We start from the raw sequence: 116,453 nt of genomic DNA, 5'->3' as shown, positions 1-116,453 counted from the left end.
ATTTGACCTAGTTCACATTAAACTAACCTTGCGCATATGCATATAGTTATGAAATGACAAAATTTACAAGTTGTCACGAATCACTGCGTGGTGCGCGGCACACACCCTTACTGTGGTTAATTTGATAGCACGGCAGTTATGCAAAAACAAGTGGATTTTCAAACACGTTCGGTGGTATGGCTGGTATTCATAGAGTATCCACAGATAGAGAAATGTGTTTTAGAATTGAATATGGACAGAACGATCGCTAACACAAACTTTAACCTTTAAAGGACTTTTGTTGAGTGCACGTAGAATTCTCACGGCTTTTCTTCTCACGCATCGGATAGCACGCTTCATGAACTGAAATGACTCAGCTAAGTGGTGGTCCTCAGGGTATATCTTATCTTCAAAACTTTGTAGCGAGCACTCCGTGTCGCAGGTCTCAAAACAAAATATAGCAGCAGCTCGGACACAGGTAGTATTATTAGTAGCTGCAGTAAGGGCATGTTTTCATCTCGTGATGAACAGCAACTGCATCGTCGCATCGATTCGATGATCACCATAACATTCTTATGTGAGCAATGTGGATGTTTGCTTGTCATGTATAAATGCTGTTTAAGAGAGCTGTACAAAGTAGGCGTATTTGTATTTGAGATTAATTTAAGTATCGAGTAAAGCAGGAACATCTAGCGAAGTAGGTACTGCATATCCAACGCTGGTGGAGCGAGAGGGGACCGACCTCGCTGAGATCGAAACTGTAGTGCAGCTCGGTCGGAGGTGCATCGGTCGCAGGTGCAGGGCTGTGCGCTAGATGATTAAACATACGCCCGCCTGGAGGAACCTGGTACATTGAATTGGCGAATAAACGTGATCGCAGCACGCTTTGGTCAATGCCCATAACCAAATCTGGCAAAAGTGGGGGACAGAAATACCCCTTAGTGGATGTTGCTATCTCCCTATGTTGCGATGCATACAGAAGGGGAAGAGGAGCGTTAACCTCTTCTGATGCGGAGTTTCGAGATTTCCAACTATTGATGAAGTTGGAATTAAGGCCCGAATCAGGCTCAACTTCTGAAAGCTGCTCCACCAAATTCGCTGGAGGAAATGTAGCTTGTGGTAGGTGACCTAGGAGTGTCCAGTGAGCTGTACCAATACTGGAACCAAAAGCGGGAAGATTACCAACACCAGGCTGACTCGTTCGTCGAACACGGTGATCCTTAAATCTCAGATTATAGCCATCGATACCTGGCATGCTGAGGCATCGCCGCACGACCGCAGACAACATGAGCACACGACAAAATTTTCGGGAAGTAGGAGCACTTGCACTGAAAACTGTCGATGCGAACTGCCCACCCGTCTTGCGACATGCCTATTTGGTGCGCCCTACGGACACTCCATTTTACGGCTGAGCGGTAGAAGGTTGATGCTGATTCTTTTTCCTCATCTGTCAAGCATTCCGGAGACGATACCACCGATCTGTGGTCTCCGCTAACGATTTGATAGTCGGCCAAAGCTGAAATGTCATATTCAGCATTCACATCTCCTCTGTCACCAAGATACAGCACCCGTATCACCGACGGCTCTGGTGTTGCGAGCACAGCAACACGACCAGTCGAAACTAATACTTTTGCGAGACGTTTGACTTCTTGTGGGAATGTACCGGAGGGAGGGGTGGGGCACAGATAAAATAATCTTCAGTAATTATGATCAATCTCAGTATCAATCGGCGCGTATCGTATGCTTTATGATGGGTATATCGCTTGACATTGGCGTTAACCACTTCGCACGGGTTATTGGTCGTCGCATATTCTCCAGGAGAATGATAATCTGCCACCACCACAACGGACTGCTAACCCACTGTTTGTCAAAGTAGCTATTGAAGGAAGCCAGTCTCCCATCAGACAATCACTTATTTGATACTCGATTCCATACCTCGACTAGTTCGTTCCAACTCAAGTTGTAATACATATCGAGAATAACACGATATACCGTTGCCGTGAAATATAAGTTGTAATGCATATCGAGAATAACACGATATACCGTTGCCGGGAAATATTCGAGGAGATATCTGATACGCTTGCGGACATTGTAGAGAACGTGAAAAAAAAACATGAGATACGTGGTGCTCTCAAACAACCCAGTCTGCTGGAGCCATTTAATTGTACAGCTTCCGCATCATCCATTACTGCGTCAATACGAAGTCTGGTTCCCATACGCTCGTGAAATATATCAATAAAACGTTTTAATTGGCTCGTAGTATTCACGCTCTGTCCTTTGGTTAACAATAAAGAGGCTGGCAAGATGATAAGTCCGGCGGCGATCGGTGAACCCACATGTGATAACTGGATAACCAATATCACTGAGTTTGAAAGTTGCATCTAAACGGTAAATCAAGAACGATTATTTTTCCTGAAGATTCACTAGGCTCTGCATGATCTTGATGCTCGTGATGTCCAATATCAGAGGCTCTTCATCTTCTCCATTCCCCACAAACGAAAGGCCGTCTTCATTTTGTCTATTTCCAAATATGAATGCGGTCTCTGGATTATATCAGTTTAAAAATGCTTTTGCGCGGACGAGATCTCTCACGTGGTTAATAGAATTATTCGATCCTTCCAGCCTGCGATTGTTTCGCACTCTGCGCTGAACTTGTGCGCACGATGGAAATCCCAGCGCAGGAGCTGGTATATCGGGCGCTCTTAGCATGTTGCTCCACATAAGTCGTTTTGGTACTGAGCTGTCATCTGTGCGTTGAATGTAATTCTTCATTTCAGGCGTCACTCGCGGCCTGGGAGCAACGGCGCAGACGATACTGTACCCCCCACGTGCGTGGATATGGTCGTTTGCAGAAGTACGCCAAGTCGAAGAGTTCTCACAATGACGGACCTTCCAGACAACTAGACATTTTAAAGGTTGGACTGCGTCTTCACAGGTGAACTTTGGCATCAAAGGCGGTGCTCAGTCATGTCATGGTCTCCAGGGCATAGAGTGCACAACCTTGTTTTTACGGCATACACTGCCGAGCAGCAAAAGTTGCTCCAGCGGTACTTGATAAAATCCGTCTCGTCATGGTGGTCAACCAAATGGGTCCAATTTTGGCATCGCCGAAGAACAAGTTTTGAACTGAAGAAGGTCTGTATAGATGCAGTTGAAAGTGGTTGGTGGTGCTTTTATAACGAATGGATCTCATCGTTTTCTGACAATGGATTCACAACTAATTGACCTGGCCATATTATTTTGCACTATGAGCGCACTATACATTGACCTGGTCAGATTATTTTGCACTATGAACGCACTATACCTTGACCGGGTCAGATTATTTGCACTATGAGGTCAGATTATTCTGCACTTTGAGCTCACAACTAATTGACCTGGTCAGATTATTTTGCACTATGAGTCTGCACACAACTAATTGACCTGGTCAGATTATTTTGCACAGCTCCAAATTGGCACACATTTACTTGACCAGAACACATTTGTACATCTCCGGTTTATGCAAAACTACGTAAAATAGGCTACGTGTGTTCTTTCTCTATCTGTTTGCTGGTAACCAAAAACGTGTATGCCAGTGGCCAATTCGGACTCGAAGTGTATGGCCGTGCCCAATTGTGTTTACAGCTGTCCAAAAAGAGTTTGGCGCTGGCTAGAAAGACGTTTGCTAGCGTACCAGACTCAACTTCGGCTTAATTGAGACGGGATTCGAAGAAGCCATGTTTATCTCCTTTGCTATGCATTTTGCAACTTTCTCCATGTGATAAAACATGAAGATTCCACAGTCAACCGTATTCCTCTGCTGGGGCTTTGTGTCAATAACACCGCAGCACCAGTCACAGCTTCGAAGGTAGTCATCTCGTTTAAGGCACTCTCTGTCGATTATCAATTTCACGGCTTCAAAAGCGTAAGCCGTGTCGTGGTAAATATTCATAGAATTGACATAAAACAAACCTGCCGTGCAATTTCGTAACGTATTGGCCACAACGACAAAAACCTTGAGATTATGTTCATTAATAGGAACTAGTATAAACGGATAATTTGGCCATTCTACCAGACCGGTCAGTTGCTTCGTGCGACCAGCTTTTTTGAATGCATGCATCGTCGATGTTCGGGCAAGGTCAGTTGTCTTATACGCTGAAGTTCCATATACATATACGGCATCAGCCACATATATGATGTAGCGATGAATAAAGTAGTCGACCGCAGTCTCGGTTAGCCATCCACCAGGCAAAATACTTTTGAGGTCGTCAGGAAAAATACAATAAACGTATTTTTGGCTCTCTATTCATGCGTGTTGCAGTCTTCGAGTGTCGCTTTTGAAAAAGGCAATATCCCGCGGTTTGGTGGACATTTTCATCTGACTGGGATAGGCAAATCAGCCTCATTTAGGCTTTTTTATGAGCCGTCGGTATCACTAGCATAGATTGGATTACCATCAGGGCTACCAAAAATACTGTCACTATCACTGGCAATCGCACCTCACTACCACCCGAAATCACTTCCATCATCTGGAATTGTTTTGCCGCCAGCAATATTGCATTCTTCACCCGAAATATCACCACAAGCAGCGCCAGTCACACCACCTTCACCGGCGCTTGCATCACCAATTCTGGGGCTTGCTCCACCTCCATCAGAGATTGCCATAAATTTCATCACCACTCGAAATGATGCCGCCGCCACCTGAATCTGCCCCCTCTCCACCCAAGGCGTCAGCACCGCAGCCAAATTAACGCCGTCTCCACTTTGAATCTTCGCACCACCTCTGCTTCCATGGATACGGCTAGAATAGTACTTAATACATCTTTCCGTTCATGTTTCTTAAGATTGGCCGTTAGAAATATCTTGCCGGAATTCCTCTTGTTTTTGCCAATAGGTCAACAACTCTGAGCATCTGCATGCACTTTTTTTCACTCAGGCAGACGTGAAAGTATCTCAGTACTGTACCTTCGTATGGTCTTATTTTCCTTGACTACCCAGCCCCTTTTCGTCGGGCGCGTTCTGAGCCTGTCAAAGAATTTAAATGTCCCCAGTATCGCCTCTTCAAGTTTCGGGGGGGGGGGGGGGGTAGCTTGTAGCTGCCGCGCAGCTTCTCCGCGGCTCCACTTAGGATGTTACTGGCACGGGTTCAGGAGCGCAATTCGCTAATTTTCCGTCCTCTGCACCTTCACCCGTTTTCCCATACCTAAAATCCCTCCTTGCGCCAAATCTAAACTGGGGCTATCTCCCAACCAGTCACAGTGCGTAATAAATTTGTCATAATCACGAGCTAAGGTAAGTCTAAGACTACGAGCTCAACTAAGATCACGAGAAAAGGTAAGATCATAACTAAAGCAAAATCTCGCAGAACCTACCTGATATCACAAAGCTTGAGTATGGTAAGTACTAGCTATTACGTGTTGGCAATTGTAACAACGCTGTTGATGCTGTATAAACACAGGTGACGTCGCTGTTACTATTGAATGGAGTTTTGCTTCAGCGACCGCTCGATATTTTTTCAATTGATTATAGCATGCTTAACTGTGAGGCTGAAGTGGACACCAACAAGAAACGGGAGTATATCGGAACGCTATTGCACCCAAAATACGTCATAACAATTGTCGAAACACTGCTATCCCTGTAGCTCGAAAAACCGTACAAGACCAACTAGTGCAATTAGATAATCTTGAGGGAAGTGTGTGCTTCCTGGAAAATCTTCTTCGTATTACCACGTAAATTATCAACTGAATCTAACCACGGTAACAATGACTCTCGCGCTTTGCTCAAGGCTAGCGTTGTCTGAAATATATTACTCGACCGATGCAGTGGACAGGCTTTGGCAATAATGACCATCCATTACAGAACTATGACATTAAACATGTTAGCAATGTATTAAAAAGTTAAATATACTACTGATTAACCCATGTAAATATAAATCTTAATAGCTCTGCCTTGCCACAAGTTCGAACTAAATTTTTGTAATATCTTGTACGGATGACTAATTAACTCTTTTGTGATACATTTACCTAAAGTCCAGACCGCCTCCAAGTTGTCGACAAACAACTTCTCCTTCTGTTACCATACACATCCAATATAGTAATTTTCCATGCGCCCTTACGCGAAATCACTGTATTTGTTTGGTACCATGTCTTGTAACAAATCCGTTGAGCATGCATTGATGATACAAAATGATAGAGGAATTCATCTAGCAGGATGATTACGAATCGCACTGTTCGTCGTATAATGTTTTAGAGGGAGCCGAATTAGTTGAACTTTTGCAAAAGGGCGCACCAGGTGCTTTTTGACGAGCTGACCCGGTCCCTTAATTTTCCAAGAACAGCTGGTGCCGTATATGTATGTGGAACTTCAGCGTATAAGACAACTGACCTTGCCCGAACATCGACGATGCATGCATTCAAAAGAGCTGGTCGCACGAAGCAACTGACCGGTCTGGTAGAATGGCCAAATTATCCGTTTGTACTAGTTCCTATTAATGAACATAATCTCAAGGTTTTTGTCGTTGTGGCTAATACGTTACGAAATTGCACGGCAGATTTGTTTTATGCCAATTCTATGAATATTTACCACGACACGGCTTACGCTTTTGAAGCCGTGAAATTGATAATCGACAGAGAGTGCCTTAAACGAGATGACTACCTTCGAAGCTGTGACTGGTGCTGCGGTGTTATTGACACAAAGCCCCAGCAGAGGAATACGGTTGACTGTGGAATCTTCATGTTTTATCACATGGAGAAAGTTGCAAAATGCATAGCAAAGGAGATAAACATGGCTTCTTCGAATCCCGTCTCAATTAAGCCGAAGTTGAGTCTGGTACGCTAGCAAACGTCTTTCTAGCCAGCGCCAAACTCTTTTTGGACAGCTGTAAACACAATTGGGCACGGCCATACACTTCGAGTCCGAATTGGCCACTGGCATACACGTTTTTGGTTACCAGCAAACAGATAGAGAAAGAACACACGTAGCCTATTTTACGTAGTTTTGCATAAACCGGAGATGTACAAATGTGTTCTGGTCAAGTAAATGTGTGCCAATTCGGAGCTGTGCAAAATAATCTGACCAGGTCAATTAGTTGTGTGCAGACTCATAGTGCAAAAAAATCTGACCAGGTCAATTAGTTGTGAGCTCAAAGTGCAGAATAATCTGACCTCATAGTGCAAATAATCTGACCGGTCAAGGTATAGTGCGTTCATAGTGCAAAATAATCTGACCAGGTCAATGGAAATGAAGGATTACATTCAACGCACAGATGACAGCTCAGTACCAAAACGACTTATGTGGGCAACATGCTAAGAGCGCCCGATATACCAGCTCCTGCGCTGGGATTTCCATCGTGCGCACAAGTTCAGCGCAGAGTGCGAAACAATCGCAGGCTGGAAGGATCGAATAATTCTATTAACCACGTGAGAGATCTCGTCCGCGCAAAAGCATTTTTAAATGATATAATCCAGAGACCGCATTCATATTTGGAAATAGACAAAATGAAGACGGCCTTTTATTTGTGGGGAATGGAGAAGATGAAGAGCCTCTGATATTGGACATCACGAGCATCAAGATCATGCAGAGCCTAGTGAATCTTCAGGAAAAATAATCGTTCTTGATTTACCGTTTAGATGCAACTTTCAAACTCAGTGATATTGGTTATCCAGTTATCACATGTGGGTTCACCGATCGCCGCCGGACTTATCATCTTGCCAGCCTCTTTATTGTTAACCAAAGGACAGAGCGTGAATACTACGAGCCAATTAAAACGTTTTATTGATATATTTCACGAGCGTATGGGAACCAGACTTCGTATTGACGCAGTAATGGATGATGCGGAAGCTGTACAATTAAATGGCTCCAGCAGACTGGGTTGTTTGAGAGCACCACGTATCTCATGTTTTTTTTTCACGTTCTCTACAATGTCCGCAAGCGTATCAGATATCTCCTCGAATATTTCCCGGCAACGGTATATCGTGTTATTCTCGATATGCATTACAACTTATATTTCACGGCAACGGTATATCGTGTTATTCTCGATATGTATTACAACTTGAGTTGGAACGAACTAGTCGAGGTATGGAATCGAGTATCAAATAAGTGATTGTCTGATGGGAGACTGGCTTCCTTCAATAGCTACTTTGACAAACAGTGGGTTAGCAGTCCGTTGTGGTGGTGGCAGATTATCATTCTCCTGGAGAATATGCGACGACCAATAACCCGTGCGAAGTGGTTAACGCCAATGTCAAGCGATATACCCATCATAAAGCATACGATACGCGCCGATTGATACTGAGATTGATCATAATTACTGAAGATTATTTTATCTGTGCCCCACCCCTCCCTCCGGTACATTCCCACAAGAAGTCAAACGTCTCGCAAAAGTATTAGTTTCGACTGGTCGTGTTGCTGTGCTCGCAACACCAGAGCCGTCGGTGATACGGGTGCTGTATCTTGGTGACAGAAAGCGAGATGTGAATGCTGAATATGACATTTCAGCTTTGGCCGACTATCAAATCGTTAGCGGAGACCACAGATCTGTGGTATCGTCTCCGGAATGCTTGACAGATGAGGAAAAAGAATCAGCATCAACCTTCTACCGCTCAGCCGTAAAATGGAGTGTCCGTAGGGCGCACCAAATAGGCATGTCGCAAGACGGGTGGGCAGTTCGCATCGACAGTTTTCAGTGCAAGTGCTCCTACTTCCCGAAAATTTTGTCGTGTGCTCATGTTGTCTGCGGTCGTGCGGCGATGCCTCAGCATGCCAGGTATCGATGGCTATAATCTGAGATTTAAGGATCACCGTGTTCGACGAACGAGTCAGCCTGGTGTTGGTAATCTTCCCGCTTTTGGTTCCAGTATTGGTACAGCTCACTGGACACTCCTAGGTCACCTACCACAAGCTACATTTCCTCCAGCGAATTTGGTGGAGCAGCTTTCAGAAGTTGAGCCTGATTCGGGCCTTAATTCCAACTTCATCAATAGTTGGGAATCTCGAAACTCCGCATCAGAAGAGGTTAACGCTCCTCTTCCCCTTCTGTATGCATCGCAACATAGGGAGATAGCAACATCCACTAAGGGGTATTTCTGTCCCCCACTTTTGCCAGATTTGGTTATGGGCATTGACCAAAGCGTGCTGCGATCACGTTTATTCGCCAATTCAATGTACCAGGTTCCTCCAGGCGGGCGTATGTTTAATCATCTAGCGCACAGCCCTGCACCTGCGACCGATGCACCTCCGACCGAGCTGCACTACAGTTTCGATCCCAGCGAGGTCGGTCCCCTCTCGCTCCACTAGCGTTGGATATGCAGTACCTACTTCGCTAGTTGTTCCTGCTTTACTCGATACTTAAATTAATCTCAAATACAAATACGCCTACTTTGTACAGCTCTCTTAAACAGCATTTATACATGACAAGCAAACATCCACATTGCTCACATAAGAATGTAATGGTGATCATCGAATCGATGCGACGATGCAGCTGTTGTTCATCACAAGATAAAAACATGCCCTGAATGCAGCTACTAATAATACTACCTGTGTCCGAGCTGCTGCTATATTTTGTTTTGAGACCTGCGACAGTGTCCCAGCGCTGGTAGAGACGTCTGTTGAAGGGGCATTTAAAACGTTCGTTTGTTCAAACACTATTTACCGGACGTCTATTCCTCTTTTTACAGACACTTAAAAGACACCGAGGGGTAATTACGGGCTTAGGTTTGACTTGATTTTATTAAGCTGTCATATCCTGGTACGGTCCACTAATTGGCATATTACTGATCGCCCATTCTAATGAGTCGATGGATGACTGCGCCGCGCCTACAGCTTGCGACACTGGCACATGTACATGCTTACTGGCCCACAGACGACACAGTCAAGGGGGAGGATATTCAAGAACAAGGTGCAGATGAGAAGATTTGACACGTTATAGTATCATCCGCGCAAGGAGTTGGAGAACGCCGATGACGACGACGCCGAGTTTGCGCACCCAGAAGGCGAATGCTCTTGGCTGGACGAAACCAGTTCGGCGATGTGCAGCCAAACGCCAATGTCGAGGAGACCCTGCAGGGTCATAGCGACGACTGTGTTGTTGTTTACGCGCTGGAGAAGTACGAGATCATGGGCTACCTATTGCACAAGCTGGACTAAAAACCAACAGGTACGATATAGCAGTCGCATTGCAGCTGAATGAGTACTCCTTTCCATGTTACGGGGTAATGAGATGACAGAGTTTAACAGTACGATTCCTTTGTGTCGTCATAGTGTGACGTGAAGGCTGCTGCAGACGTATGTCTACGTGGGGTAAAATGCTCAGTGTAGACAGACTACTGGTATCCAGACCATGATAGTACGCAACGATCGATGGTTAGGAGGAGGGAAGTTGAGGGCTAACTTGTCTATTGCTGATGTCTGAGTTCAGATGCGGTATCCCCACCGCGGAGCGACGTTACTACAGAGAAAGACGGAGAAAGGTATTGCCAAACACTGCAGAGAATCTGTGTACTGTTTGTACTCATGGTACTACAGGACAAGGCAAAGCAACTTCAGGTATTTAATGAATACACAAAACAAAAACGTGTTATCCCTTACTATCATTAACACAAGGCTAAGACCAGAATGCGGGCCTACCAGCAGAGGCATATACCGGTATCTTGGCCACGTACACCTCCAGATCTTCTGTCAGCAACGCGGACAGACACACGTTCCTACACGTTAGCAGACAGACTGAGCAATTCAGCGAGCGTCGTTTGCATGCCCCGCAAACCTGGCAGTGTTCTTGGCTCTTGGGGAATTTTGGGGTCGTTAAAGTCGGAATAGTCCGGTCACGACGAAGCCTTTCGACGTACACTTTTTCATCGTTTCCGTCGTCTACCTCCTGCATGGCCACATCTCTCTGGGGAGCGATGGAGTCTGGAATATACTCAAAAATGTCAGACCAATGCAACATGATATCATTAGCCCTTGCACCTGCTGTTCCCGGTGGCATTTCGATTGGTAAACCGACCATTACAGGGTTTGCCATGTCACCCTGCGGCTCCATTAATGCATCTTTAGCCTGTGGATCGACGAGGCTTTCCAAGCAGTCAAAAAAATCTAATCCACGATGCCTGGTTGACGTTCCTCGATCTCGAGGAGGGCGGTTGGGCGGGTTTAATGATTGGCGTGAACGAGGAGGTGTTGGAATAGAAGGCGGGCATCGTGGCGTGTAGTGTGCGCCGCTTGGGGTTGAAGGCAGGCGATTTAACGGATTTGGAAGGAATTTGGTGTTCCAGGCAAGACGGTTGGGGTTTCGCACGGACGAAAAAAACTTGCCGGAGAGTCGGCCGGTAAATAGTGTGGCGTTAGTTGTTGTTAAGCACCTGAATTGGGATGTCTTAGCGCACGCTCTGAAGTACCTTGATCTGACCTTGGATATGAAGACCAGTTATCACGAAATCGGCGCTCCGTTGCTTTAATAATACGCCCCACGTACTTGCTTCCCATGATATCTTCCCCACATCTTCGTTATTGTCAGCGCTGGTGACGTTTGTTCCTTCAGAATCTTCACGATTGCGATCCCGGATAGCTTAGCTGATCATGGCAGCCATATTAGCTTTATTAGCATCGAGGCAGTTTCTTGTCGGTGTGTGAATTCGTCCAAGCGCACTGAAGTGTCGCTCACAGGTTGCAGTGCTAGCGGCAACTGACAGCACTGCCAGGGCAAGGTCCGGTAGGTTGGAGTCGAATCTTTTCCTTTTAGCAAGGGTCCAGAAATCCAGAGCTGTCGGAACGTCTTTGAAGTCGAATTGGTCGCGACCTTCAGTGTACAGGTCACTGGTACACCACTTATAAATGTGGTGGCGGAGGTGGGCAGGTTCACGATCTGGAAAAAGCGTTTAAAGTACATCAATCCAAAAAAACACACCGAGTCAAGAGAGGAAACCTCTTTGTCAGGAGTAGCTCTTGCCACTTCAAGATACAAAGGATGTAAAAACATCGCTAGAGTGAAGATAGGCTGTTCACAATCGGCCCATCGTTCTTCCACGAGAGGGATTAGCTCTTTCGTATGAGGTCCTCCGCTAACAAAGCCATCCATTATGTTGCGGTAGCACACGACAACATCTCACAAAGTGTTCTCATCGCGCTGTAAGGTGTAGGAGGCGTTGCAGAGCGGTCTCATCGTTTTATCTGCAATCTCCAAAATCTCCCAAAACCCGTCATCTAAAAACACCAGCACGTCCTTAGGAACTTCATTGTCGAACTGAACCCGGACAGTAAACTGTCGAAGTCCTGTCTTGACTCGGAGGAGAGATGCAAAACACCCCTGCATTGAATTCCATCTCGTATAGCAAAGCGATAGGAAGGCTAGTGGCTTGGCGAGTTTGTACGTTTCCTGGATCACCTTGTTGGCCTGTGAGAGCCACTTGCTTGACGACCCATTCAAAGCAAGTAAGGCAGCACACGCTTCGTCAGCAACATCGCTGAACCTCGTTCGTTTTAGGACGGCTTTCATAAAATATATAATATCATGGGCGAAGGACTTTCCAAAGTACATCGTGGGCCAGCGCTTAGCTAAGATGCTGCGAGCTCGTCTGCATTGACCAGCATCATCGGTAATTACAGCTCCAATTATCCATCCTCGCTCACGTAAGGCATTGATTATGTTCTCCATTTGGCGCGCAACAGCAACAGCAACAGCATAATGATTCGATCCTACTTTGTGCAGCCCGTCAACAAGCACAATCCCGAAAAGAGTGAGGATAACGCCAAGTAAGTGAGTCCTTGATGTATTTTGCCAAACGTCACTTAAAAGGTTTACCCGCCCTCCTGTATCGCGCTGGGTTTTTAAGAAGCTCCGAGCGCTGCTTTTGCACATATTCACGAGCATAGATATTCAAAATACGCCCTCCTTGGTCGCGGCGCGAGGGTATTGACCCCAAACATCCAGGACTCAGAAAGTAAAAAAGTCGCCTAGTAATGTGGTGCTCCACAAAAGAATCCGGTAAAGCCATAGCGATCTGAAACCCCAATCGAAAACGCTCAAATTCACGCCGTTGGGCCGGCGAATAGTTACGGCCGTACGCCCCAGCTGGATCGAGTTCTGATTCTGTTCGAAAATTGGCAGAGCGTTTATTTTGATGACATTCCCGAAGAGGTCGGATTGAACGCGGAGTAGTGTGCAATGACTCGCAAGGCTCCTCGGGTGCTGGTGTTGGTGGTACTGGTACGTTTGTGGGATCGGCAATCTTGTGGACTATCTGGAGATGGTTGTCCATGTTAACCTGTCTTCCAGTAATTACTGTAGGCCACGGCTCGGGGGGCTGGGATGGATTTGACAGCTTTCGCGCTGCCCCCCGTAATAACGCCCAGCAAGGCATCGTTTGCAGTGGACTCCGTTGTGGTGCCCATCGATCTTTTTGTTGCCGCATCTCACGTAATGCTTGCGGGATTGACACCCCGGGGGCCCCATGCTCTTTTTGTACTGCGCCTAGGTCAGCTTCGCACCAGGTGATCTGTATCTTGAAACCTGGATTACGCCTTAGAAGCAAAAACGTTAAATGAGAAGACTAGGATCCTTCGAAATCTTTCGCCCTTCTTCTCACAAGGAGGATCTTTCGCGCTCGGAGGGCGAAAGATTTCGAAGGATCCTAGTCTGATGTAACTGGGGTGTAAGCTAGGTGCCCAATCAACAGGTCGTAAATGGAGAGGTCCTAGCGTACACGCATAGCACACTAAGCTATCCGGTGCACACGGAGGTCCACTATTCGGTCGCTAATAGTATTCAGTGGTACACTGTACCTTTTGAACAGACGTCTGTTTGTTCCTTCAAAAGACAATGGACACTTTAGACACTGCTTAAACATGTCCGTTGTAAAGACGTCGTATCTTCCCTCTGCCAGCACTGGCGACACGGAGTGCTCGCTACAAAGTTTTGAAGATAAGATATACCCTGAGGACCACCACTTAGCTGAGTCATTTCAGTTCATGAAGCGTGCTATCCGATGCGTGAGAAGAAAAGCCGTGAGAATTCTACGTGCACTCAATAAAAGTCCTTTAAAGGTTAAAGTTTGTGTTAGCGATCGTTCTGTCCATATTCAATTCTAAAACACATTTCTCTATCTGTGGATACTCTATGAATACCAGCCATACCACCGAACGTGTTTGAAAATCCACTTGTTTTTGCATAACTGCCGTGCTATCAAATTAACCACAGTAAGGGTGTGTGCCGCGCACCACGCAGTGATTCGTGACAACTTGTAAATTTTGTCATTTCATAACTATATGCATATACGCAAGGTTAGGTTAATGTGAACTAGGTCAAATTGATGTGGACATAGATCAGAATTATGTAAACTAGGTCAGATTGCTGTGGATTGAGATCGATTTAATGTGAAAGTCAATTTAAAGTGGATATAGGTCAGATTGTTGTGAAGTGGGTCTGATTTAACGTGGACATAGGTCAGCTTATTGTGAGATCGGCTAGATTAATGTGGACATAGGTCAGATTAATGTGAACATAATCCTCGGTCCGGTTAGCGGGCGGTCCGATTCAAATTGTTCGATGCTGGTCAAATCAAATGGACCATTTACTGCTAAGAGACTCTCTTTGTTAAATACCCCCTCTTGCTCGACATGGGGGCTAAGACAACAATAAAGGAGTAGTGGGAAAAGATACAGTAATAGAAGCAGCACCCCGAATGAAGCGTCAAGGATGCGGTGAAATATCTTTAAGTTAAGAAGCCTACACTACTCAGCTGGAAAAAGAGGGACTGGGATATGGACGCCCCATCGCCTGAAATGGGGGATCGCTTTCGTACACCAGGAGGGGGGCGCCCGTTGAATATGCAGTCATACGAGTATGATGTGTTGGAATAGCACGACAGCTGTTTTTGAGAAGACGGAAAAGTTATATTCGATGATATTATGACGTACTCTCTTACCGAGCCCGAATTCGCAACAAAAAAATCTAGTACAAGACGCACCCGTGTTAGGCGCTTTATGGAGCGATTCAAGCCGAATCCTGCTAGTGCAGCTGCAGAAGATGATCAAGACCCCGAAAGTGCTGGTCAAAATAGGCCAGTCATGACAGAGGCCACCAACACCACCGTCGTCGACACGACGGTGGTGTTGGTGGCCTCTGTCATGAATGAGCGTCGAAGAAATCACGGTGCAGGAAGATTGACAGGGCGATATACACGATTATTGCAGTTCTGAAGCTGAATGCATTGCTGATCTGGCGGTAAACACGACGAGGTGCAAGAGCGTGTCCGTGCCGACCTAACCATCAAATCGTGTAAGTTTTGCTTGCGAAAACCCCCGATATACGCGGCAGCAGATGTTCTTAAAGGATTCCATCTTTATCAGCTTGGCCGTGCAATCAAGATCAAAGCTTACCTGAGCAAAACGTTACCAAGTGAATCTGTACTTGCTGCCAGCCAAGTCACTCAGTAACCCCTTTGCTTATAATTCGAACCTGCTACTCCAGGGTGTATGCGCTGCAAAAGAGAGAAAACAACGCTTCTGAGAAAGAGATCGCAGTTGAAATTAGCGGACTAGGGATTTTTCCGACATCGACTACCAGGATTATGACGCGGTGACACAAGGCGACCGATGTGGTTAACTTACTGGAGTCGACATTTTCGTTAATCTCATGGACCGATTTTTCGATTGCCGTCTCCCCAGAATATCAAGTCAAGCAGGAAATCTTTTCTTAGGTAAGGCTGAAAGAAATACCCTTTTTCCAGCCAGGTAGAGTTCTCAATGAAGAAAACAATTATTTTGCTAACCGCTCACTAAAACGGGTACTTTATGCTGTAGATGGAGCATCTCGATGTCGCTGGTAAAGGGTCGCTAGGGGACATCACTTTAACTGCTGTGATACAGGCGTTTTTTGCAGCACGAAGTGATACCTTCTATATGGAGCCTACCAAATGTGCAGTCATGATTGACGCGCGTGTTAGTGTTGACACGAAGCAGCTAGCGCATCTATCTGCAGGCTTAACGAATGATATCATCCTGCTGCCTCTTAACTGCAATGGCGTACATGGTGCCAGTAATAATGGTGCAAAATTGGCGAATGGCGCGAACTTCCCAGATGTTAGCACCCCAGAGGGTTCTTCGCATGGTGTGTTTTTTTTTTTTTTCCCCCCCTTTTCGGGAAGCAAGTTTCAAGACGTTACAAAGGAAATTGTAAGGCTCTTACCAGCCCCGCAATCTCCGCGACTTCGATAACATATCCGATCATTTGACTCGGACCTCGGTATTCAGCTGGACAGCTATAACTGCGGCGTGTTCATTATGCTTTCGTGTGAAATGTTTTGTGGGGCAACGTGTCCAGCTATTGATGCCTCATTCACACGTTGTCAGTTGCAATACTTGCGCTATCGCTACATGTTATGTGCTTTAAATATACAGTTTAATACTTGCTCATTGAGCATTCAAAGTAAGAGTTGGTGGCAGCTTATCGCATCGCGCTGCATGTCAGTCTTACATAAGTTGATAGAGATGTACATCGCGCTGCATGCCAGTCTTGATCAAATTGATGTTGATGTACCTGCTGGTGTGCTGGCATCGTTCATGCTCTCTTAATCTAACTGCTCGATCTGCCGACCTGCTGTCGCTGGTAATGCTGTTGGTTGTGGCGCTCTCATTGCTAGCCACAATATAGCAGCTATCAGATTAGGCGATCAAAGCGCTCCAATAAGTTAGATCTCTCTCACTCGTGCTCCTCATGCGTCTTACTCGCACTGCTTCACTCGCTGTTGGCAACAACAAGCAACTAGGTAGCCTTTGATATCGCTCGCCAAGCGACTTTCGGGTACTGTGTGATGCACTGTGTGCATTGCACACTGATATCAGCACCGGCTTATCGCTCACAGTACCCGCTGTGTACCGCACTAGATTGCTGCGCTCGTGGCGCATCTGGCTCCAGATCATAACACCGCGTCCGATACACGTTATACGTTTGCTGTTGGCTATTTTCGCTAGTTTGCTGGTGCTAAATCCGAGTCTACTATCGGCTTTTACTCGCAGAAGCTAACCACGTGGACTACTAGCGGCTTCAATGACAAAGAGGCGGCTAAAAAATTCGACTAGAGTCCTTTCACAAAATTAAAGAAGTAGCTAAAGACTCCTGCAAGTCATCATGACGAGGCAGTGTTAGTGCTGCCATGTTTGTCAATATAGCTTCAGCCGTTTTAGTGATACTTCTTCACTCTTGAATTATAGCCTAGCTCAATACACGCATGGATTGCTAAATTCAATTTGGCAGCAATTATTCTGCCCTTTTGGGTGTATATCCATCGATAATCACGTCCTGAAGTATCATTCATATGTGGTGTGGCACGTGGATGATGTCAACATCCGTCTTGTGCTGTCTGTCGGTTTTGGCAGCTCCACGCTCCGCACTCTTCGTTAGCAGCCTGCAGCGCCCACGCAGCCGCATAAAACTCTGATTTTGCTCCAGCAGAGCGAAAAGATGGTGTGTGTGGCTTACACACAAGCGGTTAAATTGGTCATAGCCATCTCGTGCTGTCTGCTGCTCTTGGTAGCCTCGCCCTCCCTTTCTAAGAAAGAATTTGCAAATACAATTGCGTTTTTGTCATCTTAGAATTTCTAGTCATAACTGCCAGCAGATTTGCATTGATCTCGAATCCACAAAGACAACTGCTCGTACAAGTATATGTAATGTACTATTTCAAATAAGATTAAAGCTGGGTCTCAGTATGCTGCGCATAAAGTTGTCGGCAAATTTGTACTTGCTGTCACTATGCTTATGAATACAGGCAGATTGCTACTTGCTGCCAGTACACTAGTTAAAGCGTCACTTTAAGGTGCCGGTAGAATTGAACTGGGTCTCGCTATGCTAGCCACCATGCGCATAAATCTGTCGGCAGAATTGTACTTGCCATTAGTATACTTATATATGCTCCTATTATACCTGCTAGCCCGAATGTACTACCCACAGCAATCTATGAGGTTGACTGATCTTCCTGTAGATTTCGCCTCAGTATAGAATTTACCTAGCAGCCCTCAATACAAGAACAAACGTTATGCTTGTTCATGAAGTTGTATGGAAATTTATAGAGACGGATGGCAACCGATACACTAAACTACAAGCCTCAAAGCGGAAACAATTAGTCGGCGCACCTCTTAAAATTGCCGAGTCAGAAGGCGCCCGTCTACGTGAGGCCTGGCTATTTTTCCGTGTCAAGACTCGAAGGAAGATGATGGCTGCTACTTCTGATCCTGGCTTCCCTCCTTGTGACTCCGGCACGGTGGATGAAAGACATAGAATTGTATCAAGAAAGCACAGAACGTTCGTCCATGACAAAAGAAACACGGAAACGAACTCCTCATTCGCCAAGTATCAGTTGTACCCTTTAAAATCGACCGATCTTAGAAAGCCCGGGCCCGGTATTTTAAGTAACTTCACAGGAAGAACTCGTTCGCCTGATTATTGCGCACAGCCCTGGTAGTTTGAGGGGTGTATAAGACACTGCAATTAAAAGCGTCTGAAAAGGCTGTAATGCTTTCCATATACAAAGACAAGCCCACGACCGCGGATGAGGCCTTCGTCATCGTAGCTCAAAGATTAAATGGCATTGTTTTGTCTATCAGCGGGATAACTTGTTTTGACCTGGGGTCTCTTACGGATGGACCTTCCGACGATTTTGCAGTGTCGAGGGCTAACGCGGACTATTTAAGATACCAGGCGGCTACTCAAGACGCACATGATGCAACGACAAAGCTTCTACAACAGAGGATCTCGATAAACCTATTTTACCAGGTTCGATTCGATTTTTCGGAAACGTCCAAGGAATTCCAGCTCCCTAGCTCACTACATTTAAGAAGATAAGCAGCACCATAAATTTCACTGAATCAGATAAGTATGATATGTGTATTGCTCATTAAGAAAGACTTAAAGCGTGTACAACCTTTGTTCGGCGTCCTCTTATCTTGTGGTTCCTTATCCAAAAAGGTTTTTCTATTGGGGGCTTTTCCGTCAACAACATATCTAGCGCTTGAGCAGCCATGATATACACAAATGAATCCAGGTTGAACATTTTTCTACAGCCGCAAAGCCCGTTCTCAGCTGTTACATTCCACCCTAAGGCACAATGTTCTTCTACTTTAAGTTCCTGGTCAGTAATGTTTTAAATCGCGACATCCGTTACCGGAATCGACGAAAAGAAAAGCAACACTGTAAAATATTCACCCCAAATGAAATTGTAAAAAGGAAATAAGGCGAGCATATTTTAGCACTGCGGTAAGAGCCAATAATGTGTTAGCGCCACCCACTTTGACATTCCCACGCATTTCCATTCCGACCATCACTTCTTAGCTTTCTTCGATGCGTCGCAAGCCGCAGTGCGCTAACGAAGAGCGCCGACAGTACAGAACCCTTCAATTCCTACCGTCCTATTATTATATACTATTTTTTTTAAAATATAAGCTGTACTCGATGTTAGAGCTGCAGGAGCAGGGGTGGGAAAAAATAATATCAATCCCGTAATTACTGTATTATCCGGCTACAATTATTATTATTGGATCTGTCCAAAGTCAATATAATATGATATTGATCCAATAATATCAGTACAATACCGGTTTATACCAATATGTTAGAGGCAACTAGCTCTTCGCGCCAATCGTTCAAGTGGTTGGCTGGCAGGCACAGACACGAGCACGAGCCGAAGCCTCACAGCACTCCCTCACTTTTCATTTGACCACGATGGCTCCGAACCGTGATATCTGCGCATTCTTCTACGAAGACAAGGGCCAAGGCGACTTCCGCTGTCAGCTTTGCGGTTCTTACCGCAAGCAGCAAACCGGTACCGGGTACTCGAACCTGATGTCCCACCTCAACCTGACGCACCCCGACTTCAACGAGACCTACAGCGCATCTGCGGCTACGGACGCCCCTCTGTCCAACTTTGGGTTCGTGTCCGAGGCGACTCAGCATCGCTATCAGTGGCTTCAGTGGGTCGTAGAGAGGCACATGCCCGTCTCCGAGGTCGACAACCACCTCACAAGGTCCATGTCGTCCTGGAAGCCCGTTTCGTCCAAGACGTTGAAGGAAGACATGAAGAAGTGCTCCGAGAGCGTTGGTGTGCTGATCGAAAGCGAGTTGGGCAAGCTGTTTGGTGTCATGTGGGATGGATGGTCGCACGGTATCACGCACTACGTCGGTATCTACGGTGTTTGCTACGCAGACGGCAAGCGCCGTGAGCGACTGCTGTCGCTGTCACCGCTGGAGGACGGCAGCCAAGATGCTGAAGTGCACATCGAGATGTTCAAGCGCGTGCTGGCGCTGTATAACAGGGACATCTCTATGGTGGCTTTTCTGGTAGCCGACAATTGCGCGACCAATCAGCGGATCGCTACGTTGTTGGAGTTGCCACTGGTTGGCTGTGCAAGTCACCGGTACAACCTTGCGGTGTATTGCTACTTAGCTGCTTATAAGCCGGAGCTCGCTGCAGTTAACAGTCTGATGGTGCAGCTACGACACGTGAACAATGCTGCAGAACTATCAAAATTCACGGACCTGAAACCTGTCAAACGGAATGTTACGCGTTGGTCTTCGACATTCGCAATGGTGGACCGCTATAAGAAAATTCGAGATTCTATTCGGCAGGTTGATGCTGTCGACGAGTGCATCCCAAAAGGTGCGGCCCACAAGAAGCTTCTCGGCCTGCTAGAGCACCTCAAGAAACTCGATAGTGTCTGCAAGACACTCCAGCGCGAGGACACCAGCATGGCGGACGTGCGTGTTTTGTTTGACCTGGTTGTTGACGACTACCCAGTTATGGCGAGCCATCTGCGTCCGGCGGCGAAGATCGTCCATGCGCCGGCCTTTGAGGCAGCTTTGGTCAAGATTTGCAACAATGCGAAGCTCACTGCGTCTGAGTCGCGCGCAGTCCAGCGATTGGTGGTGGAGCCAGATGCTGCAACTGGTAAGAGGAAGGAGCGCTCGACGAGCGATTACGCCAGCGCAATTCTACGAGGGGGGAAGCAGATGCGAGCGGCTGGTGCTGCGGGTGTGAGCTTTCATGAGCTGGCAAAGGTGGTGCCGCCCACCTCGAACACAGTTGAAAGACTGTTTTCGCAGTGCAAGCTCATACTGACGCCTCAGCGGTCATGCATGCTTTCTGCAAACTTTGAGATGTTAGCATTTCTTCGCGTGAACCGCGACATGTGGAACGCGACTTCGCTCGTCGCCAATGAGTAGGAAGACTTGGTAGTTAGAGGCCACAATATACTTATATTGGCCCCGTTATTATTATTGTACGTCATCATATTCCCGTTATTATTATGGGACTCGATGTCTTGCAGTACAATTTCGTATTGTATTGTCCGAGGCCTGTGCAGGAGCAGTGATCGAGGAGCTGGTGGCCAAGTATAAAGCCCACCGTTATTCTAACAGAGAAAAACGCAGTTTTACGCTTCTCTATATCGTGCTTATCACCCTCTTCTTCGGATGTGCTACTTGAGCTTCGTTGATTTTGTCCTCTGCCTTAGCCCAGCGTCACAGCGTTGCGTAGTCGCCTCCGGTGCCCGCCTTTTTGCTTGAGCTCCAATGAGCTAAAGACTTTGGAACAAACTCGCCCTGAATAATGTTGCCGCAACGTGCGATAATTCCGGCCCCAACAATACATATCCTAAGATGTTAATGGAAAACAAAATAATAATAAATCTATTAGCAAAAACAAAAAATGGAAGCTGTTAATTACCTTGAGCGCTTGTTGAAAGTCGTATTTTCGCTTCGGTTAGCCATGTCTTGCCAGTGACATGGCTGACGTTGCAATTGCTTTTGTCTAAAACGACCTCTGGCTGAATAGGATGTTGCTGCGCATCTCGGTTTTCTAACGGTTTCTGCAGGTATGTTGCTTGGAAAGCAACATTACCAGTACTTTCGGCAAGCTAATGGCGGCTCTGGCCGCGCAAATGCTTGAGTCCCCTGTCATGAGGCCACACCCGCATTGTGCGCACATTGTAGCACTTGCCAAGGACAGATTCGACGTGGTCCCAGATAACTTGAGCTGTCACAGGCTTGGCTGCCTTGTTTTGCTACGTGACATACTCACGAGCAATTATGTTAAGATCGCTTTCGTTGTAGAGCTTCTTTCGACCTCGTGTGGATGGTACATTCTACTAGCGAAAAAATTAAATTAGGAGATTACCATATGATATCACAACAGAGCGGGTCTAACCCTACATGGGCCAAAATGACAAGCGCACCTCGGCGGAATTGGTGTCTGGGTCGAGGTTCCTTGCCCGGAGCACCCGAAAACTTGTGTGTTTCCCAAAGCGCGTCACCTCTTTAGTTCGATGGCGCGAGGCCCGCCCTCCACTTCTACCTGCTTTGGCCTCGGCGACGAAATAATCATATACATTGCAAACTTGGGTTTTCTCGTCCGGACTGAGCTGGTGGCTGCGCTGCATTGTACTTCCGGAAATGAAAGAGACGAAGAGTCTTAATTTATGGAAGAAGGAGCTACGAAACTTCAGCTTTCTATAAACGCCCTTTGCACTCAATCTAAGGCTATTTTGGTAAAGTTATCGCCGATTATCCAAAGATAACAATTTATTTAGGATTAGCCAGCCCCATCATTTTCTGCCGCTATAAAAATAGAGAGCATTATCACGTAAGTAGAGTACACTCCACTCCAATTTGCCATCTTCATCGGAAAGACGGCACGCCGCTACCTGCCCAACCCTGTGTTCCCGAAAATGAAAATGTCCATCTTCAACATCAAATTATTTAGAAATGGCCACTACAGGGGGCGACCAGGCTGTTGTGTGAGCAAATCTGGGAGCTTGTTCGCACTGAAGAAGAGCGTTGAGGATGGATCTTCAAGCGTAAGAGACCCACCAATCTGCCTTGGTCTTCCCGGCGGACCGCGCATAGGATTATGTTGTAGCGCCGTCGACAAATCCAGCTAATGGACGAGGTGCAAAGCGGCAATGATATGTGCACACACCCATCCCGAGTGCATATACCGCTTGCGTGTGCATCTTATAGCCTCTCGAGTTGCGACAACCTTGTTGAATATTAATAAATACAAAGAGTAAGGTGACGAATAATTTACAATTAAAAAAAAAACATTTGCAAGTTGCCACGTCGGTGTCACATGAAATGAAGGGAGATTGCCGGCATTGAGTTGGTCGAGCATCACACTTTGCAAGGATATATAGTTGAATTGTGTTGTTGCGATAGGAGCTCGTGCAGGTTCAACTCCAGATGAAATGATAACTACAGGTAAGTTTTGGCAGTTTGGGTTGAGTGGTGAATATAGGCTCGACATGACCAGGCGGGTGCGGGGTCCATACACTAATCAAGCTAAAACTACCAAGGACACGTGGCGATCGGCGGAGTTAGTAGCTTGGCCGGCCCGACTATCGTCGCGCTGGCCATCAACGCCTCCGCTATAGGAAGCAGCCAGGCCGATCAAGAAAAGGTCTATCAACTCTGCGTTATGGAACTCCACACCAAAGTCGATCAAGCACAAATCGACGCCCTATCTAACGCATAGACTGATGAGTTCCTCGCTTCACCACACCCCACCGTCCGTCGCCCAGCGAAGGTGGAGCCGACCACATGCCAAGCTTCTTTTCAAGTCCACCATAGGAGTGTCTCCATCCTCGCCGACGGGAACACAAGGTGAACCCTCAGCAACCCTACGGTTATCGAAGTCCCCCCTCCGACAATCGGCAGTCCGGGGCACTGTGTGTGGTTCAAATTACAGCGCAATTTTGTTATACCCACATCACCACATCCGTGTGCACGCCACTTCTGATCCGATTCCACCAGAGTCCGTAGATAACTATACTTAGCCACTTTGAGTGCACCTCGAAAATCACTTCTGCTCAGCGCAGCTCTCAGCCAGCTTGCGCCTATATTGTTTGTTATGCCACTTACTAGCATTGTCGTCTCGCTGGCCGCGCGCACTCCGTCCAACTTCACTGCCTGTTCGTCCAGAAGATCCACCGCTTCAATCGGTGCCTATACGCTCTGTGTTGATTCACGCGGTACACGCCTCGTGCGTCTCCACGTGTTGTCTGACGTCGATAGCACTTGTGTTGGTCTGACGTCGTTAGCGCTTGTGTGGGTCCGAGCAGTGGCCGACCACAAACGGCTTATCGCTCGGCCAATTCGTGTCCTTCTCCGGATTGCTAGCGATGAAGATGAAGGCGTTTACGAGCGCCATGTCGAACAACCCGAAGAACAGGGTTTTATAGTATTTTCTCGTCTTGTAACTGAGCTGGACGCTGTAGCGCTGCATCCGGAGCTGGTCGTGCACATCGACGCCACCCATCCAGCGGTGGTAACTCCGGAGCAGGTACTGGGGTCATCTCTCCGTGCACACGACGCATTACAGTCCCAGTGACTCGGCTGCCTCCGCTGGAGAGCATGTGGACCGGGTTACGATCCATCCACATGAGTGCCGTGATTGCTGGGAGCATCTTGTTCTCTGCCATCTTCACCGTGCCCTGAAGAGGAACTACCTCTTTTCGACCATTCACTTGCTTATACTTCTTCGACGTAACCACTCCATCCGCATATCCAGTGCGATCTGTTTGTATGGTGCCAGTCAGGTACATTCGTCGATGGAGGAGCTCTAGCGTTAGGCCCACCGAGGTGTAGAATCTATCCGTGACCACTAAGCGCCAGGGGCTTGTAGAACTAGGCGGGCACAAAGCATTCATGTTCCGGATCACAGCGGCTTCTCCACAGTTGTTGTCCTCAGGTACTGGTGTCCGGAGATGCGTCTTGGCTCCACAATACACTTCGAGTCTGGATACAAACGCCAAACACATCTAAAGTTAGCCTTATGTTGGATGACATTGTAGAGAGCAGTGCTTATGTTGATCCAAGCCAACATAAGGACTTGGACCAAAAAAAAAGAAGCGCAACTAGCAATGGCTAGTTGCGCTTCATACCAGACTCACCTCAGGCAGTACGCTGTCTTGGCACACGCCGCGAAGAATACCTTGGTTCCCCATTTATGAGGCTTATCTTTGTTCAACTGGCGGGTTGGATTGTATCGCGATCGGGACGGGAGGGTGACTTCATCGAAGCTGATGACAGGAGGGGTGCGGTAACCTCGAGCAAAAGTCCGCTGTAGCACGTCGACTACCGGTCGTATCTTCCATGCGCGGTCGAGCTTCGTCTGAGGCGACTTGTTGTTGCTGAAGTGCAGGTAGCCCATTATATGGAAGAATCTGTTCTTCGACATGAACTGACCGAACCTGTTGGACGGAAGTGCACCCACCTTCTTTAGCCCCCAGTGTGCGGCGATTTCTTTCCTGATCGAAGTCAACATCCGCGCGATCAGCAACGCCATGACGCGAAGAATTTCCCACGGTTCAATCTTAGGGACGCTTGACAACCGTCGCCGGATGGCACTCAACTCTTCAACCTCCCCTCCACTGGTGCGCTGCTGGTCTCGGATCCCTCGGGCCCGATGCACAAGTGTCTGCGACTGATAGTTGTTCGATTCCAACGTGATGTTCAACCACAGTCTCGGTGGCAAAAAGTAGAACATCAGTGCAAGCGGATCTTCCGCAACAGCCATCACACTCTCGCTTGGTCCAAACGGACCGTCGTAGAGGTCAGCATACGTAGGGTCGAGGCCAAATTTGTCAGGATCTGCAAGAGCAAGAGTGATGAATGATAGTTAGTATATGTTGGAGCTTATGTTGGATCAAGTTGAAACTCGATCTCATTATGTTGGACTGTATCAACGTGAACGCACCGTATTCCCACCCAGTCTTTCGCATGTTCTTGAGAACCTTCTTGTTCCGAGCAGCAAACAAACAAAGCGAGTCTGGAAGCATCGTCGCGTTGAAGTCACCGACCTCGTCTTCATCCGTGAGCTCGCCGAGGCTCCAGGCTTCACTCCACCCGCTATCATCGTCTTCTTCTTCTGGCTCCTCATCGAATTCCGTCTCCTCGTCAGAGTTCAACATAGTGCATTGCTCAGCACCAATCTCCATTAGGTTTGGGTCTCCACTCACCATACACGTCGGACTTCCAAATGGACGTTCCACTTCTCCCTCCCCATCACCCGTGGACAGACCCGGAGGGGCCCCTGTGGTGCCCACTGCGTCCTCGTCATCACCACTGACCGGGTTGTCGTCTTGTAAAACAGGACGTCGACGTTTCTTCGATTGACTTGACTTCCGAGGCTTGGGGGGTCGACGGCTCGTGCCAAGAGATGGCGGCCTCGGCGTAATCTGCTTATTTGTTGACCTCCGTGAAGAAATACGCGCAGGGGTGTCCGCATCGTTGTCCACGCGAGTCGCGACATCGCTCTCCAAATTGGACATCAAGTCGGCCATTATCTCGACCACGGCTGGTTCTAGTGACACCTGAGCCTCGGTAGGTGCTGCGGATGACGACGGTATCGCCATTGCCTCAGCAGCGACGTCCGTCGCGTCAACCTCAACGTCCTCTGCGTCCTTGGCTTCGGCGTCCTGGCTAGGCTTCCCAGAGTTTGATGGCTTGTACACTCCCGTCCCTATTCGGACTTCCATGGCTGGTGTCGTTAGTTTAGCGCGGTCTTTAGCAGCTCGTTTCTTCTGCGGCTTTGCGGTAGCGGGTTGCTTAGCCTCCGCAACGGAAGAAACACAATCAGCATTCGCAAAAGCACTTTCAGCGGGTTCCGCGTTCTCCTGAGCGCTAGCTGTGTCTCCACCACTACCGCCAGCACGATCACGGTCATCACGAGCACCTACAATCACAACAGAGTCAGCACTACCGCTTTCATCAAAGTATAGGCACGCATGAGCAGTACCGTCACGATGACGTGGTGCCACCACGTCGCGCTCTGCAAGCGCCACAAATCGACCCAGCGCTGCGCTGTCCCGAAGAAGATGGCGGCGGTGTCGATCGCTGAGCTTGGTCAGCAGCTGCGCGTGTCGCTCCTTTGTCTCTCCTGCAGTGTGTCCTGGCTCCGTGGTCCGTGGTGTCCGCCCAGGTGGCCCTTTACCTGCCGTAGCGACCATCGCTTTTGGTCTTACGTGCAAGCTGCGAAATTGAAGAATGAGGAGAGATTTGGGCTGGCGGCCACCAGTTCAAACGGGAATGGCGTGCTTTGACTTTGTCACACTATCCTGATCCAAAACCCCGAGCCCTGTGTAATGGCACGTCTTGAACCAATAATACTACCTTGACTTCAGTATGCCGATCTCAATAGATCTGTTCCAATACAAAAATCAAGTATGACTTTTGCTTATGTTGGACCTCCAACATAACATAGATGCCCAAAAAAAAGATACACCCGTTATGTTGAGCGGTCCAACATGCGGGAACTAAGGGGTTAAGCCAGAGGCATTGTGTATAGTATGTTTCCCTTAGAAACAGAAATTATGAATTTAGGTAACAAAACAATCAGCTCTGAAAACCTGTTGTTCCATCTACCCTAATCTATACATCAGGCATTCAGATTAAGCTTGCAGGTATTCAGTAGGCTTGGGGATAACAGGTCCTTAAGTATTTCTGCAGCAGATTTTAAGTTTTTTTCCTTGTCTTAGTTGTATCTTGTGCAGTATTAATATAGCTCGTCGTGCTGTGGCAGGTGGATGCTTATCTCGCTTTGGTGATTATTTCAGAAGATAACCCACTGCTTCTGCTGAACTGGAGCAAAATAGCCTTCTCAACTTCGTGGCAAATGCAAATACTGCTAGAGGCATTGTGGTACCAGAATGGCTCACCAGGCCCATGGGATGGATCACTGTGGACAGTTTCGTGAATGACAGTACTGACCAACTTCGATTGCATGCCGGTCGCAACTAGGGTAGTCTGGTTCGCAGCCAACGATCTAAGTCAATATGCAAACGTAATATGTAGTCATAGCTATACCATCCAATGTTGTTTAAAGTGCGCTTCTTCAGCAGCACTCTAATGCGCTTAAGTGTGCTCGACGAGATAGATTGAAGACTGATTGCATTGTGATGTTATGAAAGTTTGTTTTCTGGTCCTGCGCAATATGCATTCTCCTCTATAGGCGTTTCTTAACAAGTTTTCCTCTTCTCGTACTCCAATTCTCACCTTCGCATCCTCCTGAGGTCGTCGTCATCTCATCATGTCTGCGACATCTTAAGATCTTCATGATCTCATGTTTATCTCCTACCAATCTCCTGCGAGATCCGACACTCTTTCCTGGTTGGTCAACCTGATAACATAACGAACTCACACGCTCCTTGAGTCGCCGCGCGGGAAGGGGCTTTGTCAGGATGCTGCACGAATTTTCCTGAATTCGCAATACTTCACGATTAACACCGCCTTTTTTACGAAGTCTTTCATGAACTTGTGGCGTGTGTCAATGTGCTTTGCACGCCCTGAAGTATCTTCGCCCTCTAGCTGAGCAATGGCAGCTTGGTTGTCAACATGTAGAGTGAGTGTCTCATGTATCTTCAGACCTATCTCTTTTAAGCATTCCACGATGCCGATCATTTCTGCCGTCGTCTGTGATGCTGCCACTAACTCAAATTTCCATGGTTGACAGTGCTACGCACGCTTGCTTTTTACACAGCCACGCCACTACCACTCCTGGCACCATGAGTATTCCACCTGTAACTGATTTCTTATCTTGCCTGTTCGAAGCGTATTCCGCATCACTGAACGCCTCTACTGATATACCGTAATTTCCTATGGCGTTCTGAATCGTGTTCATTAAAAAAATTAAAGTCCTTTGTTTCTTATAGGTACTTCGCGATCCTTTTGGCCAACCTTCAGTCTGCCTCGTTTGGTTCGTGTGTGTTTCTCGTCACACGATGTACTGCGAATGATATGTCGGTCTGATGCATCTCATATCCATAACAAACTTCCTACTAAAGACTGGAAAGTCTGTACTGTCGGACGTCTTGGACTGCTAGACCATTACTTGGCAGTAGATCACCAGTCGCTTCGCCATCTTGTTCGTTGCCGATCGGTGTGTGTACCGCTGCTGCCTTATCTAGCTCAAACTCGAGCAACATGTTCTTAACCACCTGCGCTTGCTCTAACGCCCAACCGTCCTTCTCGTCGTAGTGAAACGTAATACCAAGAAACTTAGAGACCACGCCCAAATCCTTCAGTTTTACGATTTGCATGTCTTCGAAGAACTTGTCAACTTTACCTTCGCTCGTTGTCGTCACTGGTATATCGTCTACGTAGATACCCACGAGCGTTACACCATCGCTTTCCGTCTTTACGTACAGGCAGCTGTCTGTGTAGCATTGCTTGAAGCCTAGCGATACCAAAATACTGTTTAGCAAGTTGTTTCGAAGCATGCCTGACTGCTTTAACCCGAATGGCCCCTTCTCCAATACTAATACTAACTCGCTCTTGTTCGTGACGCCCAGAGCCTTGAGTTGCTCCTCCGTAAGCTCCATTCCTTTCGGAATTAGCAGAATGACGATTAATTATGCCTCCTCTTTGCCTTTACGTAGGCACTTGGTACATCTCCATGACGCGCTGGCACTTTCCAGATTCGAGAGACGACCAAGATCACCTTGTCGGACACCATTTTCAACACTGCGGAAAATGTGAATGTATAGTCTACTCTGTATTCTTGATCGTCGCTACGAGCCAACAATCTGGCGTTGTACCCCTCAATGGTACCGTCAGCGTGTGTCTTTAGCTTAAGCACCCACCTAGTGTGCAAGCACTTCGCTCCTAGTGGTGTTTTCGCCACTCGCCATGTTTTATTTTGTTCTAGCGCATCAATTTCTTCTTTGATGGCCTGTCTCCATTTGTCGGCACGCGGATCTTTCATCACTTGCTTGTAGCTTTTTGGTTCGTGGTACACCACAGCATTCACCCTACATACTTCGCACCCATATTGCGAATTCTTATACGCACTGAATGTTCTTCGTCGACCGGTACTTGCTCGTACTCGTTATTAGTTGCTCCTTCCTTTCTTGCAGCGTCTTCCCTTGTATTCACGTCCTCTTTGACGGCTTTGCTTAATTTTCTTATGTTGTCGGTCGGCTTACTGCGCTTCTCCTCAGCAGCGGTCTCTGACTGTCAATGATCGTCTCCTTCCGTTTCGCAGTCTTTTTTTTGCGCTCTTCAAGTAACTTATTTAGTTCAGGGTCCTCGAGTTCCAGTTGGGCTTGCAACTGCGCATTCTGCTTGGCATCGAGGGCCTCCCCGCTCTTGATGTACTGTGTCGTGATCACTAAACAATCGTTCGGTATGTAAACTTTGTATCCTTTCGTCTCGTCATTCTAACCGATGATCATACCCACTTGTGCTCTTGGTGCCCCCGCCTTCTTACCCATGTATCTGTATGTCGTATGTTCCTTTGGGGTTTGCTCTGCACGCGCTACGATTAAGAACGTAGGCGCGTATCCCACCGCGTCCCCCCAGAAGTACAGCGATAATTCACTAGCGAATAACATACACCTTGCCATGTTTAGTACAGTCCTGTGCATACGTTCTGCTTTTCCGTTTGATGCTTGGTTTTCTCTCTCGCTTATCTGACGTCGTACTCCAGTCGCTTTGCAGAATGGGTCGACGTTCATATACTCCTTCCCACCGTCGGGCCTTAGTACGTGAACTCCGCAATTAAATCGCTTTTTGAAATATACCAAGAAGTGCTCGAACTTCTTCGTTTCCTCAACTTTGTTCTTTGCCAGGAGCACTATAACGTAGTTTGTGGAGTAGTCGATGAAGTTGATTAGGTAAAGTTTTTCCCGCCTGTCCTTGATTGTCATGGGTCCCTTGATGTCGCTTCTAATAACGCCTCCGATCTTGTCAACGGAAGCGTTTGCACCAGTGTTCTTTTTTGACTGATTGTTTTTGCGTTGCTTTCCTTGTGCACAGGTCAGGCAATTGAGACGTGCCCTGCTCGTTAATTTGATTTTTGATCCAGTAGCGTCCGCCATGCGCTCTACAGTATCGTACGAGATATGTCCCCATCTCTTTTGTAGCTCTAAGCGTGTAGACTCCGCTATCGTATCATCTAGTGAATCGTTTGCTTCCCCTAATGAGTTCGATACTGCATTGATCCTTGCTTCCGTGATAATATCTCCCATAGTATCAAGCATCAATACATTGTGACATATGTGAACCTCGAACACACGTAATCGACTCTCCTGCTGCACCATGTAGCTCTTGTCGATAATCGAATCTGCCTTCTCCTGCGCAAGTGCACAGAAAAAGGCCCCCACCCTCGCGACCGCGTTCCAGCCCCGCTCGACCGCCGTTCACCACCCCCAGTCCAGTCCTTCGCTCGTGCCTCCGTTCGACCTCGTCGCCCCGGCTGCACCTGTCCCAGTACTTGACTCCAGCTTCGTACCTCGCGTCTCCACCAGCACCTCCTCGCGGACGTGCTGCTGCCTGCCCTCGACCTTACCGTCCCCAAGTTCGTGACTTCGGTCTGTACCAGCGCATTCATAAGCCGAGTGTCCCACTGCTGCCGAGCAGTACGTGCGTCAAGACACTAGGGCGGTTGGTTTCTCTCTGCTTTCAGAAGTTACCTCCGTTCTCCCCCTTTCTAGGCGGGTGCTAGTGGGCCTGTACAGACCGCCTCGAAGTCGACGTTAGTGTTAGTCGGACTAGGTCCCTCTACACAGCCAAGGCAACCTTTACTGTGGTGCTGTCTCCTCACTGGACGCGCTGATCCCGCGTTTACCGAAAGGACCTTTGAGAAGAAGTTGTGGGTAGTTCTTACTCCCACCACATATCGATCTGCCTAGCTGCACCTACGTCTTTGCGACAGTTACGATGGTTAAGACGCGCCCAGGTCCCGGCCGCCCGGTACCAACACGCAATTTACCGACCGACTCGCTACTCAAAGACAGCGAGGCTGCTCTCGCTGCTGCGAAGGTCGAGGAGCTTCGCTCCAATGCTCTCAAGCTAGCTCCTACGGAAACCGCTGCGTCAGAGATGCACCGTATGTGGATCCCATGTCCCACGGTAATCCGAGGGAAACATCTCTGTGATGTGCTCGATGAGATTGGCATGCACGAGCAGCCTGTCGTCTGGACTGACGCCAGGAATGCACGCACGGTCCAAGACTTCAATTTGATTCCGAATGCTGGTATTCGGTTCACCTGTACTTCCTATGCCACCGCGTCAGCACTGAGCCTGGTCAAGCTTCAAGCCTTTGGAACCCAGATCCAAATTTCTCGCTTCTCCAAGTACAATGCTCGGTATTACGTCGATCTGGTTCGTCTCCCCGACGAAGTCACTGATCGTATGATCTTCGATTGGTTCGCTTCGCGGGGCGCCCCGCCAACGTGCGTGCTACCCACGTACGTGCGTAACGGACTTCAATCGAGAGAGCGCACTGTCTACTTCGGCCAAGATAGCGCCCCTTCTGTACTGGTACCCTCGGAATCAGATCCATTGCGCGAGATTTGCTTCCCATCCCCAGATGATGGCATGATCCAGCTTCGTGCGTGCTTCGTGAACCACAAGGTGGCCCGCTACAACCGCGTGACCCCTCCTTCCATCCTCGCGCGACAGGCTGCAGATGTCGCACGCAAGGATACTGACTCGGACCCACGTCGTGCTCAAGACCAGGGTACCCCAGCTGAGGATCCATCTCAGGATTTGCCAGCTGGCTACACCTCGTCGCTGCAACAGTCCATCCAACTGGCCAAGCAGAATTCTGCGACTCGTTCACAACTTCCTGATGACGCAATGGCATCTGGTAAGGACGCATTCAGCAACCCCTCTGATCAATCTGACGATGCAATGTCGTCAGCGGATGAGCCCCCCTCCCTGGACGATGACGCCAGTGACTCCGGCTCGAATACTGACCAGGACTCCATGTCGGCTGTTCTAGAAGAAGAGATTACGGTGCCTACGTTTTCTCCTTCGGCCCCTCTGTGGGCGAAGACAGCGACCAATCGCCGTGCCCTTCTCGCCAGCTACGGGTCGGACCCTGTTGAGGTCGCTCCGATCCCCTATGATTACTGTCGCGAGGAAGGTATTGCCCAAGCTTCGAGTCTCACCAAGCCCAACTACTACAGTCCCCTGTGGTACGATGACTTGGACCCCGACAGCCCCCGGTGGCACTATGACCTTGAGATCCGCCACTCGGAGACAGCCGATTCCTGTCTGGAGAGTACCCCTGCCCATGCCAACAGCGCCACCTATGTTAGCATGGTTACTCCCGTTACCATGGTGTACGACGTCGAGAAGATGACTCGCATTGACCTCTTCAACTACGTCAATGCGTTCTTAGAAGAACTCAACGACCGTCCGGCCCTGGATCAGCTTGCAACTGTTGAAGCCAACCCGGGCATAATGTTGAAAGCGATCGACTCCAAGACTAGTCTCGATATCCTGGCTGTGAATCGGGCCATGTGCAGGCTATTAGCCTCCACACCGCCTGTCAAGAATACAGCCCGGAAATCTTGCCTCAAGCTTCTCCAGGCCAAGGGCAATCCTTCAGGACTACTGAAACGCATTCTACGTCATGCAGCCCCGGATTTGGATCTCCCGACCCATGCTTTACTGACGCTCTCCGCATGGGATGTAGTGCTCCATATTATGGCGCCTACAGTCTACCATGACCCGGTCAAACTCCACGTACTGACTGATGAAAACCCTCAATTTCTCACCAGTCTTACGATCCCGCTTCTCTCTGAACACACTCTGTGGCTACTAGCGTTCAGCTCGTTTGCCACAGATTTAGTTCAGTACAAGTCAGTTCCTGAGTTCCTGAAATCTCTGATTACAGACGTCCAAGCGCTAAAACCCTCCAAGACCGGAGCATTAGCCCCTCGCCTTCACTTCTAGGCAGGAGCCTTGGGCTTTCAAGGCTGTTTCACTCAATGTGAACGGGCTCAATGAGCCAAGCCTCAAACTGTACCAGAATCTTCTAACGCGCTACCAAGTTGTCGCCCTGCAAGAAACACGGCTCACCAGCCGCAAGTCTCAGGCCGACAACGACTACTTCGTTCAAGCTACCGACTCCCAAGCCCGCGCTTACTGGTCTAACCAGAGCACGCTTGAGTATCAAAACCGTAACGGTGTCGCCCTACTCTTTGGCGGGGCACACCCCTTCCTCGATCTTCAGGACCTGACTCCCGCCTATGCCACCAACCCAGTACTGATCAATCGGTACCTGGTTGCTTCGGCCCGGCTGGGGTCACTTCTTATCTACTTCCATGTGGTTTACGGGCCTGCTCAGCCCCCCGAGCGGGCCATTTTCTTCTCCAGCCTACCCCGTGAGTTTGGCGACTCTGCCGTTCATGTCGTGTTAGGCGATTTAAACATGACTATGGACCCGGAATATGACCAAGCCCAACCCTCCTCGACCTACCACGATGACGGACGATCGGAACTTTTTGACTGGATGATCCACCTTGGGCTGATTGACTTCTGGCGCCTTGAAAACCCGAGTACACAAGAATTTACTGGCCCCAGTCGAAAAACCGTATAGACTACTGTCTCGCTAGTGTGGATTTCTACGACAAGTTTATCCGATCCTCTGGTCACGCCTTCAGTCTTCGACTCGGCAACAGTGACCATATCCCTGTCGAATTTTCAGCCTCCTCCGACAGCCCTCTTCCACGCGACAAGCTTCCTTTCAAGTGCCCCCCCTGGCTACTCCGGTGCGAAAATGTTCAAGCCCAGCTCCAACTAAACCTTGAGCACCTTCTTAGCTGCCTCGACCCTACGCGCAATCCAGGCTGTATTCTCGATGAGCACAAACGGCGTGATAGAATCTTTCTTAGCCGCGAGTATCTTCGAAGGAAAGGAGCAACTGCAACCCAGCTTCGCCGCCTCCTGGTCGAATTTCGCGAGTCTGAAGCGTCTTTCGCTATAACCTCTAGTGATGCTAATGCACGGCGTCTCGAGGAAACCCGACAAGCCTTTTCCGACTTTAGCACGGCGTTACGTGAGCGCAACGCTATTTCCAAATTCGACTCCGATGTTGCCCTAGCCAAGAAATCGTCCAAGACCTTCTTCCGTGCTCCAGCCACGGCCGAACTCAAGTTGGGTATATCCTCGGTTGACACTCCGACGGGTATATCACACGACCCGGAAGTTATCAAAGCGACCCACCGAGAATACTGGGGTAAGCTATTCCAGTCTGACTCCAGAGATCTTGCTGCCCCCAAGCGTCCCTTTGATCGAGCTAAGCTCCATTCGATTCTTCAGCACAGTCTCCGGAGATTGACGACCGCTAACAAAGCGCTTCTCGACGCCCCGCTAACAGCGAATGATTTCTACTACGCCATCAAGACTACCGCTCGAGGGAAAGCACCGGGACCCGATGGCTTGCCGGCTGAGTATTACCAACTCTTCCCGTCGCAATGGGCTCTCATCTTGGAGTTAGTCTATGCGTCTCAATTCCGGATGGGACGTATGACCAAATTTCAACGTCGAGCCTATCTCTCGCTTCTATTCAAGAAAGGCTCCCGCTCGGATCCGAAGAACTACCGGCCTCTCACACTGCTGAATCAAGATGCCAAATTTGGGCCTAAAGCCCTGGCGTTTCGTCTCAACCAGATCCTACCCACACTTTTGGGTATGGACCAATACGGTTTTGTGCCAGGTCGTGATATTCGCCACGCTCTCCGGTACTTCTTGGATCTGATGGATCGTTGCAAGCTGAAAGACTCACGTGACCCAGCCGGTGCGATCTGCCTTGATTTTGCCAAGGCTTTCGATAGTGTCAACTGGCAAGCGTTAGACTCGGTATTACAACACTGGGGTTTTGGTCCTAACTTTCGGAGGTGGGTCCAGACGTTCTTCCAAGGCACGCTCGTTCAAGTCCTCGTGAATACTTCACGGTCTGACTTCTTCAGCCTCGGTGCGGGAGTCCGTCAAGGTGACCCTCTCTCTCCCGGGCTCTTCGTACTCTTTATCGAGCCGCTCCTCTGTTACCTTCGGGCGCTTAACACGGACTTTGAGATCAAAATTCGTTCGACACCTCACCACATTCTCAGCTTTGCTGACGACGTGACGGGACTGGTGAACGATCTCCACAAAGCTCCGATATTCCTAGCACGTGTTCAAGATTTCTGCGCTGCCACTGGTATGCGGCTCAATGTGGATAAAACGGTAATCTTCCCGTTTCGACCGTGGACCAATGCTGACGAGGACCTCCGCCACCTTTTGTCCACTTGTGGAGCAAAGATCCTTGATAACGATGGCCACACGCAGCTACTTGGACTTACCGTTGGACCGTGTTGCACTCCACAGTTTCAACTGAGCAAGCTCCTCGTACGTTTCCAGAAATTATGTGTGATCTGGCGTTGGAGAGCCCGCACGCTTCGTGGCCGAGTTCTCCTAATGAAGACGATGATCTTATCTATCCTGTGGCATTTCCTGGGTACTCAAGCAATCCCCCGGGTAGAACTACTGCGGTTCGACGCTCTCATGCGTAATTTTGTCAACAACACTCCGTCGACATCGGTGGAAGATCCCGCCGCTCGAAGCCAATTTCCCAGCAAATGGCATGCAATTGCGTCCCAAGCTGGAGGCTTAGACTTACCCTCCGTGGCAACGTCCGTCGAGCTCTTGCAGGTCAACCTCATCCGCCAACTTATTCGTCAATGTCGTCGGGACCTGTCTGCTGTCCCCAAGTGGTTCATCCCTGCCCAGGCGACATTTGACGAGGCGTTTGCAGGTCAAGGTACCGGTTTGGATTTCCTCTACATTCCGCTATCCCACTGGGCCCACACCTCCCGTTGGAAGAAGGTCCCCCAGTACTGGCGAGCCGCTCTGGCTACCTGGAGTACCAAGATTCTGCCCAAGCTGGTCAATGCCAACCCGGTCTTCACCAAACTTACCTGGCCCATTTGGAACAACACCTTCCTTCGCTTCACTAATGACCGTAGAACACTTGCCGCACTTATAAGCCCAAGTAAGGCCAGTCAGTTCCTCAGTCATCAGGGCATCCTCAGAATCTCGACTTTCTGCTGCTGTTTCGGATGGATACCCGATGAGTCCACACTCCGAGTGGCCCTTGCCGGCTCCTCCATTAAGAGTGATCGCTCCAAGACCGTGGTTGTGAAAGCGCTCGCCCCCCGGGTGGCTATCCCTGCCCACTACGGTTCCTTCGCCATTTATCCGCTTCCACCCGAGAATATGATAGCGGCGCTTCATGTCTGGACCTTCGATGGCCACGACATTGTGCACGCCACGAACTCGACCATACGGCGTCTCTTAGCCGCGACCGCACCTCCTCCTCTTCCACTGGAGCGACTCGGTGCTCCCAATACTGTGTTGCCTGCCTCATTTTGGGCCACAGAGCGCGTTTTTCAACGAGATACACTACCGACCTTCAGCGATCTGTTGTTCCGGTTACAGCACAATGGTTTGGGCTTCCGCTACAAATACGGCTGGCACACCGCGGATACCCAGTGCGTTCATCGCTGCCCCGACACGGAAACGGCGAAGCACCTCTTTTGGGACTGCATCCTGGCCTCCCGTCTGTGGCATTTTTTTCTCCCGCCTTTTAGGCGTATTCTTCAGCTGGAATTTACCTGGGACCAAGTACTCTTTCTTCAAGGCGTCGAAGTGCCACCAGTGGCTAAAGACACATACGGTACTTCTCTACCGATCAGGCTCTTCAATATCGTACGCTGCTGTGTCTTCCGAGCACTCTGGATGAATCGAAACAAGGCTATATATGACGGCCCTGCTCTCTCCTTCGTGGGTGTCTACCGGCAGAGCTTAGCTACAATGCGGTTACACTTCCAGCGGTTGTTCAAGAGCCTTACTAATCCGAGGAAGCTGGAGTGTACGACGTACAAATCTCACCTACTAGCTTTCAAGTGTGAATGGCTACGAGACTTCGACTCGGACCCCTTTACGTTCTTCGAAGAATAAGGCGACGCTGATTTCGCTAAGTCCACTCGCTGTTTATTTTCGAGCCAATTTTCGCGATTTTACTATGGACTTTATTACCCGACGTCATGTTCAAGTACTACCTCCCTAACACTGGGTTTGAGACTTGCTCTCACGACTTTGGCAATTGAGCAAGCTTTTATTTTTCGACGCACGACTCCCGACATTTTCGAGTCTTTCCCTTCGACTTTGGCACTTTCGCCTTCGTTGCGCTCTACACTACTTTGCGATTGCGAAACCAAGTTGGTTTATTAGATTCTCTATTAGAGATCTTCTTTTTCCACTCCATTATCTCTGGAGCGCGGGTAGACAGGCTTTCGCCCGTCAATCTCCAAGTACTCTTCGAGCTCTTGAATCAAGGATCATGCTTCGTCACTGCGACCGCGCGATGTCCTAGCACCTAGTGCCAGAAAGGCAGCTGGTGTTAGTCGGCAGAGCCAACGTCGCCAACTGATCCTGACTGGAAAACGCAACTCTCACGAGACGCATCGGTCACCAATAGCACTACACGCCATCGGCATGAGGCAACGACATATTACCCATCCGCTTGCTCTTGGCTACGGCCTCTGTTGGGAAAGAAAACAACACCCTGACTCACGAACATTTTCAGAGTCCCCTCTCCGCACTCCACCTTTCGGTATCGCGCGGATTTCTCTTCGACTGGACACGGCAATGGAAGTAATCACTCGGCCTTAAAACAAAAAATCGGCCTCTGGAAACCCATCGCACCAGCCCCTTCTCCGAGGTTACCAGGTTACAACAAAACGGTACGCCACGTAACATCCCGACCAACTGACTTCAACCGGTGGTTGATCAAACCGTGCAAATGGAAGAAGCCTAGCAACCAGAAAAATACGCAACCATCCGTCTCGTCGCAACGCTGGCCACGACAATCCAACGTCTTCGTTCATGATGTTAACAAAATCTGTCCCAAGCTTCCCATTCTCAAGCATTCCCATGATGTTTGGTTTGGTCCAAGAACCTCCCCATCGATCACACCCAGCTGCTTGTCTGTCGCTGCACTCTCGCATGTGGATCCGCAACCTCCCGACTAAAGGCGTTCGCCGGTGTTTTTACGGTTTCGTTTCATCAGTGGCACCCTACCCATGTGATTACAAGCGATATCAAGCCTAGAGAAACATCAACTCATCAATTGTTCGGAAGTGCTTTTCGGGACCCCAGTCGAGCTCTTCAGCTTACGTCTACTCGACCATCTTTCTCCTACCCATCGGGCTCATTCTATATTTGCATATCCGCTATAGCCCCACTAGTACATATCCAAAGAAAGGTAATCTTAAAGTATAATGTAACGAATTTTACCATGTAGCTCTTGTCGTCACGCCTCTCCAGAAACACACCCTGCATATCTACTCTGCCGTAACTCAGGATATTGTCGGCCAAATTTTCAGCATAATGAACATCTAATATGTTCATTTCGACTTCTCTATCATCTACGATAGTCCTAAACTCTACTGAGCCCTTCTTGATCACCCGGATAGGCTCCTCATTAGCTGCTCTATATTGTTCGTCGCAGTCGACAATGTTCTTCAGTAGTTCTACAGACTTGACCAAATGCACGCTGCATTCGCTGTCCAAGATCCGTACGTGTGTACCATCGTTCATGCCGGTCCCGATGGCTAGTGATACCTTAATTTCCTTTGTTCCCCTATTTTTCTTCTTCTTAGGATTATTTTTATTTATGTCCATCTTCGCCGCAACTGAAACACGTACGAGTCTTGTTGCCTCCCACGCGGGCAACTTTCTCATTTCCTTGTCCGTCGTGGCTTCCTCGGCTATCTCCGTAGTGCCGACCACCGTGTCCTTTGTTACCACGGCTCCCAAGTCCACGAAACTGATCATGTTTGGCAATACTTGCTTCGTATTCGATCGCAAAGGCCACTAACTCTGTAGCTTGTTGCAAATAGTCCACGCGTTGCGAGTTCAGTCTCGTTAGCATCGCACTTCGTAGAAACACGGGAGCCGACTTGCACAAACACTGCAATACATGTAGATCAGAGCATCCTGAGCGTTCAGCCACGTCCGTCAGGTACTGGAAATGCTCTGCCCAGGCTCTGTCTTGACGCTTCTCTGCAGTCACCAGCTGCAGCCCTTTGCACGCCGTGATCGTCGTCATGTGTGGCACTAACATGCGGTTCTTCACGTGCTCCAGCGTTGGTGACTCCGCCGTCCAGAGCGGAAGCATCCTTTCGATTATACTAGTGCTGTCCCTTCCAATTTACCGTTTAGAGCAAGAGTTCAGAATTCTTCTGACCAGCCTCCTCCGCTCATTTGCAGTGCTGCAGCAAGTATTTGTAGGAACCTTAGCCCCCCCCCGTTTTAAAGTCAGCACCAAGGTCGGAATACACTTCCTTGCCTTGGATATTCGCGAAGCCCGCCCAGTCCAGGTCTCGTGGCTTTGGTACCTTGACTCCAAAGCTCGGTGGTAACACAAATAGCTCTGCCATGGGTACATTTATTAATCTCTGCACGTTCGGCGTGTCTTCCGTGTGTGGCGTTGCCACCTCAGGAGCTGGTCTTGCCTGCGTCACCGTTTTCATCGACGTATCTAGTGATCCTACTCTCATACGTTGTGCTCAAGCCTTTATAAAGTCCGTAAATGCGCTCGATTCGCCGTATTTGTACTCTAAGGGTGATGTGGGCTGTTGTAGCTGCTTCTGCAGTTCAGCTTGGTTAGCCATGAACTGCGCTTGTTGTTTTGCCGAACCTTCGAAGTCCTTCAAGTCTATTCAGTCGCTCTGAGCTGCGCTCGAGTTTCGGCTTCCCTGTCCATTGGCATCAGGTGCAACGGAGTCGGAATGCGTGCCATCAAACAGCTTGAACGGGTCTACCGCCACGTTCAGCTTGTGAACATCAGCGTCTTGGGTGTCTGGCGGGTGTGATCGTTGTGAGGCCTCATCGGAACCAGTTGGGCTCATAACCTGTTGTCTATAGTGCGCTTTTTTAGTAGCACTCTAATGCGCTTGCGACGCTCGAGTTCCGGCTTCCCTGATCATTGGCATCAGATGCAACGGAGTCGGAGTGCGTCACTTCAAACAGCTTGAACGGGTCTACCGCCACGTTCAGCCCGTGAACATCAGGGTCTTGGATGTCTGGCGGGTGTGGTCGCTGTGAGGCCTCATCGGAACCAGTTGGGCTCATAACCTGTTGTTTATAGTGCGCTTTTTCAGCAGCGCTCTAATGCGCTTGAGTGTGCTCGACGCGATAGATTGAAGACTGATTGTATTTTGATGTTATGAAAGTTTGTTTTCTGGTCTTGCGCAATATGCATTCTCCTCAATAGGAGTTTCTTTACAACTCTTCCTCTTCTCGTACTCCGATTCTCACCTTCGCATCCTCCTGAGGTCGCTCGCCATCTCATCATGCCTGCGACGTCTTAAGATCTTCATGATCTCATGTTTATCTCCTACCAATCTCCTGCGAGATCCGACATTTAAGGAGACCAATTCATCCAGCACTGTCTCGCTAGCGTGCCGACACCTGGTGTGGTTCTAAGTGAGTGTGGGGGGGCTGTCCATGCGTTCGTTAATCAGAGGTGCGTTGGCTTTTTACCGCTAGGACCGTTGAAAACTAATGAAATATTTCATACTTTTCGAAATTACCAAATAAACCCGCTCTTTAAAATCGCTGAGGAGGTCATTTATTAAACCCAAAGCCCAAAAAATCCAAATTCCATTTTGCAAACACTAACCAAGATGTTGCGCAAGAGCATGCTGGACGTGACGCAGCGGGCGACGCAGTCGCAGGCGCTCAAAAAGCTCACGGCAGGCTACGAGCTGCTACCAGCATCGGATAATGGTATCTGCTACATTCTATGGGCAGCGGACCCCACACATAACAAGCCCAAGCCGGCGGAAGTCAAGGACGCCAAACCAAAGGCGTTCCGCAACCCCTTCTCCAAGGAGAACCTGGAGCAGGATTTGTTCGTGACGCAACTCCACGGCACGCACAACCTCGTGCTTAACAAATTTAATGTCGTCGATGAGCACGTGGTTCTTCCTACGATCGAGTTCGCACCGCAGGAAGAACCACTGAATGCCGCCGATTTTCGAGCCATGTGGACTGCAATGGAGGGCCTCGACGCCTTCGCCTTCTTCAACTGCGGTTTCGAGAGTGGTGCCAGGTAAACGTCAATCGATTTGAAGGGTGTAGTGAGGGTTATGGAATTGATGAGTGTGCTAATGTGTATCCTATTGCTGTCCCTAGCCAGCCGCACAAGCACATGCAGCTCATGACGTATCCGTCCATGAAAGTGATCACGGGACTCGACATGGTAACGATGATGCTTAATCTTGGTGCTCTGCGTATCCAATACTAAAGCTAATAATTTACGCTGCTGTCCTCTTAGCCACCGTTGCTGCACTTCATCGACCAAAAGTTGCACGAGTATCCAATGACAGAGACGGTTCAGCTGCCAGAGCTTCCGTTCTGCCATTTCCTCCATCGCATCGATATCGCCAATGATGTTGACAGCGAGAAGGCTGCCGCACACATTGGTACTATCTATGACAAAGTCCTCCAGCAGATGAACGGCATAGAATATCCGAGACCGGCGGCCACTTCATCGGCACCGTCCTCCCTACTGGCCTACAACCTGCTTCTTACGTCGTCCTTCCTCTTCTTGATCCCGAGGAAAGCACAAAGCTTCAACGGCATCGAAGTGAACTCGATTGGATTCATTGGGTCCTTTTTCGTGCGCAACAACGAGCAACGCGTCTTCTTCGAGACCCACGGTGGACCTATGGAGCTGTTGCGTCAAGTGACTTTTCCACTGTTACCTGTTGCCGAATAGAATTTCAACACGATTTTGAGACAAAAGCGGAAAGTTTGAAAAATGGCATTCGTGTTAATAAATGTAGCACTCGTTCAAGTGACAAAGTTGCTGTTTTGTGTTTTTTGCATTTGCAACTTGCACGCTGCAAGAGGCAAAAATGCTAATACTTGACGTTCGTCTTCAAATAAATAAAATAATGAGACGCCAGGCGTCTACCCACTGTGACTCTGAAGGCAGCGAACCCCTTCGGTCGTGATCCGTGGATCCAGAGACCACAGGCTGGTAACGATGCAGGCATTTATACGCCGATACCCGAGCCAAAAGTCTCGAGGGTGTGCGCCTTCCAGCCGTCCAGACTCATGTGGCGGTTCCTCGATCTTAAAAGCCGATCAATCTGGTACGAGAATGACTCCTCCACCTCCAGGAAGGCCATCACGTCCTGTAGGAACTTGCACTCCGTGTGCCACGAGCCAGGCTGCATGCGGTGCAGGATGGCAAAGATAATGTGGAGGAAGTTGTTCATCTCCTGCTGGCGCTTGGTAAGGTCCGCCTCGCTCTCGCCCAGACTGAGGAAGGGCATCCGCGTGAATTTAAGTCGCTCCAGGAAACTACGCGTCACGTCAAAGGGGCAGCCATTGCCGGCTTCACAGCGGCACTTGCCGCTGCGTCCAGATAGAAGAAGCGACGGGTTGTGGAGGCTGCCAACACGAGCGAGAAGTGACTTGCGGAAACGACGAAAGTCATCAAAAGAGCGGGCTACGAGCTGGCAGGACTCGCGCTCGTCCGAGAAGGCGCGGCGACCGGGAATCAGCGTCTCCACGGACACGACGAAGCTAAGATTCTTACGCGGGCCCTCGAAATGGGAGACCGAGGCCGACAGCTTCTTGAGGATCTGCACGTCCACTTTGCTACCGGTGCTGGGAGCGCGCTCGATGGTGGCGTGTGATGCGCGTTGGTGGTACATTTCGCCATCGTTGGCGACTGTGACGCGGCGCGTGACGGACTGCGGCGAAAGCGATGGCTGCAGCGCCGAGACATTCATATTTGCGTTGCTCTGAGAGTTCATCATGGAGGTGCGACTTCGATAGACGCGGACTGAGAGGGGTAGAGCACCGTCGAGTTGTCAAATGTTAGACGCGCGAGAATCCAAATGCCCAACGCAAGAGGAAACCGATGGAGTTGCGACAATTGAGAAATGCGGCTCGCTTTTCTTGACCGGGAGGGGCGAGTCAGTGGCCCTGGCTATCGACGTCTTTATGCAATGTGCCACAGTGCCCAAAATTCACGTAGGGGACGGGCAGCAACCTAAAATGTGAAGCAGCTGAAAATTTCAGTCGAAGTTTGTAAGACGCCAGGTTCCGCAAAAGGGTATCTGAAAAGGAAATGGACAAAAACACAGGTATTTTTGGCGCAACCCGGCGTTGAGAAAGAGCATAAAACTATCCAGGTACTATAATACGTTACAAAAGGTCTGAAATGACTTGAGAAAATTTGTGTGTAAAAGAAGTTGTTTTGGCATAAATCAGTACATCTTCCGGAATTTTGGAACTTAGCCAGGACTAAAATTCCTCTGCGGACCTGCGCTACATGGGCTCGAGTTGTATGGAGAAGCGTCTGCCGTCTGCAGCTGGGGGCCCGTCCAAATCGACGGTAACTAAGCCGACGCAGAACATTATGACGGAGAACCATCGAAATGCCGTGAGTGCAGCAGCATTAGGTTACTAAATGAAGGCTTTGGTCCAGTCGCGGCGTGACCACTTCAAGTGTGGACAAGTGAACTACTGGCGTCTTCCGCCCTGCGCGCCTCATTACCATTACGCACGTAGGACCTTTGTGGCCGATTGTCGCGACCCTCTTGCGCTTTACTGCGAGAACTCCTCCGCTTATGAACGTAAGTTGCCACCGGTGCTGTACATGGGGTAGTGGGCGTGAAAGCGACGAGGCTGCCAGGTCATTAAAGCACTGCCATTTATTAATAACACTGTTAAATTAACAGTATTGTACACGCTTCGAGTCGAATTTGTAAGAGGTCGTCCGATCGATCGCCATATTCATGTGATTGGCGCGAGCAACAAAAGCCCATACAAAACCCGCTCTCTTGAGAAAAATATCTGAAGCCAAAAAGGCAACTTCAACCACGCTTTGTTTTACGGTTGCACTTGTTGGCAAGCTCGATCGCCCCATCACGGCTAAGATCGCTGCGCCCTCTCGAGATCGATCCTGCGGCGCGATTTGCCTCGCTGAACTCGCTGGGCCAAAAGCAGTGGCTACTTTTATCTGCGACGCTGTCGGGGTTTCCAATCTTTTGCAAGAACGATGCCTTCTCGCGAGCGCCATGAGATCAGCAGGGCCGTGCTTTCACCGAGGCCGGCCCCTCGCAAGACAGATGACGTGGTGGTAATGGCGCAGGAGGCGCTGGCCTCTGCGGCCCTAGGCTGGCAGGATCGCGCTGAGAAGCTAGCAGAATCCAACACGCGACTGAAGAACCGCCTGGCTGAGGTTGAAGACGCTCATCGCAAGTATGTTGGCTCGACTAGCGAGTGTCATGTGCGAGGTGTTGATCGTAGCGAATGCAAGCTAAAAGCTGCTGTTATTTCGCGTTTTGATAGGTCGCTCACTGTCGTCAAGAACGTGCCAGCGCTACCGAACAACCACGTGTTTACCAAACAGCTCGTTGACGAGAACCATGCGTTGCGTCAAGAAACGCGAGCGTTGCAGCGGCGTCTAATGCAGGTCTGTCTGCTGCATGGCCGCTAGTCTGTTTCAGCGGTAATGGTTTTCATTTGCACTTTTGCCATCTAAAGTTTGAAGGTCCCGGATCCAAGAAGCATCGTGTGCCAATTCAGGTTCCGCAACCTATGGAAACAAAGCACAAGAGCATTTGTGCAACAAAGACAAAATCTGCAACAACTAAAAAGTGCAGCGATAAACAAAACAAGACGATTAACAACCAATCCAATCTCAAGCCTCCAGCATCAACCTTAAACATAATCGAGTTAGCGCAGCATCCGCTACTACAAGAGTTAAGAACACACTTGCGCGATCTCGAAGTGGACTTAGACCGGTTAAAGCAGGAGAACGAGCTACTGCGGACAGAGCTCGCTAAGTACGAAGTGATCGAGAAACCTAACGAGACGAAAATTCTACCTCAAACAGAGGGCAATAGTACTACATGTATTATTATTGACGCGGATCAGGAACAGCTACATGCTAGCGTGAACACATTATTCCAGCAAGTGAAGGTGCTGGAGGCGCGTTATCAGCATCTCGAAGAAAAGGCGCGAGTCAAGACGGCGCTCTACCGTGAAACTACTTCTCGTTTGGAGGAAGTTACGACGCAGTTGGTCGAGGCCCAACAACAGCTAGCAGCACAGACAGAGAAACTCCAGGTTTATTCTGATCAATCGGCGCAGTTGGACGATTTGCAGCAAGAAGTTCACCTTCTTCGAAGTGAGAACATCAAGCTAAACGAGACTGTCGCAACGCTCAGTTCTCGTCCTTTCGACGCGCTGTCTAACGACTTGCAGAAAAAGAATCTGTGGATCTCCCAGCTAGAGGAAGAGAAACGTATTTTAGAGGAGGATCGCGCGAGGTTTCAGACCGACTGCTTAGCCACAAGACGGACGAACGATCGATTGCGTCATCGTGTCGCAGTTATGACTGACGAGTTAAAACACATCGCCAATGATCTGAGTCGAACGAAGGCCGAATGTGAACAAAAGGCAATGGAGAAGGAGGTGGCGCAGCTCCAGCTTCGCTTCTACACGGCACCGGGAGACTATGGCGTGATGAGCGCAGTCGGCAAGGCAATCAAAGACATGAAGAAGCAACAAAAAGACAAAAGAAATGCATTAGAAGACGAAAGCAACAAAATAGTAACCAAAAGGTAAAGGAAGTTGCCAGTAACTGCCACAAATGTTGAGTCGACAAGCTGATTCTGGATAATGATACCAAGTTGAAGTGGTTTCTCACTTTTCCGCCAATCAGCAGTCTGAATCCAAGCAGCATTTTTGGTGCCACTTCGCAATTGTCACCTTTTGAGCACAATGATCTTCACATCTCGCCACCCGACGCTACCCATTCCAGAGGACGCAGCGATCTGGAATGTGGTCGAGCAACATGCGCGTAGTATTGGCGATAAGCCAGCGTTCATTTGCGACGTGACGGAGCGGACGATCTCGTACGTGCAACTTCTTCGTATGGCCAAGAATTTGTGCGCTGGTTTTGCTGCCAACGGTCTCAAGAAGGGCGACGTAAGTGTAATAAATGTGACTGCAATACCTTGCAATGGAAAATAACAGTAAACTTGATGTGGTGCAGATTGTGATCTTACACTCGATGAACTGCATCGAGTACCCCTTGATCTTTCTGGCTCTGAACCGACTGGGAGCGATATGCTCGCCTTCGTCTCCTCAGTTCACTGCGCAAGAATTGGCTGATCAGATCGAAGCGGCTCAGGTACATGTCGATTATTAAAGAGCTGCGGTTATGCAGCATAAACTGACAGGAATGTAGGCGGTGGCAGTGATTTCGCACATCAAGTTTGCAGCAGTGGCTATGAAGGCTGCAACAACGCACGGAATTTCTAGCGAGCAGGTCTACACAATAGGCGATACACGCAGTGCTGCTTCCTTGCAGACAATCGAGTACGTTTCCACTCTTGTAGCTAAATAGAATCGACTTCTAACGAGCCCTTATCGGGTATCAGACACCTGATCGACCTGGATCTGCCCTTCCCGACTCTCCCTCCGATCGACCCGAACCAAGTCGTGACGTTGCCTTTTTCCAGTGGTACGACTGGTCGTCCAAAGGGTGTGGAGCTGACAGCTCGATCGATGTTCGCTGCTGGGATGATTCCTGCCTATACCGTCGAGAAGATGGATTATCTCTTGGGGGTGTTGCCGTTCTACCACATTATGGCCACTTTGATCTTCCACATCAGTCTGTATATGGGAATGTCGATGGTCGTGCTACCGGGTTTCCAGCCAAAGTCTTTGCTTCGTGCAGCCGAGAAGTACAAGATCAAACGCCTTCATCTTGCCCCTCCACTCGTCAAGTTCCTCGCCCAACACCCGCTCGTAGACAGGTACAATCTATCAGCGACAACTCAAGCCAGTTCTGGGGGTGCACCGTTGGGGAAAGAACTAGAACAAGCGGTGTTGAAGCGTCTGAACGTGCAGGTTCTTCAGAGCTACGGCTTGACGGAGATCGCTGGCGTTGGGACCCATTCTTCCATCTCTAGCCATCGCGAAGGCTCGTCAGGAATGCTGTATCCTAACGTGGAACTTAAGGTGAAATGTCTGGAAACGGGTGTTGATTTGGAACCAAACGAACACGGCGAGCTGCTCTTTCGTGGCCCCACATTAATGAAGGGGTATTTCAATAACCCAGAGACCACACGCGAGTCTTTTACCGAGGATGGCTTCCTTCGCACAGGAGATATCGGATATATCGATGACGACGGCTTCGTGTTCGTCGTGGATCGACTGAAGGAGCTCATCAAGTACAAAGGACACCAAGTCGCACCTGCTGAAGTGGAAGATGTGGTAAACTCGCACCCTCAAGTGGCCGATGCTGGTTGTGTGCGTGGACACGATCTGGAGACTGGAGAGGAGATTCCAAAGGCCTACGTCGTGCTGGAAGAAGACAGCACGTTGACGGCGGAGGAGCTCATGGACTATGTAGCCATGAAAGTGACGGGATACAAGCGCGTCCGTGAGGTGGAATTTGTCGAGAGCATTCCAAAGAGCTTGTCCGGAAAGATCCTGCGACGTGTGCTTCAACTGCAAGAGAACGAGAAGATTGGAGCGTATCGAAGTCGCCTGTAAGCATGCTCCCATGCAGATAAAACTTTACCTTTATTGCAATATTTGCTGCATGTCATTCGTCCTTTGTAATACATAGTTTGCAAAAGTCTCAGTCTGCGAATTGCCGCGAGTTGATCTGCGCAACAGACGTCAAGTTAGAGCTCAGTACAGTACAAGAAATCGACAAAGTACCTGGAATGTGCGCTAGAGCTGCAATAGCGAAGCTTAAAGCTGGCTGCTCGGGGTTTTCACACATAATTTCGCTGAGATTCATGAAGTGGAAATTCTTAAATTTACGTTCGGGGAAGATGGATTTGTTTCGCTCCATCTCTCCCCATGGGCCATCACCAACACCAACGACAATGATTGCTATGGCGTAATTGGACGTGTGAGTGATCCATGTTGTTTGTTCATATTGGAGAACGTACATAGTGCATATTTGGAGGCTTCGACGATGGCTTGAGATGTTTCCTTCTCGTTTGTAACCTGGCCATCTATAGCTCATGTAGTCTTGTTAGATTCTTAGACAAAAGCACCTGGCTACTACATGTACAGTGTATGGGTGTGCATTACCCGCGATAATGACGAGAATTCGACACTTTTCACTCGCTTTGACTTGACGAATGGCGTGGTAGATAATAGGGGCGAAGTTGGTGGGCCCTCCTAGCACAAGATCCGGGGTGATGTCTGTATACCGCAGGACGTGCTCCACACCTCGACACGGACTTCCGTCGGAGAAAATGTGAAGACACATTGATCAGCCGTTTGAGAGTCCCCGAAGCCAAAGACGTGAATTGGTTGCTTGCTCTTGCGTGAGTGCAGAGTGTGGCCGATGATGTTAATAACGATCTACGATGTAGTCGATAGTACAGTCAGCTACTTAGCCAGCTCTGTCGAATCGACACAATTGTACCTGGTAAGGATTGAGTACCTCAATGAAGTGCAGACTACGTCCTCTGAATGAAAGCTTGCCATTCCACTACCACAAACCGAGATGTGGTACCATGTTCGAACGTGTAAAATCGACCTGTGTCGGTGTTAAACTTTAGTAACTACACCTCGATTGATCATAACTAAACTTACGCCAATGATGAGATTGGTCGAGCGAAGTCCACCCCATCTATGATGAAATTGATCTCTCAGTTCCAATTGGAGCTTCTTCATTATACGCCGTTTACCAACCTCAGTACGCCCCGTAGCTCTCCTGTTCAAGTTAAACGGATGGCATTCAGCTTCAACCACCTTTCAATAATCCGAACCGACCGCTTACCTGAGGACTGGAATGCAGTGTCCCCATGCTGTTCCGTGCCAGCAACGCAGCCCATGACTTGCTCTTGGGGCTGAAGAAGGACAATTGGCATGGAGAGCTGGATGCTTTTCAACTGATCCGCTTCAAGGAATGTCTGCAAGAAAAGAACGTTTGTTCTGAGATGGCAATTTAATACTCTCGTTGACAAAGAATGGTACGGGTGCATTGAGAAGCATGTGTAAACCATTCTCCTTTGTTGCAAGGCGGTCATTCGCTCAGCTCAGAGGTCCAACTCAAGAGTAGTCCGACGACAAGATAAGCGCGAGGCCAATGATACAAATGCTGTCATCGTTATATTATCACAGCCTACTCTTCAGCGCCTTCTACGCTTCCTGCGTCGTCCTTGCGAAAAAAATCCTGTTTATTCGCGTCGCTGGCTACTGGAATCCGGTCCCCCGTCGGAGGGATCTCGACGTGAGGTGGATACATCCACACAGCCACGACCAGTTTTCGCACGGGTAGCGGACGATACTTCCCCGCCGGTTCGGTAGTGCTCGGCACTCGTCCAGTAGTCGATTGACTATCTCCATCGTCCTGTACGCGCTGCAAGACGCTGGGTAGACCAGGCTCCTCGGCCACCTGCCACTGCACCGTCACGTCCGGTAGCTCGAGCGTGTGCGTGCCGTCCTTTGCCTTCGTCTTGATCAGCTGGTCCAGCTGGCGCAGATCGCTAATTTCACGCACTAGCGCCTGGAACGCTTCATCGTCGTCCAGCAGCTCCAGCAACCGCTGGCAGTAGCAACAACAACGTGAGACCATCGATCTTGAACAAAGACTTCCCTCACCTGCACCGCTTTATCCGCTCCAGCCCCATTTCTACCATTGAAATGAGTCAAATCCTGCTCTCTCACGTTCACATTGAGCGTAATTGCATGCAGTCGCTCATCACTGCCACTCCGAGCCTTGAGAACGAAGGTGTTCCGTTCCCTAAGCATAATTAGAAATGGCTACACATCAGCTAATCGCACTTAATCGAGAAATATCTGAGACGTGTGTACACCAGCTTCATTCGCTATGTTGTCGCCGTTGCCGCGTACGCCAGGCATCCGCCGCGCTTCCTTCTCGTACGATGCCGAGATCTCTCTAGAAGAGCAGCGCGAGGGGAGCGTGCAAACTGCTGTCAAGGAGGCGCAGGAGGAGACGCAAGCTTGCTGGCTGTTCGCTCTCGTGGGTGTGGGCTACCTCTTCCCCTTCTCGGCGTTGACACAGCCTGTGGACTACTGGAACTTCCTCTTCCCGGACTTTAACATCGAGTTCGCACTCACTTCCACCTTCATGTACACAAACCTCGTCTTCCTGGGCGTCATCGTCGTGGTCTTCAGTAAACCCTGGTACAAGGGCCGTATCGTGGGAGGCTTCGTGGGTCAGCTCTTGGTGCTCGCTTTCGTACCCACTTCGTATTTCTTCCTCACGTCCGAGAACGCCAATGCCTCCGCAGTATTGGGTGGCACGGCTGTGGCCTCCATTGCCACTGCATTCATTGACAGCTCCACCATCGCGCTGGTATCGCACTATCCCCGACGAGTACAAGAGAGTTTCCAGCTTGGAGTCGGACTTAGTACGCTCATCGGCAGTCTCTATCGAGACCTGACCAAGCTCGTCTTCCCGTCTAATGAACTGTTAGCGTCCTCCCTCATCTACTTTTATACTGGAGCGCTCACGATTGCGCTCTGCATCGCTGCGTTCTACAAGGTCATGAACCTAAAGATCACTACAAAGTACTTGCTCCGCAAGGCAGACAGCAGCGTGGAGCTGACGGAGCGCTCACCGCTACTTGCAGAGACGCGGCAGTCAGATAGTGACTCGCTCAGTGTAACTGGGCCTGCACCGACCAAGTGGACGGTACTGAAGAAGGTGTGGCACTTGGAGGCGCTGATCTCGATGGTCTTCCTCGCTAGTCTATCAGTCTGGCCGCCACTTGTTACAGAGATCAAGACGTTCAACTTCCCGTCGCTACAGGAGAGTGGCTGGTGGTCACTGATCCTGCTCACACTCTTCTCCATTAGCGACTGTGCGGGGCGATTTATTGTGAATCATCGCTTTGGCCTCACGCCCAGCAACGTGTGGATCCCGATCATGACGCGGTTCATCTTGGTCCCGATCATCATCGGCATCGTCAAAGAGTGGTGGCTTCAAAGTGACATTTGGTCGGTGCTTAGTGTGCTGATTCTCGGGTTTGGAAATGGCTACCTGGGGACGTTGACCATCATCTTCGTGAGTGAAAGTGTCCACAGTGACGAGCAGCACCTTATTGGCCCCTTTACGAGTTTCTTCTTGAACTTTGGTCTCGTATTGGGGTCGACAGTGGGTCTCGTTCTGGAAAAAGTGGTGCTGGGATAAATAGGGTGAAAATGTTACATCATGTTACGTAAAATTTCCTCATGTTGTAAAAGGTTGATGCTTTGGTCGTTTCGCTTTGTTCTTCTTCTTTGTATTCTTGGCTTTCTTCGGTAGCAGTGGTTGTTGTTGGAACGTGTAGGACTGCGGTATGTCGGCTATCGATGGGTCCCAAAAGCGAATTGCAACACCTTCGACTGTATACTGGACGTCGTGGAAGTTGTATACACCGAACATGAGGTCGGTTGAGCTATCTCCACTGACAGTTGTTGCAGTCGTCACAGTACACAGAAGCACGGTCTTCTTGACATCTGCCGCTATCCTGGTGAGCGACTGAATGGTGTTCCAAGACGAAGATTCGTCCTCGTCTTGCACGTATACAATGTATTCTGAATGGTAGTCCGTGGCTGAGCCTCGATATAATACGAAGTGCGCTCCGTAGTTCAGTCCGGATTTGGGAACCCAACCGAAGCGTCGGAAATGTTGGTAAACGATGAAGTTTCTCGCAAAAGTCACACTGGAGCTGCCCGTAACAATCGATTAGTAAATCCTAGACTACCATTTTCGTGATAATTGCAGCTTTACCTCTTGAACCGCTCCCATAATTCTCGCAACGGTTCGTCAATCGGGAGAGCACCGTGGATCGCTGCGTAATATGTTTCGGGCAGTGACAAGTGGCGCCTCCTCTTAGGAGCCAATGTGTCATCTCCATTAAGAGCCGGCGCTTTAGGCACTTTTTCGATCGCTTCCGACAACACCGGCAACGTGCTCAACGCTGCAACACCAAGTCCTTTCTTCTGAAAGTCTCTCCATGCCTCCTCATCCTCCGCTTCGAACGTCACGTCCGTCTCCAGTCCATTATCCAGCACTTGCCAAGACACCATCCGCAACCTTTAATTATTTAAAAAAAAACTTTCATGGACGAAATTTAACAATAGGTTTACTTAAACGTCATATTTGTATCATTCATGGCGACAAGACCTGTGCCAGTGCACGTGGTGCTGCCGGCGCCTTCGCTGGCTCGCTCGCCCTCGCTCGAAGATGGTGTGACGTCCACCACTGAGCGTCTGCACCGCTCTTTCGGCTGTGAACTTATCCAGGAGGCAGGCGTGTTATTGCGTCTCCCACAGGTGGTGACGGCCACGGCCCAGACGCTTCTCCAGCGCTTCTACTATCGCAAATCATTGCGCCAATTTGACGCCTTCCGCGTAGCCGTGAGCTGCCTCTTCTTGGCTGCTAAAGTGGAGGAGAAACCCAAGCGTATCAAGGACGTAATAGGCGTCTTCTACGCCATGTTCCGACGCCGCAAGTGGCAGCGGTCTACCGTCTCTCAACAGCTCGTGGACTTGGACGGCGCCACCTTCAGCCAGTGGCGTATGTGGCTCATCATGGTGGAGCGTCAAGTGCTCATCGATTTAGGTTTCAGTATCTACAGTGTCACGGAACATCCACACAAGTATGTGTTGTACTATGTCAAGGTACTAGATGGCAGCTCTGCGTTAGCGCAGCAGGCCTGGGGCTACATCAACGACAGTCTACGCACCGATCTCTGTGTGCGATACAAAGCTCAAGTCATCGCCTGCGCTGCCATCTTCTTGGCTAGCAGATTTCAAGGGGTGGCGCTACCTGAGAACCCTCCGTGGTACTCGTTGTTTGACGTGGACAAGACGCAGCTCTATGCGGCTAGTGTGGTCATCATGGAGCTGTATAAACAAGAGAAGATTCAGTGGCTGGAGCCTCTGACAGAGACGAATCCATTCGAGGTAGATGATCATCCCATGGAAGAAGAAGAAGACGTTCAGGAGAAGGTACAAGAGACTGCAAAAGCTGAGGTGGAGAAGGAGATTGCTCCTCAGGAACCCACGACGGAGGAGAAGAACTCGCAGGAGATCAAGCAGAAGTTGAACTCGTCAGAGAAGCGACGCAGTCGATGGGACGATGGACTGGCCAAGTCTCGACGTGATCGCAGTAAGAGTCCAGACACACGCTCTCGTAGTGGATCACGTGAGCGTCGACGCAGCCGTCGAAGACGCAGTCGCAGTCGATCATCAGATCGATCGAGAAGTAGTCGAAGCCGCCGACGAGGTCGTCGAACCTACAGTCGCAGTCGAAGTTGAAGCTACGAGCACAATCGGCGTCGTTAACGGAGGTCAAGACCTAGAGATAGATAGCACTTAAGTGCAAAGACCAATGCATTTCTGCCAACAACACGCTTTGGATGCCTCTCTATGATCCTCCGAATGTGTATTCAAATCGATAAAATACCATAATACGTCAGAATACCTTTCACGACTGTGTACTTGTAGTCCTCACGATCGGATAGTGACTTCCGAAAGACCCGCAATCTTTCACCAAGTGGGTTTTTTTCCCTCTCCGTTGCTCTCAAGACGGCGGACATTCACGAATACGTAGAGCTGCGCTGTGTCAGTGATGCACAGAGGTCTTGAGAGTGGCGTTAGCCCAACTATAGGTGAACGGTAACGCTTCCAGCTACGGATGGGTTTCAATCGCCCATGGCGAGAGACAACCAAAGCTGAGGGTTTATGGAGCGTTGGAAACATAATTCCAATACTATTGAAGCACAATGCTTTCTCGGTTAGAAAAGGTAACTTGCCGAGTTTTATATAGTTAGGGATAGCCCAGCGGTGACTTCAGCCGCAGCATGACAACCTTGCACGTATTACATACTTTGTTAGCAAACATGAGTGTAAAACTGTTGTAAAGTGCACATTCTTACCAGAGAGATATGCGGCTTGAAGTGCACCTTGGTATTCATAATTCGTGGCTTCGCCAGCAAAAAATACGCGATCAGCAACAGACTGGCGCAACAAGTCTGGGTCTTCGTAAGTGCTATCCACAGTGACGCTGCTATAGGCACCTCGAGTCCACTTGTCTTGGTCCCATCTACATGTAGAGATCACAAGCAGCTCCCAGTAAGCGACACTTAGCTGCACCATACCCCTGACAGTCTGATGCATCGTACCTCGTGATAAAGTGGCCAACAGGTTCAGGAATCTCAAGGCCAAACATTTCTTGCAGCTGCAGGAACAATGCGTGTGCGATCTCATGGTCGGAAAGCGTCCTGGAAACCTCTTCAGCTCTATCTCCAATGAGGTCACCTTCGAGAATGGGTACTCCTTTTACTCTGTAGTAGCTGAAGATCACTGGGAAATAAATTCGATTGGTCTTGAATCCAGTGGTATCGCAACTCTGAGTGATGAACGAGGCGTTCGTAGGCCAGAAGGCTTCAGGAAACTGGACCATAACTTTCATACATTGGCCCATTTGTGATCGAGAGATAGCGTCAACCTTCGGACGTGGCAGTTCGGGAAGGAACTGCAACTGCCCGGACTTGAGGAAACCCAGAGAGCATGTCACCACGACGCGATCTGCTTTCAATATGCTACCATCAGTGCACTCAATGCTCACGCCTTCTGGTCCTTCATAGTTAATTGAGGTGACACTAGCGTTAGTGCGAATCATACTTTTTAATGGCGCAGAGAGGTGCTCAACGAAAGTCTCCATTCCTGTAGGAACCAGACAATGAGCTCCGGGATCATCTCTACAGATTAACAACATTAGTATCCTTGAATCAAACCAATAGAGCGAGCAACACGCCTCACCCCATGAGATCGATCTCCCCGAGCGCGTCGATCTGCATTTCATGGCTCTCACTCCCCATCCACGTCTCCACAAGATGCAGACACAGTTTTAACCTCTCACGAGCATTGGCACTGGACGCCACAATCCTTTGTAGCTCCTTATCTTCCCCTAAAAGATATTCCACGGCCACAGCTAGAGTGTTGCCCTCCCTTTCCCCGGACAACGCTAGCTTCTGGAGCTTATGAAGCAACAGATCTTGCCACTCCCACGTCTCCTTCACTTCCTCTTCACCCAACTGTCTATTACCCTCATAGACCACAAACCCTGGACATGAACTCGGATGAAGCCACGGGTTCCGAGCGCTAATCTCTTGAAGTTCGATACCGAATCTCTCAGCCAATTCGACCATCGGGTTGTCCTCCGTGCCGTGAATCCACGCCGCCCCTGCTTCCACCTTCACCGGCATCTCGTCACTAAAGACGCGAGTGTGGATCCGTCCACCGATACGCTTCTGAGCCTCCAGCACGCAAATATCTTGGAGCTTAAAGTGCTTCGACGCCAGCAAGGCGCTCGCAGTGGCCACTCCCGCCATCCCGGCGCCGATCACCGCCACTCGATACTCACTCATAGCGACTGGCTATGCATTCTAAACGTTCCCCCCTCTCTGATTTGATTATGACAAATTGAAGAACATTACAAGAGCATGGAACAACTCGAAGAAGTCTACGACGACGAGCTAATCGACGCCTTCGACGCCCCAGAACCTGATGTCCCGACGCCCACAAAGCCTCCTGCCTCTTCACCGCAGTTTAATAGCGAAAATCTCGGACAACCGATGCGTCCGAAGGCGCAGCTATACAACGCAGACACTCCGCTGTATCCAACATTCAACGACACAGCGGAAGCTGCAGTAGCTCCTGTCGTGCAGCCGTTCAAGACGCCGCAGCAGCATGATAAAGCTGTTATTGAGGAGAAGCAGCAACAGAGAGGTATACCTCCTCTTGTGCAAGTGTATCGAAAGGAAGAGTCGATGTCAGAGGAGGAATTATTAAGAAAGCAGCAGCAGATTGAGCGGGACATGCGCGTGTATCAAGAGCGGTTTGATCACGTGGCGAAGGCTCTAGCGGGGGAAACTCCGCACCAAATTGAGGAGCGTAAGAAGCGCGAGGCAGAGCGACAAGAGCGACAGGAGAAGCGGTACGAGGCCATGGAGACGCGTTTGCAGCATCAGATCGAGAGGTTCGAGGAGAGAGAAGAGCGACGCGCTCGAGTTCAAGCGAGACACCATCGAGCGAGCAGAAGCCCGTCTCCCAGTAGGAACAACGAGAGTCAAGACGATGTAGCAGAGAATGACAAACAAGAAGAAAGACGACAACATTCACACGACTTGGAAGGTTACCAAGAGAGCTAGCGGAAGGCTACAGAGGTTTCGTTTCACGGACGAGGTACGCGTAGGTATCCGGATCGTCCTGCAGCAGTGGTTGCAGTCTGTCGTGGACATCCTTGTGGTACGCATTAAGCCACTTGATCTCCTCGGGGGTGAGTAAACTCGCGTCGATGAGTTTCTGCTGGATTGGAGCCATGGTGAGCGTCTCGAATTTGCAAAAATCGCGGTTAAGTGGACTCTTGATATGCGGCGCCTAGCAGAAGAGTACACAGGAGTAAAATCTCAATACTCTTCCTCAAAAACCTACAACAGCACGAAGCGCTTACCTTCCTGACCACCATGACGCTCTCGATACGAATACCGAACTTGCCGTCTTCATAGTATCCAGGCTCATTACTGAGGGCCATACCATCTTGGATCTTCAGACCGTTCGGGTTCAAGCGGAACGACATCAACTACAGAATATACAACGCAGATTAGCATCGACAATTCCTGTATACTCACTCGACTTCTACAGTAGAGAACTTACCACCCCCTTTTCGTGCACATTGAGGAACGCACCGACGCCATGGCCCGTTCCGTGACGGTAGTCCAGACCAGCTTTCCACAGCGGCGCGCGTGTGATGGCGTCGAGTTTGACACCGTCCATCTTGTCCGGAAAAACTGTGCTCGCGAGCGCGATATGTCCCTTCAACACGTAAGTAAAGCAGGCTTTTTCATACTCTGTCGGCTGTCCAAAGTGCAGCGTCCGGGTCACGTCTGTCGTGCCGTCCAAGTACTGCGCTCCAGAGTCGTTCAGGTACATGGCAGACGTCGACATTTTGGCGCAATCTCCACGTTTCGGCGAGTAGTGGATGATCGATCCATTGGCACCAACGGACGAGATAGTATCGAAGCTCAGTGACACGTAGTGCTTCGCTTCTTTGCGGAATTGTTCCTGTTTATCAGCCACGAGAACTTCATCCCATTGCTCTTCATGACTAGCAGCCATCTCCTTTTCGAGCCAACTGAAGTACTTGACTAGCGCAGCACCGTCACGCAAGTGTGCTTGACGCATGCCTTCGATCTCCACAGCACTCTTAATAGCCTTTTGTGCCATAACCACGGACGTGTCTTCCTTGCGGTTCGCAGCGGGGATGGCTAGAAACACTGCAACGTTGCATTGCGCCGGGTCCACCAGAATCTTCGTGTCCTTGTTCGCTGCAGCTAAAGCCGAGACCTCGCTCAACACACTCGAGTAGGGTTTGCATTCCACGCCGCTGGAGCGCAAGTGCTGCGTCACTTCGTGCTGATTGGCTGCGTCCAAGAACAACGTCGCAGTGTCTGGCGTCACAACCGCGTACGACGTGCTGTAAGATCAAAGAAAACTATTAGAAATTAGCAACAGTTCTATAATATTTGTTGCAGCTGAGATACTCACACGACGGGGTTGAACTCGACGTCGTTGCCGCGGATGTTAAAGAGCCACGCGATGTCGTCCAGTGCGGTGAGTATGATGGCGTCTGCGCCCTTGCCCTTCACTGCGTCTCTCAGACTCTTGAGCTTGTCTGCAATAGAGCGACCAGTATACTCACCCGACAGGAACGTGACTTGCGAAGGAGACACAGCCGGACGGTCTTTCCACACGAGATCCACGAGGTTCTCGGTCTCATGCAGAGCCACCAACTCGATCTTCGTCTCCTTCAATACTTTAGCGAAGTTTCGTGCAGCCAATACAGACGTCAAGTACGGATCGATGGCCAGACAGCTGTCGTCTGGCAGATTCGTTTTAGTCCACTGCTCAATGGACGGCACACCCGCTTCTTCGCTCTTCATGAGCGTCCAGTCCTCGCTCAGCTCCTGCTCCGCTTGCAAGAAGTAGCGACCATCCGTCCACATAAGCGCTTGGTCCGGTGTCACTAGCGCTGTGCCATTGGAACCCGTAAAGCCCGTGAGGAATTCGCGGCGTTTATGCGCATCTCCCACATATTCGCTCTGATGCGCGTCCGCCGTGTCCACTAGGAAAGCTTGCAGCGGCCGACCCGTGAGCTCAGCCGCTGTACCCTTCTCTGTCTTGCCCAGGAGATGGCGAAGCGGCAGCAGACGCACATTCGTGCGGCTCATAAGCACGCGCAACTCACGTAGCTTCTCGGCCGCCAGCATGATCCAATTCACTTCAAATACTATTCGTATGCAAAAAAAAGAGTGATAAACAAATGGGACAATAAATAGGTCTTGCCTTTTTTACTTCCTAGCCCAAATAGTGCGCGGTAACTTCAACTTGGTTATGAAACTGTGCACGAGGCTTTGGAATGGTCTCGGGGTATCAGAATTTGGTCTTTCGCCTGAGGATACGGCATCGTCTCGGGCTCGTGCTCTACACTCCATCCCGTACGCAGAGCGATCTCCTCTGCCAATACTTTGGCAATCTTAACGTGACCGCTGACGGCGTAGTGCATCATAGACGCATAGTCCTCTTTCTCAAGTCCCTCTTCCACCTGATATCAATAACTATTAGTATTAATATTTAGACAAAATATTGTAGTATACTACTGCGCGTACCTTGATGAAAGCGTAGTGCATCTTGTTGTCGTGTGTGCTGGCTTTAGAAATAGCTACCTTGATGATCTCCTGCAGCTGGCGAGACACAAATTTGCGGTTCGTTTCCGAGTCTTCCGAGCTCATGCAGCCGTCGTCGTATACTACGCAGAAGATATGTGCGTCCGGGCGGTCTGTATAGGTAAAAAAAATAGTCAACACATAGCTTAATGTCCATTATCCACTTCACATAATACTCACAAGAGCGCACTTCAAACAGAAACGTCGCGTAGCCTGTAATAATGTCTGTCTCTGCCGAGGCAGGAGGCGATAAATCGTTAATACCGAGGTTGATCACCACGACGTCAGGTGCCCAACTGGACATCTCCCAGTCTCCTGGTCGTGATGCGAGTGTATTCTTCCATAGGGCGGGCATATTGGGCCCCCAATCTGCAGAGTTGCTGTGTACGCCCTTACTTTACAAGAAGAAAAAAAAGACACTCCAGTTAGTCAAGAAAAACGTTATAGGAGATCAGTAGAGTTACCCGCTCCATGCCAGCACATGCTCTTCAGCGTCAAACATACGCGCTGCAATACACGCGTAGCCATTGTAGACGTTCTCCATGCGTCCTTTCATACCGAACAAGTTCTTCGCACTGCTGGCTTTGCCTTCATTGCCGAAGCCGCATGTGTCCGAGTCGCCAATAAACTCCATTTTGCGGACGGATTGGGGCTCTGGTTGGTCCACCGGAAGAACCTCCGCCTTGTCCTCCACAATAAACCCGTAGAACGTGCAAACCTACCGCCACACCAATCCAGAATCAATAAGAAAAACCTGTACACAACTCCGCTCAATGGAGTCGCACCTTGAACGTAGACATCGCTCCTCGCATCTGCGGCTCCGTTCGCTTGCAAATTCGGATCGTGTACTCCTTCTCCGCGTCCAGATCCGTCGCAACTGCACGACAGCATCAGCAAAACGTCCACAAGAGCCACAAACACGTTCGCGGTCTCACCGTCGCAGCAAGTTGCGTTCAGTGACGCGCGGAGGATACAACGCAGTTTCTTATTCACGAACACGTTGAAATAATTCCCTAAAACATACCAAAACAGCAGCGTCAGAGCCACCAAATGACCAAAAACAGCAGGTTTGGGGATCGGGTCGGGGCGTCGGACCAAAAATGAGTTCAGAGCGTGGCATGCTTTCAACCGGCCACTTGACCTGGTTGACTCAGTCACTTTTGATAACTCAGCGATCTTCCTCTCCCGCCCCATGCCAATCAATCCGACGCCGTCAACATTGAGCTTATTAACAGCTACGACTACAAGCCAGCGTACCATCTCCTTTGAGACGGATCGCGACGCTGCTGGTGCCTCGCACTGAGATCTGGAAGGCAACAGCGGGCCAGTCGAACTGCACTGTATTGATTTTGGTCTTCCGCGCAGACTGGGCGCCGTGGTGCAGCAGACGTCCTGTATACTTAATGAGGTCACGTGCACAAGCTGGAACGAAGCGGAACGAGCCGTCCTTGTACTGCGCTACGTTGAACTTGTACACGTTGGGCGAAGCGTCTGTGGGATCGTCATCGTCGCCCACCGACGTTCCACGGGAGATGGCGAGCACACGAGCGTCTGTCATGCTCACAGGCGGCTGGGAACTGAGCAGCAGCGACGCCAGTGCGGTTAGCGGAGGGCTGCTGTCGCCCCGGCTGCCCCCGCTGTCGCCCCGGGACGTGCGGCGTCGAGCGAGCCAGCGCCCGCGCGAAGACGCCGACGGTTCCTCCTCCATTTGCTCCTGCGGCATTCTTACTCAGGTAGGTTAAGGCAGTACAAAGGGTCCTGTGATAACGCATATCATGTCGCGTCGACTCTTGATCACGAAAAAGTGCATAAACAGCAATGTTTGCATGTCATCCCTCCTACATCTTGCGAAACAAATCAATGATTATGTCGTCAGGAGGGTTGACGACATTGCGTGGTTTATGAGACGGGCACACAAACATGGGTACATTTTTTACTTCGACTCGAGTGCGCTGGTGTCAGCTAACATGATGCTGCAGCCATTGGACAATGCTCGAAGGTGTTTCTGTAGCCGCAAAGCATCGATTAGTCCATTACAATGCTGCTCTTAGCCATTACATCCCACCTTTGCATCAGGCCAGCGGTTCTTGGACAGCTCCAATAAGCGCAGGTTCCGATACTCGTCCCACATGGCCTACAGAGCAGCAATAGCAGCATTGAATAACTGCGTAGACATCAAAACTCAAAAAATAGCGTCACGTACCACATCTGCCTGCTTTTGAGCGACCTCCTCCTCGCTCCGGTACTTTGGGGCAGCGTCGAACAACTCGCTGATGACTTCCGGCAATAGATCCATCTCTTGCAGTCGCATGTGGTCGAAGAGCAGCACCTCAACCAGTGATTCTGCTACCACGCTGCACTTGGATGGCGAGTGCGTAAGATCCAGAAATCTGGATTCCCCAAACACGGCAGGGGCGACACATTTCTGGACGAGAGCGTTCTTGTCGTTAGATGACAGCGTGTCCTTCAGACGACGCATGGGCAGCGACATGGTTAGTGGTGGGGCTGTGCTCAGAGATCTCACAACTGGAGGCGTTTGAGGCAACACCAAGCCATCGCGGCGCCCACGACGGTATTTGCGAGCGCGTGTACGAGTTTGAAAGCCCAGCGGCCAATCAGACTTGGCGATGAGGTGGTGGAATGGCGGTGGACCTTTGTCGTCTTCATCTTGATCACGCCGCCTACCTTTACTTCCTCCAAGGCCATCACTATCCGTACTGTCGTCTGAAGCGCTATCGTCGTCATTCCATCCGTCGAAATTAGCACTTCGTCTCAGTCTTCGCCGACTTAGAGGTGCGTTATCAAAGTTCTGATAGACTGAGCAGCTCCCTTTCCATAAGACAATGAGGTGTCGCGGCTGCTCGTTTTGTTCCAGCAATACGTCGCCTTTGCGGAATCGTTTTCGCTCTGATATGCCCACAAAATGGCCGAGCTCGCTAGTGGAAAGCAGACGAAAGCCTCGTAGTTGTTGTAAGAATGCAAAGATATCTTGATTCGTCTGTGAAGTCACGGCTCGGATCGTCGCTGCGTAGTCGCCAGGCCAAAGAATTCCGATTTCAGCACACTCGTCCGCTATAAGCGACGCCTGGGCGGAGATCGTGAAGCCTGCACACCCGAAAACTGAGCCCGTTCCGAGATGGTGCGTCGTCACTGTTGAGCCGAAATCGGTCGTTCCGAATCGTCTACGAATACTGAGTCTTCCTCCTAGTAGCACGTAGAAGTTCTGCGAGTGGGTTTCTCCCAGCACGAAGCTTTTTCCGCATGCTACTACATCATAGTCCAGCACTTGGGCTACTTGAGTGAGCATGTCACGTGAAAAGTCCTGGAAGAATAAAAGCGTTCGCAGTCTCGCTACAATTGCACTGAGCATGTCGACTGAACGCTCCGATGACGGACATGCCAATGCCAATTTATCAGGTGTGGGTTTACCGAATAAATGGGCAAATAGTCCGTCGTCCAAGTCACATTTGCTGACCCCTCTGGTAGGCTGTTTATTCCGAGAAACCGAAGATGCGTTTGTGCCTCGCTTACTAAGCGTTCTGCCCGTCGTAGTGCCTGAAGTGCCCTCACGTTTGCAGTATTCGTCTTGTGCTTGAACAAACTGCCCCATACGACGATATATGAGACCACGGTTCTGTAAATACTTGTCGTTCTGTGGATCAAGTGTCAACGCCTGTGTAAGAGCTTCCAGTGCAAGAGCATCTTTACCCAGTTTGAGTCGAGCGACGCTGAGGTTAAAGTGAGCTTCGTGCAGTGACGGGTCCAGCTGCAGACAAGCAAGGAACTCTGTTTCGGCTCGAGTATGTTCCCCTCGAGCGTCGTACAGAGCTCCTCGAAGAAGCCGTGCCAGCTTCTCTAATGTTGAATTGAGGGTTCGTAGTGCTCGGTCGCAGTGCAAAAGAGCCTCATCCAGACGCTGTTCGCAGTACAACATGTACGCCTTCCCCACCACGAGATCTCGACCTTGTGCGCGTGGGTCAATGACTACGCAGTGGTTCAGTAGAGGATCTTGAGGCACAGGTCCAGGTGGGCCGGAGATATGCACACGCTCATACAGATGCCGATCGATTCGCGTCTGTAGTTCTTGTGGTCGTGTGTAGATCAGCTGACTCACTTGCTTTGGAGAAGGGAGCGGGGGGATCTTCTTCTTGACTTGTGTTTGTCGTACAGTCGAACCGAAAGTCGGAGAAATGCATGTGGTTAACGGTGTGGTTGGTCTTCCTGGGGATGCAGGATTAACGTCAATGTCAACGCCAAGGACAGAGTGTGGAGCTGGCACAAGAGTCACTTGGAGCGACTCGCGTTGACGAAGACACTGCTTACGTTGGTTCAGACTAAGCTCCAATAGCATTCCGGGGCGATCAAACGTGACTGAACTTGGTCGAGTGTTTGGTACTTCGGTTGTTGGCAGTCGCTTGGACGCAGTAGCTGAGCTTGGTGGAGTGGCACGTGTCTTAGCAGCGACTTGATTGTCACTTTGCGGCTTCGGTTGCGGTGACGATGCCCGACTTGGAGCTTTATCGTTATGGGTCGCAGTTCCACGACATCGAGTGAGTTCTTTTTGTGCCACCGTAAGTGAGCGCAACAGTTTAGCAATTCGCTCTGTCATGATGTCGGGTGCGAGACCTTGTTCGAAGTAGCCACAGATGCCACCTTGCTGAAGTGCACGTGCTAGTAGCTTCTGTGTCTCATGGTCAGTACTGAAAGAGGGGTCTACTAGAGCTGCAACGGGTGTTCGGAAACAACTACGCTTCATTTCTCTTAGAAACGAGAGTGCTGGACTGGTCGATGCAGTTTGATCATTACCGATATCTAGACGCAGCAGGACAAAGTTCATTTGGAAAAGCCCCAGCAGTGCAAATGCCCGTTCATTGCTGGGTGCTACGAAGATTTCGAAACGCTGTTCGAGATCATCAGCAAGGTTTTCACGGCGTAGCATGTCTGGATCCACCAGCATTATCCGATAGTGACTTCGCGTGAAAGGGTCAAGGACCACCGTCCGGTGGTCGACACCGTGCTGAAAGCCTCGCGTTCGGCGGTCAACCTGCATGGCGCGATTTTTCTTGACTTTGGTCAGGAATCGCTTGCCAGCGGTTGTAAACTGCGTGTTGAAGATCGCTTCATTTGGACGTGTTTTTTGTTGGGCTAGCGCAGCTGATGTCGAGGCCGACCCAGCGTCACGAGTAGCTTTCGACGCGTTTACTCCAGCCCCTATCTTGGCGACAAGCGCGCCGACCATCATGTTGATCGAAGTTTTGTTATTATATTTGATGTCGATTCCAAGAATAGTTAGCAGCATAAAGTGTTTTTTTTTATTAAACTAAAGCGCCTCTTTGATCAACGATACAGAGGAATGACATTAGACGGACAGGATTTGAAGTGGCTGGAGGTGAGGACAACGATCCATGACAGGGTTTATCGACTTTAACGTCGCTAACTTGTATATCAAGTCTCATGATTTCGCGTCGTGGGGGACTCACGTATCTCGCACGCTGGAGAGGAAGCACCCAGGACCGCACGAGAGTTTCAGCTTGTCTGGAGCTTGCACGGGAACCCTGAATAACCACATGTAAGCTAATGAAGTGTTTGTGGTCAGCGTATCACATAGTGATGATCTTCTTGCTTGCCGCCAGCGTCGTCATTGTTGGAGGCAAGGAAGAGCTACCAAGCGAAAACTTCTCGAGTGTATCACGACTTGATTTGTTTGACTTGCACACTACCGAATGGCTCACTGGTTATGATGTCAACGGTGAACTCACTCATCGTATTGGGCACTCTGTGGTCACACTGGACAAGAAGGCTTACACCTTTGGAGGTGAGCCTCTAGACCGGTGTGCTGGCTTCGAACAACAGCTCATAGGCGACGTTTTCGAGATCAGCTACCAGGACAACGTTCTGTACTGCATGGACATCACTCCGATCAGTGGCGACGGGACGGATCCTACAATTCCACTTTCTCCTGCCCCCTGCGGAAGAGCATGGCATGCCAGCGCTGCAGTTGCATACCGAGAAACCACAAGCGGTCCTGAAAGCCCTCCAACTCAAGGCATGGTCGTCGTCGGGGGGAAAAACTTGCAATGCGCTACCCTGTCGGATATCTGGATGCTGATAATAAATGCTCCAGGACACAAGCCTCGCTGGCAGCAGCTGTCGGTAAGTCAGTATTCCACTCACTCGACAATATCTTAACTTACACTTCGTACGGTTAACGCAGCCTACTGGCATTAGCCCACTCCCCTTGGCCTACCATAATGCTGTCTCAATTGGTGAAGGTGACAAGATTGTAGTTCTTGGAGGCAGACAAAAATCATCGATAAACTCGTCCATTCACGTCTTGGACTTAGTAGCTAACACGTGGAGTGCCATCACTATCGCAAGCGAAACACCTGAAAGCAGCCTCACCCCTCGAGTTCTCACCGCACGATGTTGCGCTACCGCGTTAGCCGTGCAACTTCCGATCGACGAGGAGACAGGAGTAATTCGAAGAATCAAGGCGGGTGACAAGTCTTGCAATCCTCAAGAAGCAATCGTGGTTTTTGGTGGCTTCTCCGAGTATGAACCAGCTCTGAGTGCGTCGTCGATGATCGTCCTTGAGCCTCAACGTCCACGTATCCGTGAGATACAAGTGCCAACAGCTGAAATTCCGAGCTACATGGGCCACGCCACAGCAGTACGCCCGGATAAACGAGGATTCTTCTTGTTTGGCGGTGTTCCGATGCCACAGGAGGGACAGCTGCAGTCATTTCTTGACTCAACAACAGTATTGGACTTCTGGGAGACACCGGCAAGTTTTCCTAGTGAGGCGGAGGAAGAGGCTCAACGTCAAGCTGACGCCAACCCGATCAAAACTAAGATATTGAGTAATGGAGACGTGTACGTAGGAGAAATGAACGCTGATCAGACGCAGCGTCATGGCAAAGGTAAATGTACTTATGCTAACGGAGATGAGTACGACGGTGACTGGCGAGATGATCAACGCTGTGGCCAAGGTGTCATGCGCTACGGTAGTAGCCAAGACGTGTATTCTGGTCGATGGGAGCACGATCGACGTCACGGATACGGGATCTATGAATTCCATCTACGTGAGTCTTTCAGTGTGGCTCAACAACTGCAACCGAAGCGATACGAAGGTCAATGGGTGCACGATCGAAAGCACGGTACGGGAACTCTTACGTTTTCCAATGGCACAAAACTTGTGGGTACATGGGTCGACGATGTATTTGATACTCGGCAACAAAGTTGTCTTGAAGGGTACGACGACGGTCAGAATGGTATCTGTCGATACGAAGGCGAAGTGTGTGATGGTGTCCCTCACGGTCAAGGTGAAAGCCACCATGTTTCGGGCGAGGTATACAAGGGCGGCTGGATAACCGGACGTCGTTCTGGACATGGTGTTTCTACTCTGCGAGACGGATCTGTGTACCGCGGTGAATGGCGCAACGGTAGACGTAATGGCTTCGGTGTATTTGACGACGCTCGGACTCGAGCTCACTATGACGGGAAATGGGTGGGCGGCGTGCGTTGCGGTCACGGAATGTGCAAATATGCCAATGGGTGTGAGTACGACGGCGACTGGCTGAACGATGTACGCCATGGAACCGGCAGCTACACGGTACTCGACGGCACGAGCTACCACGGGGCATGGCTTGACGACAAGTTCTGCGGGGACGGGTCGTTTATGCTCAGCATCGAAGACAATGACACTGGTGCCCAGAATTATGAAGCAGCCGAATGACACCCCAATGCTACTTTTCAAAAACTGTTTTTTCTGCTTTTTCTCAACTTAAATACTTGAAAAATCTTTATAAAGGAGCGTATAAAAGTTTTGCTACGCCAGAAGTACATGACGGAGGGATAACATCAACAGCAAACCTACACGTCTTTGTCATCTCTTTGATCAGTAGAAGACGTCAGTGCCGCTGCTGCTCTGCGGACGGCGACGACCGCTGTCCAGGTTGAACTTGTCGACGAAAATTTTGAGTCCAGTATTGAAGAGACTGCAACGGATCGGCATCTCCAGCTCGTAAAATGGATTCTGTTAGCAAAATAACTAGATCGTTAGAATCCAGGTCCCAATTATTAAAAGGGTTGCAATAGCAAATACCTTGAGCACGTAGTCGACGTATAGCTCGTACACTGTCTGCAGCGCCACATCCAGGTCATGCGTGCCCAGAGCCGCCGTGATGAAGAACTTGATGCCTGTAGGCGTCTGCAGACACTGCAGACGGAAGGTGCCGGTCTCCAGACTGTCGATGCCGCCCGAATTCGTGGGCGCTGCCAACGCTGCGATGGCGTGCATGCTGTGGAAGGTGGAACCCAGACGCAGGTGGTCATTGGAGCTCAGCTTGGGAGCCGCGGGGCTCAGGTCCTGCTGGTAGATTAGGCCTCCGGCCTTGTTGATGATGTACAGCGAGTGCAGCATTTTGACAAGTGCTCTAAAGATCATTTCTATTCAAACAAATAGAAATGGCTACCAATTATGATATTGTACTCCTATTTTGAAAAGTAATATTAATACATAATTAAGCAGAAGAGTAATCTTGCTAAACAAATAGTACTAAAATGCTGCACAGAACTACAGTATTTTGCAGCACAATTTGTGCTAAAGTCCACATTTTAGTTTTAATGCGCAGTTAAAGTTTGGATTTTCACATTAAATTGTGAGAGTCCTTTCCAAGCGCAATCAACGGCTGAGGAGCGATGCTATCCGACGCCTCGGAGCAGCTTTCGGCTTTCAAGACTGTTCCACAAGTGGACCATAACTAGATGTGAGCGAATGTCGACCAGATCGCAGAGCGATGATGAAGGCAATGCGTTGCTTCCCAGCTCTGGTCCTTCCGTCGTTGGTTCGGCTATAGCTGTGCCAGCTTCATTCGTATCCACATCGATACTGGAAGCTGGAGGATATCAGAAGCTGGGTGTGGATCGAAAACCGAGCGACGACGAGCAGCGCAAGAGTCGCAAGGCGCTGGCTCGACGCTGGTCGGAGCCATACAGCGACGATGGCATCGTGGACCTGCTAGACGCGTCTCGCTTCGGCTTGCTAGTCAACTACGCGTGCATCGGGACCCTGAACGGGTTACTACCGGCACTGGTGTACCCGTTCTTCAAGCTCTATCTCAACATGGATGGCTTCCAGGTCTCAGCTGCAGCCGCAGTAGTGCAGTTACCGTGGTCTTACAAAACGCTGTTCGGGTTACTGTCCGACCACGTGCCAATCGCTGGATATCGACGTAAGTCGTATATGCTGATCGGCTGGGCTATCAGCATCGCGGCACTCGTAGTGCTAGCATACCACCCAATTGAGGCGCCATACTACAAAGCCGGAGAGATCCAACGACACGCGAAATGAACTTGCGGGTCGTGGAAAACGAGGATGCTGCAGCTTCAGGAGGCCAATATCTCCTCCGTTTGCTTGTCGTGTGTGCTGGATACGTAATGACTGACGTAGCTTGTGACGGTGTTATGGTGGAGATGGCGCAGCTTGAGCCGATCGAGATACGTGGGCAAGCGCAAGCGACGATCTACATGGTTCGCTACAGCGCCAACTTGGTGGCAGGCCTCGTAGCGGCACTGTGCTTCAACGGCAAAGTGTACGGCGGGACATTCTCCTGGACCGTAGCACCGAACAGTGTCTTTTGGGGCTGCGCAGCTGTGGCTCTGCTTGGTTGCTGCGGTACAATGCTCTTCCTCGACGAAGCACGCGCCGGGTCAAGTCATACAAGCAAGAGCAAACCAATCCCCGCCACACCGATGCGTGACATGTGGCGTATTCTGCAACAACGCGCGATCTGGCAGCTTGTAGCGTTCCACTTTTGGCATTCCTTCCTCACATCCGTCAGCTTTTCGGACCTCGCCGCGATACAGGAGTTCTGGGTGGGCGTCACACCGCTCAACAACAGTTTGGCTGGTTGCGTCTCCACGGCGCTGGTTGTCTTCGCGACGTTCTTGATGCGTGAGTACTTCCTCAACGCTAGCTGGCGCTGGATCATGCTCACCTGTTCGTTATTCACCACCGTGGTTTTTGTCGGGGTGAATGTGGTGACAACTTTCGACATCGTACGCAGCCAATGGTTCTACCTTGGCGGTCCCCAACTCGCTGCCATCCCGGAAGGCATGCGTGCCGTCGTAGCAGGTTTCGTGACTGTGGAAATCGCTGAACAGGGCTTCGAAGGCGCGACGTACGCGCTGCTGACTACTGTGCACAACTTGGCCTGGCCATTTGCGCAGAGCGTGACCAACATCGTGGACGCGTGCTTTGACGTGTCGGACAAGACCATCGCCTCAGACACGCGACACGTGCGTTGGCAAGTTGCGTATTGCCTCTTTATAGCAGGAAGCGTGCAGCTGCTGGGACTCGTGACACTGGTACTGCTACCCGACCAAAAGCAACAAGCGCAGGACTTGAAGCGCCTTGGAGGCTCGAGCCGCCTCGCTGCGAAATTGACGATCGTCGGCATGGTTGTAACGCTATCGTGGGCCACCACAACTAACATACTTGCAATCCACAGCTCGACCGCATGCTTGAGCATCGCCGGCGGTCAAGGGTGTTAACATGTCGGCGAATGAAGGTGATCGTGGCCAGGTAATCCGCATAGACATGCAGCGCTGCTTGGCTTGGACTGCGACTACAGGGGCGGGGTTTGGGGAGTGAGTTCGTCTCCGCTGTTAAACGGATCGACGTGGCACGCTGTTGGGATTGTACAGCTTGTTGACGAAGATACTTTTTCGCCGTCCGACACAGCTCCGTCACATTTTTTTGCCGTCTGTTCTCATGAGCGCGGCGGCTTGTTACGGTCGAGAGATGTCGCGATCTCACTCGTGATCCAGCGTTATGGCCCAGCAAAGTGAATACATAGCAACAAGTGCTCCACCTTGAGTGGATTTACCAACCGCGATGGCGCTGCCGGTACTGAAGAAACGCCAACAAATTGAAAATACGAAAGGGACGGCGGGTAAATTCTCGTGCATTCCAGCACTTCCGGTCTGCCGCAATCGCGCTCGAGCCTCAAGTCGACTCGACAGTGTCGAGGGGATTGGTGGACGATGAGTGGTGGCAAGCGTGCCCACAGACTTGAGGCAGAGCCCAAGCACCGTGAACACGTCAGTGCGGTGATGCGTCCCGCGTGGCAACGCAATGAAGTGCTGAAGGTTTCCCTGCGTAAGGTAATGGAATACCTGCTATACTCTATGTCAGTCCAATTTGTGCACGGGTCAAACACGAGCTGACAACGGATCCGGACCTCAGATTCTGCTTCTAAGTCGGAATCTGTGCCGACGAAGTCCGTTGAGCTACTCGACTCGACCGTCAGCACTGCACTCCACAATTAGAACAAAACGGACTTCTTATACTGTACGAAGTTCATGTTGGGCCACCAGCTTGTCAATTATAGCCTCTCTCAGTGAGGCTATTATTGTGAGTCACTCATAATAGACCTAGCGCTTCGACAGCACCAAAAACGGAGACAATTCTCTTAGAACTTTATTCGCCAAGGATTGGCGAAAGAGTAAGAGCTGGAGCAATGGCAGCCTCTCACCGCCTATATTCCTTCCATCCTACATGCGTGGAGGCTCATTCGTGCGAACCACTCGTTCGAAACCGACACGTTTTGTCCAATGGACATCTGCAATGCCATCATCTGGGCGCTCCTATTGGTCGATTTGGGGAGTATCGTCAAAACCACAGTGTGTGGCTCCCCAAAGCCGCACACTTTCGCCCCCTAGGAAGCCTTTCGATCATTTAGGATTTTTCTCCGGTCAGCGTAGAAGACTTTTAAAGCCTCCCCCTTCAGTCAAGATGAGCGCTCTGACCCAGTACAAGCCCGTTGCCACTTCTGAGAAGAAGAGCGGCGCCATGTCGTTCCTTCTGGACCTGGCTGCCGGCGGTGTTGCCGGCGGTATCTCCAAGACCGTTGTGGCCCCCATTGAGCGTGTCAAGCTGCTTCTGCAGGTGCAGGCCGCCTCGACGCAGATCAAGCCCGAGGACCAGTACAAGGGCATCGTGGACTGCTTCGTGCGTGTGACCAAGGAGCAGGGCGTGAACTCGCTGTGGCGCGGTAACCTGGCCAACGTCATCCGTTACTTCCCGACGCAGGCCTTGAACTTCGCCTTCAAGGACAAGTTCAAAAAGCTGTTCATGGACGGTGTGACCAAGGAGCAGTTCTGGCGCTTCTTCATGGGCAACCTTGCCTCGGGCGGTGCCGCCGGTGCCACCTCGCTGCTCTTCGTGTACCCGCTTGACTTTGCCCGTACCCGTCTTGGTGCCGATGTCGGCAAGGGCAAGTCGCGTATGTACACCGGTCTGGTGAACTGCGTGTCCACGATCTACAAGTCGGACGGTATCAGCGGCCTGTACCAGGGCTTCGGTGTGTCGGTTGGCGGTATCATCGTGTACCGTGCCGCCTTCTTCGGTGGTTACGACACCCTGCGTGACGTTGCTCTGCGCGACCCCAAGAACGCCCCCGTGTGGCAGAAGTGGCTGGTGGCCCAGACCGTGACCTCGCTGGCCGGTATGATCTCGTACCCCTTCGACACCGTGCGTCGTCGTATGATGATGCAGGCTGGCCGTAAGGACATTCTGTACACGTCCACGCTTGACTGCGCCATGAAGATCGCTAAGAACGAGGGTTCGGGCGCTTTCTTCAAGGGTGCTGGCTCCAACATCCTGCGTGGCACGGGCGGTGCTATCGTGCTGGTGCTGTACGATGAGTTCAAGAAGATGATGGTCTAAGAAGCTTAGCTTGATCTCGTTGCTCGAGAAGGATCGACCGATAAAGTTGTGAGTTCAAGATCGACACCAACCCAGGAGGAAATGGCGAAGTTGTTTTACATAGACAAAGATATATTCCGCACATCGAGGGAGGGTGTTTGAATGAATACCTTGCTGTTTGTTCCTACCATCTTCGCAGAACTTGTCCCCGATCCATACTGATCGTCCTTTCAAGTCAAGGGTCGCGTTTGCCACTGCATAGCCAACTACTACGTACTACAGTAGTATTAGAAGTACTTACTACATGTACCAGTAATAGCAGTAGTACAGTAGTACTACTACAGAAGACTATCGCATTAAGTGCGATTCCGTCAGCGTGTAGGTCACTTCAACCTTAATCGTTATGGTGCTCATGCGATGCTGCGAGGGTACAGCATCTATTTGCGTTGAATGTGAACAACGGGCGCTAGACTAGGCCGCGTCCTTAGCCGTGTGTACAGATAATCTCATGAAAAAGAGCGAAGACCAGCCCAGGTTTGACGACCTGAGCCCTAGGGTAGATGCTAGTGGCAGCGAGGCTGAAGAGGAGTCTACACGGAAGGGAAAGATGCAGGAGCGAGAGCTGGGAAGCGATGCACCGGACTGGAAAGAAAAGAGCAGTGACGCGAGGAATAAACATGGAGACTCTACAGGAAGTAGAGCGAAGACTATCGAGGAAGCGCAGCAGCCTCGAGCGACAGTTGATCCTAGAACTGAGTCTCAGTTCCATACGCTATCGACGGATGAGACCGACGAGGACGAGAGTAACTACCAGATCGTGAAGAAGTCCATTTACAAGCCTCAACGTAAAGGGTTTCTCAGTCGCTTAGCAGGAAGCCCAATGGCATCTCCTAAGCAAAAGTACGCATTGAGCGACATCACAGGGATTATCACGGGCGAAGAAGCGGAAACGGTGGAGTTCCCATCGAAATTTAACGAGGAAGAGGAGGTTGGGGATGTAGATTTGACAGCCGAAGACGAGGAAGGCATTGAGGTCGCTATTGATCGGTCCGGGAAGGCATTTCACGGAGCTCGAGGTGGTCGTGAGCATCGACATCTGAGTGCTGAAGATGCTGCAATGGGAGGCCCGTCCGAGGTGGTTATCCACTCCGGAGAGAGTGATTCTGGCTTCGTGACGCTTAATCCAATTATTAGCAGCAGTAAGCAACGAAAACTGCCAAATCAAGGTGCTTTCGTAGCTCCCGGGATGACGAAATCTTCAGGGATTCCTGTTGCGAAGACAAGCCCTGTTCTAATGGAGATTCCGGCTGCCGAGCAAGCAAACGCCGGTAGGGATCGATTGCTACTGATTATTAATGCGCTAGGGGCAACGGGGTTACCCAAAGCCGAAAAGTTTGGAACGCAATCGTGCTTCCTCGAGATGAGACTATTCGATAGTTTAAGTATGCAAGACTGTAATCCTTCAGGTAGTTGGTCGTCCTACTTGATGCGGACGGATTTACACAAGAAAGGGGGCAGCGAAGCGCAGTGGAATCAACAGTTCACTACAACATTGCGCTCAAACGAGACACAACTTCTTCACGTGGAAGTGAAAACCAGTAGCAAGATTCTCGTGGGGGAAGCCAACGTTGCCTTGGATAAAGTCGGCGATTTGTTCTATGACCAGCATTATCCTTTGTTTCGGAGCGATGAAAGCTCTGACAATGGTGACGAACCAGTCCTTTTATCTGCTGGACAAGTACATCTCCAACTGAAGATTGTGGACACGGTGACAATACCAACAGCAGTGGTCCCTCCTTTGCAATTACCTGGTTTCTCGAGACCTCAAAGTACGCAGCTGACTATCAAGAGTCCTCTCAGCGCCAAGTCAATCCCTGCCGCTCTTTTGAATGGCGGCCTGTTCTTCAAAATCCCCTACCACACACACAACATGGTAGGCCGGTCCACTGGGCCACGTCGTCAATGGGTTGCAGTAAGGAGAGCGACAGACCCACCGCACTTGCAAATAATTTGGGGAGATCCGACATCTGCGGAGAGGAAGAATTTGCGTTCTGTCGACTTAGCACTGGTGACGGAGATTCGTGAAGGTCACTCAACTGCGGCGTTTGCTGCACAAACCGAGAGCAACGTGGTAAAAGAGAAGGAAAAGTGCTTTTCGTTAGTGATGCGAGCGAGGACGTTGGATTTGGTGGCCGCCAGCAAGGAAGAAGCTCAAATTTGGGTCAATAACCTTCGCGATCTGCTCTTCCCAGCCGAGTCATCGATGGACGCTAGTGTGTTGTCAGCGCGTACGATTGAAAGCTTTAAACAGTCTGCACTGTCCTCCCGAGGAGAAGAATATAAGTCGAGTGGGAAGCCAACCGCAACAGCTCCAACAAAGCGGATGATAGCAGCGTGGAGAAATCGGATCTTCAATTTGGCTCGCAACGACAGACTCGACGATATCTTGGAGAGCTTGGAAGATGGCTGTCCTATCGACTTGTTAGAAGGGGGAACTGGAGATACGCTGTTGATGCTGGCATGTCGACTAGGAAATGCTGAACTAGTAGAGCTGTGTCTCTCACGAAGAGCGAAAAACGATCCTCACCCGGAATTTGGAGAGACTGCACTGCAGGTTGCAGTCAATTCTTTGCACGCACACTGCGTTGGGTTGCTACTTTCGACTGCTGCAAAGAGTGATATGGATACGGAGATCGTTAACCATATCGACCCCAACAACGATGCACCGCTACACGTGGCTGCACGGCATGGTGACTTGGCGTGTTTACAGCTACTTCTCCACCACGGAGCTGATATTTGTGTCGTCGAGGAGTTTGGACGCACTCCACTACATTGTGCAGTAGCAAACGGAAATCTCGATTGCGTGGCGTATTTACTGGATGTTGGCGGGGACTCGGTGCTGAACTCAGGAGATCACGATGGTGACACAGCGCTACATTATGCTGCGTTATCAGGAAATGAGGACATCGTGAAGCTGCTGCTAGAGAGTGCAGCTAATGTCTTCGCTACCAACGTTCATAAGGAGACTGCATACGACATAGCAGTCCGTGAAAAGCAGCAGAGATGTGCCGAACTCATTTCAAGATATTTCTTGACGAACGAGAAGGAGGCTAATTCCTCTATAACTCGCAATGAACCCGCGTCGACACTGCTTGAACGGTCGACGCAAGACCATCCAGCAATTATTTTTCGCAACAATGGTAAAGTAGTTGAAGATGAATTCGATAAGGAAATTCCATCAGCATTCGCTCATACTGAAGTGTGGAAACCTACACTACCAAGCAAGAGGATCGACTATGAAGACGAAAGGTACGAGACTCATTCAGAGAGACATCGGTCGTCGAGTTATACGATGAGTGGAAGCGCTACAAGTCGGCTGCCTTTATCTCCAACGGAGCAGATTCGAGAAGCATTGACGAGAAAGCAACGTGCACATTCGCTGTCGCCGAGAGGATACACGCCAGCGTGGTCTGGTACCTCGTACCAATCCGCCAGGGAATTACCCGGCTACGGAGCGTATTCTGGATACAACGAACGACTCGTTGCGACAGAACGACTTGATCGCGACCATTTTCGTCCTTATCATCAGTACGCAACAAGAGAAAATGATTCGAATTATCCTCCCAGACAGTCATGGGATCAGTATCATCAAGACAGTGGCTATCCACTTCAATACGATATTCAAACTCCTAGACATGCTGCTCCAGAGTATGCGCAACCATTGCAAGCTCATTGGTCGGAAGCTAGACCAGCTACGGCAGGATCTCCAGCAACATGGAGCCAGTATCACCAGCTAAACGCTACTTCATATCCTCAACAAGTGCAGCACGTTCAATTGGAGTCGCAATGGGACACAGTGTATACGGAAGACGGCTACCCGTACTATGTGAATAAAACTACTGGTGTATCGCAATGGGAGAAACCTGCCGAAGACAACATCCACCGAGAAGTGCAGTCTGATACTATCCGACAAGAAACGCTGTCTCCAGACGCAATTATTCGGCTTCGATTGACGCAAGTTCGGAAGCAGAAATCGCAAACAGCACTTGTGTCGCCTGTCAGCTCTCCAGCATCCACTTGCTCTACGCCTACCTTAATGCGCCCCACTGAAGCAGTACATGCACAAACATTGGCTCCAGAACTGTATACAGCGAAACCCGGAGTAGTGGCCAGTCTAGAGCCGTCAAAGTACGAGACCCGAACAGGTTTAAAGCTTTCGGTCGACATAGCGGCCCCGCAAGCTCAAGATGGTACGTAAATATTGTCGATCTGGATTATATGCTTATAACTTACTTACCGTTCGTGATAAGTTACTCGGCCTGTCCTAGTGCCCTCTCCCCGTTCTAATTCTAAGAGCCCCGTCAAGAAGTTTTTAGAAAACGCTGATGAAGATGTTACCAGCGGCTCATTTGAGAAGGTATGTCGTGTGATACAGCATTTATGCCCCAGAATGAATTCTAAGGTTACTTCGCTTGTGATACCTCGCTTCGAAACAGTCTCGTGCTTCCTCGCCTCGTGGCCGATCCAAGAATATTCAGTTGATCGAGATAAAACGAGCTAACAATCTCGCTCTTGCGCTTGCTAGCTTTAAAATCCACGACCACTATGACAAGATTGTGAACGACATCGTAACAATGGACGAGCGTGTGGTAAAGCCAGCTTTACTGGGATGTCTCCAGCGGTTCTTCCCGACTGCAAAGGAGAAGCAGGCCCTTCAAAGCTTCCACGGCTCCATTAGTAGTCTGGGGAAAGCAGAGCGCTTTTTCTGTCTGCTCTTTCAAGTTCCAGGAATGCAGGAACGTATCGACATGTTCCTGTACAAGTTGGAGTTTGCTCGTACACGCTCAACATTATTATCGCGAGTTCTTGTCGTGAAACGGGCTTGCCGTGATCTGGTAGACAACTACTCGTTCATGGAGGCGCTGGAACAGGTGCGTTGCTGTTTGATTTGTTAATATCATGGCGATACTAAACTACGCTTAACTTCACGTAACCAGTTTTTCAAGAAGCAAAGTGCCACCTCATTCTCAGTCTTTGACGATAACAAATCGCTGTTTAAAGCGGGATATTTGTCCGAGGTGGACGAAAAGCTGAGGTCCTTTCGAGGTGATCTTGAGAAGGCTATGGGCGTGGAGCTTGTGGAGCTGCAACTGCAGTTAAACCGCTTGGTGGCTGGCATGCGACCTATTCAGTCATTCGTCAACAGAAGCCCGTCTTCGCGTTCGACTCAATCCGAAGAACGCGACAGTAAAGCTCGAGACATCCTACAACGCTTTCTGGCAGATACAAGGACTCAACTTGCTGAAGTTGAGAACGAATACGAGGCTATGGAGCTGTGGGGAGACAAGCTATTGGCTGCGTTTGGAGAGAGCAAGGCAACGTGCCAGATTTCGGCGATCTTGCAAGCCGTAGTCGACCTGTTGTAGCCAGGACAAACACAAATGCTGATAGTTTTGGTATATTTTAGGGAAGGATACCTAGTAGTAATCCTTGCCTGTTCCACCCATCGAGTATGCCGACATGGTTCGCATTTCTTCAAGCAGTTCCTGACTATCGCTGGATGGAAACTCGCGGATGTTGGCGGCGTATCGCTCGTTTTTCTTGGCATCTTCCTCCCATTGCAAGTGATCGTACGTGGGTTCTCGCATCTGAATGCGACGAAGGATCGCTTGGTTCTCAGACGTGATTCTCTGCAGTTCACGCTTGCGCTGGCCCTTGTTGAGACTGTGGGAGTACGCGACGGACTGGTTCTTGTTGTCGAGCGTCTCGCCTTGCATGATCGTCGACATCTTCTCCAGCAATATACGGTTCTCACGCTCGATCTCAGCGTAGCGCTCCTCCCTCATCTGTTCCTTCTTCATATTCTTGCGCAGATGCGTGGGGCGGTGTGGTTCGCTGTTGTCGATCGAGCTCTTGATAGTGAAGAGCTTGGATCGGTGAATCTCTTGGCACCGCTGGTAGTACTTGGAGTCAGTGTGCTTGTTCAACGTGGGGATGGCTTTGCGTCCACGGTCCATTGGTGGCAATTATCCAATCCGTTCTCGTTCTTCGCGTCGATGTGAATATGGCGAACTCCAGAGATCTCATGTGGCTTGTTCTTTTTTAAATTCCACGCTCGTGATTATTTTTGCAAGCTACCAGTAGCACTGGCATCTCGGTTACTAGATCGGAATAGCATGTCATAAGACGTTCTTATGTGTCTTTTCACAGAATGTAGCCATATCTGATAACAATGTGGTGAACACCAAGATACTTTTTGATCCTCGAAGCGTCACTCGCAGTAATTTAAAAATGGTGAAGAATACTGCGGATCAACTCACTTCCATTGAGCATGGCGCCTTTGATACAGCGGCACTGCAGCAAGAACTGGCTCAAGCTTTAGAAGACGATCGTCTCTACAAGCTTACAGATAGTATGAAGAAACGCGCCATCCACACTGCTGCCAACTACGATGACTTTAAGGTGGCGTTGGGATCAAATGTTTCTCCGCAATATATAACCTGCTAAGCGTGTGTTGTTGTGGCCAGAACCTTGTGGCGTGTGCCGATTTGAAACCCATTTCACAGAAGGAATTACGTGATTTCTCTAGGACCGACAGGCAGACCAACATCGCGTACAAGAAGAAATCCACTTGGAAGAAAACTGGGAATGACCGTTGTTTCTCTGCAACCCCAGCACTTGATGTACCACCTACGGCCGCAGTCGATTTCTGCCGTAACTGGAGACGATATCTCAAGACAACCGACGCAAAATTAAGGTACGACTCCGCTTGTACAGTAGCTGCAACAGTAGTATTCACTTCGTGTGCTCAGATATCTGCAACTTACCACACCTGAGCGCCTTGCCGAAATGTTCAAGCCAGACATCGACTCGGATTTAATGGCAGACATCGTTGAAGTTTTGGTTGCCTCGTGGTGTCAGAAATCTGTGGAAACAAACGCAGAAGAACCCGCGTCAGCAACATTTGCCGTAGCCATTATGGCAGCGCTATCTCGAACGACGCGCTTGTCGCTCATTCTCGACTTCTTCGAGAACCGTCAAACGGAAAAGGTGCGCGAGCTGTTCAACCTGGTGGAAGGCGCAGATGATTTACCCGAACAAGACCTCGAAATGCTGCAAGGCCTCAAGGACAAGTTCCGACTGCGTTAGGAGACTACGACCACTTTTGCACAAGACATAGTAAATTATGTTTTCCATGAATCAATCTGTTGACTGCCAGTATTTGAAGTCCAAGAGCGAATCGCTCGTCTACTTGGCCTCTGGAGTTGCTGCTAAGAAATAGTCGAGCGATGACTTTGCACACAGCAGGCCTAGCGTCAGCAGGAAGCAGCCCAGACCGCGCATAATCATATCAATGGTGTGATTTTTCAGACGCTATTTCACACGGAATAAAATATCCAGTTAGCGCGATTCTATCGTAGCACATCAGTACCAATTCGCAGCACAAACCTGTTTGTACTTCTTCAGTAGAGAGAGCAGCAGGTAAAACCACGTTGAAACACCGCAGCAAACACCCATTGCAAACACAACAGCCAGGAATAACGTGAACTCGAGCATTCCGGTGCCGTACACTTTAATACATACACAAATGATGAGCAATCTCCTCTTCCACATAGGTTAAAAGAGAGTGCGCGTACCTGAAGCAATGGCACCCGTGTAGGATGCAAGCAGGGCCGGGTTTATTCCGGACATTGTGAGGCCCATAAGGATGTTTTTAAGCACTTCACCTTGTGGTCGTCGCACCCCCTTCCCATGAGAGGCTTCGACGTCAGGGTCCAGCGACGGCTTCATGTCCGCCTTGAGAAACACCAGGCCGATGAGTGTGAACATGATGGCTCCCAGTACTCTGCCACAACACACCACATTGTCAGGTAGAGTCCGTATAAATTACTTCTCCTCCGTCCACGTACTTTGAAACCGGGAGCAGAAACTTGGCACCTGCTAGAAAGCTACCGAAGCCCCAGAATGCAATACCCGCGTACGTCTACCATAATATAACTCAGTCAGTATTAGCTCAAGAGTCTGAACAGCTTGTTTCTTACCGCTTCCGAAATAGCCCCGCCCACTGCAATCGTCAATCCAGCGCTATACTTTCCCTGGATGCCAAGCTTCAGCACCATAGCGGACGTGGGGCCAGCGATAGGTACAGAGCCCAAGAAGCCAAAACAGAAGCCAGCGATCAGCGGAAGCAGTAGTCGTAGCACGAGCGGCGCCGGCGTCGCGTCCACCGGCACAGCTGAAGGCTCCTCTACTTCCTTCGCTTCGTTCGCTGCTACCTCCACATCCATATCGACGCCCCCACCCGCTTCTTCTTCCGCATTCACGTCGACTCCTTTATCTGTTACCACATTTTCATCCATGTCGATACCTCCACCCGCCTCGACCGGCGCCGGAGTGTCCATAAGTTGCGGCTGGACAACCTCAGTCGGTGTCACAGTGACAGGAGACGGCGCTGGGGCCTCTGGAGACAGCGAAGAGAACAGAAGGAACAGCAGCAGCATTGCCACCACGCCGCCCAGCACTGCGCCACGCCGCAGTCGGCGATACGGCACCCACACGTGGCGCATAGCGCGCTTGTACAGAGGCAACATCACGTCGGTCGTGCACTGCTGATTATTACCGGTGTCGTTTTACGAGATGGGTAAGTTAGTGACGTTTCCCCTCGATGAAGTGACATTATCAGTTTTAACCAATCGCAGCTCGAGTGCCGCGAAACGTCGCTGATCTGACCTTCACTCTGCAAGTGTCCGCAATGGCCGACGCCGTGCTGCCGCCTCCGCGCTCGCGGCTCATCCTGGAGCGTGTATTGGGTCTCACAGCGCTTAGTAATGCGCAGGTGGCGGTGAATCCGGTCTCTGGCGAACTGGCTTATGCTGCGGGCTGCATTGTGGTGATCTACAACTTGCGACGCAACAAGCAGGTGCGGTACTACCGCGTGGACAAGAGCGTCTCATGTCTGTGCTTCTCGCCCAACGGCCAATTCCTCGCTATTGGAGAGAAAGGTTATCTACCAGCTATCACTATCTGGGATGGCACAGACGGCACGCTCTGTGCCGAGTTGCAGCGTCATCAGTACGGCGTGGCTTGTATGGCCTTCAGTCAGGACGGACGCTTCCTACTGTCTGCTGGGCTCGTACACGATCAGCATTTGTACGCCTGGGAACTTAAGCTCAAAATGAAGGATGCAGTACGACGACTCGAGGTCGCTGCAGTGGGCTGCGCCTTCGTGGAAGACAGGATCTATGACGCAGACTATTGCCAGGCCGGTAACTTCTTCGTCACCGTTGGAGAGAAACATTTCAAGGTGAGATTGAATATAAGAACTAGTTATAGTATTTTCGTATTAATTTATATTGTGTGGCATGTAGTACTGGTTCTTGGATGATAATGGAGCGTTTCTAAGCACTGGGCTTCGTGTGAACGACTTGCCTGAGCTGCAACATCGAGATGCTGTGGTGAATGCAAAGACGTCAGCAACGTTTACGGGAGTGGGGTGTGGACATGGGAGCTGTGAGTTGAAGACATTTGCGGTAACTTTGGACGGAACACTATGCTGCTTTGGCGCTTCTGGTATCATGGAACGACTGGTATCGTTGGAGTCGAATTGTGGGAACGCTATCTCGGTAACGGAAGCGTATGTGGCGGTGGGTGGATCGAGTGGAGTTGTAAGGTTGTTTAATCCTTCGACACTCGAATACCGTGCCACGTTACCCTTTCCGCCTGCGTTTGGTGCCGCCAATGAACCATCGAAGCTTACTCCTGCGTCACCGAGTGTCCTGTATCCAGCTGAACCATTTCGATACGCGGCAGTGATGGCTACTCGAATTACAGGCTCCCATGTGATTGTGTTTTATAGCGATCGAAGCATTTTCATCTATGGTACGACCAATCTTGATGCTGTCACTCTTGAACTCTCGTTTTTGTATCATAGTGGAGGAATTCGAGACTTGCAAGTCGCTGGGCTTGTACGTGGTATCAATGCAAAAGGGAAAATAGCATTCTACGACAGTGGAGTAGCAGGTGGAGTAGCTACAAAAATCCTACCTACTGGAACGTTTGTGACTTGCTCAGATGATAATACTGTTCGTCTGTGGAATTTGGAATTACATCGACGACCGGCAAAGTCAAGTCGCTTCAAGCCAAGCGATGAACGGTCAGAGCTCGGGTTCTGGAAAAATCCATACAGCCAGGAAATGTTACGGATTATTTACAACGACCTTGAGAACAATTTCAAAGATGCGCAGTGCGCCGTTCTAGGAGGGACATGCTCTCACGATTCCAGCACGAGTGCACACTCACCGACAAAGAATCACGGTCTGAACAAAGGACTTAGAACGCTAGCTATTCGTCCAGACCTGAAGGAAATTGCTGCTGGGGATCGAGAAGGAAACATTGTTGTGATGCCTGTGCCTCTCGAGAAACCCGTAATACGAATTGGAGCTCACAGCTCACAGGTGAATTGTCTTGCATACAGCAGTATGAACGATGATGGGGCGATATTCATGGCTTCGGGAGGGAAAGATCGATTAATCCAGTTGTACGATTGCCAACGGGGTCATGCTGTCATCAGCACATTGGAAAGTCATTCGGCTGCTGTGATGACTGTGTCGCTTTCTCGTGATGGAAAGATCTTGCAGAGTTGTGGGACCGACAATGCTGTTTCGGTGTCTAAAGTTGATGCAAAAGGCAAAGTGATGCAGTCCAAAGTGCTCCCATTAACTGAGGGCAAAGTGTTTGATACAGTTTTGCAGCCTGATAGTGATACTGTTGTGGCGTGCTGCAACAATAAATTAGAGGTGCTAAACGCCAGTACTGGGAAGCAACAGCTGACGCATGTGGTAGGAGAGCAGCATCACATTGCTGTCTGTCCTGCAAATTATTGCGTTGCGATGAGCGGCTCAATGGCAGAAAAAACTATCCATGTAATCGACATGAAGACCGGGGACACATTAGCTACCGGCACCGGTCATAGCGAAGCGATTACGGCGCTAAAGTTCACACCAGATTGTCGTCGCTTATTGTCTGCTAGCAGTGATGGCTGCGTATTTGTGTGGCGACTTGCTGATGATATTCAAACCGAGATCAAAGCAAAACTGCCACGTGTGACGGAAGCCCAGCGATTGATTCCAGCTCCCTCTCCTGCCACAGATACTGATCACCAGGCAATTGCGTTGCCCCCTCCAGCGCCCCCAGTTTCAGGGCCCTCCAATGCTGGCTTAAGGGGTGTAACAGAGGATAGCCACAATAGTCCTGTTGTATCTAAAATAGCTGAGGTGGGTGTTGCGGCACCAAAGAGCACCCCAAAGAGGTCTCCTACCGGTAAGTGGAAGGGGAACGCGATAGCTGTGCCTGGACCCACGGCAGCTATCCCAATGGAGAAATGGATGCACACAAGAACGACTGCAAAGCCGACTATTTTCGTAGTAGACGAGGTTGCTACGTCTCCATCTAAAGCTGATGCTTTCAAAAAGGAATTAGATCGAACAAACAACGACGAACAAATATGTGCGGGTGGATTCCCAGTCATGCCCGGTAAAGATGCGTGGAAAGGGAACGTAATAGCTGTACCTGGACCCATGGCAGCCATCCCGATGGAGAAGTGGATGCATACAAGAACGACTGCGAAGCCAACTATTCACGTAGTAGACGAGGTTGCTTCGTCGCCATCTAAGGCTGATGCCTTCAAAAATGAATTAGATCGAGCAAGCAATGGGGGACAAATATGTGCGAGTGGATTCCCAGTCATTATCGGTAAAGACGCGTGGAAAGGGAACGCAATAGCTGTACCTGGACCCATGGCGGCTATTCCGATGGAGGAGTGGATGCGAACAAGAGCGACTGCGAAGCCAACTATTCACGTGAGTGACGAAGCTGCTTTGGTGCCAAATGTCTCGAGAGTTGACATCGAGGTCAGCACATTAAGCATTCAGCAGACCAACCACGGGAACGCAGTTCTAACGGGTGGCTTACCAGTTATGCAAGATAAAGATGAACTGATGAACTTGTCAGTCAAGGTACTAGACACCAACACCAACATGTCCAGCTCTTTAGCTCTTGAACGCGAGCAATTGGAGAAACGAAAAAAGCAGGTTGACACGGCAAATGCAGTGGCAGCCATGAATACCAGATTGAGTCAGCTAGGGCTGCTGAAGTCAGTCACAGAAGCGGCATCAACGCAGGCACGGATTGGATTCTCTTCACCCCTCAAACCACGACAAGATGCAGATGGCAGCGAAGCCTCCGAAGCGAGTAGCTCTCCAGTATCCCAAGTGGGGAACTCCACCGTTTCCGCCTGTGATGCTGGCAGCTCAAAGTCATCTCACGTGGAAAGGCCCAGCACTTCCAATAGTGACGCCGAAAGCCTTCCAGCTCAAGAGACTTTACAGACTATTTCTGACGTTAACATTGACAGATCACCCGAGGTGGTAAAGTCCATTGTCACTAGCAGCGATACTGAAGGATCGACACCAGCTCCAGTAAAGAAATCCGATGTTTCCAGTAGCGAAGATGTTGGCAAGTTGACTGACGATTTGGTATCGCAAGCGCTGCGAAAACTCAACAACGAGGGAGTCTTAAACTCATTCCCAGTAGATGTGGGTGTGGCTGACTCATTGAGTGTGCATATTAACGGATACGGCTCACAAATCAAGAAAAATGAAAAAAGCGATGAAGGAAACCAACGGCCGAACGAAGTGGAAGTTGATGTTTCACTCAGCTCGTTTACCAGCGGATTTGTTGTCTCCGGTGGGGATTCCCATCAGGTTCGCTCGGATAAGGGTCTTGAGAGTGAACCAGTAGCATCGTCTCTGAGCGTGTTCACAACGGGGTACCAAGCTGAGACGAAAGTATCTCACTCTGATGTCCTGTCGTCCGCCAACCCAATGGACTGTATAGTGAAAGACTCACAGCAGATTCCAGTCGATGTGTCGTTGAGTACGTTTACCAGCGGATACGACACGATGAACGAAAACGTGAAAAAGAGCAACATTGACACGAAGGAAGTTGTTCGGCCGCCGACTGTGGCATCGGGTGCGTGTAGTCCGGAATATAAATTGTTGATGGGAGCATTAACGATTGATGACGCTTACAGATACTCTCGAGTCAGGTGCATCGGAAATCTTAGTGTGAGGACGATATTGATGCAGTATTGCTGTAGTGTCTAGGCTGATGCTGTTTTTAATGTGTGCTTTCAGCCAGCTACGCCAGCCACTGGACGATGCTGCAAACAGTTTAGGCAAGATGACGTCAGGTCAGGACCAGAACGATCCAAAGTTGATGGAGATCCAGAAACTCATTGACGCATTGAGGTCGGCCATCACTTCCACGTTAAGCAACTGAAACACCGTGATGTCGTCATGGAACACAAGTATTGTGGTAAAAAAATACTACAGTATAAAGCACCAGCACCTTCAAGTTTTTTAGGCATCATTTTTGAAGTTAGCACATTTGCACAATCTGCACAACTTATTCCCCGTGAGCTCTTGGGCGGTGGAATGTCTACTCCCTCTTGTCCAAGCGCACCTCGATCAGCCGGCCTTCTATTTCCAAACCGTGCAAGCGCTCTGCATTAAAATAAAAAAATTATTGTTAGTTCATAAGAAAAATCATTCCACCTCCAAATAAATTACTTACCAATAGCTTGCAATGCGTCGACAGCGTTCGTGTAGCGAATGATACCGAAACCACGCGAGCGGCCGTCAGGGTACTCGGCGATGTCAGCACGCTCCACGTCACCCACAGTTCGGAACAGGTCCTTGAGCTGCTGCCAGTTGGTGTCCCACGGCAACTACACACATGATTAAAAGCGGTTAATAGAGCACATTCGACTCGACACATCCAATCCTACAAGGACTCACGTTGCCGACGTAAAGCTGGCGACCTTCACCGTTTCCACGAGGTGCAGAAGCACGCTTAGCGAACTTGGAGATGCTGCCACCTTCAGGTTCTCTGTCCTCACGGACAAAGATGAGTCGACCTTCCAGTTCCGTGTTGTTCAGCTCGGCAATGGCCTTCGCAGCTTCATCCTCCGTGGCGTACTCCACCAGGCCACAGCCCTTCGAGCGGCCGTTCGCCAATTCCAGAACTGGTAAAATAAAAAGCGTAAGTAAATTATGAGATTCCCACAGACAGGTATAAAAAAAATCTAGCTTTACCATCAGCATGAACCACCGTGCCTGCCGTCTTCATGTGGTCCTTAAGCTCTTGCCACTTGACGTTCCACGACAGATTGCCCACATACACACGGTAGCCGCGCTTGGGCTTGGTAGTCGCAGTTGGCTGTGCCTCGCGGTCTTCACGGACGAAGATCTTGCGTCCGCCCAGTTCCGTGTCATTCAGCGTGGCAATGGCATTCTGTGCCGCCTCCTCCGTCGCGTACGTGACGATACCACATCCCTACAATCCGCAGTATACCGTCAATACTGTATTCGTTTACAACAGCGCTCTTCCTATCGCACCTTCGAGCGGCCATTCCATTCCAGCACCGTGGCGAGATCCACGGGTCCTGCTGCCTGCATGTGGTCCTTCAGGTCCTGCCCCTTGATACTCCAGGACAAGTTGCCAACGTACACGCGGCTTCCCACAGACGAGGTCTGCTCCATCTCGACGTCCTCCTCTTCGCCTACATAACCTCAACACTTCAAATCCCTGTTTTTCACGGTACTTCCTCCTCGGTCGCCGTACCGTTACGAACATGTCGAGCTTGGTACGGACTCGACTGCGCAATGCGCTCGGCGCGTTTCCTGCCCAACAGCGCAGCACCAATCAGTCTCCACCCCCCACCACAGAGCCACGTCACTCCTCCACCCACGTGCTCTTGGCCTTGCCGCCGGTGGCGCTAGCATTGGCAGCCGCAGCTGCCTCGGCCTTGCGCTCCTGCGCAATCTCGTCCAGCGACATCTCCAGCTTCTTCTCCGTGTCGTCTGACACCATCCTTCGTGTTTCACTCAAATTCCCAACTGACGCGAATCAGGGGTGTAAGCAATTGAGCATACTAGATCCAAGTGAATCAGTTTAGACGGGAAGATCGGCACGTTCGTTGGTCTAAAAGGTCCGCCGTCGGAAAACATCCTAAGCATACGGAAATTGACAAAAAGAAGGCGCATAACGTCATTACTTCAACTTGGTACAGTTAATAGAGTAAAGTAATTATGTTTTTAACGTTAGCACAGATGGTTGATTATGATGTCTAGAACCCCCTTAGGGAGCTCTACTTGGTTGCTGAGACATTCCGTTAACACCTTCACACGTTGCCGGTTCGCTTCAAGGAATTCAGAAGCTTGATAATCTAAAAGTCATTCCAGCAGAGCAATAAAATGCGTAAGCTTTTTATTAGAGACGATGCCTCCATAGTTGTTTGTCTTACCTGCAAGCATTTCAAGAATGTCCAAGCGCCGCCAATCTCGAGCGACGTCAAATTGTGTGGCACCAAAATCGTCGACCACGAAGGGGTCTACCCCCGAATCAAGCAATAGCTGAACGAGAAAGACGTGTCCATTGCGACAAGCACAATGAAGTGGCGCTTGGCCCTACTTACAACAGAGTAGCAATTCATTGTTGGTAATAGCTTGCCAACTACTTCAGTACTTGAAGTGTACTATAATGACACAGTGCTTACGTCGCTATCGCATGAGCTGGTGCTTGCTTGATGCGCCAGTAGCAGCCGTGCAGCTTCATATTTTCCCCACGTACAAGCTGCGTGAAGCGCGGTCCTGCCCTGTTGGGGACATTTTCATAATATTCAATAAGGGCCGTCCCAGTAGCTCAAGAAACTCGCTCATACATTTGCTTGCTGCTGATTCACATTAGCTCCATTTGTTAGAAGTAGCTCAAGCACCGCGAGACTCTCGTTCTGAGCAGCCGAAAACAGCGCGTGGCTGCCGTCTTTGTCCAGCTCGTTAATATTCAACCTTTTCCCGATCCTTTACAGCAGCGATTATCACCCAATAAGGATCGCACAACAAACTTTGTAGACCAGCAAGACTACGGACCAACGCCTCACTACTTCCACTTGGTTGAGTGACGCTGCGTATACGAAGGCATCTCGTGGCTCGTAGATCGCTTCCGCCAGGAAGTCCACATGAAAGGACTGCACATACCAATAAGTTAACGCTGGGTTCGTGTCGCGGTGTTCTACCCACAGTCACGACTAGAGTCACAACCTTGACTCGTGGTGTGTCGCAGCTTGCCCACATCCTTCTTGCGTCTCTTCGAAATGATAACAAAAGTATTTAAAATGATTAGATGTCAGCTAGATCTAAATCAAAAACTTTTGTGTCCGTTGAATTTGATTGCTAAAAACTTGAAAAATTTTAAATCTAAAAATATAGTTTTCTGCAAGCAAGCCCTAGCACCGGCTCAAACCCTAGCAAACCCTAGAAAATGCTATTCGACGGCCTCAAGTTCTTCCTCACGCGGACGCTCTCCCGCGACGACGTCGCTGAAGTGCAGCGTCTCATCGAGCAGCATGGCGGGATCGTTTCCTCATCACCCGCAGGCGCCACCGAGCTCGTAGACTACGACAAACTAAACTCGCAACGTCCTGAGTGGGTCTCCACCGCCTTCATCAAGGACTCAGTTGCCTCTGGGAAGCTACATGATCCTGCAAAATACTCGGGCATCGTATTCACCTCTAAACCGACTCAACTTCATCGCAAAGGGCGAGTTAAATACTCGGTGGAGGACGACGCGCGGCTGCTGCACTTCGCCAACCAGCGCGGCTGGCAATCGATGAAGTCGGTACCGGCGAGTGTCTGGAAGGCCGCAGAGAACGAGCACGTGACGAACCACACGTGGCAGAGCATGCACGAGCACTTCAAGAAGCAGCTGCGAACCAAAACACCCAAGGAACAGCGCGACATCATGGCAAGAGCCTCGGTACGGCAACAATTAGAAAGCAGTAGGTGTGCACAACTTACTGGCAGCTTGCTCTATATAAATCTACAGGAAATAATTCGAACACGACTACAACAACAACAAGAGCAAGATGAGATAGAAGAAACTGGAGCGAGGACGTCACGATCCCCTTCAGCTCCAAAGACGCCGGCTTCTACAGGATCTAGAACTCCCCAGAGAGCTCCTTCTACCCCTGCTACGAGCTCGCCACCACGTCCCCAACCTGGGGAAAGAGCTCAACAGAAACGCAAGAGAAAGTCACGTGCTATTGTCGTTGAATCGAGTCCAGATGAGAGCGAAGATGAAGAGAATGCCGACGAGACGAACAAAGCCCATGGCGTCTATTTCCGAAGCGCGTTTGCAGAGATTGCAGCCGATCCCAGTAAAAGAGCGCGTCTACAGGCTTTATTCTACACCTCAATGCTGGAAGGCGCTCATCAGAGACGTGAAAGCAGCGTGGCCAGAGAAAGCGAGGAACCAGAAATCCAGCCTCAAGAAGACTCTGTTAGCAGTAGTGGCCAGACGGAGCTACTACAAACCAGTCGAGTGGACGTGCAACGCGCAACGGAGGAGCAAACGGATGAAATCATTTGCCTGCTCCAGCTCGAGACGCATCAGCAGATGCCTGCGGTTGTGCATGCTCTGTATTATTGCAGCGGAGATGTCGACATGGCGAGAAAATTATTGAATGGAGCTTCGCCATCAGGTGTGTGGACGCCGGAAGACGATCTACTACTTGTGGACCTGATGGTCGATGAGAACATTGGTCGCTCCGCTGTGGATGCTGCTGTGGCACGTGGGGGCTTTACGTCCATGCAAGTACCCCGCGACACAGACGCCATTCTGGAGCGAGTCCAGTTTTTGCGGTGATGCACCGTAGCTGGGGTGGAGTATCGAGGACAGACTATAGACGCCAGCAATACCCTTTTTGCATTTTTGATGATCCCATCTCAAGCTTGAGGTTGTGAAGGAGTGCTGTTAAATTCGCTATTCTACGCGCGACCCTGTAGCAACTCCTCAAGTGCTTTAAAGAATCTTCTCCGTGCCTAAAAGTACAAGGACGATAAGCCATTTTCTCGAGTTGTTGAGTGTGGATTGCAATGGAACGTACTGTGAATCCCCGAATGTACTTTTGCATGCAGATAACAGAGCGTTGAACCTGCATATATACTTGAAGAGCATCAGGTTGCTGGTACTGGGTGGCTTGTTGTCGTAGTGGTTCGGCAGGTAGTAGTGTCACTGGTATTGATAGACTGGATGGTTCATCCTCCGCAACGTGTTGCTGCTCGGACTCTTGACTCGATTGAGCTGGTGTTGTTGGAATCTCTGCTGGTTGGGTAGGCGAAGTTTGTGCGTGGACTACGAGGTTGTCTGGAGTATCAATAGCAGCAGTAGGCCTACTACTACATGTAGAGACTGCAACTGGAGCTACAGCAGACGCCAGTATTCGCGACGCCACGCTGGGATTTTCAGTTCCTTTGGTCTGATGGGTACCGGAACATCGCGGTTCAACTTGCTGGATATGTCTGGGGATCAGATCGTGGTTGGATTCTACCGAACTGCTAATGAAATGGAATAGTTGACGTACAATGGTGATAGTGGCGCCTCGGTTTGGCTCGAGGTATTTAGACTCGAGCTTTTGTATTCTAAAGCAGTGATTGTGAGTTAGCAAGCCAAAAAAAGGCTTCCAGAAGTTCCATACGTACGCTTTTGGACTCGTTCACGGTCTTCGAGGAACCACCTGACGAAAAGGAACATTGTAAGCTTCTCAGATCGCAATTACTAAATGGCATTAGTCGGGTCGTACTTCATCAACTTTTGGGATAACGCGAAAAGCATTTGCAGCTTTTCCTATAGAGAGAACCATGAGTTTATGATTTTTTTTAATTCAAATACGTCTGCAAAGTTTTTCTCACCGCTGGTGTTGCCGGTTGCGGCTGGAGGTGCATCACTTTTCTCGCATAATCCTGTATCTCGTCAAAAGTAAGGAGCTGACCCAAAAGTTTAGCAAACATGGATACACGTCTAACCAGAACAACGTCAGTCTCAAGTGTGCTCAGATCCACTTGAGCTAGCGAGCTCATTGAAGCTGAACGCGATCGTCGCAAGGCCGGGATCATAGATGCTGAGCGAGGAATCGGCATGGCGATATTGGAAATAGAGCTCCAAACGCTGAAAACAGGAGATGCTAATTTTATCAATGATATTGTACGCCATTTTTTGGTATTAAAAGAGATTTTCCTTAACGTGGATGCTGCTATCAGGCTATAACACTTACATGTTCGAGTTAAGGTTGATAGGAATAGGTCTGCGAGCATACTTTTTGTTGCGGGAGCCCTCGATGCGAGGATGAATGGGCGGCCTGGCTGCCTCTCCTCTCAGCCCACCCCCCAAGCCCGAAGTATCCCCTAGACGAGGTGTGTTCGGTGTTTTCTGCTACAAAAAACAACACAAAGTCAGCGTCGAAGGCTTCATGTGTTGCATTCCCGACAACATACCGGTTCGTGTCGATCACTCTCCTTCGTCACCAATTGATATTGCAGTGGCGGGAGTCTCACACCATACTCGTTAGAGATCGGCGGTAGTGGGATACTGTTGCGCTTGTCTGCCAACTCCATCATCAGCTACAACAATAGCAACAAGAAGTATATTATAAGTCTCCAATACAGACTATCTGATAATATTAACAAATGCTGTCCCCACCTCCCGGGGCGGCACTTGAGCATAGTGGTGATTCAATCGCGACGAAATAGCCAACCGGATATCGTCCGCGTCGATTGTCTGCGTCAATAGGAAGAAAATGACAAGAGTTACGCATTTGTCTTTAGTTTAAGAGCTGGAAATGCGTTCAGTGCCTCTCTAACCTGTTTGTCCGCGTACATGGAGTACTCCTGAGCGTCCACGAGGATCTCTGTCACGTAACCTGCGCCACATCAATAACCAATACATTAATCAATATAGAATCGTTTTCAGAATTGCCGGTTTGACGCACGGTGAACGAATTCCTGGAGCTGCGCCACGACGCGCGGCTCGAATTTGTCGGCGCCCATGGACTCCAGCAGCTGCTGCATGGACAATACGTCCAAAGGCTGCACATTGGCCCCCTCATCGCGCCTGTGAGCGTCTCCGTCGTCTTCATGGAGGCGCTTTGTGCCCTTGCTGACCTTGTCGCCGCCCATAGCAAAATTGGAAATGCCACAGCGTGCCATATTTTGAAAAAAATGTGCCACAGTGGCAGCAAATATTATAGGTACTTTTGCTAAATAAAAGATTAAAATTAAGGTCATAAGAAATATTTGAGGAATCAGTGTACCGGACCAGTACTACTGGTACAGTACCGGTAGCAGTATTGGTGATGCAGCAGCCATTTAAGAAGATGTAACCATGATGAAAACGGCTAGGTTCTTGAACTCCAGGACAAGTGAAACCTCCAACATCGGCCATGGAGACCGTCAGGCCTTCGGAAACCATCGGTGACGTCGGAATTGATGAGTATGAAAACGGAAGGAGAGCTTATGAGTTGATGCCACCGCCTACAATCACCTTCCAAGCTGCTCATGAAGCCCTCGTTCACGATAAATCGATCGTGCGTTCGGTGGGAAGAATAATCTACTCTGCTATCTACTTTGGTCTCTTTACGGCCATGCTGTTTACACATATCCCTACATCACGTATGTACGAGCAAGCGTACGCAGTGTCCTCCATACTAGCCCAATCTGGAGGTGATACTGTGACTCCAACCACACCAATCAAGTTCTACAATATCGGCCAGCTCGGCGACGTGTTTGACTGGCTTGGCAATGCTTTTGTGCCGTCGGTGTTCGTGACACAAGATCAGAATGGCGTGGAGCTACCGTCAGAAGACTACGCTCGCATAGGTTTGTTCAACAAGGGGCTTGGTGGGGTACTAATTGAGGTCTACAAGAAGTCAGCGGTTGACTGTGGAGCTGACGGGTCTCTCTACATGATCTACCCTGTGTGTCATGCCTACGAAGGTCTGGACAGCGAATACGAATCGTACTTACTCGTTTTCAGTCTCAATGCAACCGAGGCATTGAAAGCTCTCGCCGACTGGAAGAACCAGAACTGGATCGACAACTCGACGGACAAAGTCGTGACATCAGTGTTGACGTACAACGGAGAGCTCGAAGGCTACGTAGTTACGGAATTGACGCTTGTATTCCACGCCGGTGGCTACATCTCGCCCAAGGCTTCAGCTAGACCAACAATTTCGATTCCTTACGGGAAGAAAAGCTCATACGTCAACGATATTCTAGTTGGGATCTGGTGGGTTGTGGCACTAGGGTGGGCGATCTCGAGTGCTCTGGAGTGGCGCAAGCAAGAGAACCGTCCATCTGGACGCAGTATGATCATCCAACTCGTCGGTCTCTTCATCGTTGAAGCTGTTGTGTGCGTGTACTACGCAGTCTGGGCTAGTATTGCTACTCTGCTAAACGGCGATGATTTCCAAGACTCCCTCTGGAAGCTCGCAGATCCTTACGCTCTCGATGTCAACGGAACCGAAGACGACATCCGATCTCTCAACGTTGTCATCGCTAATCTAAAGCAGATCGCTGATCTCACTTCGGCACTTCGAGTGGTTGGCGCCGTCATCATTGCGCTGATCGGTCTGCAGATCCTCAATCGATTCCGGTTCCACCCGCAGCTCAACATTCTCACTCGCACTGTGGCGAGCGCATTGAAGCAATTTGCGTCGTTCTTCATCGTCTTTATCGTCATTTTCTTGACGTTCACGATCATTGGCTCAATGATCTTTGGCGATCGAGCAAACGAGTTTTCCTCGCTCGACAACTCGATGGCTTCATGCATTAACATGCTCTTTGGGGTGTTCGACTTCGAGTCGATAAAAGATCTCCAGTTCTCCGTGGCTTTTTATTGGATCTACATGATCGTTGTCAGTCTCGTGTTAATGAACATGATGCTGGCTATCGTGCTTGACGCCTACGATGAGGTCAGCAAAGACAGCTACAAAAAAGCTGTCAACACGGAGCTCGCGAATCGCGTCGTGGCACTTTGTTGGGATGTGGCGAGTGAGATAAAAACGATGATGTCTGCTGGGCGTGCAGTAGTGTCAAACGGGAGAATTAGACCACGTTTACTGGAGAACGTTCTCAAGGAAAAACTCAGTGAGGAGCCACAGAGAGCTCTGAGTCTCGAATCACTGAAGACATTGTTTCCAGGTGTCGATATTGACCGTGAGGTTTATCAAGTCACACTTCAGCACATTGAGAACGGTATTCACATCGTTGAAGCCCTTAAATCAGGGGACGCATAAGACAATTAACCCCTGCTTCCCGGAAAAGTGTATAGAAAACGCTTAAATATATGTCGTATAATACGACATAACCATGTCACTTGTGATTTGTATTCATTAGACTTTCCACTTGCGGGAAGGTGTATCAAGTTTGAGCAGGTTGTTTTAGCAATGTCGTAAATTATACACCTTTCCAATCACCAGATTGCACTCAATGTCGCAACTTCCTACCAGAGACAGTGGAAGATGGTACAAAGAGCCGCCTTTGAATCCTATTTGATAGTAAAAGGTAAATCAAAAGCTACATCAATTCAAAGAAGTAAGCATTACGATTTGACATATGCTAACACTCATCAGCAAGTCTGCAGACAGGATCACTCCGGCTCGCTCTCATTCTCATTATCGACGTCTTCAGCAGCATCACGAAGGTGTAGCTCCCGGCGCGTTCTCTTTCGTGCTCCAGCTTCCCGACCTGGACGTCGCAAGACGACCCTCTTCCCCAAGGTACGTGGAATGGCTTGACCGTAGTCGAAGTCGTCGTGCCAAATCTCGAAGCATGTCTTTGCAGTTCCCTTGTACTGACGACGGATCTTGTTACACAGCCAGCATTTTGCTTCGTCGACGGAACAGCGCTCGCAGAAGAAGGTCGTCGCAAACGAATTCTTCTTTCTGTCCATTCGTAGAAGAGCGCAGACCTTGCAAGACCTTTGACGACGCTTCTGAACTCCGCTGACGGTTACCCAGTCCTCAGACTGCTGAACCGTGTGCGTAATACTGACAGGTGCACGCCTGCGAGTCTGACCAGTGGGTGGTGGCGTTACAGCCACACCGGCGAAGTCCCCAGCTTTTAGCTGAAGGAGCTGGTTCTGGAGGACGCCAAACCAGTCTCCGCGCGTCATCATGGGTGTTCCCTTCATTGTTGCAGCTTCCTTGTGCGAAATGTAAGAGTTCACCAATACTAAATCGATAAAGCCTAAGAATAAGCTTTTGTAGTATTTTTTAAACTTGGTTGACAGTTGTAGAGAGTAATTTTGAAGGCGGAGTTGATCGTGCACATCAACTCCGCCCATCCAGCGCTGGTAGTCGGTTACAGCGGCCGGACACGGTACTGTGATAGGTCCCACCTGCTTCACTTTCCGGTTGATTGTCGAAGGTGTCATTACAGAGCCTGTGCACAAGTAGTGCACAGGCTTGCGGTCCCACCAGTGAAACGCGATCGTGCTAGGTACCGCAATGGACCGAGAGAAGATTAAGGACCCACGAGGGATCCTAGCTGGCCGCGACTGTCGCTTTTCAACGATGGTCTTATCCAAACCCAACCGGTTGATAATGACAGTGCCAATTACGTAGATGCTCATGCCGAGAAGATCGATGGCAAGTAAGACGGACGAGTAGAACCGGTCGACAACTACTGCATGCCACGCGTGTCGTGAGTTCGTTCCAAGCACAATCTTTAGATTTCGAATGACCGCTGCAGCACCGGTCTTATGATCAACTGAGTTGTCAGCGCCGTCACTGACATCGCGTTTTCCAGCGTAAACTTCGAAACTAAAAAAGTTACGACATAAACAGCTATATTTAGCAAAACACGTCATAAGTTACGACATAGATAAAAAAGGTGAATGTACCTGTGGCAATAAGCAGTTCTTGAGTCGCAGACCATGGACATCTTGGACCCGTAGCGGTGAGGCTTGTCCGGCATAAACATGCGGGTTGTGTTCCAATTTGAAGTGGAAGGCAGAACACCTTCATCAAACGAAAAAACGGCTGGGAGAGACCATCCGTAAGAAATCGTTGCTGTATCTTGTCGACAACAGGCCTGAGCTTCCATAGCTTGTCACGTGTTCGCTCGGCCTCGTTGTCAACAAAGTGTAGGTCGCCCATGATGTCTTGGCATCGATTGCGAGCCATGAAACGACCAAAGGTGCCTGCTGGAACCGCACCTTCTCGACCATAGCCCAATGCGCTGCAAAGCGGCGCTTCTGTGGACACAACATCCGTGCCACAAGAAGCCCAATAACGTGCAGAATCTCGTGTGTTTGGTAGCCAGACTTTGACTTCAAGCGACGTCGTATTTGCTTCACTGTCTCGCGACGACTTCGCAGTTGCTTGGCTTGAATAGCCTGAGCACGTCTGTCAACTTGCTGAAGGCCGTATCTATTAGTCTCCACGTTAATATTGACCCGCAGTGACTTGGGCATGAAGTAGAAAAAGGTTTGAATAGGGGAGTCACTGAGGTCACATAGCTCGCGAACTGGATGAGCGTCTTCATAACTGAGTCCCGAGTACGCGGCCACGTCTTCTTCAAACACCGATGACACAGGCGTCCACTCCATGGCACGTAATCGCTCCTCGCGCTGCTTTATAGCACGCTTGTCAAGCGCATTTCCACCAATCTGGAGCGAAGCCACGAAAGCTTCGTCCATATACACAGCATCGTCTTCAGACAAGACGTCATCATCTGCATCACGTTCACCGCGATCTGCAGGCTCTGCTATCTCGTCTTCATCAAGTGCTCCTCCGTCGCTCTCACCGGAGCTGAAACTCTCGTAGGAGCTCATCTTCTCGTCCTCCGGTACGAAGTTGATGTACTTCTTCACATGAGCGCGTGGCCGCAAGACGCGGTCTGCAGTAGCTGGCACAATATCTTGCTCTGTCTTGCTCTCTACCCCAGACGCCTCCGACAGCATATGCAAGCTTGCGGCCGCATCTCGATGTGATTCATCAGCGTGAAGGTCGCTAAGCTGCGTGACGAATGCCCTTGTCACCACTGACTGATCGAGCTCATCGTCCGACTCGCTCGACGAGCCGAACAACGCGTTCAGCGTTTCTTGAGAGAGCTGAGCGCTCGTGTCAATCTGCGACACTCGAATGGCCTCGTCCATCGAGGCTTGTGTAGCTGGTACTGGACACGTGAGTGCAGCACTAGATTCGCTTACCGTCTTTTTGTACGCTTCCGCCACCTCCACATCTCCCACCTCCTTACTCTCCGAACTCTCATCCACAACGCCCTTGTCTCCGATGTCTACGTCGTCTACGTTCTCACTCTCGCCCAACAATCCCGACTTCAGAGCGTGTGCGACTAGCGCGCTCTCGCCAATGAGCACGTTGGCTCCATCGGGGCTTGTGTAGCTCCACTCTCTCGCGAGGCCGCTTGGTCTTTTTGATGTCCAGCCTACTGCCTTCAGCTGCCTTCAGAAATGGCGAAAGTCGATGTCTCGAGCGACGGTGGCAACGGCGGCGGTCTTTCGCGTTTGCTGAACCGGATGCGCGCCATCGGGCAAATTCTGGAATGAGTGGTCTTACAGGTCCCGTGGCTGGGCGCGGGAAAATATCCAGTGGGAACTGATTTTCTGCACCCCTTTCCCTGTCTTGTTTCTGGATTTACCCCAGTTACCTCTTGAACCTTATTAGATTTAAATGACTTGGTTAAAGTATTGCTTGAGATGTAAGTCTCATTATGTCGTAACTTACGACATAGCAGTTTCGTTATGTCGTAAGTTACGACGTTGGGAGCCAAGGTTAATGACATTTGGCTAGCTTTGCCTATATACTACTACTTCGTAAGCTAAATGGTAGGCTTCCTATCGCCAGGCAAGAAGCAGGCAGTTTTCAAGACTGTCTTTGGTGTCGCAATAGTGGACAAGTCGAGTCTTCAGCTGTAATTGCGCCAAGTACGCTGCACGACCAGCGTCAATGATGCGTTTGCATTGTCGTCCTAGAGCTGCACGCTCGTCTTTGCTATAGTTTTCAAACGCATAACAGTTAGACAACGACACCTTCATAGGTACTGGGATACTTTGAACGTACCTGATGCCGAGAATGTGCTGCACCGCGTCACCCTCGAGACCCATCCCGCAAGTAGTCCACGAAGTCATACTTGTGAGCAGCTCAAACTCTTCAGGCTTGAAGCCATGAGCCCGGAAGAATTCTGGGTTCACGTAGTCCTCCCACGCACAAACGTGATGGCAGCATAGCGCAATTGCCAACCCCTGAAAGCTAGAGCTGACTGTGCTATCTAATAGAATAGCTTTATCACTCTTGGGTTCAGGCAGTGTTTGTGCGATGGCTCGTAGCGACAGATCCGTTGCTACACCGCACAAATGCTTGGACATGCAGACCACAGGTTTGCTCACAATCTCTTGCATACCGGCAAAATTCAGGTGGCGGATATCAATCTTTGCTCGCAGCGTAGACGATCTCTCCTTTGCAGCTTCATCGCCGCCAATAAAGCGATCAGCCTTGCCTCGCGTGTGCGCGCGATCGATCAGCACGTACAGACTGTCTGGGTACATCTGCGCTAGCGCCAACGACAGCATTCCTCTTCCAGCTCCAAGCTCCACGAATACAGCATTCGGATTCTCTAATAAGTTCACCTTCTCCATGTGTCCGATAATCGACGCTTGTTGCTCAATGTGTCGTAACACACTCTTCGAAGCTCCAGCCTTCTTCTTCTCTTCAAAAAGCTGGTCACAGCATGTGTGGTGCAGCTTTTCCAGTGCCAATGCGCCAACACACGAAGCATACGCCGTCTCAATGCGTTTTCTCAAGTCGGCAAAGTCGACAGCTTGCAGTTTATCAATAATACCTTGTTGCTCTTGCGCTGACGGAGCTGAGTGTTCATTTCCGTCCTCGTCTTTTTCCACTCCTGGTTCTCCCACGTCTGCTGCTTTATCGTCTTCCTTGCTACTGCAATGTGAGCCAGAGTTGATGTTGTGACTATAGTATGGAAGCTTCTTCATGGCGTCAGCGTCCTTGACGCGGTTGCAGACCAGCACGTGCTTGGCCAAGTCGTACTCGTAGACCGTGTGCGATGCGTCCACCGGACACGGCACGCGGCGACGTGCAGCGGCTTTAAACTTCTGAGACTTTTTGCTCACCACTGCGTCATAGTCAGGAAGGTGGTTGCCGCAGAAGAGCGAGCCTGGCACTCTGCGTTGATAGCCATGGTCAGCTAAAGTATGCAATCATTTCGATACGTTGTGATACATGGGTTTATTCACCTGGAGATATTGCAGTAGCGGTTTTTCCGCACCACCCTGAACATACAACGATTCCATTGGCCGCCGTCTTTGGCCCCAGCTTTGGCCTGCTTGCGGCGCTTGCGCTGGGCATCGCGAGACAGTTGCTCGGCACTGCGCTTAGTCTCCATGGTCGAGGTAGTGACTGGTAGCTGGGAGGGTTTTACTCTGATAACGATTGGCTTAAATGTTGAAATAGAGCCACCACATTGGACAAAAACCATTAGTGTCTGTTTTGCTAGTCATGGAGGACAACGCGGAGCTCCAGGTACGCTGCTCGTCGACGCAGAGATGCGGGTCTCATGCTGCAAGAATAGAGGGTTTTGTATCTGGATATATGTGTAATCTGTCTCATTACGACAAGTGTGTGCAATTTGCGGCATTTTGCGTTGATTCAGAGCGAGGAGATCGAAGTTTTACAGGTAGCTTCCCCGTTATTGACGATCAGGTAGGGGCATTAAAATTGATATCTGCCTTTTTGAAGTCCATTTTCGAGGACGAGATCCAGCTCAAGAGTGACTTGGACCAACCGGGTGTGGCGAGATCCTTCACCATCTCAGTGCCCGGCCCTCATGCCATCGTCCTGTTAGTGCATTTGCCTCGAGGATACCCGTCCACAGACGCTCCAATCGCAGAAGTGTACGAGTCTTTCGGCCTGACAAATGCCCAGAGAGATGAAATCCTAGAGAACCTGGTACGTTTGGTATGTAAATGTATTACTACCATCTAATAATTCGTATCATTTTTGATGACACAGACTGCTATCTTCGAGCGAGCGAGTCGTCAAGTGTGTCTCTACGAGTGGATCGAAGATGTGAGGGAGAAATACGCCAACGCTGAGCTCAATTCCACTCAAATAGACGCCCGTGAGGACAGTGACGAAGAGGGAATTGCAGTCCAAGTCCAACTTGATGCTGTGGAGTATTTCGAAGCCGATTCCCAAACTCTGCGACCTCGTGTCCGCACAGCGCAACTTGTGCGCGATGTCGAGCGTGAGGCGGCGATTGCACCGCTAATTGTCCACGGCACAGCGATCGTAGACCGAAAAAGCACTTTTATCGCTCATGCGTGCCCCGTCAAATGTGTTGAGGACGTTCGCTCTTTCCTCGCTCTGCTACTGGACGATCGCAAGGTTGAGCGCGCGATCCACAACATGTTGGCGTATCGAATCATCGGCGAGTTCACTGTCAAAGACAACGACGAGGACGGCGAACACGGAGCTGGAAGTAAACTGTCGAATTTGCTAGAACTGCTCAAAGCTGAGAACGTGGCTGTAGTGGTGACGCGTTGGTACGGCGGGATTAAACTTGGTCCAGATCGCTTCAAGCACATCAACGCTAGCGCTCGACAAGTACTGGAAGATAATGGCTTCTTGGATGACGCGAACTTGCATCACGGCTCCAAGAAGAAAGGCAAGCGGTAGAGTAGGACGCAACTTGCTCATGATATTGTGTTCGTGTCCGGTTGCGTTAGCGCTAAAGGAGGTGCAAATCTGTGAAATGTACCTACGACGTCATTTTAGACTGAGAATAGCCTTACAAGATACGGTTTCCTAGCGCCGACGAGATGAGCATGAGCGGTATGTCGACCGTAATCTGAACTCCATCGCCAGGTCGATCATAGCCAAGCGAAGACAAGCATTCTGGTGTGCAAGTACGCACTAGCTTCCATCAACCAACCTCTCGCGCTCCGTTTTGTTGATTAATCCATTTAAAACGTTGGCCAACCCTTCGTCACCCGACAGTCCGAAGAATTCAGTGCGATTTTCAGGCGTCGTTAAGTCCAGCAGCACTACGTGGATAGGATAATCGTTCTGACGGTGCTTCGAGTATTTCTTGCCGTGAAACTTATTCTGAAGACTACGGCAATAGTTTGTCGCACAGACAAACAGCACGTTAGTCATATCACCAAACTTTGTCTTGGTCGACGACTCCATGTTCTTAAACATCGCAGTGAACTTTATGCACTCGTCGTCCAGATCCTTCGGTCCAAATGGAGTTGTGCTGTAATTCTTTACTGCCAGCCCCACCGTTAGCGTTTGGATATCAAGAGATCGCTTTTTGCCAACAACTCTTGTAGAACTTCGCATGAAAATCACGTCCGCAGATGAGGACTCAGAGAGCGGCTTAAGACACAAACAATTGTTCGAGCTCGACTCCAGCCTTGTCCCAATTTCATCCATCAAATGCCGCCATTCGCGAGGATTCGCAGTTGGCGAGTCAAGCGTAGGAATATTGCTGCTCTTTTTCGCTTTGGTAATTTTTGGTATAGCCAAGTGGTCTGTCGGGAATTGAACCTCCGGCCACTTACCAAACACTGTGTCCACGCCAAAAAAACTGGGCAGGGCACTGTTGGGTTGGCATGGCTGTGAAAAGAGCTCTTGGAACCGCTTGAGAAACGCCCACTCCAGTACGGTCGCATAAGCCAGTGTGACTTGGTCAACTATTTTGTCTATAGTCATGATGTATTTCCGTAGCGGCTGAACGATGCTGGCTATCGCAGCAAGAATTCTTGGTAGCGCGTATACCTTGGCTCGAGTGATTTCGCCTTCCCATCCTATATGGCAGCGTTCCATGACTCTGGCGACTGGAACTTTCTTATAGCTGCGACTTTCTGGTGGCCACTCGTAATCGATGCTCAGGTCAATGTTGTCCTTACCGAGAATAGATGGCAGCAGGTGTTGCAGAATCGGCTGCCAATAGTGCAGCTCGCGGTTGACTTTTACCCACTCTTTGTCATCATCTTTTAATTCGAAACAATTCACTGCCGCATTGCAAAAAGCTTGATAGCACGGAAATTTTTTTAACATGCGGAGCATCGTGCGTGGGTGGCCACAGGTTTTCCTGTACATCTGAAGAGCAGCTTTGTCCAAATCCTCGTCCGAAACAAGATTCCATCGATGCTGCACAGTCTCCACTCTTGAATCGTCCACCCGCGTCCTCTTGATGATTTCCGTGATCTTGTTTGGGCGGATCAGGTGCAAGCTCAGACGAACAAACTTAAATTTACTTGAGGCATGTTGTTTGCAGTCTTTGCGCTCCCCCACATTCCGAAGAAATGGCGCGTAGCCTAGTAGCAGGAAGAAGACCCCTCGTGTGCTCATCCAGCTCTGCAAAACTGTCGAGCAAAAGGCCAAAAAAAGATTGCGCGCCTTCTCTTCCGCATTCATGTCAGTGCCATCGCCTGTGGCAGCCTCGAAGCCTCGCCCAATCTCGTCGAGGACAATAAACACCGGTCCAAAATCTCGCACTATTTTGTCGACGAGATTTCCACTGGCGCCCGCTTCGTGTGAGGTTAAGTACTCTGGCATCTGTGCTCCATCGGGCAGCTCCAATAGGTCCTTGTTAATCACAGCCCGCGCAATACTTTCATCCATGGCCTTCTTCAGCGCATAAGCTAAAGTGTGACGCCCGCGCATTTCCGAGGCCTCCACGAAAATCTCCCAATCGATCTCCACCATAATCGTCTGGCATTTGCACAACGATTCCTTAAATCCTCCACCAGCAGGGACTGTTTCGGGCCATTCCTCGCGACAACGTCGAATATACTGCTTTCCAAATCGACTCTTCCCAAGTCCGAGCTCATTGTCCGCTAGAGCAATGGGCCACGCGTCTTCACGGTGGCTGTTTTTTGAGCCGAGAAACACTTCACGGTGAACCTGGCAGAGGTCTGTCACGGCTTGCTCTCGGTTGACAAAATACAGCGACCCCTCAGTTAGTGAAAACGTCGAGTCGACCTGTGTTTTCCACCTCGGCTTATGAAAATCTTGTGGCTGCACTACCTGCGCATAATCACGAGCAAGTTGTGGCTGCAGCGGGGTGTGCGGAACTGGTAGCCTTACCAGCACGTGGATCACCATCGGCGGAGCAGTTCCAAATAATTCGCCTACTTCTGCCCCTGGGTCGATTTGTTGGTGCAGCAGTTCACGCACTTGCTCAGGAATACATGTAGTAGTTCCACTTCGTGTACTTATCACGACAGGATCGTTCGACGACAACCATTCACCACCCTCCTTCTTCGCTAGGAAGAGCTGCAGATTCGGCCAAGGACCCGTGATTAAGCCATCGCTCTGGCGCTTGATTGCATTCTTCAAGCCTCCCACTGTTTCCTTCTCGTCAACGTTTACAGGAAATGCGCTTCCAGGTACGCCGACGATCGCGCATAACAGCTTGACCATCTCTCAGATTCTGAAACGCAGTCGTACCTACGCGGAAAAAGGGTGGTGTCACATCTGCTGCCACCAAATGATTCTTACTAAGAATCATTTGGGTGCCAGCACGCTGCAGCTGTACATGAATTGATTGATATCCCCGATAGTAATTCCCTCCAAATAAAGTCTACCGATGACCGCTTGTTTACAAACTAAAGATAAACGGACTTATATCCTCTCATCAGTGAATAGTGATCCGAAAGAAGCGGATATTTGTATTCAGGGGTACTTAACTGAGAAAGTTTGTCCATTATGTTAATTTTTTAATGTCGACTGAAGAATTGTACTTCGAAGTAACAGTAACATATGCTGTTTGCTCATTGATTTACCACAGAAAGAGTCCATGTAAAAGCAATAGTAAAACCTTTTTTGTCAGTTAGCAGACCTAATTTGAGTTTAACTCGGGAAAGCGGACCGAATAGTGCGACTTTGCAGTTAAAGCTTCAAATGATATGGCTTCAAATAATTTGCCTGTGATAAAGCGCGCTGGAGCTGAAGTACATTTTTATGCAAGCTGGACCTGGCTCAATGGTGGATTTTCGGCCTCGTGACATGTCGCGGTCTTCCTTCGTTCCGGGGTCAAATATCTGATAAGCCGGTGTAGAAAAGAAGTACGAAGTTGTGTAGAAATAAAAATGAAAGTTTCTTCTTGTTTGTTTGTCTCTTACGAGGGAAAATCACGACTAAACTAAATAGCAGACCGACGGACTGCTGAACCATCCTTAGCGACGCAAATAGAATCCTTACCTTCCGCTACTGCCCGGCACGATAGGAGGTCCAAAGTCGGCTCCTTCAATATACACTTGGACTATTGGGCAGGACCCACGGCTCTCGTAGTGTCCGTGGCGGTCCTTTGGCAGCTGCCTGTCGCTGGACCTCTAGTGCACGCATCTCCTGTAGACAGTCAGCGAAAATGGTCAAGTCGTCTTTTGGGAGAGGACCGTGCCATTTCTCTCCGACTGACGCTCGACGTTCTTTTCTTGACACACGCCACACTCCTCAAACGGCTTGAACGGCGCCGCAGGAATGTCAGCCGCAGACGTCTCTACTTCGGGTCTCGCATCGGACTCTTCCGGCTTCGAAACTACCGTGGTGGGTAGCAACACGCCGTGTTGTAGACATTCCACGCTGGCACGTTCTACCTCACCCCGCGAGCTCATCCGTTCCTTAAAACTGTTCCAGCCTTGGTTTGCCACGTGACGGGACTGCACTACATTCGCTAAGTAGTAGTACTGGTTACGTACCGCCGAACGCTCACTCTGCGACTTGTACGTTCAGGAGGGTTGTGCTCCCTCTGAACCCTCTAGTAGCCCCTTTCGGTGCTTTAACTTAACAAATGTATTCTTTCAAAATTGTGTGTTTCAAACAGACCATCAGCACTGAACGTCTTCGGAAAAGAAGGCGAAGTGATGGCTCTGACTAGTGTCACGGCTACAATAGAGCCTTCAGAAGCATTAACGCGAACTGAGAGATTAATCGTCCTGAATTGCGTCCTGTGCGGTCGTTAGAGGAAGAAAAAGCTCACGGCAGAAGCAGCTCATGGACACTGAAGACAGATTGACGGGCGCAAGACGTCCAGCGGTACGTTTCAAGCTTTAGTCAGCCCAATCGCGCTGGTAAGCGTTCGCACTGATCTATGATTGCTCGCTTAATGAATATGTGATGCTTAAACTGTAGCCAAACTGCTTGGACTTTGACGATATAAAGAGCGCTCAAAATGTCGAGATCAACGGCAATCATCAAGTCGAACGAGTTCAAGACGTGAAACCCGTCCAAACGCACCATGACTGTGCTTCATCGGTAAGTAGCTGTGTCCTTTAAACCCGATGTCGGAGACTATTGTCGACTGCTAAATCGTCGTAGCAATGGATGTCTAGCTGAATCCGTGGTGTCATACAGCCGGAAGCTAAGGTATACGAGCTCGACCTAGAGCCACACCTACGTACGATGGATTTAACAACGCCTCATTTATCTGCTGATACTGTGATTGCTATCTGCAAGCCAAGATTACGCATTTCCTGCACTACTCCATTCTCTGAATTTGTTCAGCTCTTTGAACAAGAGTTGCGCTCACTCAACGACACCAGATGACGTGCAACATGCCCTCCGCTTTTGCAGCCACTAATCGTTTTACGCCCGATCGACAGTGCCTTAAAATCGCACGTTTTCTTTATGCTACAGTGAGATTGCCAGTAGTGGATACTACTGTAGTACAATTTATTGAAAACGTAAGACAAAATTTACGTAAAGAACATGTACTACTTATATTAGCAATCTATTAGAGTCCCTGCCAGTTCTCATCTAGAAACACCAAGTCTCCCATCATATCCGGCGACAGGGGGCGTTTGACTGTCAAAATGTTTCCACGCCCGTTTCGATGGCACGCTGGTTGCTACACACCCAAGCCATTTTCCTGCTAAACGGCTTAAGATAGGAAAGCTACTAGCTTTGATATGCCACCACTTGAAAGGGTCGATGGAGCTCTTCACAGCTGAAACAACCCCTAAGTACTTCGTGAACTCTTATTTGCAGGCTAGCTCGAGATCTGGCGTGGTTGTGATATCGTCGTCGAGACCAAACCCAAAATCATGCATAAAGCTGTCTTAAGCAGGTTGGACTGGTCTTTGAGAAGGCGGATTACCGCGTGTGTCTGGCGAAGCCTCTCGTGCCAGCTCAATCGTGGCTTTAATCAGATATGCGGCTGCCTAAGCCTTCTCGATGGGATCTAGGTGAGACATTCGCTTAGCAAATCGAGGATCGAGAAGCGCCACCCCCTTCAGCTCACTTCAGGGGCGTAGCTAGGCCTACGTCGTTGACTTTGACATTAAGCTGCTTCACTTGGATTGCTCCTAGTCGGTGCTTTCCTTTAGGCGATTTTCGAGAGTAAACAGCCAGCGTTCGGAAGTGCTGTACAATCGTGCGCACTGAAGTCATTTCATTTTGCTGCAGTGCTGCAATAGCCTCGTCTAAGAGCCCATCCAGATCTTCAATAGCAATCTCTCGAAGCGCTTCGATTTCGCTTCGATCTTGGGGATACAAACTGCTTCATCTTCGTGTTCGACAATGTCCGCATCGCCTTCTGCAGCAGCAGTATCCACCCATGCAGGCTGCGATTCGCGTTCCGTCTTCTTTTTCTTGATAATGGCACCAGCAACAAACAAGTGAAGACTATGTACAACGCATGCTTCGTCTTTTTGAGACCCAGTATTCTAGCCGCTGATACCATGTTGGACCCACCGTCTCTCAGAAAGCAAACGCAATAGCGTTTGTCGAGTGACCATTCTTCCGAAATTCGATTTATGGCAGTGGCAATTGAGTCTCCGTCGTGAATACCGGCAAGTTCGCGAACCTCGGGCGTCCAGTTTTTAGCGGTAAACTCGTCACCGACGTAGTGAATAGTCAAAGCAATGTAGCTTTTCGCATTCCTTCCAGTCCAAATATCGCATGTGATTGAGTATTATCTACACCCACGCGGGATTTCTACTTTGACACTCTTGGGCCAGTATGATGATCTCCAGTCTTAGCTTGCCACGTTTACTAAGAATCACTTTTACGGAGCCAAGTTCTTCAGTAGTAAAGCGAACAAATTCAGCGATACCTGCGTCCTCCACAATCATCATCGGCCGAAAGTGACGAGCCGCCCATTCAGCAAGAAGCTCATTGACACGTCGTTGCTCCTCAGCAGTGATTTCTCGAAGGGGGCGCTTCTTGCCCCTGTCAGTGACTTCGGCAAATGTATTCGCGAGATTGCGAACGGTAGGGGCACCTTCACCGCGCCGTAGCTGCTCCGCCTGGGCCAGATACGTCGCCACCTCAACCGGGTGGTAGGCATCCATATGCTGCGGCACTTTTGACTTGCCTACTCGAAATCGGATTGTAATTTTGCAGAGAAGGCAGTACGCCAGCGTAGCATGATCGTTTTCCAATTTATCTATGTCAATCCCCCAGAACGCCTCCCTTCAAATGAGTCGGGCAAAGTGCCAGACCGCTTTGCGTGACGTCTCATGACAAACAGATCTTGATTAAGTTCCAGTTCAGCTTGTGCACACAGAGCCTTCACGTCGATGACAGCAGCCTCATTCTCAACAAGAGCTGCGAATCGCGATACGGTTGGCTGCACTACTGGGGGCTGTCTTGAATGCGTCAATTGCTGCCGCTGGATCTGAAGCTGCTGGAGTTGAAGCTGGAGTTGCAGTTGTTGCTGTTGTTGTTGAAGCTGAGTTTGCTAACGCTCGAGCTGCTGGCGAAGATGAGCTGCTCTGTTTGTCTTGACGCAGGTGTAGATGGTGGGACCAAGCTGCGTCGAGCTACGCTCAGGGGTCCGGCAAACCACTTGTTGGTTAGACCCCATATTAAGGACTGACTTCATTACCGAAGTGGGCATGCGTCAGTGGGGGTGCCCACTTGGAGGCAATTTATACTTAATATTTGTATGGTATATATAACACAAGCGAAGGGGTTCAGAGGGAGCACGCGATATCTACGACGGATTCGGAAGGAGCAGAGGTTGAACCCTTGGGGGCAGCGTAGAGAGGGGGCTAGCTTACGGTCACGAGCGGTACGTCCCCAGCACTACTAAGTAGTTGGTCATAAAAAAAACTCATGAAGTGGCTGTAGTAGCATAGTAGGAACATCAAGACATTCGGGCCTCCAAAAAAAACATCCACCAATTAACCACGAGAAGAGGCACCACCACGCCCATCCATTCTTGCCACAGCCCTTCGTAGACGTCGTAGACGACCCCTGGTAAGCACATCATCGTCGAGAAAAGCAAAGCCACCAGCAAGTAGAGTCCGAATGCCACATCTCCTGTCCGGCTCACAGTGTGGAACGAGGCCTCAGCGTAACCGCGTGTGTACCGGCACGACGACGTCCAGACCAGCTGCACTGCATCAGGACTGAGCACGCAGAGTATGTGGTGGTACGCCTCTCCCCACTTCACGCACAGCTTTCCCACAATCCCGAACCGGGGCTCGTACTCGTTCAGTACAGCGATCGGGATCAGGAGCGTCAGGCCAATCCTGGCCCACGCATACTTAGGTGTCGACAGGCCCATGCCATGGGATTGGCGACCCGCATGCAGGTAGCGTTCTCCACTTGCGAACCAAAAAGAGCGCCGTGGTAAAACAGTCAGCCACTCCAGCGAAGAACACGCCCGTCACGTCGCGGAGAGGGGTTGTAACAGCCTAGATCACAATGTCAGTGATGGTCCACCCGAGCGCAGACATATTCACCACTCACAGGATCTCGAGCGCGTCGAAGGCGCACGCGGCCACGGTCTTCCACATCGCGTACTATCTTGGCAGATAGAGATACGTCGAAAAGCCTGGTGTTAGCTAGTCAAGCCGCGTCCCTGACTGACGTCAGCCTTTCCGGGTTTCTATCTTTCACATCGCTCCTATTTCAACTCTCCTCGACCTATTACAACCAATCAGCTCAGTGCAAGCGGTCTTTTCTCGAGGCAGCCACCTAACTCTCTCCGCATTCTCGGATCGATACCGACCCACGCACGACACCTTCCAGCCTCAATGTCGACACGTCTTACCGCGACGGAACGCGCGTGGTTCCAGTCGTTCCTCGACGAGGCCATCGATTTCGAGGCGCGCGGCCTTCTCGGCGTCGATCCCCGCTCCATTCGACTCGCGTTCTGGGAGGTGTTGAAGAGTGCCTTGTCCACGAACCCATGGTTCTCGGGCGTGAAACACATAGACCGGCTCGCTCGTGACCTCACAGACTCCAAGCGCTCCACGCTGCAGGGTACCGTCGTGGCTCTACCATCTCCAGTCGTCGTTCCATCTGCTCCAGCTCCGAGCCCAAGGTTGGTTCAGTTTCAGCCAAGCAAAGACACCTCATTGCCGGCTACCTGTCGCCCTGAGTCGTCCAAAACCTCCTCGTCGTCGCCGCCGTCAAATCCCTCAGTCCCAACGGGGTCCACGAGCACATCCAAGCAAGCAAATGCGTCTGAAACATCGAAATTCTCACCCAGCACCACGACCACTCGTACCAAGCGCAAGTCGCCGAGCCCAGCTTCATCGTTCGACACGCCAGCCACGATACTGCGTTATTCAAACAGGGCCAATACCTCTGGTACTCCGGCAGCGACCACAGGCGTCTCAGCCTCAACTCCGCTCGCTGACTCTCTCGGAGTTGGTGACAAGGCTGCTTACCTCGTACGTCTGGCCATCGAGGTCGTCCTCCGGATGGCGGAGGCTCGGGGCAAGGACGGAAATGGGGCTGGACGTGCAGTAGTATTGCCTCGGTCTGCTCCAAGAACGCTCGCACGGTACGGTATCCGTACGAGTCGATCCTGTCGGGATAGCGTGTTTTCGAGAGTGGCCTGGTAACGGAACCGGTCACGCTGGACCAAAGACGTGAGATCTTCTGCGTACGCTCCGTCGTCCTTGCGAGTGTCGCTCGAGGACCGGCTTGGTGGGCCTCCGAGCCAGAACAGCTGTGGGGACTTGTCAAGCTCCTCAAAGAAGCCGAAGAAGTCGGACGTCTCGATGCAGAGACTGAAGAATGAGAGCCGATCCTTGAAGGCCTTTAGTTTGATCTTGCAGCGATAAGACAGCGTCATAGTGGACTCGACAGGCACGTGAAAGGCCCACTCCCAAAATGCACGCCGATGCCTCATTTAGAAATGCCAGTGAGCGCGGTGAATGTCTGGGAACGAGGCGGGATCATACCAAGAGTGGCCGTCCAGCCCAGGGGGGCGCTTAGCGCCAGGGCTTAGTAACCATGGAGAACGCTGATCAACAGCAGTCGAATCAGGACGCGGCAGGCATAAGTCACGAATGATCTGAACCAGGGAGAGTACGCTCTTTGCAACGGGGATACATGGTTTGGAACACACAGGGGTACGAAGTACCCGGAGAGTTAAGTGATTTCCCGGACGGGGATCGAACCACTGACCTTTAGCTTTCCAGGCCGGAGCTCTACCATTGAGCTATAATGCGATGCGCGCGATGCCCGTACGTCTGTCCGAGAACGGACTATTCATGGTATGAGAGGGCTGCGCCCAGGTGGAATCGAACTACCGACCTGTGGCTTCCAAAGCCAGCGCTCGACCACTGAGCTAAAAGGGTGTTGCCGCTAAGCCACAAGGACAACATTTCATGGAACGAGAGGGCTGTGCCCTCGTGGGTTCGATCCACTGACCTGTGGCTCTAAAAGCTAACGCTTCACCATTGAGCTAAAAGGGTGTTGCTCTTAAGCTTGTCCAAGCGTGGACAATTATGCATGGAACGAGAGGGCGACGCCCTGGTGGGATCGAGCCACCGACCTATCGCTTGTGAAGCGAAAGTTCAACCGCTGAGTGGTTGCCGACGACTCGGATGAGCTAAGAGCATAGCTCTAAGCGGTTTGCAACTCTTGGAGTAGGCGCGGAGCGCGAGCGTAGGTCTGAGACCGCTTGAGAGCTAGATGCGCGCTGCGCTTGGAGCATTTCGCCGTGGACCGACGACGAGAAGCTGGACATCAATGATGCGTAGGCGTTTGTGAGCTCATAGCGCTGGTGTGAGGTGTAGTAACCTCCGCCGTCTTAACAAGACGTGACTTCGATGAGGAAAGTTTCGAGAACTGAATGTTCTCATCTTAGTGGGGGAGAGTGTAACGGGGTTACATGGTGTGGAGCACACAGGGGTACGAAGTACCCGGAGAGTTAACAAACTCTCAGTACATAAGTTGGAGAGTTAGCAAGGTCTCTCAGTACGTTGGCTGAAAGCCACACGTTATGCATTTGATTAGGTTTAACTATGCTAGATAGTTAAATAGATACATTTACCCCTAGGAGGCTTGGCCGCAATAATAGTATATAAAACACTTCTGGTTTTGAAGCATAAAAGTTAAGGTATTAACTTTGATCCCTGGGCTTGGGCTGTAAGTGTCCTTTGGATAAGGAGCTTAGTATTAGTGATTATTTGAGTCGAACGTCTTCCTCTGACGCTAAAGCTACGGCAGCCCCGCTGCACTCTTCCCAAGGCTCCGATCTTATACTTGGATAAAAGTCACGCCGACTATTCGGACTTTGACGTAGAAGCCGACAGCGAAGAGAAGTCCGCGGCGGATGAGAGGGGCGATCACGGCTCCGACGAAGAGAACGTGGCAGAGTTGTAGGAGGGCCACCCTATGGCTAACCCTTCGTGCTGTAGTTTATGCTAAGCCTTCTATCAACGTCATGTTGCTCTTACTTCTTCTCGGTCCGTATCACATGCTTTGCCTGACTCTCCGTAACGTGTTAGCTTCTCACTCCATGACATACGTCCTATCATCAATTTCTTTACCCAAAATTTCCGTCGCAATGCCCTCGCTGTATGGCACGTCCCGACGAACTCGTTTCTCGACCGTCGTTTCACGTCCCGATGTCCCAGTCCCACGACCGTCGTTCGTCCTCGTTCCATCTTCGTCCCGACGTCCTCCTTCCACAATCGTCGTTCCTTTGTCAGTTTTCGTTTTTTAGTCGATAATCGTGACGTTACACAATTCAGGTACTTCAGCTCATCATGCGTCTCCTCCGGAACGCCGCGAAAAATCGATCTTATCTTCATCCAACACGAATAAACACATACTGACAGGATGGCTAGAGTGCTGAACCCCCTCAGACACTTTTTTCAGCATAACCCCTCGGGCCATACCCGTCCTAGCCTAGCGGACCGCTGACTAGAACAACACATCCGCGTCGTCCACGCTAGCGTAGACTTCGACCAGCCTGGCGTTTCGACGCAGCTCAGACAGACCCCGTTTCTTACGGTCTGCGTCCTCAAATGCTCTGATCAGCGCTTCATATTCCGGTGACAGCCCGGCGCGAGAAAGCCAGAGCGCCTCATTCGTCGCGTTGAGAGTTAAGTATTGTACTTCGCGAGCCTCGACCTTTTTAGCCACAATGTCCACTATCAACGAGCTTACTCCTGTAATCGCCGTCTCCTTTCCTCCAATTGAGAGACGTCCCGCAAAGCTCGTCGACGGCAAGCCGCCTTCGGCCAGCAGGTCCGTTCCGTCATCAGTAGCGTCGCTCTCTACGCCATCAGGAACTTTGTCGGCGTAAGGACGACTTCAACAGCCCTGGAGCCGCTTTAGACGATTCACATTGACAGTGACTATCTTGTTTGGGTGGATCAAGATCACAATCCTGTAGGCCCTCTGCGATAGACCCACCGATGGGCCTGCCTCCGGATCGAAGCGTGTGTCATGAGATTGACCTGGTTCCTAGAACCCAATACTGCGTAACAAGGCAATGACCTTTGCCGAGAGAGCAGTGTGACGTCATTGACGCATTCTTCCTTGCGAAGCACGAGGCAGGGATGGTGCGTGAGAGTAAGTCTCCGCACTCGACACCCACGTTCTGTGACAGAAAGCTGAACGGCAAGTGGTGAATTGTTCATGCTTTTAACAAGCTAAATGCGGCCACTATCCCGGCGCAAACGCCGATTCCTCGCAAGGATGCTCTGCAGAACCACATGGTAGGCTGTACGTTGTACAGCGCACTCGACTTGGTCGATGGTTACTACCAATTGCTCATGAGAGCGAGCGACATTCCGCTGACAGCGGTGAGTACTCCGAGCGTATGCTCTGGGAGTGGCTGGTCATGCCCCAGGGGCTGTCGAATGCACCAGCAACGCTCAATCGTCTTGTGACGCAGCTGTTTAGGCCCCACGGGGCGTACGCTCAAACGTACTTTGACGATACATTCGTCCATAGTCGTGCTGAGCACGGAAATCCAGACGTGGAGAGCCACGTTGACCACTTGCGAGCGGTGCTCGAGTGCATGCGCACTAATAAGTCGTATGTCAACTTGGACAAGTGCGTCTTTGGCGCGGAAGAAATACTTTTCCTGGGGTGCTTCATTGGGAAGCGAGGCTTACGGGCAGATCCTGCCAAAAATAAGGCCATCGTGGACTGGCCGGTTCCCAAGAACCAAAAAGACTTACGCAAGTGGCTAGCTTAGCCAATTACTTGCACAAGTACAGCGCGAACTATGCGGAGATGGCGCAGCCATTATCGGATCTCCTTAAGAAGGACGCACCATGGTGCTGGAACGTCGAGCACGGAGCCTTTGAGGCTGTGAAGGAAAGCCTCCTCCAGGCTCCGATCCTTGCGCTACCGGAACCGGATCGTCCGTTTAGCGTCGTCTGTGATGCCTCCGGTTTTGCAATCGGTTGTGCTTTACTATAAGTAGACGCCGAAGGGCGTGGACGCGTGATTGCGGTCGAGTCTCGCAAGCTCAAAGCTGCAGAGAAGAACTATCCAGTTCATGACAAAGAGTTACTTGCAACGAAGTTTGCTCTAGTCAAATTCAAGGGACACCTGCTAGGCTCTAAGCCTTTTGTGATCTTTACTGATCATGCGTCGCTACGCACTGCGACAGAGTCGCCGATCTCTCTTAGAGAATGGCAAGATGGCTTTCCTTTTTTTGCCGAGTACAACTTCGAGGTGAAGTACAAGCCGGAGCGGCTTAATGTAGTGGTCGATACGCTCTCGCGCAGGCCGGAATACGAGTTAGCTCATCTCACGACAGTGACGTCGTCAGTGCCTGACTTGATACGCGGAGCGTATGTACAGGACGACATGTGAGTAGCGCTGCTACGGGCTCTTGGGAGCGAAGAGTTTAAAGACTCTTACAAGGAATTGTCTGGGCGCTTTCGCGCGAGGTTGCATCGATACTCGCTCGATGGCGGCCTGCTGTATTACAGCACCGACGCTGAGGATAACCCTTGTGTAGTCGCTCCTCATGATGAAAATCTAAAGTATCGAATCCTCTATGAGGTTCATGATACACCCGTGGGCGGGCACTTAGGTCGGGAGAAGATTTATGGACGGTGATCTTGATGTACTGGTGGCCCAAGATGTATAAGTGGGTCGGCACCTATGTACGCACGTGTGAGACGTGTCAACGGACAAAGTCCGCGCCGAGCACGGTAGCGCCATTGGCGAGTTTGCCTGTCCCCAACGGATGTTGTCAGTCCATGAGTATGGACTTTGTGTTTGGCCTTCCCAAGGATGAGGCGGGAAACACGGGTATGTGGTTTTTGTAGACCGATTGAGCAAGATGGCTCATTTAGCAGCGGTGTTGGACACCATTGATGGTGAAGGTACAGCTTTGCTGTTTTTAGACCGAGTCTTTCGCCAACATGGCTTGCCTGAGGCAATTGTCTCGGATTGAGACCCGCGCTTCACCGCGAAGTTCTGGGCGTCCCTCTTCAGAGTGCTCGGCACTCGTTTGGGCATGTCCACAGCGGACCATCCGCAGACCGATGGTCAAATCCAACGCGTGAATCGCGTTGTGGAGGATATCCTCCGAAGCGGAGGCGCCAGTACGCTGGAGCCAGATGCTCCCACTCGTTGAGCTCGCATTAAATAATGCAGTGCACGCCTCGACAGGCTACACTTCGCTCTATGTGAACGGTTTGGTTAACCCCCGCGTCCCACTGACACCGCCACAAAGTGGCTCAGGGCTTGATGGGGGAGGGATAGCCGAGCGGCTAGCTGATTCGAGCACTGTTGCGGCTCGTAAGCAAGTCGATGACTTTGTCGCTTTGAGACTAAGCGTAATACGTCAAGTACGCGACACTATGGGTGAAATCGAAGACACGCAGAAGGAACATGCAAATGTCAAGGGCAGAATCAATGTTGAAAGGTTTGAGGTCGGTGACCAAGTTTTATTAAACGCTAAGAAACTACCCACTCATGCAGTGTCTGCAGTCTTCAAGACGAAGCTGAGACCTCGGTTCATATGACAGTTCAAGGTCGTGGCCACGAAGGGCCTAGCGTATACGCCCAGCCTTCCGAAGAAGATGCGCACGCATCCGGTCTTCTATGTTGGCTTGCTTAAGCCATATCAAGACCCTGCTCAGGTGAGCGCGGAGGCGTTAGCGCCAAGGGTGGCTGGGCTACGGACAGCTGCAGGGCAGCAGGTGGTAGAGCCACGGAAGGCTGAACGACAGCAAGTGGTGGACCCACAGATGGCTGATCAGCAGCATGTGGCAGAGCCACAGGTCGCGGAGCGAACGCTCGAGATGCAGGGACAAGGCAAGCTGAATGTTCAGCCGAGCGACTGGACGCTCAAGGTCCGAGACCTAATTGTGAGTCAACTGTGGTGGCTCCAACCTATCCACAAGGTGGATCAATCTTCGAGATCGACCGATGATCGGTGAGCGTGAACGCTCGCGTCGTGGACGCCGGTGTCGTACGGACGCAGACGCCGTTCCGGCAAGTGCTGACTCTCCCCGCGAGAGCCCAGCTGAGGCAAGTTCTCCTTCCGCTCTTTCGATGAGCATGGTGATCTCCACTTTCACGTGGAACGCCTTGTGGCGCGGCGTAGGCGCCAGGGTCGTACCCAGTAATTTGTGAAGTGGAGGGGTTATACTCACTCACAGAGCCCATGGGAGTTTGAGGTTATCCTCCGGCAAGATTGCCCTGACGTCGTTGACGCTTTCGACCGGGTCTTGTGTAGGGCTTTCCAGATTCGACCATACGTCAACCTACTTTAGATCAAAAATCGGTTCGGTATGATGATCCAGAGCTTAGGAACAAAGGATCACGGTAAGTACTCAGCGATCTGTCCGGATGATGCTATCCGGATAGCCGCTGATCTCAACGGTCGCCTGAACTCAGCGGAAGGGTCGGTAGAGATCCGAAACGACTACATTTCATTAGATATTTGTATAAGAAGCATAGGGTTGAATAAGGGGCAGCCGAAAAGGTTCCCAGAAAATAACAGAGCATAATTTTCCTAGCCCAAGACACGTGTACGCTCCTCCAATAAGTCCCTGCATAGGGCTG

The 116,453-nt window shown here is 50.1% G+C and overlaps 35 protein-coding genes and 3 pseudogenes across 38 annotated transcripts; 17 read left to right on the top strand and 21 right to left on the bottom strand.

Annotated features, from left to right (window-relative positions):
* Positions 1–36,175: 36,175 nt before the first annotated feature.
* Positions 36,176–37,717, top strand: PITG_22749 (uncharacterized protein; the record flags this gene model as incomplete). Its single annotated transcript, XM_002905543.1, has 1 exon — positions 36,176–37,717. The coding sequence occupies one exon, from the start codon at positions 36,176–36,178 to the stop codon at positions 37,715–37,717; it is 1,542 nt and encodes a 513-aa protein (XP_002905589.1).
* A 3,731-nt stretch (positions 37,718–41,448) lies between these two features.
* PITG_04885 (uncharacterized protein) lies at positions 41,449–42,545 on the top strand (the record flags this gene model as incomplete). Its single annotated transcript, XM_002905542.1, has 3 exons — positions 41,449–41,876; positions 41,960–42,026; positions 42,102–42,545. 3 exons carry the CDS (start codon positions 41,449–41,451, stop codon positions 42,543–42,545), a joined length of 939 nt encoding a protein of 312 aa, XP_002905588.1.
* Positions 42,546–42,825: 280 nt separating this feature from the next.
* PITG_04884 (uncharacterized protein) lies at positions 42,826–43,697 on the bottom strand (the record flags this gene model as incomplete). Its single annotated transcript, XM_002905541.1, has 1 exon — positions 42,826–43,697. One exon carries the CDS (start codon positions 43,594–43,596, stop codon positions 42,826–42,828), a length of 771 nt encoding a protein of 256 aa, XP_002905587.1.
* Positions 43,698–44,843: 1,146 nt separating this feature from the next.
* PITG_04883 (uncharacterized protein) lies at positions 44,844–46,417 on the top strand (the record flags this gene model as incomplete). Its single annotated transcript, XM_002905540.1, has 4 exons — positions 44,844–45,046; positions 45,137–45,264; positions 45,501–45,640; positions 45,761–46,417. The coding sequence occupies 4 exons, from the start codon at positions 44,844–44,846 to the stop codon at positions 46,415–46,417; spliced, it is 1,128 nt and encodes a 375-aa protein (XP_002905586.1).
* A 156-nt stretch (positions 46,418–46,573) lies between these two features.
* On the top strand, positions 46,574–48,355 carry PITG_04882 (4-coumarate-CoA ligase, putative; the record flags this gene model as incomplete). The annotated part of the gene is made up of 6 exons (XM_002905539.1): positions 46,574–46,636; positions 46,697–46,780; positions 46,848–46,933; positions 46,978–46,985; positions 47,053–47,173; positions 47,236–48,355. 6 exons carry the CDS (start codon positions 46,574–46,576, stop codon positions 48,353–48,355), a joined length of 1,482 nt encoding a protein of 493 aa, XP_002905585.1.
* Positions 48,356–48,997: 642 nt separating this feature from the next.
* PITG_04881 (uncharacterized protein) lies at positions 48,998–50,567 on the bottom strand (the record flags this gene model as incomplete). Its single annotated transcript, XM_002905538.1, has 5 exons — positions 48,998–49,183; positions 49,418–49,454; positions 49,517–49,538; positions 49,605–49,759; positions 49,954–50,567. The coding sequence occupies 5 exons, from the start codon at positions 50,400–50,402 to the stop codon at positions 48,998–49,000; spliced, it is 849 nt and encodes a 282-aa protein (XP_002905584.1).
* A 351-nt stretch (positions 50,568–50,918) lies between these two features.
* PITG_04880 (Equilibrative Nucleoside Transporter (ENT) Family) lies at positions 50,919–51,983 on the top strand (the record flags this gene model as incomplete). The annotated part of the gene is made up of 1 exon (XM_002905537.1): positions 50,919–51,983. The coding sequence occupies one exon, from the start codon at positions 50,919–50,921 to the stop codon at positions 51,981–51,983; it is 1,065 nt and encodes a 354-aa protein (XP_002905583.1).
* Positions 51,984–52,022: 39 nt separating this feature from the next.
* Positions 52,023–52,908, bottom strand: PITG_04879 (uncharacterized protein; the record flags this gene model as incomplete). The annotated part of the gene is made up of 2 exons (XM_002905536.1): positions 52,023–52,503; positions 52,566–52,908. The coding sequence occupies 2 exons, from the start codon at positions 52,862–52,864 to the stop codon at positions 52,023–52,025; spliced, it is 780 nt and encodes a 259-aa protein (XP_002905582.1).
* Positions 52,909–52,937: 29 nt separating this feature from the next.
* Positions 52,938–54,097, top strand: PITG_04878 (cyclin-L1, putative; the record flags this gene model as incomplete). Its single annotated transcript, XM_002905535.1, has 1 exon — positions 52,938–54,097. One exon carries the CDS (start codon positions 52,949–52,951, stop codon positions 54,095–54,097), a length of 1,149 nt encoding a protein of 382 aa, XP_002905581.1.
* Positions 54,098–54,362: 265 nt separating this feature from the next.
* Positions 54,363–56,211, bottom strand: PITG_04877 (oxidase, putative; the record flags this gene model as incomplete). Its single annotated transcript, XM_002905534.1, has 3 exons — positions 54,363–54,399; positions 54,964–55,542; positions 55,604–56,211. The coding sequence occupies 3 exons, from the start codon at positions 56,209–56,211 to the stop codon at positions 54,363–54,365; spliced, it is 1,224 nt and encodes a 407-aa protein (XP_002905580.1).
* Positions 56,212–56,613: 402 nt separating this feature from the next.
* Positions 56,614–56,994, top strand: PITG_04876 (uncharacterized protein; the record flags this gene model as incomplete). The annotated part of the gene is made up of 2 exons (XM_002905533.1): positions 56,614–56,888; positions 56,952–56,994. The coding sequence occupies 2 exons, from the start codon at positions 56,614–56,616 to the stop codon at positions 56,992–56,994; spliced, it is 318 nt and encodes a 105-aa protein (XP_002905579.1).
* A 7-nt stretch (positions 56,995–57,001) lies between these two features.
* Positions 57,002–59,112, bottom strand: PITG_04875 (xaa-Pro aminopeptidase, putative; the record flags this gene model as incomplete). The annotated part of the gene is made up of 4 exons (XM_002905532.1): positions 57,002–57,223; positions 57,297–57,425; positions 57,500–58,319; positions 58,391–59,112. 4 exons carry the CDS (start codon positions 59,110–59,112, stop codon positions 57,002–57,004), a joined length of 1,893 nt encoding a protein of 630 aa, XP_002905578.1.
* A 122-nt stretch (positions 59,113–59,234) lies between these two features.
* On the bottom strand, positions 59,235–60,380 carry PITG_04874 (carbohydrate esterase, putative; the record flags this gene model as incomplete). Its single annotated transcript, XM_002905531.1, has 5 exons — positions 59,235–59,447; positions 59,512–59,681; positions 59,749–59,963; positions 60,033–60,286; positions 60,354–60,380. 5 exons carry the CDS (start codon positions 60,378–60,380, stop codon positions 59,235–59,237), a joined length of 879 nt encoding a protein of 292 aa, XP_002905577.1.
* A 338-nt stretch (positions 60,381–60,718) lies between these two features.
* Positions 60,719–61,276, bottom strand: PITG_04873 (uncharacterized protein; the record flags this gene model as incomplete). Its single annotated transcript, XM_002905530.1, has 2 exons — positions 60,719–60,735; positions 60,826–61,276. 2 exons carry the CDS (start codon positions 61,274–61,276, stop codon positions 60,719–60,721), a joined length of 468 nt encoding a protein of 155 aa, XP_002905576.1.
* Positions 61,277–61,615: 339 nt separating this feature from the next.
* On the bottom strand, positions 61,616–64,810 carry PITG_04872 (uncharacterized protein; the record flags this gene model as incomplete). Its single annotated transcript, XM_002905529.1, has 6 exons — positions 61,616–61,702; positions 61,772–62,220; positions 62,287–63,045; positions 63,139–63,715; positions 63,809–64,032; positions 64,111–64,810. The coding sequence occupies 6 exons, from the start codon at positions 64,808–64,810 to the stop codon at positions 61,616–61,618; spliced, it is 2,796 nt and encodes a 931-aa protein (XP_002905575.1).
* Positions 64,811–64,921: 111 nt separating this feature from the next.
* PITG_04871 (uncharacterized protein) lies at positions 64,922–67,303 on the top strand (the record flags this gene model as incomplete). Its single annotated transcript, XM_002905528.1, has 4 exons — positions 64,922–64,957; positions 65,019–65,137; positions 65,202–65,721; positions 65,783–67,303. The coding sequence occupies 4 exons, from the start codon at positions 64,922–64,924 to the stop codon at positions 67,301–67,303; spliced, it is 2,196 nt and encodes a 731-aa protein (XP_002905574.1).
* A 303-nt stretch (positions 67,304–67,606) lies between these two features.
* On the bottom strand, positions 67,607–67,990 carry PITG_04870 (uncharacterized protein; the record flags this gene model as incomplete). Its single annotated transcript, XM_002905527.1, has 2 exons — positions 67,607–67,618; positions 67,673–67,990. 2 exons carry the CDS (start codon positions 67,988–67,990, stop codon positions 67,607–67,609), a joined length of 330 nt encoding a protein of 109 aa, XP_002905573.1.
* A 354-nt stretch (positions 67,991–68,344) lies between these two features.
* Positions 68,345–70,122, top strand: PITG_04869 (folate-Biopterin Transporter (FBT) family; the record flags this gene model as incomplete). Its single annotated transcript, XM_002905526.1, has 2 exons — positions 68,345–68,848; positions 68,944–70,122. The coding sequence occupies 2 exons, from the start codon at positions 68,345–68,347 to the stop codon at positions 70,120–70,122; spliced, it is 1,683 nt and encodes a 560-aa protein (XP_002905572.1).
* A 1,243-nt stretch (positions 70,123–71,365) lies between these two features.
* On the top strand, positions 71,366–72,298 carry PITG_04868 (ADP/ATP translocase, putative; the record flags this gene model as incomplete). Its single annotated transcript, XM_002905525.1, has 1 exon — positions 71,366–72,298. The coding sequence occupies one exon, from the start codon at positions 71,366–71,368 to the stop codon at positions 72,296–72,298; it is 933 nt and encodes a 310-aa protein (XP_002905571.1).
* A 761-nt stretch (positions 72,299–73,059) lies between these two features.
* PITG_04867 (uncharacterized protein) lies at positions 73,060–77,703 on the top strand (the record flags this gene model as incomplete). Its single annotated transcript, XM_002905524.1, has 5 exons — positions 73,060–73,094; positions 73,139–76,527; positions 76,588–76,703; positions 76,774–77,208; positions 77,275–77,703. 5 exons carry the CDS (start codon positions 73,060–73,062, stop codon positions 77,701–77,703), a joined length of 4,404 nt encoding a protein of 1,467 aa, XP_002905570.1.
* A 51-nt stretch (positions 77,704–77,754) lies between these two features.
* PITG_04866 (uncharacterized protein) lies at positions 77,755–78,328 on the bottom strand (the record flags this gene model as incomplete). The annotated part of the gene is made up of 1 exon (XM_002905523.1): positions 77,755–78,328. The coding sequence occupies one exon, from the start codon at positions 78,292–78,294 to the stop codon at positions 77,755–77,757; it is 540 nt and encodes a 179-aa protein (XP_002905569.1).
* Positions 78,329–78,568: 240 nt separating this feature from the next.
* PITG_04865 (uncharacterized protein) lies at positions 78,569–79,426 on the top strand (the record flags this gene model as incomplete). The annotated part of the gene is made up of 3 exons (XM_002905522.1): positions 78,569–78,739; positions 78,805–79,034; positions 79,090–79,426. The coding sequence occupies 3 exons, from the start codon at positions 78,569–78,571 to the stop codon at positions 79,424–79,426; spliced, it is 738 nt and encodes a 245-aa protein (XP_002905568.1).
* Positions 79,427–79,678: 252 nt separating this feature from the next.
* On the bottom strand, positions 79,679–80,881 carry PITG_04864 (uncharacterized protein; the record flags this gene model as incomplete). The annotated part of the gene is made up of 4 exons (XM_002905521.1): positions 79,679–79,689; positions 79,915–80,123; positions 80,188–80,261; positions 80,320–80,881. The coding sequence occupies 4 exons, from the start codon at positions 80,776–80,778 to the stop codon at positions 79,679–79,681; spliced, it is 753 nt and encodes a 250-aa protein (XP_002905567.1).
* Positions 80,882–81,029: 148 nt separating this feature from the next.
* Positions 81,030–83,497, top strand: PITG_04863 (uncharacterized protein; the record flags this gene model as incomplete). The annotated part of the gene is made up of 3 exons (XM_002905520.1): positions 81,030–81,581; positions 81,646–83,325; positions 83,408–83,497. 3 exons carry the CDS (start codon positions 81,030–81,032, stop codon positions 83,495–83,497), a joined length of 2,322 nt encoding a protein of 773 aa, XP_002905566.1.
* Positions 83,498–85,901: 2,404 nt separating this feature from the next.
* Positions 85,902–87,208, bottom strand: PITG_04862 (RNA binding protein, putative; the record flags this gene model as incomplete). The annotated part of the gene is made up of 6 exons (XM_002905519.1): positions 85,902–86,063; positions 86,134–86,360; positions 86,431–86,671; positions 86,734–86,891; positions 86,960–87,018; positions 87,087–87,208. The coding sequence occupies 6 exons, from the start codon at positions 87,206–87,208 to the stop codon at positions 85,902–85,904; spliced, it is 969 nt and encodes a 322-aa protein (XP_002905565.1).
* Positions 87,209–88,657: 1,449 nt separating this feature from the next.
* PITG_04861 (uncharacterized protein) lies at positions 88,658–90,040 on the top strand (the record flags this gene model as incomplete). Its single annotated transcript, XM_002905518.1, has 2 exons — positions 88,658–89,152; positions 89,222–90,040. The coding sequence occupies 2 exons, from the start codon at positions 88,658–88,660 to the stop codon at positions 90,038–90,040; spliced, it is 1,314 nt and encodes a 437-aa protein (XP_002905564.1).
* Positions 90,041–91,398: 1,358 nt separating this feature from the next.
* PITG_04860 (uncharacterized protein) lies at positions 91,399–92,342 on the bottom strand (the record flags this gene model as incomplete). Its single annotated transcript, XM_002905517.1, has 5 exons — positions 91,399–91,603; positions 91,669–91,794; positions 91,874–91,951; positions 92,035–92,093; positions 92,163–92,342. The coding sequence occupies 5 exons, from the start codon at positions 92,239–92,241 to the stop codon at positions 91,445–91,447; spliced, it is 501 nt and encodes a 166-aa protein (XP_002905563.1).
* A 471-nt stretch (positions 92,343–92,813) lies between these two features.
* On the top strand, positions 92,814–94,466 carry PITG_04859 (Polycystin Cation Channel (PCC) Family; the record flags this gene model as incomplete). Its single annotated transcript, XM_002905516.1, has 4 exons — positions 92,814–93,446; positions 93,501–94,221; positions 94,359–94,363; positions 94,413–94,466. The coding sequence occupies 4 exons, from the start codon at positions 92,814–92,816 to the stop codon at positions 94,464–94,466; spliced, it is 1,413 nt and encodes a 470-aa protein (XP_002905562.1).
* Positions 94,467–98,029: 3,563 nt separating this feature from the next.
* Positions 98,030–99,597, bottom strand: PITG_04858 (tRNA guanosine-2'-O-methyltransferase, putative; the record flags this gene model as incomplete). Its single annotated transcript, XM_002905515.1, has 3 exons — positions 98,030–98,186; positions 98,256–99,377; positions 99,449–99,597. The coding sequence occupies 3 exons, from the start codon at positions 99,595–99,597 to the stop codon at positions 98,030–98,032; spliced, it is 1,428 nt and encodes a 475-aa protein (XP_002905561.1).
* A 113-nt stretch (positions 99,598–99,710) lies between these two features.
* PITG_04857 (impact-like protein) lies at positions 99,711–101,080 on the top strand (the record flags this gene model as incomplete). Its single annotated transcript, XM_002905514.1, has 3 exons — positions 99,711–99,734; positions 99,951–100,160; positions 100,224–101,080. The coding sequence occupies 3 exons, from the start codon at positions 99,711–99,713 to the stop codon at positions 100,887–100,889; spliced, it is 900 nt and encodes a 299-aa protein (XP_002905560.1).
* A 46-nt stretch (positions 101,081–101,126) lies between these two features.
* Positions 101,127–103,643, bottom strand: PITG_04856 (Crinkler (CRN) family protein; the record flags this gene model as incomplete). Its single annotated transcript, XM_002905513.1, has 1 exon — positions 101,127–103,643. The coding sequence occupies one exon, from the start codon at positions 103,641–103,643 to the stop codon at positions 101,127–101,129; it is 2,517 nt and encodes an 838-aa protein (XP_002905559.1).
* A 668-nt stretch (positions 103,644–104,311) lies between these two features.
* On the bottom strand, positions 104,312–104,836 carry PITG_04855 (uncharacterized protein; the record flags this gene model as incomplete). Its single annotated transcript, XM_002905512.1, has 1 exon — positions 104,312–104,836. One exon carries the CDS (start codon positions 104,834–104,836, stop codon positions 104,594–104,596), a length of 243 nt encoding a protein of 80 aa, XP_002905558.1.
* Positions 104,837–105,215: 379 nt separating this feature from the next.
* Positions 105,216–105,981, top strand: PITG_04854 (uncharacterized protein; the record flags this gene model as incomplete). Its single annotated transcript, XM_002905511.1, has 4 exons — positions 105,216–105,257; positions 105,354–105,476; positions 105,576–105,618; positions 105,959–105,981. The coding sequence occupies 4 exons, from the start codon at positions 105,216–105,218 to the stop codon at positions 105,979–105,981; spliced, it is 231 nt and encodes a 76-aa protein (XP_002905557.1).
* A 476-nt stretch (positions 105,982–106,457) lies between these two features.
* On the bottom strand, positions 106,458–107,512 carry PITG_04853 (uncharacterized protein; the record flags this gene model as incomplete). The annotated part of the gene is made up of 2 exons (XM_002905510.1): positions 106,458–106,627; positions 107,275–107,512. The coding sequence occupies 2 exons, from the start codon at positions 107,510–107,512 to the stop codon at positions 106,458–106,460; spliced, it is 408 nt and encodes a 135-aa protein (XP_002905556.1).
* Positions 107,513–107,819: 307 nt separating this feature from the next.
* Positions 107,820–110,253, bottom strand: PITG_04852 (uncharacterized protein; the record flags this gene model as incomplete). The annotated part of the gene is made up of 7 exons (XM_002905509.1): positions 107,820–107,983; positions 108,224–108,248; positions 108,499–108,772; positions 108,918–108,970; positions 109,222–109,472; positions 109,844–110,013; positions 110,066–110,253. 7 exons carry the CDS (start codon positions 110,251–110,253, stop codon positions 107,820–107,822), a joined length of 1,125 nt encoding a protein of 374 aa, XP_002905555.1.
* A 307-nt stretch (positions 110,254–110,560) lies between these two features.
* Positions 110,561–110,634, bottom strand: PITG_25956 (annotated as a pseudogene). Its single transcript has one exon. The product of its transcript is annotated as a tRNA-OTHER (tRNA).
* Positions 110,635–110,689: 55 nt separating this feature from the next.
* On the bottom strand, positions 110,690–110,761 carry PITG_25955 (annotated as a pseudogene). The gene has a single exon. The product of its transcript is annotated as a tRNA-OTHER (tRNA).
* Positions 110,762–110,806: 45 nt separating this feature from the next.
* On the bottom strand, positions 110,807–110,878 carry PITG_25954 (annotated as a pseudogene). The gene has a single exon. The product of its transcript is annotated as a tRNA-OTHER (tRNA).
* Between the last annotated feature and the right edge of the window lie 5,575 nt (positions 110,879–116,453).

Source organism: Phytophthora infestans, genomic scaffold (assembly GCF_000142945.1).
Source record: "Phytophthora infestans T30-4 supercont1.6 genomic scaffold, whole genome shotgun sequence".
Classification (NCBI taxonomy): Eukaryota; Oomycota; class Peronosporomycetes; order Peronosporales; family Peronosporaceae; genus Phytophthora; species Phytophthora infestans.
The sequence above is the reverse complement of the archived record's forward strand: the minus strand, read 5'-3'. Positions and strand labels throughout refer to the sequence as shown.